The sequence below is a fragment of the Peromyscus eremicus genome, chromosome 7 (genome assembly GCF_949786415.1).
Source record: "Peromyscus eremicus chromosome 7, PerEre_H2_v1, whole genome shotgun sequence".
In the NCBI taxonomy this organism is placed as follows: domain Eukaryota; kingdom Metazoa; phylum Chordata; class Mammalia; order Rodentia; family Cricetidae; genus Peromyscus; species Peromyscus eremicus.
The window spans coordinates 20,393,279-20,533,323 of NC_081422.1; the positions used below are offsets into that span (position 1 = coordinate 20,393,279).

The 140,045-nt window shown below is 39.0% G+C and overlaps 1 protein-coding gene across 1 annotated transcript; it reads right to left on the reverse strand.

Moving 5' to 3' along the window:
- Positions 1-20,199: 20,199 nt before the first annotated feature.
- Positions 20,200-121,376, reverse strand: Dpy19l2 (dpy-19 like 2). The gene is made up of 22 exons (XM_059267532.1): positions 120,857-121,376; positions 116,845-116,869; positions 115,190-115,277; positions 113,615-113,752; positions 106,931-107,051; positions 104,094-104,187; positions 99,985-100,042; positions 97,750-97,841; positions 95,309-95,408; positions 82,533-82,610; positions 81,473-81,559; positions 80,017-80,076; positions 59,996-60,076; positions 56,202-56,303; positions 52,759-52,830; positions 50,227-50,273; positions 34,579-34,603; positions 32,187-32,306; positions 31,132-31,306; positions 29,360-29,459; positions 27,712-27,837; positions 20,200-21,763 (listed from the first exon to the last, which is right to left on the reverse strand). The coding sequence occupies exons 1-22, from the start codon at positions 121,236-121,238 to the stop codon at positions 21,613-21,615; spliced, it is 2,322 nt and encodes a 773-aa protein (XP_059123515.1). The 5' UTR covers positions 121,239-121,376; the 3' UTR covers positions 20,200-21,612.
- Positions 121,377-140,045: the final 18,669 nt, after the last annotated feature.

Below are 140,045 nucleotides of genomic sequence, written 5' to 3' on the forward strand. Positions count from 1 at the left end.
GTTTCGGGCCTTAAAACAACAGCAGGCCATCCCCCTGCTGTTGTTTTAAGGCCCGAAACTCGGAGTCATTTTCTGTGTCGCAGGCTGCAAGAAAGTGACTTCCAGGATCACTCCAGAATCAATTCATTCACTCAGTGCAGAATGAACCAGATGACTTCTCAGCCTTGGGAAGTAGAGGAGGTTAAGGCATTACACTAACCCTCTGCCAGCCCGTGTCCCCACCCCTGATGGCATATAGAAGTGGCTCTTTCCCACCCGGGCCACGCATCATGGACGCACCCCATGGCTGCTCGTCTCTAGGAACAGGCTCGGGGACACCCTGGCTCTTCCTGCAATCTTGCGGTGTGCAAGTGGCTCTGGCTTCTTTGAGAGGTGGCGCTGATCCTACTGCCTGCCTTGATTTCCTTGCCAGCTCCTCTCATAACTCCATAGTCTGTTCCGATCTGAGCGCAGACGGTACTGCAAAGGTGGTTGGGAGTCATCCCACCTGCCCGCAGTATTGCTTGCTACCTGAAAAATTACATCCCGTCCCTGGACTCACATTTGGCTTAATCTGCAGGGAAAACGTGTGTTCTGGGTGCGTGTTAATGGTTTGGTCGAGCTTATTTCCTGAGGTAACTATTCCCTGTTAAGATTCTAAATCGTCATCTGCTTCCTCGGCTTTTTCTGCAGCGGCGTTCGAAGGCTGTGCTCCAGGGAACGCTTTACACAGAATCTCATTGAATGGCTCCCCCTAGTGTACAGCCTTGCAGAGGCACTGTGCCCAATGCCCATTAGAAGTTCTTTTTCGTTTAGATACATGTAATATATTTTCATTTAGCATCCACAAATGAGGTAAATCAATTGCTATGTATTATTTGCATCTTTAAAATGTCATTTTTTCATAGTTTTTCCTTTCACGAACTCTATGACGAGTTAAGATGGTCATTGCCAAGCTTCTATTTGCTTTCTGGGTTTATTTTATTCAAGATATTGTTGTACAGTATAGAGAAGGAGAAGAAGAGGGGTGGGGAGAAGAGAATGGGGAAGGGGAGGAGGAGGAAGGTGATAAGGAGAGGGAGAGGGGAGGAGAAGGATGAAGAGGAGGAGGAGGAGGAGGAGGAGGAGGAGGAGGAGGAGGAGGAGGAAAGTGTGCGAGCAGGGAAAGCTTCCCAGATGGTAAACCTAGATTATTATTTTGCTTATGCTCTAAAACAAATTCAGTTGCAGCTAATTAGGCAGTATACAGTCGTGAAGCTAGCAGAGATGTGCACAGAGTACATTTTGCTAAATCATCTTTCACAGGACACCGATTCACTAAGAGGTTTGCAAGCATTTTATAAGAAAGACTGTCATTTTAGCATGCTTCAGGCTCTGCAAAGTCCTAGGGCAGAAGCAAATGCTCCACAAAGCTTGTGTGGCTTTGCTTGGCCCCTCTCCCTGATTTATTTGCATCAGAGAGTCTCGGAGCTCCTGGAGTAGTTTGGGGAAATCCTCTGAGGGAAGTGATGAGGTGCAGGGGGAGTCTCCCCTGGCTCCCTGTCATATCAGGAGCCCACAGTGGAACAATAGCATTCTTGCCCAGATGGAAAGCCACAGTCCTACGAAGCGCCTGGTAGGAAAGCGACCTTCCCGACACCCTCCTTCTAAGAACCACCCGTTTCTCTGAGGGTCCTAGCTGCTCTGAGGACACCAGTTCTCTGTGGCCTGACTGGCCATCCCTGGGGTGTCACATTGGAGCATTAGCCCAGAAGAAGTACTGGATCAGCCAAGGCTAGTTTTATGCCAAATGCTACCGTAGCCAGATGAGGACCTTGTCCTCAGCAGAAGAACTCCCTGTTAGTCCCAAGAGCAATACAGTATGCTAGTTAGATTTTGTCAACGAAACATCTGAGAAGAGGGAACCTCAATTAAGGAATTGCCTCCATCAGATTGGCCCACGGACATGTCTGTGGGGACATTTTTTTAAATTAAAGATGGATGTAGGACGGCCTAGCCCACTGTGGGCAGTGCTACCCCTGGACGGCTATAAGAAAGCAAGCCAGTAAGCAGGTTTCTCTATGGTCTCTGCTTTGGTTCCTGCCTAGAGCTCCTACCCTGGATTCTACAGATGATGGGCCTGGAATTATAAGGTAAAACAAACCCTTTCTTCCCCAAGTTGCTTTTGGTTTGAATGTTTATCAAACAGCAGAAACAAACTAGGACAATATGAAGTAGTTCTGGGAAATCCTGACTGTTCTAGAATGTGTTTATTGATCTCACAGTTGCTTCCTCTGTGGAGCTACTCTGACATCACCACATGACACGGCCTTATTCAGAATCTACTCTGACATCACCACATGACACGGCCTTATTCAGAATCCGCTCTATGCCCAGTGCAGTGTCAAGGACAGACACAGTGAAACTGTCACTACGAGTGATGGCCCTATAAAGAATTTGAGTCTAACCAGGGAGATAAATTTGCACAGGAAAATTAGAAATTAGCTGTAAGTGCATGCCATAGCCACACCCCTTCCACTTTCAGCTCTGCCAGCTCAACCAGCCACACCGCTCACGGACCCCATTGCAAACATACAGTACCCTGACACTTGTCCTAGTCACTGGACAAGTCTGGAAAAATCTCCCCAGACCTTACCAATACTCTTCCACCCCACCTTTTGTATTATTATAGACCAGCTTAGCCTTTTAACATCAGGGCTTACAATTTTCAGCATCTAATCCTATGACTATATTTATTTTTAATAGGCCATTTGGTGGTACTGTTATAAATAACATACCTGTAAAATTTCAATATTAAGTTTCTCTTTGGTAGTATATGGAAATAAAATTAATTTTGTATATTGACATTTCAGTGAATTGTAATTTTTTTAGCACTAGAACTTTTCTTTGGATTTTTTGGTATTTTCTATGTAATCATGTTTACTGAGAAAAGAGATTAAGGGACCAGAGAAACTGCTCAGCCCTTAAAAGCCCTTGCTGCTTTGCCAGAGGACTTGAGCTTGATTGTCGGGTCTCTTATCAGGTGGCTTGCAACTGACTCTGACTCCAGTCTCCAGTTCTAGAGGATCGGATATCCTCTTCCGGCCTCTGCAGCCGTGGGCACACACTTGGCACACAACACACACAGACACATAGGCATATAGAAATACTGTTTCATCTTTTCTGGTCTGCTTCTGGTTTTTGTTTTGTTTCGTTTTGTTGCCTTATCACACTGACTAGACCTTTCAGTACAAGAACGAGAGGAGTAAATAACCTTGCAGTGTTTGCATTTAAATAAAAAACAGTGTCTAGGGGGAGTCTTGAGGGTGAGGGGCAGACCTAGAAGGACTGGAATGTGAAGGTGACTGGGTGGACGATGTGAAATTTCCAAATGATCAACAAAAACATTATGTTGGAAAATAATAAAAAGTGTTCAGTCTTTTTACATTAAATATTAACTACTTACCACTTCTCTAGCAGTTAATAAATTTCCCTCTATTAACAGATTTCTAAGAATTTTAAAAACATAAATAGATGTTAAATTTTCAAATGTTATTAATAAACATCACTTTTTCTTTCATTTCCTCACTAATATAATGAAATACATTAACTGATTAATGCTGAATGAGTTCTGAATTCCTTCCTAAAATAAACTATTTATTCACGGAGAATTAGCCTCTTAAAATTTTGCTTCTGTGCTTTTCCTCTATGCTCACAAAAATATTGGCATGAGCTACAGTTTGGATTGTGAATATTCATCCTTCCAAAGCCTATTTGTTAAAGGGTTGATCCGTAGCCTGTGGTCCAACCGGGAGGTGGGGAAACCTCTAGGAAGTAGGGCTACTGAAAGGAAGGTAGCTCATTACAGGCATGATCTTGAACAGGATTTAGAAATCTGTCTCTCTGTCTCCCTCTGTCTGTTTGTCTCTCTGTTTCTGTCTCTATCTCTGTCTCCCTCTCTTCTCTGCTTTCAAGATGCCATGAGGTGAACAGACTTCTTGTATCACATGATCTTGCCATGGTGTACTCTCGATACTGCACAGGCCCAAAGCCATAGGGCTAAATGACCGTGGACTGAAAACTCTGAAGCTATTAGCCCAAGTGAATCTTTCCCCCATTTATAAGAACATTTCATTACAGTGACAGGAAGCTAGCACAGTGTAGTTTAATATCAGCATAATCAGAGGCTCATAAAAATGGATGGGAAGTATTTCCTTTTCTAATTTTGGAGAAAAGTTTGTAGAATTTTTATTTATTGTAACAAATGTCTGAGATAATCAGCTGAGTAAGGGGACATGGGACCTTTTGATCCTTGCTCACTCTCTGTTTTTGCTTCTTGGTGCCATGAAGTGAGCAAGCTTCTCTGAAATGTGCTCCCTTAGTGTGTGCCAACATGACCCAAATACAACAGAGACAGCATAGTCTGACCCTGGAAAGTCAAAATAAACCTTCCCTCCTTGTAAGTTGTCGCCAGTACCTTGTGCTCCAGTGATAAGCTAACTCGGTGACTCCTTTCTCTTTGAGGCTCTTGAAAACCATCGGGCACATAGCAGGACTGTGATAATACATATTTTTAATGTCTTCCTTGTTTTCAAATTGACCGGCAGATTCTTGGTTTGAGAAATGGCCTTTTTCATATCTTATTAAATATATGTGATAAAATCTTATCACTCATCTCTGAGAACTATCCTGCAGTCATAGACCTCCCTTGCACGAGAGATGCCAGTTAACCCTTTAGTAACTTAAAAATGGTAGAGCTGGCAAGAGCTCTCAGATTGAGTTTGTTCTTTGCAGGCAGGTGAAGGAAGGTTTGGAGATGTCTTTCTGCTCAGGGTAAAGCCCTAAGCCACCATGAAGGTGAAATGGAGAATCAGGTCCTACTGGGATAATGTGGCTGTCGGTTCCCATGGTTGAACAGTAGATAGCCCAAGCCTCAGTTTCCCTTTGCATCCTTGGGGATGGGCTTTCTGACTTTCTCTGGGTCTCTGACTGCATTAACCACCAAATGCATGACTGAGCTGTGTTCCACTGATGCCATTCTCCATGTTGTTTCATTTTCATCCCATTGTGAAGTCCTAGCCTTAAAAATGTGCTTTAGTGTCCAAACACCAAGGCATTTCCATTTAGAGTGTATGTGAGTGCAGACAATGCGGTTTCATCTTCTTTTCTAAGGCTTTTACTGAGGGAATGTTGTAAAACATTGCACAGAACTTCCTCCATAGGCATACCTGGGGCTTCTGAGCATTAGCCGAGCCTAGATCCAGGATTCCCAAACTTGAGTGCAGAAAGCTTCACCCCCTCACCCTTCCCAGTGATTTGCTGCTGGTAAGCTCAAGGAATATTTACATGCTCTTACCCCCATTCAGCTTGGTTAATAAAAATGTTCACTGGCTTCCCTTTCCCTCTCCACCACAGGGAGCCCTGGCCATTGGCTTCCTACCCCAGGCCTCTGGCCTACACCAAGCCTAGGAAGGCTGAGGTAAGATCTGTGTGATCTGCTATGTCAACAACTTTGGAAACCATTCTTGAGATGTGTTTTGGAATCTCAACTTAACTACAAGGTTTCTATCCTGAGTTTCCTTCAAGGAGTCTGTTTCCCCTTAGTGGTCTGTCTTCCATGTTCCCCTCCACCTGGCTGCACATAAGGTGGTAAGTCATGGGTCCCTTACTTTCTAGATGTCCCCTTAGGTAAATGGCTTCCATTTAGAGCACTTTGAGTTTTGATTGCATTGGTAGATCAGCAGAGTAAAACTGAATTTCGAGCCTTGGCCCCTTCTCAGGGAGACCCTAGGAAAGACCGTCAACATCTCTGATACCCGATTTTCTCATTTGTAAAACAACTTTATTGAGATGGTCTAAATAAATTACATGATGAGCTTTGTACACAGCAGGTCTATAAATGGTGACTATAATTATTTTTTGTAGCATCTGCCTCTTGTCTTTGATGACTGTTGGCTGGTTTCCAAAGTTCTTCAGACTTACTTTATATGATCATACAGCTTCAAGTCATGACTGAGTCAGCCATTGACCCAGTTCTCATCCAGATTCCAGATATTGTGTACTTTCAGCTGGATGATGGGCCTTTTCAGTGACTTTCTCTGCCTTCTTCCATATCCTATGATCAGAATTCCTTAGTGTCAGGATACAGTCAAAAAAAGGATGCATGATGAACAATCTTTGGGGAACTAGGAGAGAGGCTCCAGGAGAAAGGCAGAGGTGCATTTTGTTCCCTGGATTGTTCTTGAATGTGATTTTGTGCCTCCTGTGTTAGACATTTACACTCAATTTATGAGACAAGTTTATTCTTGTTGGGTGTCAGAACACAGCTATAGAAGCCAATCTGGTCAGTGCACCCTGAATCTGGGTATGGCTTTCTTCCTTACTTTCATGCTTTCCCAGATATAATCTATAGTACATGCTAGGCAATTGTGTTTAAATTGTTCTGTCCTGAGAAAGTTCTGGGAAAGGGCTGCTTTGTTAATATTTAGTATGTACTCACTGACACATTTATATACATGCTTTTGTGACCTAAAACAATCTCCCTTAGGCGATTGCTTTTTTGTTACATTTGTGTTTAGAAGCACACTAAAACTGAAGTAAGGTTGTCTGCAACAGTAGACTGTAGTCAGCCCCATTCATTCAGGTCCTCAGATCCCAGGTCCAGTAGACAAGATCTGCACAGGTCGACGAAAGTCAACACTTCGTCATTCATACGAGAAAGCAATGGTGTGCTGCATAAATTCCAAAACAACAGCTTTACTCAAAGATAAATCACAGTGCCTTGTGTTAGTCCATAAGAGACCGAATTTTGATGGCTATGCAGATTGTCTACAAAAAAAAATCTAGAGCAAATGGTTGGAACACTCAAGTGATAGGCCGTCCTGTGTTCATCTATTTTTATCAGTGATTTCTGTGTCAGAACAGAAAACCATAATAGTAAAACTGTAGTGGATGGTTTTGTTTATGTAGTTAATGATAGTGTACTTGTTCCCTTTGTATGTGATCTTGTTCCAACCTCCTTTATGGCCATAGTCTGTAAAAGCCTTCAGTGATACTGCCACATAAGGCAACAGGTAGGAATTACATACATGTGTCTCAACAGGAAGACTCTACCCGGGCTCTAGAATTATGACTGTACATTACAGTGCTCAGTCACCAAAAACTTCTTGATTTTACCTTTATAAAAGTAGTAAATAGATAAAATTTGGGCATACACTGTAGAAAAATAAGTGTGCATAAATTTCATTAAGTATTAAATTGAGAAGAAGTATTCACAGTGAATCACTGGCATTCTCTCTCAACACAGGAGAGGATGTGGGTTCTTTTCACATGTGGACTGCTCATCCTTTCTCTTCTGCCATTCACGCACCTGTAATTCTAAACTCCATGACATTCATCATATCAGGAATAAATTAGCTACTGCAAAATAACGAAACTAATTTTTAAAAATAATTCCTGTCATGTATGTTACTATTTTTAGCACATGTTAAACAGGCATCATAGTTTGAGTCATATTCTCCCACAGTACTCATATTTGAACCCTGACCCCCACCAGCTCAAATGTTTAGAGCTAAGGCCTCTAAAGTGACAATTAAGTTAAATGAGTTCATTGCAGGGAGGGCAATTCAATAAGACCAGTGTCTTTACGTGAAAAGCTGCTTAGGATCCAGACCAAGGAAAGCCCATGTGAAGACATAGAGAAGACAGCCGCCAGCTTCCTGATCTCTCACCTCCATCCTCCAGTGGTCTCCAGCATACAATTGGTATGGTAGCCCTAGTCGATGAAATATAATGGACTTTCCACAATGGTGACCTCTCTGCATCTGTCATCATCCTCTCTCTAAAATCAGTCTCTGTTAGACAAAAGTGCAGCACAAGAACCTACTATGAGCCCAGGTCTTTGCTGGTTACTCCCAGTGATAAAATAGCATCCACAAAGTTACTGTTAAATGTGTTACTGCGCCTAATATGTGCAGCATAGATTTAGTTGGTTGATTTTTTTTTCTTTAATTTTGTTTTTAAACCCCTTTCTGAAATAAAAAAAAAATGCCAGTGCCAAGTCATGCAATAGTCACAGGCTTTTTAGAGTTGAAGGCCTTTAGAGATCTAGAGTGGCCAGTGCTCCACTGGCCATGGCAGGCATGAGCAGCTGCAGGTGAGATGTTCATCATGGAGAGCTGGTTTCAACAATCATCAAGGAAGAAGTGTAAAGTGCGTAATTTCCTTTGCATTTTAAAGCCCCAATAATCTCTCTCTCTTCTGCTTAGTTCTGGTTCTTCATGGAAACCACACCCTTGAGGGGACAGTATCTATTTGTATATCCAAACTCTTTCTGTAACCAAGTAACTGTGAGAAAATGAAAATCGAGTCTGGTCTTAGACTTACAAATTGTTTCCCAATCAGCCATGGTTCATAAAAGCCCCCCTACCCCTAGGGAAGCCAGGGAGAATGAAGGGCACATTAAAATGTTGCAGATCCTGGAATGGGCCTTCTCTAGTGAGAAGAGAAAACAAGTCAGTGAGAAGTCAACGTTCTGAAGGCTTGGGGAGATTATTGGATAGCTGTGGGCAAACCCTGTCTAGTTAATATAAACTTGTTTTAAAACTTAAAGCCATATGATGCCATCATACTATAGCAATGTGCTGGTCTGCAGTATCAACTATCCACATACAAACTTATGTGGTGTCCATTTCTTGGTCAGAGCATGGCTTTTAAAAATGAAATATATAAGCTGTCCCTCGTTAGAGAAATGGCGCAGTAGTAACGCTCCTGCAGGTGGCATAAGATTATTGATAAAAACTCCACAGGGAATAGAGAGTTCCTGGGTGAAGGATAGAATCCCATCCATCAGCAGCTACTCCACTCAACTCTTCACATACTCAGTGCCAGGACTCAATACCACCACCAACAAACAGTTCTTTGGACTCAATAACACCAACCACTACAAACAGCCTGCTGGGCACTTACCTCGTTCATCTTCTATGCCTTACATATATTATGTAAATTTTTCTTTAAAACACCATTTTGAGGTAGATATCTTTAGCATTCCAATTTTCAGATGATGGAATTTTTAAATGTTAAATAAATTGCCACGTTAGAGCAGGAATTCAGGTCCAGTCTCAACCTCATACTAATGTTAAGGCCTGAGCAGCAGATTCACCAATCAGGCACTGAACTTTAGAATTGAGAAAATTTTGATCTATTTTGAGGATAATTCAACCATACTATAGGAATAGAAAACAGTAAAAAAAAAAAAAATCCCCAAAAGGTCATCAACCATGCTGTCTTTGAAACATTACTGCACTTTAACTACTTATGTTATACATTATTTTTTTCATGAAACATAGTTGATTTCTTACTACTATGACATGACTTCCTGGATAGGAAAACAGAAATGAATGCCACCTATCATGTACTTAAGTAGTTCATAGCTCAGTAAGAGACTCCCGAAGGCAACCAGATAGCTTTCTTTTTATAATTAAGACAAGCCATACATAGTTCTGAAGAGGTAGTCCTATGGTCAGGAGCACTTGCTCTTGCAGAGGACCCAGGTTCTGTTCCCAGCATCCACATGGTGGTTCACAACTATCCATAATGCCAGTTCCAGGGCATTCCATACCTTCTTCTCACCTCCACAGGCACCACAAATGTGCGTGGTGCATGGACATACATGCATACAAATCACTCACATGTGAAAGAAAATGAAAACTCTGTTTTTTAAAAAGCCACACAAAGTAGTAGGTTTTAATATGTGTTTTCATATATACTTTGTCCTTATTGATTCTCCTCCCTCACTTTGATTACCTGTCTCATCTCCCACTTGCTAAAGCTCCCCCCTCCCCCGCCAGTCATCTCTCTTCTTCTGTATTCACGTCTCAGGTATTCTGCACCTGCCCCCACTACTGATCTTTTCCCCACTTATGAGCCTCCTCTAATTTCATGACCTGCACTGTCCCACACACAAACTATTTACATATACTGTGTAGGAATTAGGCTCTGCATAGGATAGAAGCAGCCTACTTGTCTGAGCCTGGCTCATCTCACCTCAACACAGTAATTTCCAGTTCCATCCACTTCCCTGCAAAGGTCGTGATTCTTCTTCCTGCACAGCTGAACAAGATTCCATAGTTATCCAGACTATGTTTTCTTTGTTGATTTACATCTCTGTGGGTTCTGTTTCTTAGTCATAGAAATAAAGCGGCAGTAAACACGGGTGTGCAAGCTTCTCTAGGGCAGAGCATACAGTGTGCTTAGTGTGCATACCAGGGAGCATGGCTGGGTACACTGGTTTCAGTTTGTTGTTCTGTAGTAACATTGTTTTCCTACATGGCTGGACCAGCTTACAATTTCACTGGTAGTGGGGGGGGGGGGAGATGGAGAGAGTAAACTGTGGAAAAAGCCAGGTTGGGGTTGGTGAGGGGACAGAAGAGCAGGGATGCTCCTAGCCACTGCAATCACACAGACTGAGAAAGCATAGATCAGGTTTTGAGTTTTTTTATTTCTCTCACAGTACTTTCCATGAAACCCCATGACAAATGTTGTAAGACTCACAGCCATAAGATGGTGCTAATGCGACATGAGAGACTATTTTGTGTGCTACAGATTCCTTTGGAGAAGGGTATCTCCTACTTATGTTTAAGGAAATAAAGCTAGTTTTTATAATGTAGTAAAAAATTTAAATATAGTGAATAAACTACAGCTATCATTTGGATTATGATTTTTTTTCACAGTATGTAGAGAGTGCAGCCAATGTTTATTTAAACATATCTGGAGTTGGCTAATTTTAACACTAGCATTTAACTTTCCATGGACATGCATACTATGTCATGTGCCATGCCTCAACTATTTATGCCAAGGGACTTTGCTTCACTTCAAAAACTCAAAACATTGTCTAGGGCCTGGAACCATAAGGTAGGGTGGGCATCTCGTCAGTGTAAGGTCTCCCCTCCTGACAAGGAGTACTCAATAAGATTTCTCCCAGGAGAGGTAATGCAGCAGCAAAGGTATGGAATGAGTGAGTGTCTGAGTGCCATCGTGTCTGGGTGGAAATTCGTGGAAGACTAGGGGAGGTGACGACAAGGTCAACCTCGGAAGTAGGGACTGCTGTTATGACACAGCAGGAGGAAGGGTCAGATGGTGAGAAGCTTCAGGCTGTGAGTCAGCATGGTAATACAATGTGCATATACATATTTGTAAACACATTTTCCTCATACATCCTTCTGTTAATGAACACCAAACTTGTTCTGTGACAGCTGTTTTGAAGAGTGACGCAATACACATTTGATGTGCAAGTGTCTCTGTGACATGCTGACTTAAACATCTTTATTAAACACCCAGGAGTGATATGGTTGAGTCATACAGTATATCTAGTCTTAGTTTTCTCAGGGCCCTTCACAGTAATGCTTACAGTGGTTGCACAAGGTCACACTCCATTCGAAGTGTGTAGGCGTTGCCTTTGGTCCACTCCCACCCCACTGTTGTCAGACTGGGATGGGATGAAATCTCAGTGTAGTGTAAATTTGCATTTCCCTGACTGCTAGTGAGAATGAGTATATTTTCATATTTATTGGTCATTTGTATTTCATGTTTTAAGAACTTTGGGTTCATTTTATTAGACTATTTCCTGGTCTCTTGTTTAGTTTTTTGAATCTCTCATGCACTCCAGACATTAATTCTGCTCACTTGATTGTTTCCTTTACAGTATGGAAGTTTCTCAATGTCATGAAATCTCATTTGACAGTTGTTGGCATGATTCCCCTCCCTCCTAACCTCCAGTCCCTCTCTCCCACTTCCCCTCTCCCCCAGATCCACTCCTCCTCCTTTCCCTTCAGAAAAGGGCAGGCCTTCAAGGGATATCAACCAAAATGGCATATCAAGTTGTAATAAGTCTAGGCACCTCCTCTCATATTAAGGCTGGAGAGGGCCAATAGGCCTAAAACCTATACAAAGAACTACAGGCAATTGAGTAAAACTGGGAATAGGAGAGGTGGCCCTCCCCAGGGAAGAGCACACCAATTGGTTGTCCAGTACTAACACGACAGCCCTGAAAACATGCATACAAGAAATGTTATACAAGCTGGGCTGTGGTGGCACATGCCTTTAATCCCAGCACTTGGGAGGAAGAGGCAGGCAGATCTCTGTGAGTTCGAGGCCAGCCTGGTCTACAAAGCGAGTTCCAGGAAAGGCGCAAGCTACACAGAGAAACCCTGTCTCGAAAAAACAAACAAACAAGAAAACAAACAAACAAAAAGAAACATTATATAGACTAAACAGGTTATATATAAATGTGTGTGTGTGTATATACATTTATGATTGCAATAGAATTTATGAAAAAAATAGGACATGAATTTGAAGGAGATCAAGGGAACAGTGTGTAGGAGGGTTTGGAGGGAGGAAAGAGAAGGGAGAGACATTGTAATTATATTATAATCTAAAAAAATTTTTTTAAATACATTGGAGAAACACAACCTCATCAACAAGTGGTACTAGGTGGTATTGGGTAACTGGATATTTACATGTAGAAGGATGAAACTAAATCTTTATCTCATACCTTCAACAAAAGTCAACTCTAGATGGATCAAAGACCTTAATGTAATACTGGAAACTCTGAAACTGATGGAAGAAATGGGGGAAACACTTCAAGATATAGACACAATATAGGTTTTGAATAAAATTCTGGTCTTTGAGCCTAGCATAACCATCAACAGAGAGGCTTCATTCAGCAACAGACGGGAGCAGATGCAGAGACCCAAAGCCAAACATTAGGCAGAGCTCGAGGAAGTTCTGAGGAAGAGAAAGAGGAAGGATTATAGAAGCCAGAGCAGCCGAGGACACCAAGGAGAACATGGCCCACAGAATCAACTAAGTAGAGCTCATAGGGGCTCCCAGAGACTGAAGCGACAACCATGGAGCCTGCATGGGTCTGATCTAGATTCTTTGCACATAGGTTATGGTTGTGTAGCTTTTGTTCTTGTGGGTCTCCAAACAGTGAGAGTGGGTGGTGTTTCTGACTCTTTTGCCAGATTTTGAGAGCCCTTTTCTCCTATGAAGTTGCCTCATCCAACCTTGTTATGAGAGTTTGTGCCTAGTGTTACTGCATCTCGTTATGCCATTTTTGGTTGATATGCCTGGGAAGACTGCAAAAAGTTTCCGTTTTCTGGAGGGAAATGGAGGAGTGGATCCAGGGAAGAGTGGAGGGGAGGGGAGGCAATGAGAGGAGTGGAGGGAGGAGAGGCTTCTGTCTGGAAGTATTGTATGAGAAAATAAAAGAGTAAGCTCTTATATCCATTGATTCTTTGTATTGTTTTGTTTGTTTCTATTTCATTAATTTCTATTCTTGTTGACTGGATTTGGATTTGGTTTGTTCTTGTTTTTCCAAATTTTGAGTTGCATCATTAAATCATTTATTTGTGCTTTTCTTTTCTTCTTTTTTATAATGTAGACACTTAGCACTATAAATTTCTCTCGTAGAACTGCTATCAGTGTGTCTGAGAGGTTTTATTGTCTTTTGTTTCAATTTTCATTTATTCCAGTAAATTTTCATTTCTTTCTTGGTTTCTTCTTTGACTGATTAAACAATGAGTTGTTTAATCTCCAAGAGTTTCTGTATTTGCTAGAGATGTGTTTGCTGTCAATTTTGCATTTTATTGCATTGTAATCAGAACACGAGTTGTTTAACTTTTTTGAATTTGTAATAGTTTGTTTTTTGTCACAGAATGTGGTGTATTTTAGAGAAGCTTCTATGTGCTGCTGAGTAGAATGTGTATTCTTTGGTGTTTGGGTGGAACATTCTGCAGGTAATCTATTAAGTCCGTTTTATGTACGATGTCAACTAATGCTTGTGTTTCTCAGTTTACTTTTTGTCCAGATGACCTGTCTATTGGAGAAAGTGGGATATGGAAACCACCCACTATTAATGGGCTGATGTCTTTAAATGCAGTAGCACATTTTTTAAAGATGAAATTTGGTGTACCAGAGTGTGGTGTATACGATTTTAGAACAGTAATATCTTCTTGGGTAACTGTTCCTTTGATTAGAATTGTTTTAGTATGACATCTATTTTGTCAGCTATTGAGATGATGATACCTGCTTTCTTCCTGGTCCCACTTGATTGGGATACTTTTGCCCAGCCTTTGACTCTCGGGCGGTATCCTTCTTTAAAACTGAGATGTGTTTTTTGGAGGCAACAAATAGATGAATTTCATTTCTTGATCCAGTCAGTTTGTGTCTTTTGATTGGAGAATTGAAGCCAATGATATTTACAATTACTATTGAAATGTGTGTGTAAATTGCATTGGGTTGTTGGTTTTGGCATTCATTGCTTTTTGTCTTCTTAGTAGCACTTTCTGTTTTAATAATTATGGCTTAATATTTCTTTCCAAGTCTCTTGTTTATGCTCATTCCTCTCTTCAGTGTGAAATATTGCTGTATTTTCTTTAGGTTTAGTTTGTTGCATATAAAAAATTTTAGGCTGTTTATGTCATTGGTAAGTTTTTCTTTCTCCTTCAATTAGGGCAGATAGTTTTGCTAAGTATATTTGTCTAAGCTGGCTGCCATTGTCTTTTATGATGTAAAATTCTTTGTTCCAGGGTCTTCTGGCTTTCAAGATTTTTATTGGAAAACCAGCTGCTATTCTGGTGATTTTCTCTTCATATGTGACCTGTCTTGTTCTTCTTGCATCCTTTGATTCACTTTGCTATGTATACTTAGTGTTTTAAGTAGGATCTGTTGTGGAGATTTTCTTTCAGTCTGGTCTATTTGGTGTCCTGTATGCTTCTTGTATTGGTATGGGGCTGTCTTTCCTGAGTTTACAGAAGTTTTCTTCTGTGATCTTGTTGAACATCTGATCTATGCTGTTGACTTGGGATTCTTCTCCCTCATATACGCCTGTGATTTGAAATTTTGATCTTTTCATAGTGTTCTCCATTCCATCCACATTTCCTGTATGTTCCTTTTCCGTGTTTCTAAAATTTTTTCATATTCATTTTTTATTTAAACTAGATCCTCTACTTTATCTTCAAGTCCTAATAGTCTGTCTTCTGCTTGCTCATCAAAACATTTCCTTCTTCTTTAATTAAGACAAATAGTTTAACTAGGTATCATAGTCTGGCTTGGCACTGTTCTCTCTCAGCACTTGAAAGGCATCATTTCAACTTTTCCTACCTTGAGTTTCTGTGGCGAAATGAGCTATTGTTTGGAAGGGCTTATTTTCAGATATGACGTGGTGTAATTTTCTGGCAGCTTTCAGTTTACTTTCTTTTTTTCTGTATTTTTAGTGTTTTAGATTTAACATGACACAGGATTTTTTTTTCTGATCTTGTCTTTTTGGTGTTCTAAATGCCTTCTGTACATGAATATACATTTCTTTTCTTTGAGTTAGGAAATTTTATGCTATGATTTTATCAATTTTTCTATGATTTTAGCATGAAATTCTTCTTCTCTGTCTGTGATTAATAGATTTAATCTTTCAGAGTGTCCCATGAATGCTTAATGATCTGCTTTCATTTTATTTATCTTTTTCATTGCTTGAATGTTCTAATTCCTCTACCATGTCTTTAAATCCTGACATTCTGCCATCCCCTTATTCTGCTCTATTACTGATGCTTTCTATAAACCTTTTTCTATTGAATTCTTCAAGTATTCTGAATCAGTATTTTTTTCAGTGCTTATATGTCTTTATTGAATTTTATCAAGATCCTGTGTTGACTTCCTTGTTTCATTTAGACATTTATGTTGTATTAGAATACATCCAGGACTTCGTATTCCCTTGGATTTCTGTGAACATAGTCATTATTTATAATTATTTGTCTGTATGAGATTAGTAGTTATTGACGAAGTTATGTTTCCACAGTTTTTTACAAGTTGGAACTTGTGCATTAGGGTTAGGTCACTGGTTATTTTAAAAAACCTTTGTTTTTTCAGTGGAAGTGTTGGCAATATTGAAGATAGATGATGTCATAAGAAGATTAAGTGTCATTTTCCTCTTCTAGATTGGTGTTGGTAGTACCTAGCTCAATTTCCAGTACTCCACTGTGAGTAGAATGCTGCCTGAAATATTAAAAATAAAGAATAGGCATATTTTAAAAATACAGTAATAATCAAATAAAAAACAATCACTTCTTAAATGTCGATAATGGTAGGAAATAAAGGAACAGTGATAGTACTGTGTACACTGATGTATTAGTTACTGTGGGTGTGAGGGGAAAGGAAAACTAGCAGTGTGAGACTAGTGCATAGTACTCAGTGGACAGATTAAAAAACAGAGTAGGTAAACATAGACATAATGATGAGGGGGTAGGGTAGAGAAGGGAGATGAGGTAGTTTGGACCAAAGGTAGCATGAGAACAGAAAGAGAAAGTTCAGTTAGATAATCTCAGGAGCCTGTGACAGGGACACCTGCAAACCAAGGCAGCCTGTGTTCTATGTGGAAACTGCCTAAAGGACAATGGCAATGGCAATGGGAAGAATCAGGAGAAAAGAAAAAGAGGAGGAGGAGGAAGGGGGAGAGAAAGAGAGACCAGGAGAGCATGAGAATAGTGTGCCTGCAGTATAGAGCTGGTCTGCTAACTTGGCATTGTCCACTAAGTAAAAGAGGAATATACATGAGGAGGGATATCTGGATGGATATTTGAATGCTGCCCTTCCTGCTTGTTGGTTTCACTCTGGTGCAGTGAGAAGCCCAAGACCTTCAGGCACCTCAGTTAACACATATGGCCAGTGCCATACAGAGGATACAGAGTCGCCAGCTCCATTTCCAGGATGCACTGATAGGCCAGTGAAATGGAACACTACTGTGGAGAACGTGATGCCTTTCTGGATACTTCGAATGGTTAGACATGGTTTTGTAGTCCTTTTTGAGATCTCCATCCCAGTATCTAAATAATATGCTTCCTCTTGAGCCCCACATCATTGATCCAGCCAATGAATCAAGAAATCACAACCTTTAATGCTGCTACATGAGGAGAGTATCTGCTCAAGCCATTGCTGCAGCTGAGGAAGACACTGAAAGGACAGCTGTGACGTTTCTGGGAGGCCCACAAAACTTAGGACTACATCAAGAACTTTTCTTGCATTGGAAATACGTCACTGACGAATAAATGATGACATATGGAAGAAGACATTCGAGAATTTCATTCTTAACTTGGATGACTCATCAGATGGAGGAAGCTGTAGAAGCTGAGAAAGCTGCATTTAAGAAGGTAACAGCTTTACCCTGGATAAGGGTTGAAAGGACCAAGCAGATGCCATAACAGGCTGCTCAGTCTTCTCTCAGAGAACAGGTCTCAATTTCAGTTTCCTGAGACTGAGCAAGCAGTCTCTGGGAGGACCGTGAACAAAAGACATAGTCCTTGCAGTAGCTCCCTTTCTGCACATACTCTGACTGCTCAAAGTTCAGTCAGATGTTTACTGTTTGGGACCCCTCGCCAACTTAGAGTTATGTGCATGAGTCAAGGACAGAGCCTGGATAACTGAGCCAGCCCCCACAGCCAGTACATGCTAGGCCAGCCAGCCCCCATGGTGGCTCAAAGACAACGCCTGGGACTTGTGCTGGACTGCCCCCAAAGTGATAATTGTAAACCCCAACCAGTAAATTCAAAGGTTACATACCCTCACCCAATTAAAAGAGAACAGAGATAAAAATAAACCAATCCGAGTTGCACCCATGCCAAACCCCCCCAACCTCCCTGAAGGGCTTGCGGTTTTTGCCTTTAAATAGCTAGCCTCACAAAGAAAGAGCAACTCCTCCCTGCCTCACTGTATTGGGTGTAGGAACGAGTTCCCTGTCTAGACTTGTATCTATAGAATAAACCTTGCTGTTGCATTGTGGACATCCACGGTCTTCAGTGGTCTCTTTGGGGTCATGATCTGGGCATAACAAGGGTGATTTTGACTCCTGAAGGCCCATGGAAAAAGTATCAGAGCTGCTGGTCAGTGAAGAATACTGTTGGAGACTGGGCCTGGGATGTACAACTGAGAAAGAGGTGAGAGGTATAGACAGTGATGAAGAAGAAACTCAAGAAAATGCAAAGTGAATGGTTAAGAGGGGCTTTTACAAGTGTAAAATGTTCCCTAAAAGGTGCGAAGATCTGAACCCCTACCCCAAAGATTTTTTATACAATAAAATATAATTACATAATTTCTCCTTTTCCTTTCCTCCTTTGCCCTTCCCATGCCACCCTTATTCTCTACCAAATTTCTGGCCTTTATTATTGTCACACACACATACAAACACACACACACACACATGTATACATGCTACATGCTGAGCTCAATTCATTGCTTGTATGTCATGATTTCAGGGCTGACTCCTTCATGTTAGATAACCAATCCAGGGGCTCTTCCCTGGAGGAGACTGACTATCCCTCTCTCTGATGTCTTTAGTTTCCCATGGTTCTTTGTCTACAGGTGGGGCCCAGACAAATTTCCCCTTCCAAGTTTTCATGTCTGTTTTATGCTCCCATTGTCCTGGTCTTGTTTAGGCAGTCACACTGCTGTGATATCATAGCTGTCGATTCTCTGACATTTGTATGAGACAGAGTGTCCCAGCATACTTCCCAGTCCTTGGTAATGTCTGTGATACATCATCATCTTACAAGAAGGTCTGTGAAGAAGAGAGGAAGCAAGTCAGTCAAACCTCATGGGCACATTTCTGATAAGAGGGGCAACTCCAGCAGTGTCTGGGGGTCGGGGGGGGGGGTCCTCAGGAGGGATCCAGAAGACAACTGTACTATAATAGAAGGTGACAGTGACACAGAACGCTGCCATGAAGACTTTCTGGGGAGAAATACATGGAGAGGGGGTGGTGCTACTGATGGGCCTGACCCTGTTAGGTCCGGGTCAATGATTGTGTCTTAGTTTTTAACCAAAACAGCTTTAAAAGTACAATAAAGCAACAAAAATGGTTTTAGAAAACTAAGACAATGTTTTTACACAGTTGTAGAGTTTTATGTGTTTATGTCTTCAGGTGTTACAGAAACCGGAGAGTTTTAAGCTATAGTAAAAGAAGATAACAAGCCAAAATGTGCACAGCTATCTAGTGGAGCCTTCCCAATACTCCCCTATCTTTAAACTTGATTTTTCTTATACAAATAAAGCAAAATAAAAGCCTAATTATTTGTTATGACCACACATCACTCCTGAGGCTGGACAATAAAGGACAACTGTGTGAAGCTTCCTTCAGCCGTGGTTTGAAGTCAGTATACAAGACAGGAATATAGGAAACCAGTAACGTGGGGATTTAACAAGGCAGCTCCACGTAGTTAAAAGGAGGCTTATTTTAGGGTAGCTTACAGCCTGTCAAGGGGTTGGTTACAGGATCCAGGAGAGGTTAGGTGCAGTCCAGCAGGGTTCTCTGGAGAGCTCTGACTCGGTCTGCCATACAGCATCCAGGATGACGAGGAACCAAGCAAGCCGGCACATCCAGATCTTGGGTCTTAAAGGCTCCAGTAATGGCCATGCCCCGGGGGCAGGTCCTAGGTAGGCGTGATAGTTACTGGCTGCCTCACTGGGGCAGTGCTTCAAGGTCAAAGCTGGAGCAGCTACCTACTACCAACCAGGAGGAAAGTTTCTCTGCACAGCAGGAAAAGCTGCCCATTGCCCATCTCACAGCACTCACATGTAGTCTTCAAACTTCAAAACAACAGGTGCTAAACCATGCAGATAAGTAATAGCTTAATTTATTTAAAAACTGAAAATAAGCTGAGGTCTAACATTCCTGTTTGTTTACACCAAATTAATGTAGAGCTGTGTAGAATTCTGAGATGGGCTTACCTCACTCTGCAGTCTTCTAATACAGAGATGAGTATTTAGTGGGCCAGGGAGAGGAAGAAGGAACATCAGCTGAGTGCTTACCCATTCCAAGCACTTTAACACTGTTTAACTAATGCGCATTGACCCTGAAATTGGGTAGAGTTCTGATTTATACTGAAGAAACAAAACTTCACAGGACAATATGAGAAAGCTCAGCACAGAACCTACCACAAAATGAGTAGGAATATCTTTTTGAATGAATGGTTGGTGATAGACCAAGTTGAGAGAACCAGGAATCAAGCTTAGTCAATGATACTTCACATTCCCCACTTTCTCTACCACAGTACATTGCCTCCCAGTGAGACCATGCAAAATGGTTTGAATGGCCAAAGATCACTGCCAATAAACCCAGCTAATACACCCAGCAACCTATGATGTCAGGGCTCTTTTAATTTCAAAACATGTGCTTCATAAAAGAAAACACAGAGAGTCTTTGTGGACCTTTAAAATGATTTAATAAGCATTGTACAGAAAAATAACAAAATTCATAGGAAAATATTATGTGTATGGAACATTTTATTGGTTACATAGCTTGTATCATTTTTGTTGAATTCTGATAATTACTCTAAAATATCCCCCTGGTGACATTGTCCTGAACATGTCACTTTAATGAATGTTATATCTTTTCCTTTCTCTGATCCACACAACAAAAGGAATTACTTGAAAATGTTAAAATCTACACAATACAGCATTCTTGTGTCCAGCATTAAAATATTTTCCAACTTTTATAGTAATTTTATATATAAATGCTTACCTATTGCAAGTAAACTAATCTGTGAAATTGACTAATCTCTTATGGCTAGTCAAAAATATAAGGAAAATGTAAGTATAAAACCTCCAAGATGCTTAATTTGTAGCAGATACATATTCACTCTACTTTCAAGGTAATTGCCAATTTATAAAGCATTTATCACAGATAGCTTTTACTGGGAGATAAAATTTATAAGACAATGCCATCTTCATCATAAACTAAAACTAAGTGATGACTTAAAATATGGATTACAAAAGATGGCGGCTTGAAACACGGACCATACTCAGCAAGCCGGGGGCCACCGAGATGAGAAGACTATTGCTTTGTTCACAATCTAGCCCCTGAAAACCTCACATGGTAAACCCAGGTGGATTTTCTTTACTGATGATTACTCCTGAATTTGATTTGGTCCCATTGTAATTTTTATTTTACCTGCTATTAAAAGAAAACAACAGGATTCTACTGACAGACTAATAATTATTGGGTTTAGTCTGGAAATTAATCAGTGGCAAATATTTATCTGGTTGAGTTAATAATCTTCACAAGATTCAAACTATTACAAACCAAAGTGCTTAGAAACACTTGGACTGGAAATGATTTTCAAAGGTTCTTAAAAGCTAGTAGAACTCTCTCTTTAGGGGTAGCTAGTAAATGCAAAGCACATGAGAGTTGAGGCCACCACCACCACCATCAGGTCCCTCAAGTCTGCACTCTTCTACATGGCTCAGAGGGTCTGGGCTGATCCACAGGTACTAGGGAAACCTGAAGCAGCATGCCTAGCTGGGTTGAAAAGGAATTACTTATCCTTGGTTTCTTAAATTACATTGTTATTTTGCATACATGTTTCCTCAAAACTAAAATGAACGTTTGTTGAAGATGTAGGAGATGACTTAATCGTTTATGAGGTTAGCTTGACAGGATGACAGTTGATGTAAACAATGAAGTCATTTATCGTTAGTAACCAGAAAACTTTAAATAACTGTATCTTCTTTTGAAGTGTCTCTTAGTAAAGCTTGTGATTTTTTATTGTTGTAAGGCCGGAAGTGTTCTTTCTTGACATACATCTTTGCACAGAATGATGGATAGCTTTGTTCTCAGTTAATCTTCAGGACTCTATACATACTATTCTGAAATACTGTGGTGAAGTAAGGCCTGGAATTCTTGAGCAGGACACTACAGAGGGGAGGATTAGCTGCATTGGAAGGGTCTTCCACATCCCAGATTTCAAGCATACTGCAACCAGGTCTGAAAGATAAAGGGCATAGATAAATAGCCATATTAAATAAATTAGCATATTCCAATTAAGAAATAGCTTCTAAATTTCCAGAGGCTAATTGATTTAACTACTTAAAATCTTAAAACCATAACTTCAGAAACCATTAAGCTCAGTACAATGAAGCATGCTACATTTCCAGCCCCAGTCAACATATGCTGACAATAAACGTAAAATATGGAGTCAGAAATCTATATTTGAACTAGTTTACCTCCAATATAAAATATAATTATACTTGTGGACCACTATCCCCATCCAGTCATAAGACTAGTTTGTAGTTGGATGAGGTAAATTAAAGGAGAGCTGATTAAATTCCTTAGAAGATTCATATGTTTTTGACATAAAGTGCCCTGAATTAGTAGACAAACATATATTCAGGCAGAGGAAGGAGGTTCTTAGGCTAAATTGCTTTCTTTAGCCCTTCACTTTTGGGGAGCATGGTTATAAGAGTACACTAAGTGGTATAATATGTCTTGATAGAGAGTAACTCTACTACATAGGAATAATTAATTGGAAGAAGTCAGGCAAAACTGACATCAAATTTTTAATGTGTATTTTGAAATATAACATGTAAAATCCTGGCATTTCCCATGTAAAGTTTAACTATATGCAGGGACCATCACAACCAATGCAGAGACATTCCTATCACCTAACATGTCCCCTATGCCTTTCCTGTAGTCAGTCTTCTTCCCCAAACACAGCCTGGGCATGCATGAATCTCCTTTCTGCACTACAGCATTTAAAATTCCGTGCAAATACATTGTGTAAGCTTTTCATTTCTGGTCTCCTTATCTTAGAAACTGTGCTGTTGATACCTTAGATACTGATTGTCCTGGTGAGCTCACCTGTTAAGTTGCCACAACCTAAAAACACTTGAAAAGACAGCTCCAATTCTGGAATAGATCAGGTTGCCCTGTGGGCGTGTCTGTATGGGATTGTCTTGATGGTTAATTGATGTAGGAGGGCACAGCCCACTGTTGGCAGCACCAATCCCATTGCAGGTACTATTGAATTCTATAAGAAATCTAGCCGAAGGGCTGGAGAAGCAACTCAGTGGTTAAGAACACAAACTTCTCTTGCAGAGCCCATGTTCAGGTGGCTCACAACTGCCTATAACTCCAGACAGGGAATCTAACGCCCCCTTCTGACCTCCATAGACACCTGCAAACATGGCATACACATGCAGAAACACACACACACAGTCACAAATCTTTTAAAATATAAATACAAACTTAGATGAGCATAAGCCTGTGAGCTAGTCAGCAAGCAACATCCTCCACGGTTCCTGCTACATTTCTTTGGTATTGAAGTGAGTTCCTAGGTCTGAAACTCTAAGATAATACTGTGCAATAGTAAGGTAACAACAAGAAAGTCTGCCTTCAGGTTCATGAATGCCTGCCTTGACTTTCCTCATAATGAACTGTAACCTTGAATTGTAAACCAAATAAATACCCATAATTCTCCCCTGCCCCATACATTGCTTTTTGTCTGGGTATTTTATTACAAGAGATGAAATTAGAATATTATATTTCTTGTAAGTATTATTGCCCTTACGTTTCTAAATAGTATTTTAGGACATGGAAGACCACAGTTTCTTTGTTGGTTCTCAAATTACTGAGCATTTGGGGTACTTGAAGCACATTGGAACTGATTTTAGGCAGATAACTAGCAGTGGAACTGTAGGGTGGAGTGCTAAGTGTGGTTTGTAACTTGATAAGCAACTTCAACATTGTCTTCCAAAGTGACTGTACTGTTTTCCATTTCTACAGTGTATGTGATTTCAAATTTGCATAAATGTATGGTATCACCAGTCTTCACAATTTTAGTCTTTTTAGTGTTGTTATGGGTCGTTCAAAATAACTTTTTTGGTACAATGTCTGAACCAAATTTGTCAAATTTTGTATTGTTTCTTATTGAAGTGTGAGAAGTTTAAATATCATATCAGATGTTCTAGACTTAATAATATTAATTACTCAATATATGGCACATAGAGGCTGCAATCTGATTCTTTCTAATACACTTATGTATCCACAGAGCACCAGTGTAAACAAGGAACATAACTCTGTCTCCACAGCTCATCCATGCTCTTTGCAGTTCACTCTTCTGTTCATCACTACCTTTCAAAACATAACCATACATCCACTTCTTGTCACTGTACATTTGTGTGTACTTTCTGGAATTGTTGCCTCCTTTCTAATTTTGTCTGGCTTATTTTCCTAATTATAATTATTATCCATATTGTATGTATTGATGAGTGGCATTATATTGTCTTAATATTCCAATAGTGTTTAGCAATTAATTCACCTGTTAATCCATATTTCAATTACTTCTAAGTTGCAGCTACTGGAAAAGCTGATGTGAATAATTGCGTACAATTATAAGTAATGGATAGCTGCTTTTTTTAAAAAAAAGTCTACTTTATGAGTGTGTGTGTGTGTGTGTGTGTGTGTGTGCGTGTGTGTGCGCGCACATGCATGCTTGTGTGTGCCATGTGTGTTTCAGTGCCTGTGAAGGCCTGAGGAGGGCATTAGATCCTCCGCAGCTGGTGCCTGATGTGGGTGCTGGGAGCTAAACTCAGGTCTTCTGCAAGAGCAGAACATCCTTTTAACTGATGAGCCAGTTCTTCAGCTCCAATAAATTCCTCTTTTAATCTTAAGCAAATACACAGAGCAGGTGTTGGGTTTCTTATGAGACTGTAAAGTTCTGTCATGAAGTGGTTGTACCACATTCTATCATGCAGCTGATTTATGAGAGTAGTAGGTATGCCTCCATGTCAGCCACACTTGAGAGAGTTTCAACTCTAAACATTGTACTAGGTGATTTAAAAATACCACTTTGTGGGCTTAATGTATACTTTGTAAGTGGATAGCAACATCAAACATCTTTCCATATGATTCTTTGTTATTCATGAATTTCCTTGTTGAAGTGTCCAAGCATTTGCCCATTTTAATTGAATTGTTTTCTTGTTGAGTTTTAGGAGTTCTTTCTATATCTAGATAAAGTTATTTATTAGTCACAGGATTCAAAAATGTTTTCTTCTAACTGTGACTTATTTTCCATTACTCTTACTTACATTACTTCTATTCATTATCTTCTATTATTCTGCTTATGAAAGGTTTATATTTTTAAGGAGGTTCCATTTACTAATGCATTCTTGTGTCATGCTTATCATATTTGATTTAAGGAATCTATCATAAGGTCCCAATTATTTTCTTCCAAAACTTTCTCATTTTGGATTTACTGTTAATCTGATATTCAGATTTGTATTTTATCCCACAGTCTATGCTGCATTAGCTTTTGAATGGTGTGTGTGTGTGTGTGTGTGTGTGTGTGTGTGTATCTATTAGTTTTTATCAGAGTTCCATGTATACTTTAATTGGTTATGTTATTTTTTTGATGTTGTATATCCTTGAAGATTTAAACATAGCTTTTGTATCACTTGCTAAGTATTTTAATATCTAACTGTATTTTTGGTCTGTTTCTACTTCTGAGTTGTCAGGCTTTGTTTTACATATACTCCTGTTCTGTTTTACACTCAAATACTCATAGTCCCAATCATTTTATCACCCTGATATGTTGAATTGTTCAGCATTGTGCCATTTTCCTTTGGTGTTGTGGTTTAATAGCTATTTTATCTGATAAAAACTGCTTGACTTCCTTGAAGCTAAGTAAAAAGTTTTAGTAATAGCACTCGATTATCTACTGCCTCACTTTAATTTTATTTTTATATTTTGCATTTTAGTGGTTGTTTATGGATTGAAAACAAATCTTCAAAATATCTTTTACTGGGCAGTAGAGCTAAATTCCTTTCAATAAATAAAGCTTTATATTTCCATTTATTCTTTTTTGTGCTGTTATTGTCATGTGCACTATTCACTCTATAAGCTGAAAAATATGCTGATATTTTCTTTTATTTTGCTAGATTTTTAAAATATTCTCATAGAAGAACAGTATGGTGATTAACATGTACAAGTTCTCAGCACATTGCCTTGTTCCCTCCACTTGAGCCGCCACCAGAAATCATTTCTCTACAATATAGAGAAGTTTGCTTGCAAAATGCCACTGAGACGCCGTTGACCTGAATCCTGTCAGCCGACCCTCATGTACAGATGGAGTTTCACTGAACATAGAATTCCTGACGTCTTCATTTGCTGCTTTGTTCACTCCAGCATCAGACAGGTGTGCTCCTTCTTCTCTTCAAGACAGTCCTCCAGCTGACCTTTCTGCTGGGCTGCAGTGCACCTTGCTCTGACCTTTCTGCTGGGCTGCAGTGCACCTTGCTCTGACCTTTGTGTTGGGCTGCAGTGTGCCTTCCTCTGACCTTTCTGTTGGGCTGCAGTGTGCTCTGCTCTGGTCTTTCTGCTGGGCTGCAGTGTGCCTTGCTCTGGTTTTCTCTAGGTTTGCCCTAAATGGATTTGTTGAACTTTGTAGTGGGTCTCTCAGTCAATGGCTTCCTCAAACCTCTGAGACTGGACGTTTCTTCAGCTGTCTTCTCCTTCCCTCTGGTCCCTTGCTCTGTCCCAGCTGTCCCCCTCATGTTCAGTTACATAGTTATGTTGTCCAGGTCTCTGTAATTTTTCCTTAAAAAGCAATTTACATAAGTCCTATTCTTATAAGTTGCTTTTTCTTGATCTAATTCAGATTCACTGCTTTTTTTTTTCTTGTATCAAATAAACTTTGCTGTTTAGCACTTTTAAATGTTTCATTTGAACTATTTTATGTCTAGAGTTCCCAACAGAGGTGGTTTTAGTTCTGTTAAGATGCTGTATCTTTCACTAGCTGATAGCATGTTCTACTTTAATTCATGCCCCACTCCGTTTTGTTTGTTTGTTTGTATTTTGAGACAGGGTTTCTCTGTGTAGTTTTGGTTCCTGTCCTGGAACTCACTCTGTAGACCAGGCTGGCCTCGAACTCAGAGATCAGCCTGCCTCTGCCTCCCGAGTGCTGGGATTAAAGTCATGGCCCATTTTTGTTGTTCCTAGAACAGAAGCCAGGCCTTGCACATGCCAGGTGAGTGCTGAACTGTATCCTCAGGACTATTTTATTAATCATTTGAATAGTGAATAAGGACTCTAGATGCTGAATCAAATACTTTGAATCAGTTTCTGATAACTTCCTATGTTCAGAGTTTTGGTCCCATTTTCCCATCGTGTGTATGACTGAAAGTTTGGCTTGAAAAGTGGACACTATACATAATACATTCTAATGACATTGGAACCTATTTTGATCTTTTGACTGAAGAATGAGATTGTTGTTACAGGCAATTTACTCGCCTGGATCTGTTGACATCTCAGCCCAGAAATCTAAATAATAAACTCAAGAAATCCACTGAACACATTGTTTTTTTCATTTTTGAAAATGCAAATCTCAAAAACTTTATAATGTATTTACTTATTATGTCTATAGTTACAAGAAATTTTTAAGCTTTATGTATCCAATATAATTGAATAACATTAAGAGATAAATATACTTCACTTATAATTCAGACATCAAATAAAAATATTACAAAAATTTGAAAAATTATGGAATATATATATTTACAATAGATATTTTAACTTGACTAAAGAATTATATGATAAATACCTGTGCTAAAATATCACCTTACTTCCTTAATCTTTATACAGTTTATGTTTCCATATACATATATATATATATATATATACATACCAGTGAAAAGTAAATATAAAAGGTCACATGAAAATTGAATATAATTTGAATAGCTATTATGAGAAGACAATTTAATTTCTCTAGATAAACTTATTTTACCTTATGCTATAATAATATTTTAATGGGATGTATCTAAAATATAAAGCCTTAAAGAATCAGGACTTCTATGTAGCAGCATCGTGTCATTATATAATAATGTGGAGTGATTTTTTGCTTTATAATATACCATATTATACATAACATTGATACTCACTTTGTTCTCACAACACACCATGCTTCTTCTAGAACATAATAATTCACATGTAATTCCAACAATTTATCTCTCACTTCTACTGCATTTTTTCGACTATATGCAGAATAAACTATTTTTGTTCGAGCCCTTTAAATTAAAAAAACAACAATTACAAACAGATTTTAAAATAAATGATAATAGATTAAAGAAATATTGCTAGCAAATTGATATTGTAACCCTCAGTGGATGGAAGACAGATATGTATGGTCATAAATTATGCAATTGCTTTGAGAGATTGGTTTTCACACAAATACTTATGTTTTGAACATGCTAAATGTTAAAGCAGTTTGAAGCTTGTTATATCTAAGCTAATTTATAATTGTACTGGGTGTCAGACTGATAGTTCAGGTTATAAATGTTTCTTCATATAATCCACAAAAGAGCTGAGGCTTGTAGCAATATGGATTTAGTAGATAATTTCCCCTCTAAGAAACAACTGCCAAGTGAGTATTTAGAAGTGGGCATCCAGGATACTACCACAGATAGGAAAAGCACCATATAAAATTTTGAAATGCCAGGATATTCATTCAAATATAGCACAATAGAAAGTTTTGTCCCTGAGCAAATTAAATGTTGTTTGGGATGTTCCATCATCACAACTAGACAAAATTTTGAATGAATTCAAATTTTTATTCTAGCAGTATGCCAAAAATTAAGAGAAAAAGATTTCTTTAACAAATGATAGACTGATCAAAATAGATTTTAAATCCATACCTGCTGCACTGTAATAAAGACCTGGATTCAGGCCGCCTACACCCAAAGCCAGGAACATCTGTTCATATCTGTGACCCAAGCACAGAGGGAACTGGAGACAGGAAGATCTTAGAACCTCACTGGCCAGCCTAGCTGAACCCTACCCTCAATAGACCTCGTCTCAAAGAATAAGGTGCAGAGTGATCAGGAAAGACATCTACCACTGACCTCTGGTCCCCAGATATGCCTCTTTCTGTCTCTCTGTTTGTATGTGTCTTTCTCTCATGCACATAATCCCCATACATGAGAACCATTTTTTTTGTGTGTGTATGTGTGTCTGGCTCATGTATGTGTTTGTATGGGTGCATACATGTGTGTGCATGTCTGGAGACCAGAGGTCAATCCTGGATGTCTTTCTTTGGCTTTGAGTGTACGGGACCTGACTTGGGGTCTTCATTTCAGTGCGGCAGGCCCTTTACTGACTAAGACATCTCTCCAGTCCTGCAACATTATTTTGCTCAGGATTGATTCAGATTTGAGGCTCTATTCAACCTACGTCAGAAGAAACAGGTACCTTTAGAAATGGTTATAAATTTTGTTTCTTTGTTAGAGACAAGGCTCCATTCTGTAGTTCAGGTTGGCCTGGGATTCACCAGGTCAGCCTTGAACTCAGCAGTTCTCATGTTTCAGTTTCCCAAGTGCTGGGGTTACAGGTGTGCCTTCCACACCCAGCTGCATTGTACATCCTTTTAACTTCCAGAGATGAATAGAAAAATGCTTATGTGAATACGTATACATGAGTATATGTAGATGAACATATGTATGTGTATGTGTGTAAACAAACACATTTTTCTTTTTCCAAGGGCCAGTAGCAAGTAATGGCAATTCTACCCAATGGATGCAGGTGACCACTCACCTCAAGTCTGCGTCCTCATAATGTGGGTGGTTCACAATTGGATGCAGTGTAGATAGCTTGATGCTCGCCATTGTAGGCATAGCACCTGCAAAAACAGCATCTGGGAAAACAGATGACATTTCTTAGAAAAACAATTTAAAGAAAATAAAAAGTTGAAGAAAGATCCTTACATAATGGCCACTGATGTAGATGTTTTAATTATTCAGCATCTACTCCTTGTCTTCTGTAATATTTAACCTTCGCTTCACTGGTGGTAAAGAGCTATGCACAATACTTTTAAATTTTATTTTACATTTATTTATTTGGGGCGTGTGTGTGTGTGTGTGTGTGTGTGTGTGTGTGTGTGTATGGATACACATATGAGAGGACAGAAGACAATTGTTGGGAATGGGTTTTCTCCCTCCAGATGAGGCCTAGGAATCTGCATCAGCTCTTCAGAGATGGCAGCAAGTGCCTTTACCCACTGAGCCTTCTCATTGACCCCATACACGATATTTTTATAAGGATCCTGTGACTTGGTTTGTAGGACAACTCAATGAATTCTATTTTTCTTATTGTGTAGATAAATAGGCACAGACATAGCAAAGCTATGTGATCTGCCAAGACTTTACAGTGGAAACATTTCCACACTCACCCATACCTACTTCACCAAAGCTTCCTGCTGTAGTTTAAGGACCGGCACTACAGGCAGAAAACTAGACAGAAGGAAAACTATCCTGTAGTACTATGAACTATGTAAAAGGCCAATGTCATAGCACATTTTTTTTTCAAATGATTTTGTTGTTGTTGTTGTGAATTGTAGTTGTGTGGAATCTTTAGAAGAAAATGCTGTGTTTCGATATTCACAATATGGGGACTAGAGAGACAGCTCAGTGGTTAAGAGCACTAACTTCTTGCAGATGATCCAGGGTTAGTTCTCAGCACCACATGGAGACTCACAACACGTAACTCTAGTTCCAGGAGATTGGATTCCTATTCTGAACACTACAGGAATCTGCATGGATGTGGTGCACACACATACAGGTGCATATACATACACATAAAGTAAACGGGTGTTTTTGTAATATCAATGATAAAGTTTGCTAGTTGCCTTTTAAATTTTATTGTTTCTCCAGCTTTTCAAATCCCTCATTACTTGTTGGTATACATTTTTGGAGATATAAACTTAGATATAATAATTACATCAAAATCAATTATTCAGGCTTCTGTCTTAAGTCAAAGACCAAAAACTTCATTCTTGACATTTTAATACAGTAAACATTTATATAATTGTTAAGATTATTTTTATTTATAAAAATTGGTCACAAGCATATGGCATTTTGTTTAGGTCCACTGAAATAACAATTTTTCCAAATATAACTAAGCACTTGAATTAAATACAACTTCATGAAAACGTTTCAATAAATACTAAGAGCCTAGAACAGTGAGGAGTGACAGTTTTATCCTTTAGTGATGGAGTGGCATGCTGGAGCTTACAGCATCGTAAGAGAGTATCATGGCTAGATCTGGGGAAAGAAGACAATCAAAATTGAACTGCAATTTCTGATGAATGTTTATTTCTTACAGACCATTGTAAAGAAAGACAATTGAACTACCGCCAAGTCAGAATTGTGCCTACACACACACACACACACACACACACACACACACACACACACACACACGTATATATGATATATATAATACATAGACACACACATCTGGAATGCTTAGCTGTATTTGACAAACAAACACACACGTGTGCTTTATATTATGTCTGTACAACATCTCACCTGGCCTGGTGTTGTGTTTGATCCAGTGTATGAGTTCTTCCTGAGGCAGGTTAGTAAACTCTCCCATGATGCTCCACTGGTTATGGAGGTTTGCACAACCTTGTATTGACATGATTGTCAGAATACCGAAGACAACATTCTCAAAATGAACTCTACAAAAAAGCCAGCCAAAGAGCTGAAATAAAAAAAAACACATTTATTTATATTTCTTATATGAAGAGTACTATTGGATCAAAAGTACATTCTCACCTTCCTACTGAATCCAAAGTGCATTACCCTTTATCTCGGTACACAGACACATGGAATGCTCATCTGCTGCTTGCAAACAGCCAACATGCTAGAGTGACTGGACCTGCTTATAAATAAATTTTCTGTGGTTTTGAAAGAATTGAGCGTCTTTCCAGTGATGACTTGTGGCCAGGCACGAGGATTAAGGAACTGCACCTTGAAATATGCTAGACTGAAATCTTTTAACATTTGGTTGATTTTTCTGATGACTTGAATAACCAAAAGAAACCCCACTAGCACTGACATGCATGTTCCTTTCAGGAAAATGGCTGCTAGATTGTCAAAGCTGAATAAGGTGCTTCTAGATTTACTGAATTTCTGTCTAATTCCTGTAGCTGTCTAGCTGGTTTACATGTCTACTAGCTATAGTAAGGAATAGCAGAATGGAGAGCTTTTTAAGGAATTCTCTTATCCAAACAGGGCCACTCTTGATCTCCTCAGCACTGGAAATGTGCTGTTAAGGGGGTTTATGGGCCCAAACCCCCTTCACAAACTTAGATGCTAAAAGACTCTATTTGTAGACATGATGATAACAGAGGGTGAGAATACCCAAATGCTTGTCACAGAAACATCACTCATAGTCTATAAATGTTTTCAAAGCCACTCTCTTGCTGACAATGAATCAACTGACATTTATAGTCACTGAACGTAGTTAACTCAAAGTACTCAATGCTTTCATATTTTGGATTATTCAGCAAAGCCATGGCAGCTCCACAGCAGCTATTTTAGTTGTTAGAATAACAGGCATTCAAGAGTGGGTGGCTTACCTGTCGGGAGCAGATCAAGGAAGCCATAATGCACATGTGGGGTGTCAAAAACAGCTTCAACCGCATGATTAAAATGGCAAGAGCTGTGAATGCCAGCAACTGCAAGGTGTGAAAAATCAACTGCAAAACACAAAATAGTGACTTTTGCACTTTATGCATTTTTAAATTAACAGATAAAAATAAAGTGTCTTAAATTTTCTTATACAAGAGGGCAGAGATTTCCCAGCATAGCATTAAGCCTATTAATATATGCATTCATCCATTCAACTAAGATTTAATAATATAATAATCTCTGCCAGGAACTTTTCTGAGTGCTTCAAATAGAACACTGAGCAATCCTGCCCTTGTGAGGCTCACACCTTAGTGCATTAGGTTAGAAAAAGATACTGGTAACTCCCTGTACATAAGTAAGTTTTGATCGATTAGACAGTGACAAGAACAATGGGCAAGATGGAGGAGAGGAAGGAGCCAAGCAGCAAAGAATGTGTGAAAGGCCACAGCTAGGACACCATATCTTAAGGTGTGTCAGCACAGTGGGCCTCACTGAAAAAGTGACATCGGGAGAAGGATTTGAACAAGGAGGGGAGGAAGACAAGGGACAAATACAGAAAGCTTCATATAAACTGCATTTCAGTTATGAGCGATCACAGGAGCACATAACCCCGACTACTCTTAAGGCAGAGTGGTCTAAGTGTCTGTGCTAGGCAGCATTCTATCCTAATTTAACAGAGCCCAGGGATCCACAGGGCAACAGTTGCAAATAAAATTTTCTAGTTGAGATAGATGTTCATACAATATAACCTCTACTAGAAAAATGTGCAGTGAATCAAAGTAAATGGCAACTAAATATTTACATCCTAATTCACCAATATTCAACTAAATTACAGATATGAGGTGTAATAAGTCTTTTTCTGTCCTACCAGCTAATTCACAGATAATGACACAGAGACTTCTTATTAATTATGAAAGCTTGGCCTTTAACCTAGGCTTGTCTCAACTAGCACTTATAACTTAAATTAACCCATTTATATTAATCTACACGCTGCCATGTGGTGTTCTCTCTTCCAGCTTATACCTCCTTGTATCTCCCTGTCTCCTAGCTTCTCTTGCACACCTAGCTTCCTCCTCCTCTTCCTTTCTCTCCCCGGAAGTCCTGCCTATAGCTCCTGCCTAGTTATTGGCCATTCAGCTTTTTATTACACCAATCACAGCAACACAGTTTCACACAGTATACAAATATCCCACAACTATGTGGTATTTTCACTTATTAAAAGGAAAATAGTCAGCTTGTACTTCAGAATGAAATGAAACAAACACTAAAATAGTAAAATAATCAGTTTCTGTAATTCCAAACTCAAGATCCTAGAGAACGGCCAATTACTTTGACTTACACACTCCTTCTAGGACTTTACTGAGGGATGGTCAAAACACTCTGGAGGGTATTTTAACAGCCCCAACAGGAAACAAACTTGGTGACCAACATAGAAGGACAGACATGCGGCCATAAAAGACTTTAAAGATCATTTAATGGAATGCAAAAGGCTTTAGGATACAGGAGGGCTCCCTAACAGTCTGAGCATCTGACAGTGACTAATATGGTGCTCACAGGTTTTGCCCTTTACCCTCCTCCCCTTATGACACCATTCGATTACATCCTAACGTGAGCCACCAAGGTCTGGTTCCTTATTTGGCTACTGACTCATTCCTAAGACAAAACACCAACGTCCAACAATCAAAATTCATTATTTGGACACACTGGCTAACATATCCAATTAGGACTTACCCACTCACTCTAGCACAGACTTCCCCCCCTTTTCTCCTTAAAAACTTACTCCTGGAAAAACAAAAACAAAAACAAAAAACAAAACAAAACAAAAACAAACAAACAAAAAAAACCCACTTGCTGTTGCTGCTGCTGCTGCTTGTTGTCTGCTTCTGCTGGAACCAGAGGCAGCTCCCACCCCTCCTTGACCTCCTGGGGTAATAAATCTTTGTGCTGAGAATTTGGTGCCTGGGTGTGTCCTGTACTGACTCCAGGGGGCCTGCCCACCCTTACAATACAAACTGTGTATGTACAGAAAAAGACTCTGTAAAATAAATGAACAAATAAAATAAAACCCATGTATCTATACCATAGAGTATAAGGAGGATGATATAGAAACACACAAAACAAAACACAAACTTCTAGTAATTAGTCTGCATTTTTTGATTGGCTTTGAAATCCATATTACTATTCAATTGTGAGGTCAGATAAAAAAGGAAGCCCAGAAGAAATGATTACCACTGCCCCAAATCCAAGCAGCACTGATGTGCAGCAGCAGGAAGGCTACACCTCTGTGAGTTATCCAAGTGAGATTTAATACACAAGTCTACCAAGAATGAGAGCTTTTACCTCACCATTTTCAAGGAGCTGTTTTCTGGAAGAAAAGAAAAATGATCTATTTACTGAATGTCCATGTAACATCATTACATAAGAATAAAATCATTCATTTTGTTTTCAGATTTTAAATTCTTAATTCTTCCTAAACTGTGTAAAGTACAAAATTTAAAACACTGTATATATGCTAATAATTAAATATAGTATATGAAGAGGCTGATCTTTGATTAAATTAGAATATGTTTTACTGATCCCTGAAGACTGCCCCTCTGGAATGACATACTTCTTTTTAAATATTTAAGCTATGAATTATAAGTACAGTGCTTTCAATAATTACAGTTGGACTTTTGACTTGTTTTAATTTTTCACAATTATAAACTACATGATATTTTATACATTACTTGGTAAATATATCTAAAGCATATAAATATTTTACTTCTTGAAAATAAGTCCAAATTAATGAATATCTACAGTAACATATAATGTTCTAAATACTGCACAGTGAATATATACTATGGATAGTCTAGAAATCATTTTTATGTTTGTAGAATTTATAGTAATCTGATACACAAATAAGAATGTTTATCCTAATCCTCTACAGAAAAGACTGTGCTTTACAAATGGCCTTCCAGGAAGGGACATTCTAGGAGAAAGAAGTTAGATTGTGATTAGAGGAAATTCACAAGTGTAGCGTCTTAAAGGTGGTCACAGAAGATACAAGAGGAATCAAATTACTCAGACAGCCTGTAGCTTTTTCCTAACCTATGCAACCAGGGAATGGAGGCATCCCGGTATCCTGGACTCTTCCACTCACAACAGGACCCTGCAGTGAGCAAAGGACCTGGCTACTACGTGATTATTATATTCACCAAGGACCACCCAACTGGTGTGAATAAAACTAGTAGCCAACTTATTATATGAACAAACAAAGTACAAGTAACGTGAAAAGGAATTACAGAGATAAATAAGCAAAACCTGTGACTTCTCTGGAACACTAACGCAACTCATATAAGACAGTGTTCAAGACAACTTTTAACGTTTTTCTCCGGAGAGGTTTGGGGGTGGATCACTTATTACATAATTAGATGAGTTGCCATGAAAAGGAGTTTTCTAAAACTCTGGGACAAACATGCTAACCTAACTGAAAAAGCATAAACTCAGGTTTCGAAAGTAGAGTTTACATAGCTGAAGTTTGGATGCTGGGAAACTCAGCTATGGAATTGTCCAAGGGAAATGTTTTGTTTCAGCTTGCATTTAAGTTCAGGCAGCAGACACAGGAGAAAGATGGTCATACTGCATCGACAGTCAAGAAGGACAGGGTAGGTGGGAAGCAGAGCTGGGTTAGAAACTGTCAATGCCTGTTCCTACTTCTTCCAGTGATCCACGCCTTCTAAAGATTCCACAGCCTTCTAAAAAATGTAACAGTATGTAGAATATTATTTTAAGATGTGTGGTTTTTTTATGCTGTGAACATTTGTTTAATGATACAAAGATGTGTGCATTCCTTTATGTTGCATTTGTTTAACTCTGTGAAGCTGTGTTACTCTGCCTGTCTAAAACGTCCGATGGTCTAATAAGGAGCTGAACAGCTAATAGCTAGGCAGGAGAAAGGTAGGTTGGGCTGGCAGGCAGAGAATATATAGGAGAAATCTGGGAAAAAGGAAGAAGTAGTCAGAAAAGGAGGAGGACATCGGGGGCCAGCCACCCAGCCACACATGGAGTAAGAGTGAAAGTAAGATATATGGAAGTAAAAAGGGATGAAACTCAAGAGGCAAAAGGTGGATGGGTTAAAGTTAAGAGAAGCTGGCAAGAAACATGCTGCGCTAAGGCCAGGCATTTATAATTAAGAACAAGCCTCAGTGTGTGATTTATTTGTGAGCTGGGTGGTGGGCCCCGCAAAAGAGCAAAAGCAACCAACTGAACTATTCTCTATTTAATTAAAAAAGGGTCAAGACAGAAATAAAGAAATTAAAGACTTCCTAGAATTCAATGAACATGGATACACAACATACCCAAACTTTTGGGACACAACAGAAGTGGTGCTAAGAGGAAAGTTCAGAACACTAAGTGCCTACATTAAAAAAAAAAATGGAGTCCCAACTCTGTCCCAGTTGCCGGCCAGCAGGTAGGGTTTCTGCAGGAAGGTTCCCCCCCCAGCAAGACCCCCCACCAGACCCTGCAATCTATGCGCCCTGCCCCCGTACCCATCCGTCTGAGACCCCAGCCACTCCCTGAGGCATGGAAACCAAACTGCCAGTTCTCATTGGACCAAGAGAAGCTCTCATTGGAACAAGAGTAACCTCCTGAGACAGGGAATCCACCACCCCTCATCAGACCAAGAGTGGCTTTCTGGTAGAATCTGCCACCTCTCTTTAGACCAAGAGAGGCTTACTGAAACACAGAATCTGCAAGATCTGACTGGACTAAGAGCCCTGATAAGACCAAGAGCGGCTCTGTGAGTCACAGAATCAACAAGCTTGGGTTGACCCAAGAGCATCTCCCTGAGACACAAAATCTGCCTGCTCCAATTAGACCAAGAACTAAGACTGGACCCAGAGGGGCCCCCTGAGACACAGACACAACAAGCACAGAGTGGACCAATAGCAACTTTCTCAGACACAGGCACCTCTTATACCTATTAGAGGAGGAGATAGGCAGATGTCAAGGCAAAAATACATACAACAACATAAAGAGCAATAAGGCATCACCAGAACCTAGACCCTCTCCAACAGCAAGACTTGAAAATCACAATGTAGAAGAAGCAGAAGAAAATGGCCTTAACAATAACATCATGAAGATGCTAGAGGCCTTTAAAGAAAAAATAAAAAATGAAATTGAGGAAAAGACAAACAAAAAATTGGAAGAAATCAATAGAGAAATAGAGGAAAAGACAAATAAAAAATTGGAAGAAATCAATAAATCCCTTAAATAAAGCCAAGAAAAACATGAAAAAGCAATTAAACATGTGAGGGAAACAGTTCAACACCCGAAAAGTGAAATAGAAACAATGAAGAAGATACAAACAGAGGGAATACTGGAAGTAGAAAAATCTGAGTAAACAAACAGGAAACACAGATGCAGGCATAACCAACAGAATACAAGAGATGGAAGAGAGAATCTCTAGTGTTGAGGATACAATAGAGGAAATAGACTCATCAGTCAAAGAAAATACCAAAGCCAAAAAAGTCATAACATAAAACATCCAGGAAATCTGGGACACCATGAAAAGGCCAAATCTAAGAATAATAGGGATAGAAGAAAGAGGGATAGAAGAATATCAAGTCAAAGGCACAGAAAATATATTCAATAAGATCATAGAAGAAAATTTTCCCAACTTAAAGAAGGAAATACCTATGAAGATACAAGAAGCCTATAGAACACCAAATAGACTAGACCCCCCCAAAAAAAGTCCCCTTGCCACATAATAAATAAATAAACCTACAGAATAAAGAAAGAATATTAAGAGCAGCAAAGGAAAAAGGCCAAGTGACTTATAAAGGCAAATCCATCAGAATAACATCTGATTTCTCAATGGAGACTTTAAAAGCCAAAAGGACCTGGACAGATGTAATGCAGACACTAAGAGACTATGGATGCCAGCCTAGACTAATATACCCAGCAAAACTTTCAATCACCATAGAGGCTAGCTAGCAGGGAGGACCCTAGGAAGGATACATGGATCGCCATAGATGGAGAAATGAATGAGATCTATATGAGCAAACTGGGGGCGAAGGGGGGGTAATGGAAGGCAAGGGTTGGGGAAAGAGAGCTCAGGGGAGCGGGAGGTCCTAGCTAGATCTGGAACAGAGTGCGAGAACAAGGAAAGAGATACCATGATAAATGAAGACACCATGGGAATAGAAAGAAGCAGAGTGCTAGAGAGGTCCCCAGAGATCCACAAAGATGACTCCACTATAGATTACTGGCAATGGTCGAGAGAGTGCCTGAGCTGACCTACTCTGGTGATCGGATGGCCAAACATCCTAACTGTCATGATAGAACCCTCATCCAGTGACTGATGGGAGCAGATTCAGAGATCCAAGGCCAAGCCCCAGGCAGAGCTCCAGGAGTCCAACCGTTGAAAGAGAGGAGGGATTATATGAGCAAAAGATATTGAGACCATGACTGGAAAAAGTACAGAGACAACTAACCGAACTAACCGAACATGATCTGTGAACCAGTAGCTGAGAAGCCCCCATGGAACTGGACTAGGTCCTCTGGATAAGTGAGATAGTTGTTTAGCTTGAACTATTTAGGGGGCCCCCAGGCAGTGAGAATGGGACTTGTCCTTAGTTCATGAGCTGGCTTTTTGGAACCTAGGGTCTATGCTGGGATACTTTGCTCAGCCTTGGTGCAGGGAGGAGGGGATTGAACCTGCCTCAACTGAATGTACCAGGCTCTGCTGAGTCCCCAGGGGAGACCTTGCCTTGGAAGAGGTGGGAATGGGGGGTGGGTTGGTGGGGAAGGCTGGGGGGGTGGGAGGAAGGAGAACAGGGGAATCCATGGTTGATATGTAAAACGAATAGAAAATCTCTTAAAAGAAAAAAAAATGGAGCAATGTCATACTAGCAAATTAACAGTATATATGAAAGCTCTAGGACAAAAGGAAATAAACACACCCAAGAGGAGTAGACTGAAGGAAATAAACTGAGGGCTGAAATCAATAAAACAGAAACAAAGAGACATTACAAAGAATCAATGAAACAGCGTTGGTTCTTTGAGAAAATCAACAAGATAGGTAAACCTTTATCTAAACTAACAAAAAGATGGAGAATATCAAAATTAACAAAGTTAGAAATGAAAAGGGGGCCATAACAACAGATACCGAGGAAACCCAAAGAATCATTAGGTCAACTTTAAATACCTGTACTCCACCAAATTGGAAAATTGAAAAGAAATGGATAATTTTCTTGATAGGTACCCCTTATGAAAGTTAAATCCAGATGAAATAAATGATTTAAATAGACCTATAATCCTTAAGGAAATAGAAGCAATCACCAAAAGTCTCCCAAGCAAAAATAGCCCAAGGCCAGATGGTTTTAGAGCAGAATTCTACCAGACTTTAAAAGAAGTAACACCAATACTTCTCAAATTATTCCACAAAATAGAAACAGAAAGAACATTGTCAAATTCATTTTATGAGGTCACAGTTGTCCTGATACCAAAATCACTTTACAAAGAAAGAGAATTACAAACCAATTTCCCTTATGAACATAGATGCAAAAATACTTAATAAAATACATGAAAACCAAATCCAAGAACCCATCAATAAGATTATCCACCAAGATCAAGTAGGTTTCATCCCAGAGATGCAAGGATGATTCATTTATGAAAATAAGTAAATGTATTCCAACATATAAGCAAACTGGAAGAAAAGAAAATATGATGGTCTCATTAGATACAGAAAAAGCCTTTACAAAATTCAACACTCCTTATGATAAAAGTCCTTGAGAGATTAAGGATACCAGGGACGTACCTAAATATAATAAAGGCAATGTGCAGCAATCCCATAACCAACATCAAATTAAAAAGAGAGAAACTCAAAGCAATTCCACTAAAATTAGAAACAAGACAAGGTTCTCTCCATACCTATTCAATATAGTTACCTGAAGTTCTAGGTAGAGCAATAAGACAACTGAAGGAGATCAAGGTGATATAAATTGTAAGAAAGAAATCAAAGTATAGTTATTTGCAGATGATATGATAGTATACATAAGCAACCCCAAATATTCTACCTTGGAACTCCTACAGCTGATAAACATCTTTAGAAAGAGGCTGGATACAAGATTAACAACAACAACAAAAAAATCGGTAGTCCTCCTATATACAAATGATAAATGGTCTGAGAAAGAAATCAGGGAAACAACACCCTTCACAATATCCACAAATAATATAAAATACCTTGGTTTAACTCTAACTAAGCAAGTGGAAGACTTGTATGACAAAAACTTCAAATCTTTGAAGAAAGAAATTTAAGAAGATATTAAAAGATTAAAAGATCTCTTATGATCATGGATCAGTAGGATTAACATAGTAAAAATGGCCATCTTACGAAGAGCAATCTACAGATTCAAAGCAATTCCCATCAAAATTCTAACACAATTCTTTACAGACTTTGAAAGGACACTATTCAATTTCATATGGATAAACAAAAACCCAGGACAGCTAAAACAATCCTGGACAATAAAGGAACTGCTGGTGGTATCACTATGCCTGATTTCAAGTTGTACTACAAAGCTATAGTAATAAAAACCACATGCTATTGGCATAAAAACAGACACTATCAATGGAATCAATTTGAAGACCCAGCTATAAATGTACATACCTGCGGACACTTGTTTTTATAAAACCAGAAATACACACTGGAAAAAAGACAGTACCTTCAATAAATAGTGCTAGTCAAATTGGGTATCTGCATGTAGAAGAATGAAAGTAGAACCATGTTCATCACCCTGCAAAAAAACTCAAGTCCAAGTGGATCAAAGACCTTAACATAAAACCAGACACACTGAATCTAACAGAAGAGAAACTGGGCAATGGCCTTGAACACACTGGCACAGGAGATAACTTTCTGAACAGAACACCAATAGTGTAGGCACTAAGATCAACAATAAATGGAACCTCATGAAACTGAAAAGCTTCTTTGAGGGAAAACATACTGTCAAAAGGCCAAAATGACAGCCTACATAACGGGAAAAGATTTTTACTAACTCCAAATCTGATAGAGGACTAATATCCAAAATATATAGAGAACTCAATAAACTAGATATCAAAAACCAAATAATCCAATTAAAAAAATGAGGTACGAATCTAAACAGAATTCTCGTTAGAGAAATCTTAAACGGCTGAGAAACACTTAACGAAATGTTCAATATCCTTAGCCATCAGGGAAATGAGATTCCATCTTACACCTGTCAGAATGACTAAGATCAATAACACAAATGACAGCTCATGCTGACAAGGATGTGGAGCAAGGGGAACACTCCACTATTGTTGGTGGGAGTGAAAATTTGTACAGCTACTATGGAAATCAATATGGCAGTTCCTCAGAAAACTGGGAATTGATCTACCTCAAGAACTCAGATATACCCTTCTTGGGCATATATCCAAAGGACACTCCATCATATTACAAGGACACCTGTTCAACCATGTTCATTTTGGCTTCATTCTTAATGCTCAAAACTGGAAACAATCTAGATGTACCTCAACTAAAGAATGAATTTATTTAAAAAACAAAAGAGTTACATTTATGCAGCTGAAAAAAAAAGAAAGAAAAAGAAAACAAAACGTAAAAGACATCATGAAATTTGAAGGCAAATCGATGGAACTAGAAAAAAAATCAACCTGAGTGAGGCAACCCAGACCCAAAAGACAAATATGGTAAGTGGACATTAGTCATTAAATATATGATAATCAAACTACAATCCACAGACCCAGAGATGTTAGGTATAGAAGAGGGCTCTAGGGTGGAAGCATGGGTCTCCTGGGTAAGGGGAAACAGAATAGATTTGGCTGGTGGACTGGGGATGGGTGGAGACAGGAGCAGAAAGGATCACTTGGTGGTGGGAGATTGGTTAGAGGGAGAGAGTGTGGGGAGAGACTATCACGGCCTTGAGGACCAGCCTCCAGCAGCTCAGGGTTTGAGGGGAGAGCCAGTGGAGATGGCAGACTTTCACTCAATTTGACTTTTCTATCTGAGGGAGTAAAACTTAATTCTCAGGGGCCTGTGAGGGAGGCTAAACTTAACTCTCTGGGGCTGACAAAAGAAAGGGAAAAAACACACACATACATCTCCAACATGTCAGGGTCTCACCTAGGGTCCTGATGAACGGCAAGCCTTCAGCAGGTCAGAGAAACTGAAGAGGAGATGCAGAGTAGGCAAACTACTGGACAGACAAACAGACACACAAGGACTTTTCTAAGGACTGAAGCTTAGTTCTTCATTCTGTAATTCCTACTGTTGCTTGTTCTACTCTATTCCTTTTCTGTTCTGTTTTTTTCTGCCATGATGTTACCCTTGATGTCAATCTTGATGTCTTCCTTCTATCTTTCTTGGTGTTTTTCTTCTCTCATGTCTTTTATTTTTTCCCTTACAGCTTATATACCCCAGTATAATCTTTCAAGCAATATAAAAATCACAGTGTGGTTACATTTTATTTTTCAAGTGAATGAAAAGTTAAAAAAAAATAGCATGTTTTCTATATCCCTTACATGATTAAACATTTTATGTATTACAGGTGAAAAACAAGTTGTCCCAAGAACCCACATACATTGATACCCAAGCAACTTGTTATAGATTAACAGAGTGTAAGTGAACAAAGCTTTTTTCTCAGCCAGTTCTTTTACTTGCACGCTACATTTTGCATTTTACATGTCACACAGAAAGGACCAATCATTTTGTTATTTATCTCAAAGGGTAATCTTATAAGAAATCTTAGAAGAATCATAAATCTAAACTTTTATATATGAAAAACAACCAGTCAGCTCTACTTTAAATCCTCTGGGTGCACACCCACTCATCAATAGTTTTTTTTTTTTTTTATATCGGGAAGCTGAAAGCAGAAATGGGTACAAGGAATTAATCATCACCTTTGATTAATTCACTAACCCATCCTAGCAAGAAAGGCACACCAGCCAATTATTATTGGGCTGCTTTGTTCTTGTTCCCTGAGCTTAATGAATTCCTCACACAACTATATGTCTTTCTAAACTTTAGATTGTTTCCCAAGATTTTCTTCCCCAAAACCAATAACAAAAACATCTTAACCTAGCTGTAAGTCACATTTAAAGCTTTGTTTTAGCTATGATGCACACTGAAAACCATGAACACATTTCCCAACATCAAGATTAAAAGAACTTGAGCTAACTTAGCTTCTGGGACTCAGTTGTTTCTCTAAATCATTAAGTTACAGTCTATATGGCTCCTCAAGGGAAACTAGCTGTGTGACATTTCTTTGTTCATATTTTCTACCATCTTCAGCCTCTGCTTTATCAGAGGTGGGGGCAAAACCATATCTTGCTTTTATCTGTATTAGTATTCCCATTAAGCTAACCTCTATCATAATCCCTTACTATATTTATTAAAGACCCTCAATCATCAAAATCTTATTTAAACTAGCACTATTATTGTATAAAACCATTGCTTCAGTTAAACAGTATACTTTAGGAGGAAATCATCTTCATAATAATCCACAGGTAAAAATGCCCAGTAGAATGGGATATTTCCATGAGATAATCACACTACATTAAGGGCAGTGGGGATCTCCCCATGCCCATTCATGCCATGCCAGATACCAGAGAAAAATGGCAGCAGCAAACATGCAAAGACACAGTAGTAGCAAGAGACATTCTAGAGCAAAGGCTCTCAGAGCCTTGCCTATCCTTGCCTAATCATTCATCAGAACTTTTATTCTTGGTGAGCCTATCACCTAAAGTCAGTTGTCACCTGCTGTTCCTCTGACAAGGCCAAGGGACAACTGAAATTCAGGGGCTTTAGGGATGGTTTGGAAACCTAGTACAGTGGAAATTTCCTGAGATCTATGAGGGTGATTCTAGTAAGGAGTCCCAGTAATGGGGGATACAAAGTCTGAACTGGCCATCTCTTGTGGCTAGGCAGTGCTCCCAATGGCAGGATTGGATTGCATTTTGTTAAGTTTTTGGCTGAGGCAGGGGCTCCCATGGAGACACCAGACAACTCAGGCTTATATTAGGACAGAGGGCTGCTTTCTACAAACTCAGAGGAGGATCCCATTGCTGAAGACAACTTCAGTTCATTGAATATAGAGAGGTTGAGCTGGTATCTGCCTGGACCCTTCACTCCTACACGCTAGTCTTTTTGGTGTGGGAAGGTACTTTAAAGGCTACCAAAAGAGAAACATGGACACCAACACAGTCTTCAAACCTTTGACCTACAATCTGTCCCATCTGCAAGATGTTCTGGGGCAATGGTGGCATAGAACTCGTGGGAGTAGCCAACCAATATTTCTTTTAACTTGAGGCCCACATCATGGGAAGGATCCCATGCCTGATACTGCTTGGATAGCCAGGAATTGGAGACTGGATAGCCCAGAGACCTAGGGTAGAGCCAAATATGACTGTCCAAAAAAGCAATCAATAAAATGATTTCTAATGATAGTCTGCTATACTCATACATAGGTGCTTTGTCCAGTCATCATCAAAGAGGTTTCCTCCAGGAGCAGACAAGAGTGGATTCAGTAACCCACAGCCAGGCATTACGCAGAAAGAGTCTAAATAGGAGCTCTCCTTTGGGTCCCTCCCGTTGGAGATCCAGGAACCATACGGAAGACGGTGTAGAAAGGTTGTAGGAATCAGAGGGGATGAAGGACACCAGGAGGACCCAGCCCACTGAATCAGCTAAACAGGGCACATATGAGCTCACAGAGACTGAAGCAGCAAGCACAGGGCATGCGGGGGTCTGTAGCAGGTCCTCTATGTATATGTTGTGGCTGTTAGCTTGGTGGGATTCAACTGTGAAAGCGGGTGTGTCTAACTCTTTTGCCTGCTCTTGGGATTCTTTTCCTCCTCTTGGGTTGCCTTGTACAGCCTCTGTGTAAGGGCTTTTGTCTTGTCTTATTGTATTTTTTGTCCTGTTTTGTTGTTGTCTCTTGGAGGCCTGTTCTTTTCTGAAGGAAAGTGGAGGGGGAGTAGAGCTGGGGGATCTGGGAGGAGTGAAGTGAGGGGAAACTATGGTTGGGATGTACTGTATGAGAGAAGAATCTATTTTCAATTTAAGAAAAAGAAAATTAATATGACTCAACACATTAACAGAATAAAAGATACAAATCACATGATTATATCAAAAGATACAGAAGAAGCCGCTAACAAAATTCAGTACTTTTTCAAGATAAAAATTCTCAAAAATGAGTGGCTCAACATAGTATGGACCATGTATTGAAAAGCCCATTGGTAACATGATACTCAATGGAGAAAACTGAAATATCTTACTCTAGAATCAGGAACATGGTGAAGATAGCCACTTTCACCCCTTCTTATTCAACAAAGTAGCCAAAGCAATAGGCTAGAAAAAAGACAAAAATGCATTCAAGTTAGAAAGGAAGAGAAAAGGTTGCCTGTGTTTGCAGACATGAAACTATCCCAGAACTGTTAGAGCTAATGATCAGATGTAGTAAGATGCAAAAATCAGCTGTCTGTGTATACATTACCAATGAACAGTCTGGAAAAAAATGAAGATGGCACCCTATAACCTTATAATACAAAATATTGATTACAAAAAATTTAAAAACATCCTATTCCCATAGATTAGAAGAATTAATATTGTTAAGATACCCATGCCATCTACAGCAAGCTCCAGATTCAATACAATATTAAAATCATCATGTATTTTTTGAAGAAATAGAAATAAGCAACTCCAAGTATGAAACCACAAAAGAACACACAGCCAAATCAGTCTTGTGCAGGCACCACACTTTCCAATTTCAATACAGATTACAATACCACAGTGTCAAACACAGTATACCACCAAGGCTCAAGGCACATCACAGAAGAGGGGGTAGAAAGCATTGAAGAGCTGAAAGGTGGGAGGAGTGCTGTGAAATGCCCTTCTAGACATGAAGTGGCTGGTGCATGCACAAACTCAAAGCAGGTGTGATTACCTGAACAAGACCTATCTAAAATAAAACCAATTAAAAATTCCAGTGTATAGGTGGGAGGAGCTTCTGAGGCACCATGCCTAGATAAGGAACTAGGCAGATGGGGAAAAGTGAGTCACTTTTCTTTGGTGGTGAAGGCCATGGGCGGGTTGCCTATGCCCCCATGATCTCATACCCAAAAGGAGATGGTTAGCACATTAGTTACAAAAAGGCAAACTACCTGGCACCCCCCTGGCCATACCAACTTGGAAATCAGGTAGGTGAACTTTACTCTCCTTCCTGTTCTTCATTTCCAATTTCCCAATCTCATCTCCAGCGCTGTAGTAGACAACCTGCTAGGTTCATACTTTTCCCTCTTCCTCCATTACCTGGGGACTCACACAGCAACCCCGCTTCTAGTCAATCCCTATTCCACTGTGTTAGCTTTCAATACCTAGAAACTTATTGTACCTGGGACCTCCAGGTGGCCAAACCTTGAAGTGACTCAAAAGTGCTCAGTAGGTAACCTGTAGACACCACACTCTCCTAAGATCCAGAAAGGGCAACAGAAATCAAGGAATACAATAGTCACCCAACAAAGACAAGACCAGACATCAACACATAGAATTACAATTCCCCACAGCACATAATAATCAAAGCACTAAGTGTACGAACAAAGAAAGGATGTTAAAAGCAGCAAGGGAAAAAGACTAATGAATACAAAAAGATAAACCTACTAGAATTACTTTTCAATGTAGATTTTGAAAGCCAGAAGGTTCTGGACAGATACTTCACAAACTCTAAGAGACCACAGATGCCAGCCCAGACTATTATACTCAGTAAAACTATCAATCACAATAGACAAAGAAGGAAAACATTCCATGATAAAATAAAGTTTAATCAGTATCTATTTTCAAGTCCAGCTCTACAGGAGATAGAGAGGTTAACCACACCCAAAAAAACACAAGAAATAATCTTAGTACCACAAATCAAAAGGAGGGTCCCAAACAACAACAAAATAACAAGAATCAACAAACATGGGTCATTGATAACTATCAATATCAATAGTCTTAATTCCCCCAACAAAAAGACACAGATTACCAGACTGAATTTGAAAACAGGATCAATCCCTTCTGTTGCATGCATGCAAAAAGCCAAACCAAAACAAAACAAAATAAAAAAAACATGACTTAACATCAATGATAGACATTACTTTGGGGTAAAAGGATGGAAAAAGATATTCAAAGCAAATGAACATAAGAAGCAAGCTGATGTAGCCATTTTAATATCTGATAAAATAGATTTTAAACCAAAACTAATCAGAAGAGATAGGGAAGAACACTATATTACCCATCAAAGGAAAAAATCCACCAAAACGATATTGCACTTCTTTAACATCTGTGCACCAAACACAAGGGCACCCAAGTTCATTTAGAAAAGCACTACATCTTAAATCACATATAAAACCTCACACGGTGATAGTGGGTGACTTTAGTACCCCATTCTCGCCAACAGACAGGTCATCCAAATAAATACTAAACAGAAAATGCTAAAGGTAACTGATGTCATAAACCAAATGTACCTATTTACAAAACATTTCACCCAAACAAAAAAGAATGTACCTTCTTCTCAGCACTTCATGGATCTTTCTCCAAAACTCACCACCTACTGGGACACAAAGCAATTCTCAACAGTTAAAAGAAAATTTAAATAACATCCCATCTAACCATGAGACATTAAAGCTGGGTATCAATAACAACAGAAATAATAGAAAGCTTACAAACTCATGGAAACTAAACAACTCACTGTTGAATGAAAATGGATCAAGACATAAATTAAGGAAGAAATTAAAAACTTTTTAGAATTGAATGAAAAAAATACAAGATACTTAACCTTATGGGATACATTGAAGATTGTTCTAAGAGGCAAGTTCATAGCACTAAGTGCCTACATTAAAAAATTGAGAGCTCATATTAATAACAAAACAGCACACCTGGAAGCTCAAGAACAAAAGAAAGAATTAATAGCCTACAGGAATTGACTTCAAGAAATAATCAAACAGGCTAAAATCAGTAAAATAGAAACAACAACAAATACAAAGAATCAATGAAACAAAGAGTAGTTGGTTCTCTGAGAAAAAAGAATAACAAACCCTTAGCCAAATTAACTAAAAGGCAGAAAGAGAATACCCAAATTAATAAAAATAGAGATAAAAGGAGGAACATATCAACAGGCACCTAGGAAATCCAGAGAATCATAAGAACATATTTTAAAAACCTATACTTCACCACATTGTAAACCTAAAAGAAATGGACATTTATACCAACAACCAAATTTAAATCAAGATCAGATAATCTTGGCCGGGCGGTGGTGGCGCACGCCTTTAATCCCAGCACTCGGGAGGCAGAGCCAGGCGGATCTCTGTGAGTTCGAGGCCAGCCTGGGCTACCAAGTGAGTTCCAGGAAAGGCGCAAAGCTACACAGAGAAACCCTGTCTCGAAAAACCAAAAAAAAAAAAAAAAAAAAAAAAAGATCAGATAATCAAGATAAATAGACCTGTAATTCCTAGGGAACACAAACATTATCACTCTCTCCTTTCTGACTGTGCATGCAATGACCCACTGCCGGCTCCTATGGCCATGATGGACTGTGTCCCCTGGGAAATTAAGATAATAAACTCTTTCTTCCTTATGTTATTTTTGTCAGAGTATTTTGTCACAGCAATGAGACAATTAAGTAATACAATGTGTATAACAGGAAAATATCTGAGAAATTTTGAATAGTTTTCTTCTTGATATAGATAATATTTATAACCAACAAATGAATACAGAATATTGGAAAGTTTTATATAGCTGTATAAACTATAAAAATGTATAAACATTCCAAAATTCACATGTAAATTATTGATTCATTCCTTGCTTCAAACTATATGGCATGAATATTATATATAAAAGTTTATTGTCGAAGAAGAAATAAGTCACTAAGAAGAAATATAATAAACAGACCTTGAAAAAGATATAAAACTTCCCTTTCAGCTATATGGTTGATAAAAAAGACTTCCTTATTCTGAATTACTGCCTTCCACTCATTTGCCCCCACAAGTCTTTCTTTTTCCACATTTCATCACTTTGCAAGTATCCGAGGACACTTTTCATATCTCTATCAGTTATGTTTCAAACAGTGAAGTGTTCCATATCCCTTCATGCATTTCTTTGGAAGGGCTTATCAAGGAAACTTATTTAGAATGTCACAATACACTTCTCCAGCTTCCATCTGACCCACACAAAACAGAGTGTACATATGAGCACCCTGCTTTAGAAATGATTTCAACCAATGCTCTCAAGATCTTATATTAGCGTCTCTGGCAACCAGACAAATCTGCTAATAAAAAAAGTACAAGCATAGAGTATACAAGGCTTGTAGACGACACTCAGTACTCTTGGCACAATTTTTCTGTCAAGATAAACTATGCAAAAAATAAAGAACACAAGTAAGATTAAGTGATATAATTACTAATACAAAGTAGTTGGAAATAATGTTCCTTCAGAAGGTATTTTTCTCAACTGTGTGTGATACGAATTATATTACATTTCATTGACCCCTGTCTGTGCTTGATTCTAGCAATTTTACTGGAACCACTAAAAATGTGATACAACAAATATTTTTTAAAACAAATTTGGTAAAACACTTAACATTTAATAAATATTTAGAAATATAACAATTATTTCTTTTCTGAAAGTTAAAAATAAGGATGGCTTAAATAAATCTTAAGTATTTCTGTTTATGAATTTTAAACTCTGATGATATATATGAAAATTAAGTAAGTTTAAAATTTGAGCTATTTCAAAATATAAATATCTCTAAAGTAATTTTAAATATATAGACTAAATCCATAAGAGTAATATTTTAAAAGAAAAAAATCTAAATTTACTTCTTATGGCCTTTGTTGATCATAATGTTGAATTAAACAATCATTTGAAAAATTATTAATATTTTAATAAGTTACTTAAAAATGAACATAGTATGATTTTTAAAACAACTGTGAAAGAATTACCTTAGATAAGTGTTTGTACATAAGACACATAAGATATCACGAACAATCTGTAAACAGAATCAATCGATGAGACTTCTCTACGACATACTGTGATATGCTGAAACTCTAGCTCATTGCTATAAACACACATTCCACCAAGAAGGTTCTCTTCCTCTGCTTGGTTCATTTCTTTGCTTTTGTTCCTTTAGATATAAATGTCGCTCTGGCCTGGACTGGCCTGAAGCTGGTGATCCCTGTGCCTCAGCCTCCACATCCTGAGATTACAGGTGTTATGAAAACCAACTTCTTTAGTGTTAAATAAGTTTCTGTAATAGTTTACTCCCAGCTTGAAATCATCAATTTAGGATAACAGCTTCCTGGTGTATTCAGTAGGAGTGGTAGAGTAAATCTTAGGACTATTTTGGCTCTAAAGTGCTTAGCTTTTAGAATGTGAAGAGCTACATACTAATACTGAAACTCTGTTTTAGCTGGGCAGGGTGGGCGACAGTTGATCTGAAAGGAGGGAGCCTCTCCCATGCACTTGAGACAGTTTTAGCCCCCACATTCTTTTCTTCCTCTTGTTCTTTCTCTTGCCTACTCATCTGTATTTCTGCTTTACTCAAAGCTCTAGATAATTATTAAATAAGGTATTGATTCAGCTGCTTCCTTGATTACACTTCTATCCAAGGTAGCTGCTATATGAGAATTTTCAGTTCTTACAAAAAATGTACCAGAGGATGGACAGGGAAGGAAGAAAAGAAAAAAGAGGAAAGGAAATGTGTAAGCTGAGCTGGACCACAAAGGATTTACCACACAAACCAAAAAATCCATCGATTCTTAAAAGTTTGTACTTCATAGAATACTAGCTTTAACCCAAATGGACAGGCAAATATATATAGTTGAATAGTTAATTGAGCTTTAACTGAAATAAAATTTAAGTATAGAAATTTTAATTTCATATATTAATTCAAGAGCATACTTCATAGAAAAATATTTCAAATTCAAGGAAAACATAAATGTAATATTAATTTAATAAGTATCAAGTAATATAAATAAAATTATAGTCACATATTCAAACAGAGAAATTAAGGGTATCAATAATAAAATATCAGTTTGTAGGAATTTAATATTTATGCTTTCTCGGTAGAGTCATATTACATATGTCATCCTTATTCTATAAGGTCATTTTATATAAGTGAAAATCTAAATAAACATCAGTTATATCCACAAAGTGAAAAATAAGCCATTCAGGGCAAAGAAAGAATGAAGAGTTGACAAGGAAGCAGGAAAGAGTGGAGCTTTAGTGGCTAAAAGCGTGTGTGTGTGTGTGTGTGTGTGTGTGTGTGTGTGTGTGTGTGTGTACATGTGTGTTTATGTACACACTTCAGTTTAGGCTTGCAGTGTTTGGTTACTAATAAAATATTTGAGAGTGTCTCTGTCTGATTAAAAAATAGTATATCTAGTCAACCTTTGCTACACTGGATTGTTTTCCACTCAACAGTTACTTTCCACTTTAGCCCCTAAGCTGGAGTTGAGCCTGGCAAGAATGCCATGGTCTACTTTGATGGAGTACAAACAGAAACTGCAAACTATCTCGGCTTTGAGCTTGGGAGGCCCAGGGCACAGGAGCACAGTAGCCTGCGGTCCTCTCGCCCACTCCTCCTCTTCTCCTCTGTCCTGACTGCCCCCAGTGGAAAGGAGCCAAGTCAGGTATAGACGCAGAGGTGTAGACTTGCAGGGTGGTGCTTCTTTGTGCAAATGACTACTCATACTCTATGCTGAAACACAGGGACAAGAAATGGGGCGTGGGAACTACATGGAAAAGACATGCAATTTTTAACTTTAAGTATAGAAAACTTTCAACTGAATCACAGCTGGAATTGTGGGTGGGGAATCATGTTATAGCTTCTGCTGAACAGGAAAAAATAAACATAGGTTGACTTAAGACACTGCTAACATTATAAATAAAGATGGCTCCAAACTGCTAAAAGTAAGTGTAGGGATTTATGTCATTAAAGTCTTAAACCATGAAAATATGCTAGTGAAATGTTAAAGACAGTTTCTTTTAACATGGTATGATCTTCTGATATAAAAGTAGTTAGTATATGTATAAGGAAAGATTTTTTTTTTAGTGGTTATGTAAATTTCTCCTATGCACAACTGCTCAAAATAGATGAAGAATTCTTTGGCTGTGTTTTACACTCATCACTATACTTTTTACTCATGATGCATGATAAAGTTTTTATTCTTTAGTGTTTCATGCCCCACACCTGGGACTATCTGGAAGTGGTCATGTTTTGCTTGTCCATCATACCTTCAAGTATATGCAGTTCTTTATATATAGTCAGTGATTGGTAAAATCACCTTTGTAATAACAAAATAAAGTATCTTTAATAATGTGATTTTTAAATAATACCAAAAAAGACATGAATAAAATTATTTAGACAGAGAAAAAGAATTAAACCTAAAAGTAAGAAGGAAGGATTTGAGCAATTGGCATTAATCTATTGTAGTTCTACCTTGTACCCATAAAAAATGACAAATTTTACATACCTTTTTAAAGATAAAATACGTAATCACTATAACAAGTGGAAGTAATAATGTCTTTGTGTATCTCAGTGGTGTCTGAAATATAGCAAATGATTCAAAATGGTTAATTATGAAATTTTACTTGAAGCAGTAAATATGTCAAACTGAACCATAATGATATTTACTAAAGATTAAATTTCCTTGTCTTTAACAAAATATATGCTCATCAATTTCCACAGTCTAATACAAGAATGAAATTATTAAAGTGGTTATAAAACACATCCAATAAAGACAGCAGCTTGGAAGCTGCTCTATGATGTGGTTAAGAGGTCAGCTTTAGAAATAATAGGCTGTACTCCAAAGGCAGAGAGGAACTTCAGAAATTCAAAAAGATGGTGAAAGGCCAGCTGAGAAGTGCTGAGAAGATTGTCATTGTTTGTGGTGGTTGGAATAAGAATGGTCCTCATAGGTTCATTTGAATGCTTAGTCATGAGGGAGTGGCACTATTTAAAAGGATTAGGAGGTAGGGGTTTAGAGAAAGTGTGTCACTAGGGTGTGGTGGTATTGTGTTCCCCAAAATATTGTGTACCCTAATAAACTTATCTGGGATCAGAGAACAGAACAGCCACTAGATGCAGAGGCTAGAAATTGGTGGCACTCACGCCTTTAATTCTAGCATTCCAGAGGCAGAAATCCGTCTGGATCTCTGTGAGTTCAAGGCCACATTGGAAATAGCCAGGCATGGTAACACAGGCCTTTAATCCCAGAAAGTGAGCCTTTAATCCCAGGAAGTGATGGCACAAAGCAGAAAGATATATAAGGCGTGAAGACCAGAAACTAGAATCTTTTGGCTGGTTAAGCATTCAGGCTTCTGAGCAACAGTTCAGCTGAGATCAATTTGGATGAGGACTCAGAAGCTTCCAGTCTGAGGAAACAGGATCAGCTGAGGGACTGACGAGGTGAGGTTGCTGTGGCTTGTTCTGTCTCTCTGATCTTCCAGCATTCACCCCAATAACTGCCTCAGGCTTGATTTTATTAATAAGAACTCTTAAGATTCATGCTACACTAGGGGGTGGGCTTTCAGGGTTCAAAAGCCCAAGCTAGGCCCCAGTGTCTCTCTCTCTTCCTGCTGCCTGTGGATCCAGATATAGATCTCTCAGCTTCCTCTCCAGCACCATGTCTGCCTGCATGCTGCCATGCCTCCCATCATGATGACAATGGACTAAACCTCCGAAACTGTAAGCAAGCCCCAATTAAATGCTTTCTTATATAAGAGTTTTCCATGGTCTTGGTGTCTTTTCTTAGCAATAGAACACTGGCTAAGACAAAAATGAACTCCAACTTGTGGCTACCTGGTAGGGAGAGAGGAAGAAAAGCCCTATCCAAAAGGAAAGCCAGCTGGCCCTAACTTTAAGAAAACAATTGACAGTCCTACCCCCCAGAAAAGCCCCAAGCTCTCACACAGTTCAAATATTAGACCTGAAGCTTTGATATTGCTAGAGGGAAACACAGATAAACACTTCAATACATCGGCATAGGCAAGGACTTTCTGAAAAGGATTCCAGTAGCAAAGGAAATAATCCTGAGAATTAATAGATGGGCTATGCAAAATTTAAAAACTTCTACATGACAAAGGAAATAATTGTCAGAGCAAGCAGCAGTTCAATATCAAATTACATGAAGAACTCAAAAAATGAACACCAAAATATCCAACCAATCAATGAACTGATAAACTGAATAGATAGCTCTCCAAAAGAAGTGGAAATGACAATGGGTATTTGAAAAAGGGTCTGTATTTATATCTCAGCCACCTCTCTCCAGTCAGAATGGCTATCATCAAGGAAACAATGCTGGAAAAGGTATAGAGAAAGGGGAGCCTACCGGTGGGGTGTAAATAAGAGCAGTCACTGTAGAAACTAACATAGATGTTCTTCAGATTGCTAAAGTAGAACTACCAAAAGACCAATACATCACCCAAAGAATTCCCAGCCAAGCTATCACAGAGATACAAGCACATCCATGTCTATTGTTCCACAGTTTACAAGAAATGGAACAAGACTAGGTTTCTATCAACAGATGAGTGGATAAAAATAATGCACATAAAAGTGGAATTTTACTCAGTAATAAGAAAAACGAAATCATACCATTTGCAGAAAAATGGATGAAGAGGGAAATCATTTCTCTCATGAAATATTGGTGTGTGTGTTTGTCTGTCTGTGTTAGTCATGAAAGAAGAAAAGGGACTGTGGTAGGGCAGGAACGGGGAAGTGGCCAGTAACAATGGGCCATGGACCATGGAGTAGAGCAGTGGGAGAGGGGATGAATAAGAAAAAAAAAATATTAGGAACTATATTATGTCTACATTTTCCTTTCTTTTGGGTGGTATTTTTCTATATATGACACTAGGTTTTACATGCATGTTAATAAATCCAGGTGCTACAGTCTCATTTTCTACACTGAAAATTTCTATTCTTTTCATTACTGTCTCTTGAGCTAAGAAAGTCCACCAGAGTAACTACAGAAAGCAGAGAGAGTGCGGAAGTGTCAGCAGGCAGACAGTTCTCTGGACCAGTTCTCATATGAGCTCACTTGCATGCTACTAATTATATCTATATGCAAGAAACAAGTCTTTTTTTCCTCTCTGAAGTTCTACTGTGCCCTGCTTAATGGAGAATTAGTTGTCAACAACAGTTTCTGAGTTAATGGGTAATAAATAATAAAATTTCATTACTATGTTAACTTAGAGTAATAGTTATTAGGCAAGGACAGACCCAGAGACAACATTTCTAGTCTAAGATGAAAAAGGAAGCCTCACATTGAGGAAGGACACTGTATTGGGCTCAAAGACCCATCAGAGCCAATGTGCCTAGTTTTCTCTCACTGTAAGTGGAAGAATTGTGTTATATAGTTACTGTGCTCTTAGTCTATGATCTTACAGCAACGCAATGCTTTAATGACAATGAGCTTGAGCCTTTTCAACTGGTGAAAGTCATGCCATTCTGTAACGTAAGTTGTATTTGTTCACTAATAGTTTGCCTGTCTAGGCAATAACCTGTTACAAGTTATTGTAGTATTTAGGGTAATAATGCAGTGAAAGTGACTTTCTAAAAAAAAAAAAGGATTTGAATTTCATTTTCCTAACTGATCTCTCAGTGGCCTTGATTACTAAAAACAATTTTTTTTTGTAATAGCAGTGATCACTTTGATCAAATATTTTACCTCAATTATCTGATTTAACTGTCATCTAACCATCATCTATAGTTCTTTTAGATCCAGACTATTAGGCATTGATTTTAGAGGTAAAATTAGTGACAAATGCCATATGGCTAGCAGACACTAAACGAAAATAGAATAAGTTGGGTGTTTCCAAGTACAAAGTTTGTTTTGTATTTCAAACCAAATGGAAAATGAACAGAGAACAAAATCATTACATGTGCAGAGAATGAAAAGTAGAGAAACATTCATACCGCTTGTTCCATGAAGTCAAATTCAGGAGCACAGGTGTATATTAAGGTATCGAAATCTGTGTACCTTAAGATTCTGGCTGCTATGAGGTCACTCAGGCGAATCTGGAAAAAATAAAGCAAAATGAATGAAAATCACACAGTATAGCTAGTAATGGATAAATGATATCGCCCAAGTGTAACAGAGCAGATGGATCCAAGATGCAGAAGTGTGCCTCAGAATCAAAAACCAAATGCAGAGGACTGAGGGTGTTAGTGATGAGTTATCAAGACTACCGAAAATAAATAGGAATATCAAGTGTGCTGGATAGTTTTTGTCAGCCTGACAACGAACTAGAGGCTTTTGGAAAGAAAGAACCGCAATTGAGGAACAGCTCCTATCAGATTGCCCTGTGGTCATGTCTGTGGAGCATCTTTCTCAATCAACGATAGGTATAGAAGGGCCCAGCCTACCATGGCTAGTGCCAACCCCAGGACATTGGGTTGGAGAAGAAAACAAGATGAGCAAGCCATGGACAACAATCTAGTAAGATGTTCTCCTCCTTGGTCTCTGCTTCAGTTCCTGCCTCTAGGTTCCTTACTGAGCTTCTGCTCTGACTTTCCTCAGTTATAAATTGTGACATGGAAACTAGATTAACTCTTTCCTCCCCAAGTTGTTTGGGTCAATGGTTTATAACGGCAACAGAGAACAGTGGCATGAACATCATTAGCATAAACAATCACTTTCTAATTGGATTTAAGTTCTATTCCACAAGATGCAACCCATACCTGGCACCATTATTGGTCCAAGAAACTGCCTAAACAAGTCACAGACCCTAGGGGTGATCCTGGTGCTATTACATTGCCAAATGGGCATAGTATTAAGCTGACTCCTCATGGCATATGGTTATACCCATAGATCAATACATTTCTCAACCCTCCACTGAGATACTTCTATTTGCAGTAAATAGTGATTAACATAGAGACCCACAACTATCCAAGGGACAGAAAATAAGAGACTGCAGAATGTTCAGCCCTCCAAAGGTTTAGGGATCATCGTGGAAGGTGGTGCCAAGTGTAATAGCCAGAAGAGGTTGATGACTAGAAGGAAGCTTTAGATGCAGCAGGGCAGCTGCACATATATGGACTTACAGCAGTTGGGACACCATATAGAAACATTGTACAAGCCCAAGTCAGACCAAATCCCAGCATGGACAAAGGAGTTGGTCACACAATCCCATCCTTAGCCAAGGAGTGACTAGAAACTGTTAGCTGCTGGGAGATGGAGAGATTGTTTTCTTTCTTTTTCTTCCTTCCTTCTTCCCTCCCTCCCTCCCTTCTTCCCTTCATCCCTCCTCCCTCCCCCACCCTCTCTCTTTTTCTTTTGTGGAGATGTGTTTCAAGACAGGGCTTCTCTGTGTAGCACTGGCTGTCTTGGAATTTTGTAGACCAGGCTGGCCTTGAACTCACAGAGATCCATCTGCCTCTGCCTCTGCCTCCTGAGAGCTGGGATTAAAGGCGTGCATACCACACCAGGCTATAATAGTTTTCTTTAAGACTGTAGCCCTTAGAAATTTGACCAAGCACACATTAGAGACTAATTGGACACATAAACTAGTTTTGAGGGATGTAAAAATAAAAGGACACAAAATTGTGTGGGTGGGGATGGGGAGTGGATCTGAGAAGAGTTGAGGAGGGGAGGTGAAACTTGAAATTCTCAAAGAACTAATACGAAAATACAGAGATGGTAAGAAGTGGAAAGAAGTCAGGAAAAAATTAGCAGTGATGGTAAGGCTGAAGCCAGTGTTTGCCTGGAGTAAACTAGTTTGTGACATTTATAATCACATAATTTATGGTAAAAACACTTTTAGTTCACTTTTCACTATACACTACAAATCATAAACATTTCTAGGTATTACAGTTTTCACAAAGCCGTACATACTGGCTGTGTTTGGTACTTAATGATTTCAGACATCCATTCATCCCTTAAGCATGAGAACCCTTCTCATAGGAATCACAACTACACGTTCTATTTTGACTTAGTTACTTGGCACCATCAATCAAACCAGTCTAGAAGCCTTGCTTTCTACCACCGATGAAACAATTACTTTTCCACTGTGAGATATTTGACATATGAAACCTTAACTCAAATTCCCTGAGAGGCACAGAAACAATTTAACAACTCTGATGATTATCAGCATTTACGCTAGCTTAAAGAGTCCTCTTTATTGGCCTATACTGAGGATTTTTCTCAAAGTTACTCACCATTTTTTAATTTAAAATAATCCTGACAACTAATAATAATTTGTTTAAAATACTAAAATTTTACATCTAGTGGATATCACATAGGAAAAGTCTTTTGGGACTACTATCATACCATTAATTATGAATTTATAATCTAATAATTTATCATAAAATTATTGAATTGTCTTTTCACTTCATCCTATAGCAATGTGTATGTTTCTTTATAGATTTACAGAGGTTGAGTGAGAATATGGAAAAAGGTGAGAAATAAAATTACCAACCTACCAAATGGATAAGTAATGTAGAAAGTCTAAATAAAGTTAAATAAAAAAATATGCCTTCCTAACAGAAAACTAAAGGTAATAAAGAAAACTGGTGTCATACAACCCAGAAAATAGAAACAACCAATGTACCTAAGAATCCATATTTACCATATCAGTAAGTACAAAATAGGATTTACGTGTAGAAATTCTTTTATGTGAGTGTAAACCACTTCATTGGCCCTCCTCACCACCTGGCCTTTTACAGAAGCAGTGCTACAATCAGTTACCAAAGGTAATATGATTCTGTACTGGATGGGCCCTTACTGAACAGTACTAAATAAAGAAAATTCCATTCTACAGTTTCTTCTGTTATGTTCATATATGCTTATTTCTTAAAAGAAAGTGATAGACTCCAAAAAGCCAGCTCATGCACTAGGGACAGATCCCAATCCCACTGCCTGGAGGCACCCTCAACAGTTCAAGCTAAACAACTGTCTCGCTTATCCAGAGGGACTAGTCCAGTCCCATGGAAGCTCCTCAGCTATCACTTTGTGCATCCTTGGTGCAGGGAGGAGGGGCTTTGACCTGCCTCAACTGAATGTATCAGGCTCTGCTGACTCCCCAGGGGAGACCTTGCCTTGGAGGAGGTGGGAATGGAGGGCTGGACTGGGGGGGAAGGCTCGGGGGCAAGAGGAGAGAGGGCAGGGGAATCTGTGGTTGGTATGTAAGATGAATAGAAAATCTCCTAATAAAAAAAAGAAAGTACTAAAAATCAAATATGTATCTATGCATATTTGGGAGTTAGGCCTTGAAAAGGGACTTTCATGAAATTATTTGATGTAAACAAATAAATATCAAATCAGAGATAAAGAATCCACATACATTTTCTAGAGGATAAAAAGACAAAGCTGTCAATTTGTTTTTACACAATAAAAATAGTCTTAAATACAAACATAATTTTAGCCTTTAATATGAAATTAATAAAACTATTTTTAAAAAATTTAAAATTCTGTATTTCAAAGATAAGTAGGTACTGGTCATACATTAACATCTTCAAAAAGGAAAAATTATCATTAAGCAAATATTCATCTTTAGCTGCAATATTACAAGTTACTACCAAGGGAATTTGTAGTTTTGTCTCTAGAGGACTGAGACAGCAGCCACTACACATTTTCCCTGGGCATTTATTATCACTCTGCAGGAAATGTGCTTGGCTTCTGGACAAAGGAAGACACACAAACAGACCACTTCAAATTCTTATCCAGTTGTGCATCTTTAGAAAGTTTAATGTTTCAAGTAGAAAGTACTTACATGGTCTGAAACGCCACAAATTTTAGATGTCAGAAATTTCAAAATAATTGTTCCACTCCACCAAGCACAGCCTTGGATTAGCTAGAAAATAAAGAGAATTTGGCTTTTAAAAAGAACAAAAGACTCAGTTAGAATGTTTAATGATACCCACAAGTAGCAGCACAAAACTAAATTATGTGAGATGCACTCATGTGCTATGTGGAGTGAACAGAAAGAAAAGGAAAGCTGACTTACCATTGTGTATATTGTCAAGGAATGAAATTTGATGAAACTGTCACACTGTGATAAAGGACCTAAAAACACCAGGATACTACATACCCTAAATCTGAATATAATTGTAAAGAACAAGAAACTTCCTTTTAATCTCTTTGAAGACAGAGAGAGTTTTACTCCTAAACATTACTCTCAGCTAAAAGCCAAGGCTCAGAGAAGTGGTTGGAGGAGCAGGATAAGAACTATGGTAAGATCCCAAGGTTGGAGAGGAGGGTAGCTCAAGTGTGTCTTCTGGATGTGACAGGGACAGGACTACTTCATTCAAGGACTCACAGCTATGGCTGACTGCACAGGACCTGAACAAATCAAGCCAGCCTACATTTTAGTATGACTGGGGAATGAGTTCCCAAGCCCAATCCCTAGCTGAGGAGCTGTAGACAGATAGCTGATAGTTTCTGTGGAAGAGTCAGTCAATCTTCTTTGAGAGTGTGGCCCCTGGCATTTCAGCAACACTGCAGTGGAGGGCCACACGCCCTGATGTGTGTGAGTAGTACATATTGGGCTCCATAGGTCATTAAAAAGAAAGAAAAAGGACCTGAAATTGAGGGATAAGGAGATGGAGGTAGATCTGGGAAGAGTTAGTGGGAGAAATGTAGTTAGTGTGATTGAAATACATTATATGAAATTCTCAAAAAACTAATAAAAATATTTTATCAAATATTTTTCACTGCTCTTGCATGAATATGAGTCTTTCTTTAAGAAAAGAAAATTTTCTTGTATCTAAACTTTCAGAGCTAGGATCCGCAAATAAGAAAGAACAAAGCGGTGTTTGTCTTTCTAGATCTGGGTACCTCACTCAGTATACATTCTGATTCCATCCATTTACCTGAAAGCTTCATTTCCTTCTTCTTTACAGAGAAATAGTATTCTGACGTGCATATGCATCACATTTTCATTACCTATGCATCAGCTGAAAGATGTATAGGTTTGTTCCATTTCCTAGCTATTGTGAGTAGGGCAGCAGTGAACATGGCTGAACAAGTATCTGTGGAGTAGGACATCAAGTCCTTTGGACACATGTCAAGGAGTGGGAGAGCTGGGTCATATGGAAGACACATTTCTAGCATTTGGAGGATTCCCTAGTGACTAGACTGGTTTGCAATCCCACAGTGAACTAGGGCTCCCTTTCCTCACCGCCTCACCAGCAATTGTTGTTATACTTTTCTAGATCTTAGCCATTCTGACTGGAGTAAGTTGAAATCTAAGAGTAATCTGAATTTTTATTTCCCTAATTTTAAGGGTGATAAACACATTGGGGGATATCTTTAGCCTTTCATTCCTTTTGTGAGAACCCTTTGTTCAGAGCCATAGCCCACATTCCTTAGTTGGGTCACTTGTTTTCTTGACTATTTTTTATTTGAGTAGAATCAAGCTGGAACCAACTTGGAAGCCTTCTCACTGGGAACTAGCTTTTACAGTACTAGAAATAGATTCCTGTCAAAGAAAATTTTAAATCTAAAAAATTCCTAACACAAAACATCCAGGAAATCTGGGACACTATGAAAAGAGCAAACATAAGAATAATAGGAATAGAAGAATGAGAAGAAGCCCAGCTTTCAAAAAAACAGGTGATATATTTAACAAAATCATTGAGAAATTTTTCCTAACCTAAAGAAGAACATGTCTATAAAGGCACAAGAAGCTTATAAAACACCAAATAGATTGGATCAGAAAAGAAAATCCCCTCACCACATGATAATCCAAACACTAAACATACAGATCAAGGAAATAATATTAAAAGAGGCAAGGGAAAAAGGCCAAGTAAAATACACAGGCAGACCAATTAGAATCACACCTGACTTCTCAGTGGAGACCCCAAAATTCAGAAGGGCCTGGACTTATGGCTTACATACTCTAAGAGACCATGAATGCCAGCCCAGACTACTATGCCCAGCAAAACTGTCAATCACCATAGCTGACGAAAACAAGATATTTCATGACAAAGTCAAATTAAAACAGTATCTATCCAAAAACCCAGGCCTACAGAAGGTACTAGAAGGAAAACCCCAACCCCAGGAAGTTAACTACATGCACAAAAACACAGGCAATAAATACTCACACCAGTAAGCAATACCTGAAGAAAGGAAACACACAAAACACACACACACACACACACACACACACACACACACACACTACCATCACCAACAACAAAATAACAGGAATTAACAATCATTGGTCAAGAATGAAATAACAAATTTCTTGATAGATATGACTTATCAAAATTAAATCAAGGTCAGATAAACAATTTAAGTAGACTGATAACTCCTAAAGAAATAGAAGCAGTCATTAAAAATCTCTCAACCTCAAAAAGCCCAGGGGCAGATGGTTTTAACACAGAATTCTACCAGACGTTCAAAGAAGACCTAATACTAATATTCTTCAAATTATTCCACAAAATAGAAACAGAAGGAACATTGTCAAATTCCTTCTATGAGGCCACAGTCACCCTGATACCCAAACCACACAAAGACTCAATAAAGAAAGAGTATTACAGATCAATTTCACTCACAAACATTGATACAAAAAATAATCAATAAAATACTAGCAAACTGAATCAAGAACACATCAAAAAGATCATCTACCATGATCAAGTAGGCTTCATCCCAGAGATGCAGGTTTGGCTCAACAAATGAAAATCTGTCAATGTAATCCACCATATAAACAAACTGAAAGAAAAAAAAAAATCACACGATCGATCATCTTATTAGATGCTGAAAAAGCTTTTGACAAAATCCAACACCCCTTCATGATAAAAGTCTTGGAGAGATCAGGGATACAAGGGGCATAGCTAAACATAATAAAAGCAATATATTGCCAATTACCAACGTCAAATTAAATGGAGAGAAACTCAATGTGATTCCACTAAAATCAGCAACAAGACAAGTATGTCCATTCTCTCCATATCTATTCATTATAGTACTTGAAGTTCTAGCTAGAGTAATAAGACAACTAATGGAAATCAAGGGGATACAAATTGGAAAGGAAGAAGTCAAAGTATCATTATTCACAGATGATGTTAGTATACATAAGTGCCCTCTGCCAGGGCACTCCTAAAGCTGATAAACACCTTTAGTCAAGTGGCAGAATACGAGATTAACTAAAAAATAAAGTAGCCCTCCTATATACAAATGATAAATTGACTGAGAAAGAAATCAGAGAATCAACACCCTTTACAATAGCCTCAAATATTATAAAATATCTTGGTTTAACTCTAACCAGGCAAGTGAAAGATCTGTGTGACAAGAACTTCAAGTCTTTGAAGAAAGCAACTGAAGAAGATATCAAAAGAAGGAAAGATCTCCCATGCTCATGGATTGGTAGGATTAAATAGTAAAAATGGCCATCTTACCAAAAGCAACAGATTCAATACAATCACCATTAAAATTCCAACACAATTCTTTACAGACCTTGAAAGAAAAATACTTAACTTCATATGGAAAAAAAATCCAGAATATAGCTAAAACAACACTGTACAATAAAAGAACTTCCAGAGGTATCACCATCCATGATTTCAAGCTCTACTATAGAGCTATAGTAATAAAAACCACAGAGTGCTGCTATTAAAACAGAGAGGTGGGTAAATGGAATCATTTGGAAAGACCCACCTGTAAATCCACACACCTATGGACACCTGATTTTTTTTTTTTAAAAAAAAAAGAAGCCAAAATTATACAATGGAAAGGAGAAAGCATCTTCAACAAATGGTGCTGGTCTAACTTCATGTTGGCATGTAGAAGAATGCAAATTGATCCATATCTATCACCCTGCACAAAACTCAAGTCCAAGTGGATCAAAGCCCTCAACATAAATCCAGATACACTGAACCTGAGAGAAGAGAAAGTGGGAAATAATCTCAAATGCATTGGCACAGGAGACAACTTCCTGAACAGAACACCAATAACATAGGCACTAAGATTGATAATTAATAAATGGGACTTCATGAAATTGAAAAGCTTCTGAAAGGCAAAGGACACCATCAATAGGAAAAAGCAGTAGCCTACAGAATGGAAAAAGATCTTCACCAACCCCACATCCAACAGAGGGCTGATTTCCAAAATACATAAAGAACTCAATAAACTATATACCAACAAACCAAATAATCCATTTTAAAAAGGAGGTACAGATCTAAACGCAGAATTCTTGATAGAGGAATCTCAAATGGCCAAGAAACACTTAAGTAGATGTTCAACATCCTTTGCCATCAGGAAAATGCAAATCAAAATGACTCTGAGATTCCATCTTACACCTGGCAGAATGGCTAAGATCAAAAACACAAGTTACAGCTTATGGTGGAAAGGAAGGGGAGCAAGGGGAGCACTCCATTGCTGGTGGGAGTACAAATGTGTACAGCCACTTTGGAAGTCAGTGTGGCAGTTTTTCAAAAAACTAGGAATCTACGTACCACAAGACCCAGCTATACCACTCTTGGACATATACCCAAAAGAAGCTTAATTATACCACAAGGACACTTGCTCAACTATGTTCATAGAAGCTTTATTTGTAATAGCCAGAACCTGAAAATAACCTAGATGTCCCTCAACCGAGGAATAGATAAAGAAAATGTGGTACTTTTACACAATGTTGTGCTACTCAGCTGTTATAAAAAAGGACACCAGGAAATTTGCAGGCAAATGGATAGAACTAGAAAAAAATCATCCTGAGTGAGGTAATCCAGATCCAGAAAGGCAAACATGGTATGTACTCACTCATAAGTGTAGGTTATCTGCAAAATAAAGGATAACCATGCTACAATCCATAGCCCCAGACAGGCTAGATAGCAAGGAGGGTTCCAGGGGCACTTGGATCTCTCTGGGGAGAAGAAAGAGAAGAGTTTTCACTATAGGACTGAGGGAGGATGGGGATGGGAACAGAGCAATCAAGTGGGGGGGGGAATTACAGAGGACAGTACTGAAAGAGACTACTGGAAAGGGGGGGCATTTGGGATCAGGTAAAAACCTAACACACAGGAATCTTCCAGAAATCTACAAGAAAGACCCCAATTAAGATTCCCAGCAATAGCAGATATGTAGCTTGAACTGGCCATCTCTTATAACCAGATTGGTGCCTAGCCCAATTGTCATTGGAGAGGCTTCATCCAGCAACTGATGGAAACAGGTGCAGACCCACTGCCAAACATTAGGCAGAGTTTGGGGAATCCTGCAGAAGAGGTGGGGAAGGGATTGTAGGAGCCAGAGGGGTCAAGGACACCACAAGAAAACTCAAGCAATCAACTAACCTGGGCTCATAGGGGCTCACAGAGTGTGAACCAACAACCAGGGAGCCTGCATGGGACTGACCTGGGCACTCTGCATATATGGGACAGTTGTGTACCTTGGTCCTCTTATAGGACTCCTAACAGTGGAGACAGAGGTTGTCTCCAACTCTTCTACTGGCATTTGGGACCCTACTCCTCATACTGGGTTGCCTTGCCCAGCCTTAATACATGGGGAGGTGCTTAGTCTTAGTGCATCTTGATATGCCACAATTTGTTGATACTCATGGAATACCTGCCTTTTCATAAACAGAAAAGGAGGAGTGGATTGGGAGGTGAGAACAGAGGGAGTGTGGGGGGAGGGACTGGGAGGAGAGGAAGGAGGGGAAATTGCAGCCAGGATGTAAAATAAATAAAGAAATTTATTAAAAAATAAGCTCAATTATGTGCTTTTGTACAGTAGAAAGATATTTTTAAATGCATATGTTTTTAAAATCAATTCATAGAAAACTCAAAATCCAAGACAAGAAATGGGAGAAATAGGACAAAATAAAACTTCCATTAAACACAGACAGTGGGGCTGGAAAGATGGCTCAGAGGTTAAGAGCACTGGTTGCTCTTCCAGAGGTCCTGAGTTCAATTCCCAGCAACCACATGGTAGCTCACAACCATCTATAATGAGATCTGGTGCCCTCTTCTGGCATACAGGCATACACGTAAGCAGAATACTGTATACATAATAAACAAATCTTAAAAACAAAAAAAACAAAAAAAAACCCAAAAAACACAGACAGTGAAGAGGAGGTTATAACTGAAGACAAAGGAAATGATGGGCTGTCTAAAGAAAAGGTCCAAATAAAAATTTGGCAAATATATTAAAGCAAAGGCAACTAAGTAACTATGAAGAATGCAAGTGAGACCAGACTGGTAGGAAGGACCAGAAGTCAAACAGGAAGATGAGCACATAATCAGAATTGTATTTCTTGAGAAATACATTGTCCATAAATCAATTGTCCATAAATAAAAGAGACCCTCTATATATGCATGTACCTTAGTTAGGATTTCTATCGCCCTATTTTTAAAAACTGAATTGCTTGTTTTCTTGATATTTAATTTCTTTTTAGTTCTTTGTGTATTCTACATATTAACCCAACAGATATATAGTTTGTAAAGATTTTTTTTTCTCCATTTGTAGGTGGCTGCATCACTTGAATGATGGTGTCCTTTGCTGGACAGAAGGGTTTTGATTCATAAGGTCCCATTTAGTAATTGTTGACACTGGAGAGAGAGACAATAACCTCAGCAAATTGTACTGGTCAAACTGGATAGCTTATATAGAAGAATCGAACTTGATCCTTATATTTCATCCTGCATTAAACTCAATGTCAAATGGATCATGAACCTGAACATAAGATCTGATGTCCTGAACCTGAGAAAGGGGAAAGTAGGGAATGTGCTTGAACTCATTCACACAGGAAAGGAAGACCAAGAATATAAGCAGCTATTATCAACAATTAAAATCGGGAATGGAGCTAAATAGGGTTCTCAAAAGATAAAACACAAATGTCGCCGGGCGGTGGTGGCGCACGCCTTTAATCCCAGCACTAGGGAGGCAGAGCCAGGCGGATCTCTGTGAGTTCGAGGCCAGCCTGGGCTACCAAGTGAGTTCCAGGAAAGGCGCAAAGCTACACAGAGAAACCCTGTCTCAAAAAAAAAAAAAAACCAAAAAAAAAAAACAAAACAAAAAAAAAACACAAATGTCTGAGAAACACTTTAAAAACTGTTTAACATCCTTCGCCATCGTGGAAATGCAAATTAAAAACTACTTTGAAATGTCACCTTACCTCATTCAGAATAGCTAATATTAAAAAAAAAATGCTAGCATGGATGTCAGGAAAGGCGACATTTATTCACTGCTGGTGGGAGTTCAGACTGGTGCAGGCACTATGAAAATCACTATAGAGTTTCTCCAAAAGCTGAAAATAAATCTGTCACAGACTCACCTACACCACTCTTTGGCATATATCCAGAGGACTCTATATCCTACCACTGAGATCCTGCTCATCTATGTTCATTGCTCCTGTATTCACAATAGGTAGGAAATGGAAACAGCCTAGATGTCTATGAATGGATAGTAAAAATGTGGTGTATCTGTACAATGGTCTGTTACTCAGCTGTTAAGAAAAGTGAAATAATGAAATAAACAGGTAAATGGATAGACCTGGAAATAATCATTCTGAGTGAGGAAAGTCAGATCCAAAAGAACAAATGTTACCTGTTTTCTCTTATTGTGGATGTTATCTTTGAACCTCCAGATGTGTGTATTTCAACTGGAATGCCCACATTCCAAAGGTCTGGAAAGTAGCAAGGAACCATGGGTGGGGGGCAGTGTTTTTGAGAGAGGAGAGAGAGAACAGGTGGTAGAAAGCGTTAAAGGGGAATAATAGAACAAGGAGGGTTAAGTTGGGGTGGAAGATGGGAGGGCAAGGTGGAAGAGAGCGTGGGGAGGGCTAACCAGCATTAAAGACATTTAGAAAAAGTCACATGGAAACCTACTATTATAGAAGCTCTCATGTGTGTATGTGCGCACACATACACACATAAAAATAGTTATGATGTTATTTCTCTTTTTGCTTCTTTTCTGTCTTGTGGGTTCTGGGTATTGAACCTTTAAGCATGCCATGCAAAGAGGCCACCTTTGAGTTACATCCCTAACCCATTCTAAAATCTCCCTTTTCTTTTGCTTTATGAAGTAGAGTTAATCCTCCATTGTTTCCCTATTAACAAACCCTATTAGTTATCCTTGATAACTTAGAATATCTTAGAATACCTTCATTTCCCTTTCATTCTTTTTTTAAAGATTTATTTATTATGTATACAGTGTTCTGACTGCATGTTTGCCTGTAGACCAGAAGAGGGCACCAGATCTCACTACAGATGTTTGTGAGCCACCATGTGGTTGCTGGGAGTTGAACTCAGGACCTCTGGAAGAGCATCCAGTGCTCTTCACTGCTGAGCTATCTCTCCAGACTCATCTCTTTCATTCTTTTTTTTTTTTTTAAGATTTATTTACTTACTATATATACAATGTTCTGTTTTCATGTATTTCCACAGGCCAGAAGAGGGAGCCAGATCTCACTACAGATGGTAGTGAGCCACCATGTGGGTGCTGGGAATTGAACTCAGGACCTCTGGAAGAGCAGTCAGTGTTCTTAACCTCTGAGCCATCTGTCCAGCCCCATCTCTTTCATTCTTAGTGGACACTGTAGCAGTTTGAGTGATAAATATCCCCATTAACCTATGTATTTGAATACTTGGTTCCTGGGTGGTGGCGCTGTTTGGTGAGCTTTAGGAGGTACAGTCTTATTGGAGGAGTTCATCATTCGGGGTGGGATCTGAGAATTCAAAGCTCATATCACTTCAAGTTCACAGTCTCTGTTTGGCCCTCAGCTCCCTGGTCCTGCTGCTATTCATGCTGCTTGCTGCCTGGCCTCCCACCACAGTGGACTCACCCCTTTAGAACTCCAAGTACAAACAAACTCTTCCTTCTGCAAGTTGCTTCTGTGGTGGTTTTTATCACAGCAACAGAAAGCAACTAAAACAGACACCATCCCTGGATATAGAATTCTTGACTGGCGTTTCCTTCAGACCTAGACACAAATCCTGCCACCTCCTGTCTCCACAGCTGGAGATAGAAGTCTGGTGTAACCCTTCTCTGTCTTGTCCTTCTAGGCAATATGCTATTTATCTCTACCTAATATCGTTTTCATTTTCTAAAATTTTGTTATAATGTATCTTGGCCTGAGTTTCATTGGATTTCTCTTAATCAGGATTCACCTTTTGACAGACTGAGGTTTCAGTCATTGCTTTTCAAGTAGTTGTTAGCCTGTCTATTTTTGGCCCCTTCTAGAATTTTGATGACAATATAACAGACCTTTTCTTATTGCCCACAGATCTCTGAGGTACTGTCATGTTTCCAATCTTAATTTAGATCAAGTTGTTTCTCTTGCTCCATCTTCAGAGATGCAGTTTACTCACAATCATTCACTCTTACCATAAGGTTATTCACCACATTTTAAATTTATATTTACTGTGTTATTCAACTATATAATTCCCAAGTTCTTTTTTCTAAAAGCTTCTATTTCCTGAGATGTTGTGATCTGTTTCTAACATACTTAAATATGTTCACTGAAGCATTTTTATAATGGCTGTTTTAAAATCTTCATCAAATAATCCTAGTGCCCATTGTTCAATCTCCCTCTCCCCTCCCTCCATTCTTCACAGCCTGCAGTAATCACTATAATACATTTCAGTCAATGTCTGTAAAACATCCACACATGGGAAAGAGCAAGCAGTATTTTTTCTGTGCCTGACTTCTTTCATTATGTGTAATGCCTCCAGCTTTGTGCATTTTCTATATATCATATAATATCATTCTTACTTATAGATGATAAATTACATTGTGCACAGTCATACCTCATTTTCTTTTTTATTCATCCACCAATAAGCACCCACATTGATTCCCTGTCTTAGTTATTGAGAATAGTGCACCATAAACATAGACTATCAGGTGTCCCTCTGATATACTGACCCCATTTTCTTTGGCTGTAAACCCAGAGTAAATCTAGCCAGAGTAAATTCCAGTGATCCACAACACCAAGGCATGACTGTAGTTCATGATAACCTCATGTGTATTTTATGAAAGCTGGAAAACAGGTATGCAAAGGCTCTAAACACAAGGTAATGATGGAGAGGTGGGAGTCATCCCAATGGTCTGAGCGATGATCTACAAGAACTGAAATACCATATTTTATACAACAAATATGTAAAATTATTGCAAAGTAATACATTTTATTAGCACTTAAGGAGCTGGAAAAAGTTAACTACTCTAATCACTATACACTATATACATGACTCAAATGATCACATTGTATCCTATAAATCTGCATTATTAAAATAATTAGTAAAAAGAAATGCAGACTTCCAAAGATACCACCACCCTATTCATCTCAATGCTGGCATATGCTAATTGCCTTTTCTAACTCAAGTTATTATTTTTCTCACTCTTGCTATTGGTAATAGTTATTGCATCTGATGCATTCTGAATCATGTAACAGAGGTTGTGGAACCTATTTTAACACCCCATCTTAACCTATAATAATGTTCCAATTCAACCTATGTAACCCCTGACCTTTTTATATACTCTTGTTACAATAACAATTTAGTTTTCAGAATCTTTGCAGAGCTATGCTTGTCAGTTTAGTTCACTTGGTTCCTCTTATGGCTTTGTCTCAGTCCCCACTCATGTTGTCCATCAGAGAGAATGCCCCTCATCAGTCCTCTTGCCGTTAACTGGAGGGTGGCAAATACCAGGCATAGGGAGTAGGGAGCTAATTCTTTACAGATATTTTGGTTAGGCTCTTAAATGTTTCCCAAAGCTCATGGACTGAAGGCAGAGAGTTCTCAGCGTAGAAGGGTTCAGAAAGGAAGCCTCTGGGAGGTGATTGGATCATAAGGGCTCTGATCTCACAAATATTAATGCCTTTATCGATTCCTAGACTAACAGAGTTTGAGAGTGGGATTTTGTTATAAAAGGTCCCTAGCTCCTTCCCTCCCTCTCTTTTTACCTCCTGGCTGCCATAAGGTGAGCAACTCTTTAACTCTTTAACCACTGCCGTGGCGCTCTACATCACTGTTGCCCAGAAACGACAGGGCTGAGTGACAACAGACTGCCGCCTCTGATACAAGTGACAAATACACCTTTTTTCCTTGTCTTTCTGGAAATATGACTAATACAGCTGTCTTCATGTCACCTGTCTTGGTGATATGGCTGCCCATTGAGGCTAGGAAGGGATAGTCAATGCCAGATCTTCAGGGTGGAGCGTGTCCTTGGCTTAACTTTTTGGGTTTCTCTCCTCACCTCTGTCTCCACGTTATTGAGAGGATTTCTGCTCAGTCTCTGCCAGTGAAAAATGCTAAACCAATACATTTTTATGTGCAATTTAGTAGAATCTTCTAAATGCCACAGACATGATTCTACTTACTGTTCACAAGTAAAATAACTGATATTCATTAATTTTATCAAAATGACAGTTTTCTGAAATCAAGAGTATTGTATATTGTGGGAGCCCACAACTGACTCAGTTTCCCAGTTTGAATCTGAAATCTATTCTGAGTCAACAGAGTTCAAGCTTGTTTGCTCCAAGGCTGTGAGAAAGTTCTGATTAGCCCACAGAGTCTCCTTGAAGGGCTGTGAGAAAGTTCTGATTAGCCCTTAAGAGGGAACATATTATCTAGCTAGACTCAAGCTGCTAATATCTTCCAGATGTACATTGAGATAGAAAATGAAACTGCTTGTTTCTTGGTGCAAGGCAGGATAGACAGTGGTTGAATGCCTGTGCTGTTCTACCTCTGTCTTTCAAAACTGTATATAAGCTGGCCATGAAATAAACTCGGGGCTGTCTGGCATTGCTGTCCGGCATTGACCAGCAGACCTCTCAACTCTTTTCTGTTTTCTTCATTGTCTCTTCGATCCACATGCTTCTACCCAGTTACCCAGCTGACTCTAGGCAGGCCCAAGAAGTGGCACCCAACGTGGGGCTGGGTACGGAGGAGTCCGAGATGGACACCACAGAAGAAAAAGGAGCGCACTCGAGAAAAGTGGAAGCTGTGGTGAGTTAACTCTAGAGTAAAAGTCGTAAGTGTAAATAAAAAATTAAACCTGGGGTAAAAAATTTTGTGAATAAGAGTAAAGTATAAACATGGGTCAAGCAAATAGAAAATAGAGGTTTGTATATTTGTTTAATGATACTTTAAAGGCTAGAGGCACTAGAGTAAAATGTAAGCAATTGTGTAAATTTTTAGAATTTGTAAGAAAGATTTGTCCTTGGTTCCCTGAACAAGGTGCCTTGGACCCAGATATTTGGAGATGTATTGGAGTTAAAATACAGCAGTATTATGGTAAGCATGGTCCAGAAAAACTTCCAATAGATATTTTAGACACTCATTTGGGACAGTCTATATCTTCGTCCTGACAGACAGAAGATGTTACCTAAATTGAGAAAAAATAAATCTTCTGCTCCTCCAGAGGAATCATTTAATACAGATGCCTCTAAGAAGTCATCTGATAAGGATAATCAGTCAGATACTGATGATGAAACAGAATTAAAAGTAAAGGCTGAAAAGCTCTCTGAAGGCTGAAAGGCTCTCTGCTTATGACTATGAATGTTGAACAGTATCAGAGTAAAGAATTTAAGAAGGAGGGAGAACTAATAAAATTGGAAGCTCCTTTGAGTAAAAAGTTGGAAATGCTTCAAGTTTCCACCTTGAAAAGAAGCACTCCTCTTCCTACAGTGATAGTGGGTTTAGACCCTCCTGAAGATTCAACTATTATGGTAAAGAAACCTCCTGTGATTGCAATGGTTCAGAAGCCTCCAGGCTCTTGGCAAACTTTATTAGTCTGTTACAAGCTAGCTTAAGGAAAGCGGCTAATAAAGGAGAGGATATTAATGGATTTATGATGTTTCCAGTTATGGAACAGCAGGATGTTCAAAGAAATGTAGTCAGAGTACATATGCCTATTCCTTTTAAACAACTTAAGGAGTTAAAGTCTGCTTGTTCTCAATATGGCCCAACAGCGCCCTTCACTCAAGCCATCTTAGAAGCTATGGCAATTGAAGCCTTGCCTCCCGAAGATTGGAAACAATTAGCTAAAGCTTGTTTATCTGGAGGAGATTATTTATTATGGAAAACAGAATTACATGAGCAGAATGAAAGTACTGCTAATGTTAACAGAGCTCAACAGATTCCTATTACTTTTGAGATGTTAGCAGGTAAAGGTGATTATAGAGATGTGGATAATCATTTAAATTTTAACATGGCAGTGTATGCTCAAGTCAGTTCTGCAGCAAAGAAAGCTTGGAATAAATTGCCTGGTACTGGAAAGCAAACATAAGATTTATCAAAAATAAGACAGGGACCTGATGAATTGTGTCAAGATTTTGTTTCCAGACTAATGACAGCAACAGGAAGGCTATTGGGGGATAACAAAGCTGGACTTTTGCTTGTAAAACTGTTGGCTTATGAGAATGCTAATGCAGCTTGTCAAGCTGCCGTTAGACCATTCAGAAACAAAGGAGATATTTCTGATTCTATTCAGTTATGCTCCGATATTGGCCCTTCTTATACTCAAGGGCTGGCTATGGCTGCTGCAATGTAGGGAAAGACAATTAAAGATGTGCTTTTTCATCAAAGATGACAGGTTCCAGATAAAAGGAGGATTGTTGGACCACCTGGAAGTTGTTTCGGGTGTGGTCAGATGGGACATCAGTTTAGACAATTCCCCAAGGGAAAGCTGAAGGAACTTGGATTATGCCCTAGATGTAAAAAAGGGAAACATTGGGTAAAAGAATATAAGTCAATAAAAGATGTGCATGAAAACCCTCTGTCGGGAAACGAGCAAAGGGGCCAGCCTTAGGCCCGGAAACAATGTTATGGGGCACTCCAACCATTCATTCATTCCTCAGTGAAGAAATCCATTCAAGACCTCTACAGAGCAACCCCAGGCAGCAGAGGATTGGACCTCGGTTCCTCCTCCTACATAGTATTGACTCCTGAAATGAGAGTTCAGGCCCTGCGTACAGGCATTTATGGGCCTCCACCAGAAGGCACAATTGGTCTTTTGCTTGGGAGAAGTAGTATAACTAAGCAGGGAATCTTTGTTGCTCCAGGTGTCATAGATACTGATTATGAAGGAGAGATTAAGGTTATGACTCATTCACTTAATGGAATTTCTGTTGTAAAGACAGGGCAGAGACTTGCTCAATTGATTTTACTTCCACAGGTGCAAATAAAAAATCAAGCTATACATAACAAAAGAGGAAAAGAAGAATTTGATTCTTCTGATGCTTATTGGTTATAAGCTATAGGCCCACAACATCCAGAACTAATTTTATTTATAAATGGAAAAAGGTTCTCTGATCTTCTGGACACAGGTGCAGATGTGTCTGTAATTACTGCTAATCAATGGCTAGCCTAAACAACAAACCATGACACAATTACAAGGAATTGGTCAGAGAGTCCTGAACAGAGTAGTGATGAATTAATATAGAAAGATAAAGAAGGGCATGAAGGAAACTTCCGACCTTACATTGTTCCTCGATTGCCTGTAAATTTATGGGGAAGAGATGTTTTGAGTCGGATGGGAGTTTATTTGTATAGTCCTAATGAAGTAGTCACTAATCAAATGTTTCAACAAGAGTTATTGCCAGATCAAGGCTTAGGAAAAGGGAATGATGGACGTGTATCTCCTTTGCTTCCACAGCAAAGGCCTAATAAAGCTGGATTAAGGTATTTTTAGAAGGAGTCAATGGACAGTCTGTACCCCATGCAGACCCTGTGATTTGGAAATCTGATGAGCCTGTATGAGTGGATCAATGGCCCTTAACAGAAGAAAAGATAATAGCAGCCCAGCAGTTAGTTAAGGAACAGCTGGACAATGGCCATATAGAGCCTTCTAATTCTCCTAGCTTTGTAAAAAAAAAAAAAAAAAAAAAAAAAAAAAGAAAGAAAGAAAGAAATCAGGCAAATGGATATTATTACAAGATCTTAGAAAAGTGAATGAAACTATGCAATTGATGGGTGTTTTGCAACCTGGATTGCCCTCCCCTATAGCAATACCTAGTAATACATATAAAATTATTTTGGATTTAAAAGATTGTTTTTATACTATTCCTTTGGCTCCTTAGGGTTATCAAAGATTCGCTTTTAGTATTCCCTCTGTGAATCTTAAGGAACCAATGAAAAGATTTCATTAGAAGGTTTTGCCTCAAGGAATGGCTAATAGCCCAATATTACATCAAAAGTTTATAGCTCAAGCTATACAACAAGTTAGGGCTCAGTTTCCACAACTTTATATTATCCATTATATGGATGATGTTTTACCTGCTTATAAGGAAGAGGGAATTTTATTAGCTACCTATGGCCAAATACAACAAGATTTGGCTCAAGTAGGATTAATTATAGCCCCTGAAAAGGTTCAAAGAGAGCCACCTTTTCAGTATTTATGATATATATTATATCCTAAGGAATTAAAGCCTAAGAAACTAGAAATAAGAAAAGATGAGTTAAAAACATTGAATGATTTTCAAAAGTTATTAGGAAACATTTAATGGTTATGATCTTATTTAAAATTATCTACTGGTTATTTAGAACCTTTATATGATATTTTAAAAGAAGATAGTGATGATAATTCACCTCGACAGTTAACTAAAGAAGGAAGACAGGTTCTTGCACAGGTTGAGAATGCTACTCAATATCAGCAGATACATTATATTAATTGTGATCAACCTTGGCAAGCATATATCCTGCCCACTAGACTTACTCCTACAGCAGTATTATGGCAAGATGGTCCTCTTTTATGGTTACATCTTCCCGCTTCACCTGTTAAGGTATTATATCCATATTATGAAGCTGTAGAATGTCTAGTACAAGAGTCGAGTTGAATCCAGAAAGTATTTTGGCAAACAGCCAAAAACTATTTGTGTGCTATTCACTCAACAACAGATTGACGGGTTATTTCAAAATAATGATTCTTGGGCAATTGCTTTTGCTCAGTTTCTGGGTCAAATTGATAATCATTATCCTGCTGATCAATTATTACACTTTGCTCTGATACATTCCTTTATTTTTCCCAAAGTAGTAAAGCATATTCCAGTGAAAGATGCTGCTTTGGTTTTTACTGATGTTTCATCTAATGGGAAAGCAGCTTATGTGATTAATGGTAAAGGATATATAGTTCAAACTACTCCTGCCTCAGCTCAAGTGGTTGAATTAAAAGCTGTCACAATGATCTTTCAAATTCTGAAAGATAATTCATTTAATTTATATACAGATAGCCAATATATTTATAGAGCTCTTCAAATTATAGAAACTGTTTCTTATATTAAAACTATTAATGAGCAAATAAGAAAATTATTTAACAAGTTCATAATGCCATTCATTTAAGAAAATCGCCTTATTTTGTGGAACATATAAGAGCACATTCGCCGGGCGGTGGTGGCGCACGCCTTTAATCCCAGCACTCGGGAGGCAGAGCCAGGTGGATCTCTGTGAGTTCGAGGCCAGCCTGGGCTACCAAGTGAGTTCCAGGAGAGGCGCAAAGCTACACAGAGAAACCCTGTCTCGAAAAACCAAAAAAAAAAAAAAAAAAAAAAGAGCACATTCAAATATTCCTGGTCCATTGGCTGAAGGTAATGCTTTAGCTGATAAATTTACTCAGTTAATCGCTTTATCTCAAGTTGAACTTGCTCATCGATCACATGCTTTACATCATCAAAATAGTAAAAGCTTAAGAAAACAATTTGCTTTAACAAGAGAAACTGCTCTCCAAATTGTTAAGAAATGTGCTACATGTCCTCAATATTTAACTGTACCTCATTCTGGAGTAAATCCTCAAGGTCTCCTTCCTAATTATTTATGGCAAATGGATGTCACTCACATTATAGAATTTGGAAAATTAAAATACGTGCATGTAACTATAGATACTTATTCAGGATTTTTAATGGCTACTGCTCAAACGGGTGAGGCTACTAACCATGTAATTGCTCATTGCCTGAAGTGTTTCTCCTATATGGGAATACCAAAAGTTATTAAAACTGATAATGGAACTGGATATGTTAGTAAAGCTTTTAATCAATTTTGTTTTCAATGGCAAATTGAACATAAAACAGGCATTCCTTATAATCCTCAAGGACAAGGTATTGTTGAGAGGGCTCACAGCAGCCTCAAAATGCATCTTAAAAAATTAAAGAAGGGGGAGTTATACCCCCATTCACCACACAACACTTTAAATCATGCTTTATTTGTTTTAAATTTTTTAAATGTGGATCCTGCTGGAAAATCTGCAGCTGATTGATTTTGGCATGAAGGAACCACCACTAAATTTGCTCTAGTTAAATGGAAAGATCCCTGTAATGGTTTATGGAAGGGCCCCGACCCTGTATTGATATGGGGATGAGGGCATGTTTGTGTTTTTTTACAGGAAGAAAATGAAGATTGTAGGTTGCCTGAAAGATTGGTGTGGTGTATGGAGCAGAGAGATGCTAATCTTGATGTTGCTGATGACCATCCAGAGATGCCAGAGTGAGACATGATTGGGCCTATGTTCCTGTTCCACCAATTTTACATCCTGCAACTTGGGAAAGAAAAGAAATTATGGTTGCTGTTAATGATACCAGGCTTTTAGATCGACCTGCCACCCAAGAGTTCCACATTACTCGCAATTTTTCTTACAATGGATGTGGTAAAGGGATCCCTATATGTTTTGTAAAAAAATATTACTTTGGAGGGATGTCTTGGAGTGTTTCCAAAATGAGTATTGGGACATGATAAAGAATGTACCAGTTATACAAAGTTATTGCTTCCTCAAGGTAATTGGACAAATATTACTTCATCCCCTCAATGATTTCCTCCATGTACAAAAGAACTGTGAGAGTCTAACAGAACTTTGTTTTGGAGATGATGTAATGGCATTGTTCCTTTAAGGTACAGCATCACAGGGATACAGCAAATCTTGACTGGTCTGGAAATCAGGAAGATTATAGTGACTCTTATCCTGTGTCTACAGCAGAATCTTGAGACCAAGGAACGTCAGCTGGAATTTGGTATTCCAGTACTAGATCTCCACAAACTTACGTTTGGAAACTTGCTGCTGCCATGGGAACAGTCACAGGACATTCCAGTCATTTGAAACCTGCTTGTTCTTTGAAAGGAACTGTTTTAGCTTGTGTTAAAATGCCCTATGTTCTTTATTTGGTAAAGCAAATATTTCTATGAATGGTTCTGTGTTTAAAGTATCATATCTTAATTGTATTTTGACCAATTGCATTTCCAAAATGGATAATCACATTCACATAATAGTGTTAAAACAACCTTCTTTTGTTATATTGCCAGTATATATGAATGATCCATGGTTTGATGATAAAGGGCTACAAGTAATTGAAGAAATTAAGAAAGCTTTAAGCAGGCAGAAACGTGTTGCTGGATTAGTTATAGCAAGAATTGCAGCTCTTGCTACTATGTTTGCTACTACTATGGTGGCTTCAGTGACTTTGTCTAAATCCATTCAGACAGCAGGGTTTGTTAATCAATTGTCTATGAATGTCTCTATGACATTAGAGATTCAAGAAGATATTGATGTAAAAGTGGAACATAAATTGAATGCTTTATATGATATGGTACAATTTTTGGGAGATGAACTCCAAAGCCTGAAAGCTAGAGTGCATTTGAAATGTCATGATAATTATGAATGGATTTGTGTTACATCTTCTGTGTATCATGAAAGTGCTATTGGATGGGAAAGAGTTAAGGCACATCTTAAAGGAATTTGGCATGATTCTAATGAATCCTTAGATTTGGCTAAATCACATCAAGAGATATTAGAAATGAGAAAGGCTAAATTGGATTTTGATGCAGTTAAAACAGCTGAAGATATTCTAGAACAAGTTAAAAGGGCTATCCCATCATGGTCATCATTTACTTCATTCTTGAGTAGTGTTGTAGATATTGGAGCATGTGTCTTAGTAGGCACAATCTGTTTGCTTATGATTCTCAAGCTGATTTTGAACTCATTGCAGAGATTGGGATCAGAACTCCACGGAGTAAAACTCCGCACATTCCTGACTTGACACCAGAGGCTCGTAGCCAAAGACAGGTAAGTTTTCTTTGCCTCTTTTCAACCTAAGACAGGACGTGAATGATGGAATTCATACTCCCATGACGGGTAAGTTTGGACTGTGATAAGGAAACACCTAAGACAGGCACGGTCATCTGAGAGACTCATGGGAGTCTTTAAATAAATAAAAAAGGAGGAACGGTGGGAGCCCACAACTGACTCAGTTTCCCAGTTTGAATCTGAAGTCTATTCTGAGTCAACAGAGTTTAAGCTTGTTTGCTCCAAGGCTGTGAGAAAGTTCTGATTAGGCCACAGAGTCTCTTGAAGGGCTGTGAAAAAGTTCTGATTAGCCCATAAGAGGGAACATACTATCTAGCTAGACACAAGCTGCTGATGCCTTCCAGAGGTACATTGAGATAGAAAATGAAACTGCTTGTTCCTTGGTGCAAGGCAGGATAGATAGTGGTTGAATGCCTGTGCTGTGCATTGTTCTATCTCTATCCTTCAAAACTGTATATAAGCTGGCTGTGAAATAAACTCAGGGCTGTCCAGCATTGACCAGCAGACCTCTCGACTCGACTCTTTTCTGTCTTCTTCATTGTCTCTTCAATCCACACGCCTCTACCCAGGTACCCAGCTAACTCTAGGCAGGCCCAACAGTATATGAAAAAGTGTCATGTTGTCAACTACTTGGTGGACAAATCTTTCTCCGTTTTCACCATATGGCACAGGGATGCCTCAAAAAGAACCTAGAAGATCATTACATTTGTTTTTTCTTTATTTAATGAAACCTACTTCTTCATTCAGTATAAGAAATAAAAAGACAGATTGAAAGAAACTGTTAAAAACATTAATTCTTACCCAAAAGTGGAGTTCAGAAGATCCCAATCTTTGAATTTTATTCTTCTTTTGCATTATTGCCTAGAAGACATGTAACCAAAAAAAGAAAGAAAAATTAACATTTATTTTACAATTAATAATTAAACAATCACTCCCTCCCATCTCAATGACATCTGCAATTTCTGCCTTAATTATTGACTTTCCAAATTGTAGACAAGATAAACTTCCTTGAAGCTATAAGAAGTTGCTTTGTGTGATAAGATGTTGCCTCTTGAATGACATTTCTACCTCAGTGAGTTATGTGGTATGTGCTCTGTATGGTAACTCCTGTGGAAAGAAGGTGGGATGTGGATAATACTTAGAAATTCTGGTACCAGGCTGAGAAAGTCAACTACACTGTGCCCACATTCAGTTTTTATAAACTCACAACCTTTCCTCTGTTTCCACATTATCAAGTAACCAGGAGGGTCCAATCTTACACACCATCTAGGCTTTGTATTTCCTCTATTGCTTATATTTGTGTTTTTCTCAACAAAAATTGAGTGGGTTCATCTCTACCATCACATCCTGTTTATTTTAATGTTTCTCAGGCACAGATTCTTACAGGCAAGATTGACCATTAGTAATTTTCTACTCCGGTTTGGGTAGGTAGGTACTGTGGGATGGTCTGTATGTCAAATTGCTCTGATTGGTCAATAAATAAAACACTGATTGGCCAGTGGCCAGGCAGGAAGTATAGGTGGGACTAACAGAGAGGAGAATTAAGGGAACAGGAAGGGAAAGAGAGATACTGCCAGCCGCCACGATGACAAACAGCATGTGAAGATGCCGGTAAGCCATGAGCCACGTGGCAAGGTATAGATTTATGGAAATGGATTAATTTAAGCTATAAGAACAGTTAGCAAGTAGCCTGCCACGGTCATACAGTTTGTAACCAATATAAGTCTCTGTGTTTACTTGATTAGGTCTGAGCAGCTGTGGGACTGGCGGGTGACAAAGATTTGTCCTGACTGTGGGCAAGGCAGGAAAACTCTAGCTACAGGTAGGGGTGATACACTAGCTGAGTTTTGGGCAGGGATAGCCAGACTAAGAGGTTATCAGCAATGGTTTGGTATTATAATATTTATAGATGGACCTAAGCTGGTTTGAGGCAGTTTTGACAACAAACCATCATATTTTATTTCTTATATTTACAATGATGACTCAGCAAATCCATTTTATTACTTTTAGTCACACTTCTGATATGCACAAGCCAGAATTAAGACTGTTCTCTGTTCCCTCTCATTTTTATATAATGAGATACCAGAAATAGTAAAGCAAAAATGGTCTTTCCTGGGTGCACTGCACTAATTTAGTATTTGTGGATTGCCCTTGAGTTTTAACACCTTTGCTTCCTACATCCTTTCTACTTCATAATAACACAGCTATTCACATCCCCCTTTCCCTCAAAACCTACGCTTGACTTTCTGCAACTTACCCACGTCACTAACAAAGATGAGGAATAATAAGAACTTAAGTACATTGGATTCCCAAACATCAAAATGAAACATAGGATAACAGAACCCTGAGATAAGGAAACAAAAATGATTCATAGTCAATACATATACTCATACTTCGGAGACAGGTTAGACAATTATATCTTTAGCATTTTTATTAGTGTATATTCACTATACATAACATACTTCATTATGACATTTTCACATAAGTAGACCATATAATTTGATCATATTATATAAGCCATTGATTATAGTATTAATGGGTTTGACTAAATAAAAATAGGATTTCAAGTTATTGATGTGAGTATTAAAATTCAAGATCATAAATTACTTATAGAAGAATTTAAATTTTTTGTGCTACTTTGGTTTCTATAGTTTGAACAATGGAGTGACATAATAAGACAATGATAAATATGTTTTCACTAATATTTTGCTGCATCATTTTTATAACTTATAAAGATTTATTATCATTTTATGATTTAAAGAAAGGTGCATTTGGGAACTAAGATAAGAAAGTACAACAGTATAAAATTTCAGTTGCAAAATTTCACATTTTCACAGTGCTAAAAATCCCTAATGTAAAAGGCATTTTAAAATTAATGACAATATTAAAATGTAAAACTAAAGACTAAAGCGCTGGAGAGATGGCTGGGCAGCTTAGAGCACTGGCTGCCCTTACAGAGGACCCAGGTTCAGTTCTCAGCTCCCACATGGCAGCTCACAACCACCTGCAACTACAGTTCCTGGAGATCTGATGCCCTCTTCTCTACTCTGTGGGCACTGCATACGTGCATGCACAAACATTCATATATGTAAAACAAAAATAAACACATCTTTAAAACATAAACGCTTTAAAGAGGACAGTCCATCTATGGTATGGTTGTCAGTAAAAAAAAAAAAAAAAAAAACACAGCACAACACAGAGCCTGACATGCACATATCACGCACCTGAAATACTAAAAGTACCATGTAAAATAAATTAGTTATGCTTTACAAACTGAGATATCTTAATATTAGACTTATAAATATTAAAAATGTTACCATGTTGATATAAATGATCTTCTGAAATTTGCTTGGCTCAATGTATCCCACAACATACATGGGAAATAATGAGGCTATCTGAAATGAAAATATAAAAACCCAAAAGTGAAAAAAAATGTAGAAAATGCACAGTTCATTATTCATAGAAAAAGCAAATACAAGGGAACAGTTGTCTATCTGATGGTAGGAGCAAAATGATGTGATCTAACTTTCCAGCCTAGAAATAGAAGAGCTGAGGAAAACATACAGATGTGTAGCATATATGAGTGCTTGGTATTCATGGTTCTTATTATTGTTACTGTTATTACTAGTAAGCCAATTAAGAACTATGGAGATAAATCCCAGTAAATAATGGGAATCTCTGCCTCTGACCATGATATTTGAGGTATTTCTCTTCCAGATAGCTTTGCAGTTCCAACCACTGAGGGTGCTGGTTGTGTGGCAGGTGAAAATGAACAGGCTAAGCAGGAAGACTGCGAGGAAGGCACACTGAGAAGGAGATGCCTCTTAAATTCTCAGGCTTTGGTTTGAGGCTTGGGAGATCTAACTCTAGAGGTGAGCCAGAAAGAAGGAAGCTACCAGAGAGACAAAATCCATTTTTGGATCATCTAACTCGGTGACAATGATTCAAGATTGCTAGTGCCTTTGCCTGTTGAAAACAAATTCATTATTCCCTAGAGAAAGTGATCATCAACATAGCCCTATGCTAATCCTAAATCACACATAAAAACCAACCAGGCATGAGAATTGAAAAGACATTATCACAACAACTCTTGAAATAGATCTGTAAAAAATCTCCTACAGCACAGATTAGCAAATGTTATATGAAAGGCCAGATGTGTTCAGTGTGCCACAATTCCCCTATGCAACTTCTTTTCTCACCTATATTTTTTACAAATATCTGTATCTATTATGTATAGATATATAGACATAAATCTGTATCTGTATCTATTTCTCTATATATAAATAAAAATATAGATAGATAGAAAGAAAGAAAGAAAGAAAGAAAGAAAGAAAGAAAGAAAGAAAGAAAGAAAGAAAGAAAGAAAGAATATTCTTATCTTTCAGGACATTCAAAAGTATGCCTGACATCAACAATCATAAATTAAATTGTTTTGTATGCTCTAAGACATAATAGGTAGAGCTAAAAATTCGATGAGAGAACTAACAGTCCTAAGGAAAGTAACCAAACTGAAAATCTGCAACTAATTATTACAGTAATTAGTATTAAGAAGCTGAAAGGGGAGCTGGGAAGATGGATCAGTGGTTAAAAGGGCTTGCTGTTCTTCCAGAGGTTTGGAGTTCAGTTCTCAGCACCCACATCCGATGGCTCACAACTGTCAGTAACTATCTCCAAGGGTTCAAATGAAATGAATAAAGCTTCTTTTGAAAGAAAACCTCAACAGCTAAGTTTCAAAGTAGGATAAACAAAAAAGAGGTTGTTACAAGATGGGTTAGATGAAAACATCCTAAGGAAAACACAAAATTATAAACCCTGGAAAATATATGGAGAAAACACAGCAGAGGTAGAGCACATGGTACATAGCCCACGTGCGACACTGACAGGAGGAGAGGAAGTAGAGAGGAGGCAATACTGGAATAAGAAGTGCAACTGAGGACTTCTCAAAATTCAGAGGCAAAAACAGTGATTTGTGAATATTACAAACTAGGAAAGTTAAGAAAAAAGGGACTATTTTCAGGGTAGTTGGTTGTAGAAGCAATAGAGAGGGGAATAGCAGGGTGTTATTGACCTGACTGGGAAAATGGGAAAGGGGAGACTCTTATTAAGGAGGAGGGTGAAGGGAAAAGTAACAGTAAAGATGTCTTAAAAAGTCATTAGGAATCATACCATTAATGATCTACTAAAAACATAATATGCATAAGTTGGTGTATAAATAATAAATATACACATGTAGTTTAAATAAAACTTTTCCATCTCTACTGGCAATACTCTCTCCAAGAGCCAAAGACCACCTCACAAAATCCCAACACCAAGCATAAGAAGCCCTATTCTGAGGTATTGGTCAGGATTGGTTGTCCAAGAGAGCCTCAAAACATTGCTGGATCTTGTCATGGTTGCCACCAAGAGGTGGAAGGTCCCTATTGCTCAAAGACAGCACTTATTTCAGACACAAGGCTCAGAAGGCCCCAAGCTGGAACTGACTGAATGCCTTCTCCCTGAGGACTAGCTTTCATAGTCTCAGAAGGTCCCATGTAAGGTTCCAAAGAAGGAAAATGACCTACAGCCACCACTTTACTAAATCGCCATAATTGATGACAACAATCCATAAACATTTGTCCTATACCCACTAATAAATGTAGTCTTCACCTTTTGTCAAGGAAACATCTTTGCAACAGATGGAGACCACTACAGAAAACCACAACCAACCAAAACTCAGAGCTGTGGAATCCAGTCCCAATGGATACACTTACAAAACAACTCCAGCATCTAAGACTCAAGGAACATTGTAGAGGAGAGGGCAGGAAGATTGTAAGAGCCAGAGGATCAGAGAACTAACTGGGAGATTGTGTCTCCTAGTAGTGTTGGAAAGTATACCCATAAAATCTCATCAACATAGCTTCCTAAATGTGAGATAAATAAAGGCAACAATAGATAAGCCAAAGTAGACAGAAGGCCATGAGGCCTCAGCTCTAGAGAAAGAACTGCAGGCAGCTGAGGAACTTTGAGAGAGGGAGAAATAGTGTTTCCTATGGAAAAACACATCAATTGGTTTTCTAATACTAAATAAACAGTCAGCCCTGAGAACATACAAGTAACATTACACAGACTGAGCAGGTATTTATGTATTTAGTAATATATATTCATACATATTACAATGTGTGTATGTAAAACAACAGTTAATATTTTAAAAAGACGCCATGAATTTGAAAGAGAGCAAGGAGGGGGTACATGGGAGGGTCGGAGGGAGGAAAGGGAAGGAGAAATTACGTGATTATATTATACTCTCAAATAAAACCTCGAAAAAGTAACAGAATTAAGTTTTTTAAAAGAGCTTAAATAAGTAGAAGAATATTCTGTATTCTGTGACTGGAAAATACAATATTGTTAAGAAATTAATTTTTAAAATTTTGCAATAAAATTTTCAGAAGAAATGGAAAGGAGAATTACTGTGATTAAATTAAAATTATTTTTCTTTCTGTAAACAAAAGATAAATATATGGAATAATCCAAGATTTCATCTAAGTTTAGAAAAAACAGCAAAGAAATAAAGGAAGAAAAAGGATGAAAGAAAGAAGAAAAGGACAATTACTTTGTGTGCTTCCTACTGAGTCTAGATCACTTAAAAAATAATTATAGGCAAAGAAAGAAAGTTAATAAGATCACCTTGTGAGGAAAAGTAATTTTGTATTTTACGTAGGAAAACCACTGAGTAACAGTAAATTTAATTAATAGTTTATCCAAGGTATAGAAGCATTGTTCAATTGTATATTTCTTTTATCAATGTTGCATAAAAGTTGGAGACCTTTCTGTATAACAGTAATATAAACAATAAAGTCAGATTGTAGCTTTGAGTAGAACTGAGTTCTAAGATGCTGAGTGTGCCTCAAAAGCAACCTAGAAAGTGCAGGCACTTCACAGGCAAGCCTGGCTTAATTGGATGCCTGGGCCTTGTGGCCTTCATCAGTTAGAGGAAGCGAGTGCTACCTGCTGGACTGGACCACTTTGGGATTGAAGCAAAATAGCCCCCACTTCTGAAGCTTGGCACACTTAGTCTCTCATTCTTATTTTTACCAATATTGTAGCAATACAGTGATGATTCACTCATCTTCAGCACTTCCTAAACCACCATAGCCAAGCTTCGGTTGAGAAAAATACTGAACAGGCAAAGATTCTGCAGGGTTTCTGAAATGTCGTTAGTTTAATTGCTGGTTAAAAGATCATTTCTATCTCCAGACACAAGCAGCAGAGTGGGTAAGTCCACTGTGAAATACAGGGAACAGGCATGGCCTCTTGCTTCCTGGAGCTTCTTTTAGACACTGGCTTCGAGGTGAGTAGCCTTCTGCAGAGGTAAGAATTTGTCTCCAGGAAACAAAAGGAGGGATTTGAATCTGTTCAAGTCCTTGGGAAACTAAAATCAGAGATGTGTTCAGAAATCTTAAAGTAAATTAGTTACAAGGTTTGAAACTATTAATATATATCCTATAAACATATTCCTTGTCATCTGCTATTTGGTTTACAAAGAGATAATTTAATCCATACATTAAGCATCATGACAACAAATGAAGCATCTAATTAATCTGTAGAAATCCACTCCTACAATGTATTTTTAAGAGTATTTAACGGTATTTAACAGGATGCCAAGTTAGACAAAGCTTATAGAGAGGGAGGTTGGGTCTCAAGTAAGAGAAGTGCTATAGCAACATCTTCTAGGAGAAGGAACATCAAATTGCCTGCAGGACACAGTTGGAGGCCTCTTTCAGCGTTTATATCAAAGGCTAGCAGGTCCTCACTGTTCTTGAGTGGAAGGTTCTGTGGACTTGATGAACAAGGACTGTCCTTCCTTGGACCCTTCATGCCAGATCTGACGTTCACTGAAGAAAGAACTAGATAACAGCTTGCAAGGAACCAGGAGTTTTGAGTTGAGAATCTTCTATGAGATTTACCAATATTTGAATACCTTTAAAATCCTAATCCTATGAAAGATAGAGCAGCCGTTAGACAGCGTCTCAAAGAGGTTGGAAAACACACGAATTGTCCAGGTAGGAAAACCTGACTTGAGCACTTGCCCATCATCAGACCTCGGAGGCCTGCCTCAGGAGAAAGCTAGGTCCGCAGAGGGTGTGCGGTCGGTGCGGAGCCTCCTGTGCCGCTTTCTTGGCACTGCAAGTGTGCTGTAAGGCAGAAAAACTGTTACTTGCACAGGCAAGGCCTCTGTCCAGGTCCATCTGTGCAGGAAACACCCAACACCTATGCTCTAGTGACACTGTTTTGTCTTCAAGGAGGTGTATCTGAGTTCTTGATGGCCATGCCCAACCAAGAGTCTTCTTCAGTTCCCTCAGAAGCACTGGGCCAGGAGACACAATTTGACAGTTGGAAGCTTTGGATGTTCCTCTTCTGTGGAAATTCTTACAGAGATCCAGAAAGCACCTTCATGCCCAAGTAACAGCATAGAGGAGTTAATGAGATATACAGTTGTGTAGATGCAGAATCCACCATGGCTTAGAAATGCCAAAACATGGGATACAAGATTAACTAAAAAAAAAAAAAAAAATAGCCCTCCTGTATACAAATGATAAATGGACTGAAAAAGAAATCAAGAAAAAATCACCCTTTACAATAACCACAAATAACATAAAATATTTTGGGGTAACTAACCAAACAAGAGAAAGACCTATATGACAAGAACTTTAAATCTTTGAAAAAAGAAATTGAAGAAGATATCAGAGAATTGAAATATCTCCCATGCTCTTAGAGGACAGGTAGGATCAACATAGTAAAAATGGCAATCCTACCAAAAGCAATTTACAGATTCAATGCAATTCCCATCAAAATCCCAACACAATTCTTCACAGACCTTGAAAGAACAACTTGACTTCATGTGGAAAAACAAAAAACCCAGGATAGCCAAAACAATCCTGTATAATAAAGGAACCTCCAGAGGCATCACGATCTCCGACTTCAAGCTCTACATAGAGCTATAGTAATAAAAAGAGCTTGATATTGACATTAAAACAGACATGTGGATTAATGGAATTGAATTGAAGACCCTAACATTAATCCACACACCTATGAACACCTGATTTTTGACAAAGAAGCCAAAAATACACAGTGGAAAAAAGAAAGCATCTTCAACAAATGGTGCTAGCATAACTGGATGGTGGCATGTAGAAGACTGCAAATAGATCCATATCTACTGCTCTGCACAAAACTCAAGTCCAAGTGGATCAAAGAGCTCAACATAAATCCAGTTACACTGAACCTAATAGAAGAGAAAGTAGGAAGTATCCTTGAACACATCAGCACAGGAGACCACTTCCTAAATATAACACCAGTAGCACAGACACTGAGAGTAACAATTAATAAATGGGACCTCCTGAAACTGAGAAGCTCCTGTAAGGCAAAGGACAAATTAAATAAGACAAAATGACAGCATTCAGAATGGGAAAAGATCTTTACCAAGCCTACATCTGACAGAGGGCTGATCTCCAAAATACATAAAGAACTCAAGAAACTGGACATCAAAATACCAAGTAGTCCAATTAAAAAATGGGGTACAGATATAAACAGAGAATTCTCAACAGAAGAATTTCAAATGGCCGAAAAACACTTAGAGAATTGCTTAACATCCTTAGCTATCAGGGAAATGCAAATCAAAATAACTCTGAGATACCATCTTATACCTGTCAGAATGGCTAAGATCAAAAATGCTAATGACAGCCTATGCTGAAGAGGATATAGAGTAAGAGGAACACTCCTCCACTGTTGGTGGGAGTGCAAACTTGTACAGACACTTTGGAAATCAATATGGTGCTTTCTCAGAAAATTGGGAATCAATCTACCTCAAGACCCAGTTATTCCACTCCTGGGTATATACCCAAAGGAAGCACATTCATGCCACAAGGACACTTGCTCAACTATGTTCATAGCAGCTTTATTTGTAATAGCCAGAACCTGGAAATAATCTAGATGCCCCTCAACCAAAAAATGGATAAAGAAAATGTGGTACATTTACACAAAGGAGTATTACTCAATGGTAAAAACAATGACATCATGAAATTTTCAGGCAAATGGATGGAACTAGAAAAACCATCCTGAGTGAGGTAACCCATACCCAAAAAGACAAACACAGTATGTACTCACTCATAAGTGGTATTAGATGTAAAGCAAAGGATAACCAGGCTACAATCCATAACCCCAGAGAAGCTAGGTAACAAGGAGGACCCTAAGAAAGACATGCATGCATCCCCCTAGAAAAGAGAAATAGATAAGATCTCCTGAGTACATTGGAAGCATGGCAGGAAGGGGAGGACATTAAGAGGAGGTGGCAAGAGAACATGAGGGAATGGGATGGTCGAGTTGGGGGAGGGACAAAGAGGGAGAGCAAGGAAAGAAATATCCTGATAGAGGGCCCATTATGGGGTCAGGGAGAAACCGGGTGCTAGGGAAATTCCCAGGAACCCACAAGGATGACCCCAGCTAAGACTCCAAGCAATAGTGGAGAGGGTCCTTGAACTGGCCTTCCCCTGTTATCAGATCGATGACTACCCTAATTGTCATCATAGAACCTTCATCCAGCAACTGATGGAAGCAGATGCAGAGATCCACAGCTAAGCACTGGGTGGAGCTCCAGGAGTCCAGTCCAAGAGAGGGAGGAGGGATTATACGAGCAAAGGGGTCAAGATCATAATGGTGAAGCCCACAGAGACAACTGACCTGAGCTAGTTGCAGCTCACTAACTCTGGACTGACAGCTGGGGAACTTGCATGGGATCGAACTAGGCCCTCTGAATGGGGGTGACAGTTGTGTGGCTTGGGCAGTATGTGGGGCCACTGACATTGGGACCAGAATTTATCCCAGGCACACGAAGTGGCTTTCTGAAGCCCATTCCCTATGGAGGGATACCTTGTTCAGCCTCCATACAGCTGGGAGGGGCTTGGTCCTGCCTCAACTTGATATGCCAAGACTTTGTTGACTCCCCATGAGAGACCTTACTCTCTCTAAAGAGTGGATGGTGGAGTGGGGTTGGGGGAAGGTAGGAGTGAGCAGGAGGAGGGAGGGAGAGGGAACTGTGGTTGGTATGTAAAATGGGGAAAAAACTTTTAAATAAAAAAAAGGAAAAAAATGAAATGCCCAAACACAAGAGCCTCCATAAGGCAAATTGCAATTAAAAGAGTTTCGTTACTTCTAGGAAGATAGCAGAGTGGAGACTACCTTTGTGAGACGGTGAAGGAGAGAGTCAATGTAAGGAAAGATAGACAAAACAGACTCTGTCCCAAAGAAAGAATTGGAGGAAGAGCTTCAGAAATGCACAAAAGAAGGCAAGAGGGATGGGGAGGTGGAATGAAAGGACCAGGGAGCACTGTGGCAACAACCGCACCGAACCAGGCAAGCTTCCGTCCTGGACAGAGTCCTTCCAAGAAGGAAGAAGAGCTGCTCTAGTGCTCGGAGCCAGCCTCCCCATGCGAAACCCCAGAGCACTCGAGCACCACGGTTTCAGGGACACAGCCTGTGCTTCTGGGAACCCAATTAGGAGTCTAAACTCTTCTCAGGAATACAGAGATGTGAAACCGGGAGACTTACAGTACCCATAATTCCCCTCCCCTACCATATGGCAGAGGAGCAGGTGACCTGTCAAGGTGCTTCCAGAGAATATCAGATTTGGGCAGAAGGTGACTTCAACCGAAGGAACTCAGAAGCAAAGGAGGATAGCTGGGGGCCCCAAAGCTCTGAGAAAGGACTAGAAAACTGGCGCCACCTAGTGTCCCAGTGCTTACACCTCTGCTAGTGCCCCAGGGAGCAGAAGAATCTTTGAAAGCATGGGATGTACATGGCAGGATGAGGACCCTGTTGCTTCATCTGGACAGGAGAAGTAGACCCCAAACCACACAGACTGAGGAGACACAGACACTCAAGGAAGGCTGAAGGGGTGAGATCCTCAACATCCCTTCCTCAACCACAGCAGAAAATAACATGGCACAGTTCTCATCAACAGAACTAAGGTAAACAGAGGGGTGAACTCCTCTTCCAAAAGAAAGCATCAACTAAGATCACTGATTCCAGTTTATTTCTATTTGTGTACATACTTTTAGATTTTATTTTCTGTTTTACATGTGTAATAGCTTGTTCAAATGTTTAAAACATTTTAATTAAACTTATTTTTTCTTAGTATGTACAGTTACATACTTTGAGTGTTAGTTGATATGCTTACTTGTATCTTATTCGAAGAAGTGCTTAAGTCTGTCCTTTTCTCTAAAGCTAATCCGTAGTATTTCTACATTGATTTTCATGAGTTTACACAGACTTCCCCCTTTATTCATACTCTCTCTCCTTTTACTTCATGCCCTAACTCTTTTCTCTTCACTGATTTATTATATTAGTTTTTTCCCAAACAGGATCATAAGCAAACACTTAAAAATATATAAAGAAAATTAATCACGTAAACAGAGATTCTGAAGGAATCTTAAAAACCTTAGACATTCTTAAAAGAATACTATACACAGAGGAACAAGAAAGATAATTTTACACATGAGAACACAGGAAGGAGTACATTCTCTGAAAATAACAGATCAACATAGAAGATCTGGAAAGGAATCAGTCATGTCAAACACAGCAAACTTGCAAACATTCAGAATTATAAATCTAGAAAGAAAAGAATTGCCATTTAATCAGCACACCTAAACATCAAACAACAAAAATCATAAATAAGAGTAAATCCATTTCAGTTATAACCCTGAACAAAAATGGCCTTAACTCACTCATTGAAAGATATAGACTGATGGACTGGATCAGCAAACAAGACCCACCAAACTGCTATTTCCAAGAAACTCACTGATCTAGGAGAGGCATCCATAAACTGACTCAAAAGTTGAACATCAAAGTAACATGCAAGTAGAAGCCACAAACAAGATGACAACCATTCTTGTTCCTGCTAAACTTCAAATCAAACTAGTCAGGAGAGATAACCAGTTAATCACTACACATTTAAAGTAGGAACAACCCATCAAAAGGATGTAACTGTTGTAAACATCCACTGACTCTTTGGGCATAAAAGAACCTATAGGTTTTTAAATAGTGGTGGGAGGGGTATGTCAATATTCTTCTCACATCTAGTTAGGTCTTCCAGATTAAAACTAAGTAGGGGAGGTGGAGAAGTGGTTCAGCACTTAAGAGCATTGGCTACTCCTTCAGAGGACCCAGGTTCAGATCCCAGCACTGACACGGTGCCTCACAACCATCTGTGCACCGGGAACAAGTCAACCTGAGGCCGTCTTCTTGCCTTCCTAGTTACTGGATGCTTTCGGTGCACAGACAAAACACTCGTACACATAAAAATAAATTAAAAATTAAAATACATGAATAACCCTCAGAGCTAGTTACAATACAAGTCAAACACATTTAAGAGATACTTGCATAATATTCTACCAAAAAGATAGGAAGCAGACATTCTTAGACTTTATCTAACATTAACCACATTATGTCATGAAACAAGTCTTAATAAATAAAAAATGAAATGGTTTTCTGCTTCCTCTCAGATTCCAATGGTATAAAACTATTAATCAATAGCAAGAATGACCTCAAAACATAAACAAATAATTAGAGATATAAAAATACACTTTTAATGAACAGTAGGTCATTGAAGACACCAGAGAGGAAACATAAAGATTCCAGGAATCAAATGAAATGCTAACACCACCTGCTAATCATGCTCACAATAAAAATTCAGAGTGGGGTGTGAAACGGCTGAGCTGATAAAATGTCTGTGGTGCTTCAGCACAAAAGCCAAGGTCATCAGCATACATCCATAACATCAGTTCTGAAAGGGACAGAGATAGGCAGATCACTAGAGCTCACTGGATTGGCCACGGTAAGCTCCAGACAAGAGTCTCCTTACTCAAACAAGCACTAAGTTTGGTGATTCCTCTCAGGTAGACTTCGGTTTATTTGGAGTCCTTCCACTCCAGGTGCAATTGTACAGTCACCAAGCAATCTGTCTGGCAGTATAGTGGACAAGTCACATTCACGTGTGTCCCAGGGAAGGGCTGGGAAGTTAATGGAAGGCCACATTCTCATGAAGAAGAGGGAAGTGTTTTGTTAGAATTGGTGTAAGGGCATCTTCTATAGTGCACATAATGCATGATGGGTGCACAGTCCTGCCGATGCAGGCAGTCTGCTTTCCAGGTCCCTGCTTAGGGGAGGACATCTGGAGCTTTTCCTTGCCCTAAAGCATTATTGGTGACAGAAGGACAAACTCTAGGCAGCAAAGAAGGCCCTGCTGTTAGCAAAAGCGTAAAGGCATTCAGTCATACTGACTTAAATAATACAAAAGATACGGACTAATTATGCACCCCAGGTTGAAAATCAGTCCCATAAAGAAAGACAATTGAATTGATAATCAATTTGGTATAAATATGTCACTACTATCTTGTCTAAAAACAATTTATATCTTGCAAGTCAAACTTGCTCTACAATTTCTTCTGTCAGTTATCTCACTTTCCTGACATAACAACTTTTCCAACATATCTAGGGATTCCAAAGGGAAACTGAATAAGTTATAAACTAAAATCTAGCTGCCAAAATTCTTAGCATCTTGGAATGATCATGATTTGTCAGAACAAATATCCTAGATTCCTGTGACCCTCTTTCATCATTTTTGTCCTTCGAAATGTGGACCATCTTTTCTTTATATTCATTTCTCAGACAAAATGGTTAGGGGACGTGAACTAACCTTCACCCTTATTTTAAAAAATGGAATCTAATACCCTCAGAAAAATTTTGAATCTCCCCATGAACATGTAAATACGAACCCAAATGTAAGCACATGTTTTAGTTTAAGAAAATTAAGTCTTGAATATGCTTTGAATAGTTGGAAAATCACTAATGCAATTTTGAACTCACTTTAAGAACCTCTCACATAGCTTCATCAGTACTACTAGATTGATAAATTTGCTTATAATGAAGTGACTTGTTAAAAATACATTCTAGGGGCTGGAGACATGGCTCAGTGGTTAACTGCACTAGCTACTCTTCCAGAGAACCTAGATTTGATTCCTAGCATCCACAAAGCAGCACATAACAATCAATGTAACTCCAGTTCTAGGAGATCCAAACCCTCTTCTGACCTCTGCAGGGACTGCCTCCATGTCATGCACAGACTTACATGCAGGCAAAATACCCACACATAAAAGTTATTTATATTCTATGATTTCAGCCTGCACAAACAATAACTATAGGATGACCCGAGTTACAGACAACTCTAATAAGAACTGAGAATCCCTTAACAATTCTTTAAACACGCTGTGTTTATTGAGCTCAAGTCATAAACCATGTCTCATTCTGGTACAGAGCATCACTGTTGGTGGTAAGGACCTATGGATATTCTTATTGCCATAAATCTTCATCACTCTGTCCTCTTACTCTGCTTCACGAGTTTAATTTCTTGCTATTAGTATTTTAGGAAAAAGAATACGGTTTCAATTCACATAAGCAAGATCTTGATGAGAGCTTGGGAAATGGCCTTTAATCCCAGCACTCGAGAGGCAGAGGCAAATGGATCTCTGTGAGTTCAAGGTCAGCCTAGTCTACAGAGTGAGTTCCAGGACAGCCAAGGCTACGCAGAAAAACCTTGTCTCAAAAACACTAAGAGAGAGAAACAGAGACAGAGAAGAAAAAAGAAAAAATTGAGAATGGTTTGGTTCCTGTTAGAATTTTGCTCCTCAAACAGAACAGACAGAATACATACATTTATGAAAACTTAATGATCAGCCCTAATTTGACAGCCCTTGAAAGCACAAATAAAATCAGCTAGGTATAATGGTGCCTCTGTCACCCCTGCACTTGAGAAATGAAGGCAGGAACATCACAAGTTCATGGACAGCCAACTTAGGCTGCAGAGTGAATTTGAAGCTAGCCTCAAATAGATGGATAGATGGATGGATGGATGGATGGATGGATGGATGGATGGACGGACGGACGGACAGACAGACAGACAGATAGATAGATAGATAGATAGATAGATAGACAGGCATTCTACAACCCTCTACTAGAACAACCATGCACATAAGCATTCAGCTTAAATTAGTTCAAACTATCTTACCTGTGTAAAAAGTATAAACTGAGCAAACTGCCAAGGGAGCATAAAAGCGACATTGGAGAAGCAGAGCGCCATGAGGTATTTTTTGTGAAGGGTTGAGGTCCTGAGGGAAGGAAGCAGCAGCAGTAAGTTCTACTGTGAACTACAGTTCGACAGCCAGTATCTCAGAAACACAGGAGTCCTTGCTGAACACAAAAACTAACTGATCTCCTTACCTTTCACGTAAAACAACAAAATGTATCTTTGGAAATCAACTTACTAAAATAATTTTAAATGGATGCACAAGAGGAATGCTTGAATAAAACAAAATCAGACATTTAGAAATCGTATTGTACAAAATTTTTCAGTAAACTAAATTATTTAAATACAACTTTAGTTCCTTATTTAAAAAAAAAAAATGTTTACCGTTCAATTTTAATCTCCAGGGAAAGTTTAGGAAACCAGATGTGACACTGATCCTGTGCTCCTTAGGGTGTCCCTCAGTACACAGAAAAGTCCTTCCCATTGCTGGTCACTCACGTGATTCAGAAAATAGTGAGGAAGAAGCACATTCCTGGGGAGCTCTTAAAACAGCAAAGCTAAGAACAGTCCAACTGCTGCAGTCGGCATTCACATTGTGTGTTCTGCAACAGGACGACTTTGGGAACCAAAATCTTTCACCAAAATATTTCATTCCATTCTCGGAATATGAAAAAGCTAATGCAAACATTTGTGTGAAGAACAAACCATCTCTGTGGCTACAGCCTCATGTTTTGCACAATCTGAGGTGGGATCCTTATTTTCAAGCCCCAGGTCCCAAGCAAAGCACAAAGACTGCCTGAGCATTTGATAATCTTGAATTTATTCAAACAAAATTGGCTTTAATTAAATACAGTGCATGCCTTCAAGGTCATGATCTTAAATGTCCTGATGAGCACATTTCACTGAATGACTCCTCCTGCCCCTCAATTAGCAAATGAACAAACATCATGGAAGAGAAAGGGTAGCATCTTTCTCTATAATTTTTCTAAGCTCACAATGTTAAGGAATAAATATTGAAACCTGAACTGGGAGCAGATTCCCAAAGTCATATTCAACCACTAATTGCTCACACACCAGGAGGCAGCCTGTTCTCAAGATCTGCAGTGAGCTTAGGATGCACACTCTACCTTTATTCAGTTGGCTACCAAATGCGTGCTTTAATCAGTTACTTGGGTGTGTGCTAAGTAGTCTGTGGCTAAAGATTTAAATTTGGCATAATTCCTGCCTCTATGGGTACTTTTAAATACATGATGCACAATTTTAGAAAAAAAAGGAGAAGAGGAGGGAAAGGAAGTAAGGATTGTCATATAAGGTAACCTCCCAGAGCTTAGTAAACTGCCTATGGTTATTCCTTGAGAGTTTAGAGGACATTTCATTCACTAACATTCTATGAATCTATTCATATAGCCAAGTTATTTATAGTATTCTGCTCTTTGTTTTTCTCAGACCTCTTACATTTCTAAAATACTTAAAACTTTTTTTTTTTTTTTTTTTTTTTTTGGTTTTTTGAGACAGGGTTTCTCTGTGTAGTTTTGCGCCTTTCCTGGGACTCACTTGGTAGCCCAGGCTGGCCTCGAACTCACAGAGATCCGCCTGGCTCTGCCTCCCGAGTGCTGGGATTAAAGGCGTGCGCCACCACCGCCCGGCATACTTAAAACTTAATTCACACAAGAGCATATCCAAGACAATTTGAAACTAGCTGAATTATTAGAAACATCATTCAGAAATTGATTATATGTATTACATGTATGTACAACATTCTTATATGTGTGTGAGTGTGTGTGCGTGCGTGCGTGTGTGCGTGCGTGCGTGCGTGCGTGCGTGCGTGTGTGTGTGTGTGTACTCTTTGGGACTATAAAGTTTACAACTTCCCAAATCTATTCATACATGGGAGCCCATTTTCATGGCACTATATTAATCTTCTTTCAAAGACACAGTTTAGAGAACAATGAGCTGGAGTAAGCTAGCTTTGAGGAATTTAGTACTTGTTTCTCAAAAACCCTTGAATGGGGCTGGGCACGTGGCTTTTGCAGAGGACCAAGGTTCAACTCCCAGCACTCACATGATGACTCACACCCATCTGTAGCTCTATGTCCAGGGGATCTGACATGCTCTTCTGGCCTCTGTGGGCACCAGGAATGTATACAGTGAAAGTGCACACATGTAGGCAAAATACTTATTCACACAGAAGAAAACTAAATAAATATTTCTTTAAAAACCATAAAATTATTATTTAGAACCTGTAGGCTAACATTTTCAATGTTAGAAAAAGTTGATAAATTTATGTTATGATTATCTTATTACTCAATTCATTTTTTAAATAGCTGTAAAACATAGTTTAAATTTGGTAATTATGACTTAGGTTAAAGCAAATCTTAAGAAAAATAACAATTTATTTAGCTTTGTTTTATGACTGAAATTACCTGAGGATAGTAGTTAAAACATACATCTGAAGTACAAGGAATGGATATGAAAAGCTTTCCCGGAGAGGCGGTGTCCACATCACACGGGTGGCCTGGATCCATAAAACATACAGTTTGCATTATTCTCCATTACAGTGAATGTTCCTCACTTAAAACTCAGGGATTGGCTTATTTTTAGAATTTTAATACTAGGCTTATTAGATCCTATTTCTCACTGTCTGGGATAGCTTCCAGTCCTTTGACATTCTCTCTCATGAATTCTCATGAGATTCTCATGAATTCTCACTATGAACTGAGGTCAGAAACACGTAAAAACTATATCAAATCATACACAACTTAGCCACAGGACCAACAAATACCCAGGGATAGGTGCTGTGAGGACTACAGGCTCAGAGCACACCACAGCCGGAGCCTGGCATGTGGGGCTTTGAGATACTATACACAGGAAGTTCCAATTAGTATAGATAGACATAATCAGTCGTCAAGACTGACTATGAGTTAATCAAATACACTTACGTGAGCTAAGTTTTTAAAGGCAATTGAAAGTACTAAGAATTGCTAGTAATGAACACAGTGAAAATCCTAAAATTGAATATATATATTTAGACTATCTTAAAACATACGGATCAACATTCACTGTATAAATTTTTCTATCAGAAACCCTAAACTTACAGAAAGAATGTAAGTTTTTATCACCTGGTAAGAGTTTGATTGCTTTATTAAGAACCTCAGAAAGTTATAATTTGTGTAAGAAACCAAACTTGTAAACCTTGAAAAGAGTAACTGGTTTTATTCCAAACTCCAACTCAGTCCACCAAAGCTTGCACACTCAAATAAAATCTTTTCTTTGTGCCAACAGATTGTTGAATGATAAGGCATTTGTTTTCATTGAATGTCGTATATTTAAAGCATTTTATGTGTGACTTTGTTTCTTCCTGTACCTAACTGATTTTTAATTTGGTCCACTATAACAGGAGATAAAGACATGTGCCGCATGTAACCTGGGCCACTACATAGCACATTTGATTCTAAACATTAATAGTCAGAGTCTCTCTTCTTACCACACACTCAACATCTAATGCATGATCTAGAACATGGAGCACACTCACAATGAATCCATCATATTATAAACCGTTTTTAGGAGCGCCTTTTAGCCTGACTATGTCTGTTGGGATGACTTACAGAAAAGGAAGAGTAACTCAGTAGAAGCAGTGAAGGAGTTGGGGGGGCGGGGGCAGCTACTGAGTAAACTGCCTGCCTGCTGTCAGGCCAGCACCACTGTAACCTTTGGGAAGAGCAATGGCTCAGTTATGTGAGATGGGCAAGTTCTAGAAATCTGACCCACAATATCTTGTTAAATTTGGGGGCTGGACAGATGGATCTGAGGGCAAGAGGATGGGTGTTCAATTCCTAGTATCCACATGGTGGCTCACAACTGCCTATAACTCCAGCTCCAAGAGATATGACACCCTCTCTGGACTCCACAAGCTCAACCACAACGCACACACACATACATGTACATACACACATACACATCGGTGTGCACACACTCGCACAATAAATCTTTAAAAATACTGTATTGTAGAATCAAAAAAAATAGTTAAGAGGGTAGATGTCTTAAGTGTTCTTACCATTTAAAAAAAAAAAAACTTTCAAAGCCAGATATGGTGTACAAGCAATATAATTCTAGCACTTAGGAGGCTGAGGCAGGAGAATCAGAAGTTTTGAAGCCAGCCTAGGAGACACAGTAAGACCCTGTCTGAAAAAGTCAAAAGAAGAAAGGGGTAGATGTATATTTCAGAAAGAGAGGAAAGTGAGGCTTTAAAGCCAGACAAACACAGAACAGGAAGTCCAGCTTCACCATGCAATCTTGGTTAAGTAATGTAATTCTCTAAATTTCAGTTTCATAACCTGCGTGATGAAGATAACATCCAGTCACCAGAGGTTTAATAGTCAATTAGTGACATGCATGAAGTGCCTGATTCAGGGAGTACAATGCTGTCATTTATCTACAAAACATTATGTATGTAAATAAGCATCAACAGGTTGATAGATCACATATTTTAAATTTTACTGATTTACGATTTTAGATTAATATAATTAGCATATCAATTTACAAGGAAGTGCTTTAAGATTGCACAGTCACAACACAATGTAACCATCGTAGTTAGTGGTTATATTTATTTGTTTATACAAGCCACTCTATGTTTTAAAAAGGTTGAATAGAACACAAACCTCTCCATGATTGAAAAAGTAGCACACTACTGTAATCAGACCTCCTAACTGACTCCCACTGTAAAAAGAATAAAGTACACAGTCAGAGCATGCAACACACAGGTTCTTCCCACAAAATTATCCCAGAATTAAAAACTGTAATTTTCTATGCTTAAGACTTGAATAACTAAGCCATAATACCACAAATATTTCCCAAATGCCTGTGTAGTTTCCCAGATCCTGACTGTATAAAGACAAAAAGTGTACATAGAATACAGTCTCAATTTTATAATTACATCAAAATGTTTTCTAAATAAACCATGGGCATAAAATAATCTTAAATGCACAGCCCAGCACTTTGGTCTGTATGGTATTCTGTCAATAATGTAAATGGAGTCAAGTTTTGTCTTTTGAAATTAGGCTTAAGTGACTGAGGGATTACAGTCAAAGACTAACAGTTTCACTTGGCAGTAACTCCTAACTGGTGGATAGACTGCAAATACTCTGACGGGAGCCACACTGTAGACTCTACACATCAGACCTATGGTGCCTAATGATCATCACAGACGTTCAGACCCGTGTTGTGTAGTTTCTTGTCTTGTATACGTTCATCTGTGGCCCAGATCCCAAGCCTCTGTATTATAAACACCGAGCCAGCAGAGTCTATATGTGCTCACTCATCACTGTTTCCTCAGCATGGGAGACAATAAATATTGGGGGAATGAGATGAAAAAATAAAAATGAAAGCAGCAAGCTGTGGTAATAGCCCTGACCACTGTGTACAGGTAGCAAGACAATGAACTACGGAAGAGGTGTGTGAGTGTGAAAGGATGTCATAAGGCATTATGAGATGCCTTACATTGGTCAGAAGGGAAAGCATGCCAATTCATTTTGTCTTTATTTTAGAAATGTTTTAGTTAGCATACAACATAATGGTTTCATTATGATATATTCATATATATACCATATATATGACATCATATATGATACATATCATATATATGTGATTTTATTTTGCACATATTCAGCCCATTATATTCTTTTGTTCCTTTCCCACTTTGCATTCTTTTTGGTCTGCCTTCTGCTTTCCTATCTTATATATACACATATATATCATATATAAAATACATGTAGTTAATTTCTAACATATACAAACTATTATATCTCTATAAAAATCTAGATTCAGAGAATCACACTATGCATGTTTTCTTTTTCCTCATTACATTTATCCATTTTTTATTTTTATGTATATGAGTATTTTCCTGCATGTATGTATATATGTATACCATAAACATGCATGCCTGGTGGCCAAGGAGGCCAGAGGAGGGTGTCATACCCTTTAGAACTGGGATTACAGATGGCTGCAACCAGTCGTGTGGATGCTAGAATCTGAACACTGATCGTCTGCAAGGACACCAACCGCTCTTAACCACTGAACCACCCCACCCCTTACTTACTCTTGTTCCCCACTTCCACGTCCATTAGTCCCTTGTCTCCCGAAAATAGTATTCCTTCTAATTTCATGACTCAGCCTATATTTTTAAAATCTAGATTAAATCTACATATAAAAGAAAACATGGTCTCAGCCTTTATTGGTTTATTTCACTTAACTAGGATAATCTCCAGGTCCATACATTTTCTTGAAGGTGAAAAAATTTCACTTTTATTTATAGCTGAATAAATCCCACTGTACATATGTACCACACTTCCTTTTCTACTTCTGAATTTTATTTAGGTTAGCATAAAAACCACTGAGTTTTTGTCGTGGCATATTCCTACAAATACGTTATTAAGCTGTGCTCTCCCCTCCTCTCTGCCCCTAACCTCTCTCCCCCTCCACTGGTCCTCTTTCCTTTCCTAGCCAGTTCCCACTTCCGCTTGTCTGTATGTGCACTACACGTATGCCGGTGCCTGGGGAGGCCAGAAGACGGCATTGGCATGACAGTGCTTGTGGACTGCCCAGTGTGGGTGCTGGAAACTGAAGCTGGGATCTCTGTGAGGGCATCGGGTGGTCTTAACTTCGGCTCCGTCTCTCCAGCCCCTTCTGGTTTTCTGTCACGTGTGTTCTGTCACTCTTTCTAGCTCTTCAGCACCTTCTTTACCTCTCAAGATTCCCTCTCTAGTTTCATGACTTATGAGCAAACATGCACACCTGCATGCACACACATACACATGTATACACACATATACTTTTATTGAAATCTGGGTTCCTCATATGAAACATGTTTTTTTTTTTCTGAGTCTGGCTTATTCTATTTAACCTAATGATTTTCATTTGCATTCATTTTGCTGCAAATGTCATGATTTCATATTTATTTAGGGCTCAAAATATTCTATTGGGTGTATGTACCACATTTTCTTTATCATTTTATTTGTTGACAGGTAACTAGGCTGTTTTTTATTTCTGGATAGTGTGACTAGTGCAATAATAAAGATGGATTTGCAAGTAGCTCTATGATCTAAGACTTTGAGACTTCCTGAATTTTTCTCCCATTGTGCGGTCTGTGTGTTAATTCTGCAAAGTATTTCCTTCTCCATGCAGAAGCTTTTCAATTTCATACAATCCAATTTGTTGATTCTTGCAATTATTTTCTCCCATCCATGTATTAACCAGGCCCAGGCCTGCTTAACTTCCCAAATCAGACTAGATCAGTTGAATTATGGTAGTGACCAGACATGCTAGCAATTATTTCCTGAGCTGTTAGAACTCTATTAAGAAGGTCTTTGCTTATGTCTGTATCTTTTAGTGTTTTCCTGTACCAGAAATCCTCAAGATTTATGGTATTACATTCAAGTTTTTTCTTTGAGCATTTAAAGTTGTTTTTGTTTAGGGAAATATAGAGACATCTAATTTTATGGTTCCACATTCAGTCATCCCCAAAGCACCACTTGAGGACAGGAATTTTGATCTCCAGCCAGGCAGTGGTGGCGTACGCCTTTAATCCCAACACTCGGGAAGCAGAGCCAGGCAGATCTCTCTAAGTTCGAGGCTAGCCGGGTCTACAGAGCGAGATCTAGGACAGGCGCCAAAACAGCACTGAGAGGTAGAAGCAGGAGGATCAAGGGTGCTCACTGGCCAGAACATCTATCCTCTCAGTGATCACCAGGTTCAGTGACAGGTCTTGTCTAAAATTATAAGGCAGAGCACAATAGAGGAGGACACTTGCTGGGATACTGTCCCCAGACCCTAAATCCAGATTTTTTTTTTTTTTTACTTCTAATTTTATGTGATTCAAAAATAACCACTGAAAACAAAGCTCATGGCTTGGGAATATATTTCACTGAAAGAAACAAATAAATCTGACAAAGTAGTTAAGCAATATGGATATATATTATATCAATCAACAAAAATGAAAAACAAGTTCTCTGTTGGTACCATTCCATCAGTGCAAGGTTGCTAGACTGGGTAGAACCAGGTATAGCTGTTCTCTCTATGGTCCCCCACACATACCCAATTCACAAGATAACTCCAGACAGCACATTCAAGTAAAAACAAGAAGAAATAGAGAAAGGGCAGCTGAGCCTGTAGTTTGTGACAAAATGTTCCTAGATAGAACCATGGTTGACTTTGCCTTAAATTTCAATGAGAAAAGCTAACTCAATTGGCTCTCTTAAGGAGCAATTGAAAGCAGGGGAATAATATATGATAGTAATAATTAATTTCATGGCCTGAGACTAGGCACATTTACACTCCAAACAAAATTGTAATACTATTATCATGAAAGACTGGCTAATGAATGTGTCTTCCACAAATGATATAAAAATGTCTGATAACTTTTAAAATCTCACATCGAAAAGAATAAAAGTAGAAACAACATTCTGCTATGTAATGTTGTCATAACTTACACATGAACTAGAGGCATCTTCATTAAACATTTTTGTTAATATATCTTAGTTTTCAAAAATCTTCAAGAGGATAAAATAGAGGCCTGTAAGGTGTCTTTAGTGGAGGTTCGTTTTCTGTTTGCATGGTATTGGTTAGGGAAAATCATTTCTATAAAATTTCCTAGAACCAGTCAGTTGGTGCCATCCGCTTCCTTTTCATTTAGTCAGTAAGGATCAACCATTCTTTATAGGCTCGCTCACTTTAGTAGTCTTTACTAGTTTTTACTAGTCTTTACTAGTCTTACCTCAGGTATGTACCATAGATGAAGAACAATCCCATCATTAGTCCATTCAACATAAAAATTACACCAACGTAAAAGCAAGCAGGGTCTCCCAATCCTTCAAAAAAGACACAGACTAGTCAGTATTTAATAAGCAAAATTATTTCAGTGCTTTATAATCAAGAACTCGTAAGTTTGCTGAAAGTATTTGCTTTCACGATCAGTCTTTAATGTTAGAATCATCTTTACCACCACAGAGGATGTTTTGTTTGCTGTCCTGGGGACCAAAGCCAGGGCCTCTCACACAGCCCCAACCCCTACAACATGCATTTGGTTACATTTACACTGCCCCCTAGTGGCCTGTTTCTATAATGTGATGGTATGTTGGAGTTCACATTAATTTAGACAATAATGCTGCTGCTCAGTGTCTGGGACTTTCTGTAGAGCCGCTGCATATTTTGTCTTTTCTAGGCTCTCCGGTGAGTGACACACAGTCCCTAATCTCGGGGAAAAGCCTTAGTCTCTGTGATATGATCCAATCACCTCATCTGTTACGATGTAGACAGAATGTTAACTTATCTGATCTATATGGTTGTGATCATGTGTACACAACTTCCTGAGTGCTTTAGAGTCAACATTTCACACGATTCTCAGGCAGAAATTTGAGATTAGCTGGTATGAAGGATTGTCATGTTTGGGAAAGCAGCATTAAAAACCGTGCTAACTTGCAATAACAACAGTTATGCTGCTGTGCCTGCTGGGAGGCAGAACCCTGCTGGCTCTGGTTCATTAACCCTTTCATCCCAAGACCACATGGCCTCTCTCACATGCTCTCTCTACGGCCAGTTACCATCCACGCACAGCTGGTCTCAAGTCTATATTTGGACTGGAACGTTTTGCTTCTCGCTTGATTATTTCCAGTTTCAGGTCTTTCAGCTACCTTGAGCTAATACATGCTCTGAAACAATACCCACGCGAGCTACTTTTCATTTCCTGTCAGTCCAAAGACTCACACTAGAAGCCAGTTGTAGGATTCTTCACTCTCCTTCTTCTCACCCAAACGTTTTACTTCCGAAATCCAGACACTTTTTTCAAACTGACTGAGAGCATATCAGCCATCTACCTGATCGCATGGAACCCGCCTCTACCCTTACAGATGTGCTTCAATGAAGCTGGCAATGACGCTTCAGTATGTAGATCCCTTATGGCTCTGCAGTATGTAAGATGTGAATCCCCAGCCAGCAAGTGGTCCAGTGCAGTCTGCCCTTGATGACACACACCCAGCATCTGAACTTTTGTAATAGGCGATAACTGCTAACAGCCTTGATAGTATAAGCTCTCCCAGTTTAAGACCCATGTCTCCCAGCTCCTCAAGTACCAAACACTAGTCTGTTGCTGATTGAGAACTTTTATCACACATGTTCAAGGTAATGCCTTTTACCCTCAGAAAAGCTGATAATGGATGCACTACAAAGCTTGATGATGGATGCACTACGAAGTCTAATTTATTTGATGAGCCGTAGTCTCCATTGCTGTATGTTGCAAAAATCACAAAGAAGTTCACTCCTTAAGCAACTTCCCCAGGATCACTTTAGATTTTTAAGGGAATCAATAAAAAAAAGTATGGGAAATTCAAATGTTTTCATATTCCAAGAGTTAAATAAATGTAGCAAGTAGCAATATTGTAGAAAAATAGTCATGTATAAAGACATTGAAAACACCTGTGTGTTAGATATATGTTTCTATGTGGCTATGGACAGAGTCTCATGGGCATGTGGGAAACTAGTACATAATTCCAACAAAGTTTTGGTGTCTTTGTTTGTTTATTTGTTTTGGGCAAAGATACCAATATAGAAGATATTCAGGGCCAGGTGGTGGTGGCTGGTGACACACGCTTTTAATCCCAGCACTCCGGAGGCAGAGGCAGGCAGATCTCTGTGAGTTCAAGGCCAACCTGGTCTACAGAGTGAGTTCCAGGACAGGCTCCAAAGTTACATGGAGAAATCCTGTCTTTAAAAACCAAGGGAAAAAAAAAAGATATTCGGGGAGAGTTTCATTAAAATTCCTCTTGTAGTGTGAACAAAGATAAAGCAATATTTATAATAGCTGATTATTAACATCAACTAATCCGTAACTATTGCAAGTATATATTTGGCCCTTTGCCCCCCAAATGAATGCACTAATGTTACCACAAATATTCTTTGTACCATCTCATTCTGAAATGGATTTTTACTCCAAAGTACCTGATGTTGGGAGTTAAATTTCCAGTTTATACTCAAATTGCTAAGCATGTAGTCTTCTCAAAAAAATAACTAAGGTGTAAAATATTTACTGAGACGAATCAGTTCTCTACTGTCTTAAATAAAATTGATCACAGTTTATAATAAACTGCTATGGGATGGTCTGTATGTCAAGTGTGTTGCTGATTGGTCAATAAATAAATCACTGATTGGCCAGTGGCCAGGCAGGAAGTATAGGCAGGACAAGGAGGAGAATAAAGCTGGGAAGTGGAAGGCTGAGAGGGAGACACTGCCAGCCGCCACGATGGGAAACAGCTTGTGAAGATGCCGGTAAGCCACGAGCCATGTGGCAAGGTATAGATTAATGGAAATGGAGTAATTTAAGCTGTAAGAACAGTTAGCAAGAAGCCTGCCACGGCCATACAGTTTGTAACCAATATAAGTCTCTGTGTTTACTTGGTCGGGTCTGAGCGGCTGTGGGACTGGCAGGTGAGAGAGATTTGTCCTGACTGTGGGCCAGGCAGGAAAACTCTAGCTACAATAAACCTTAAAGTGTGTCACAACATCAGATGTCTATGGAAACACCAGTGAGCACACAGCAGCGCAGAGGAGGACACGTGCCTTCACAGCTCTGGATTTCTTTAAGAGGTTCTATTCTGGTGACATTCCAGCAGGTCTTGGTTTCCAACCCAAATAAATTCATTATGCCCACGACTGTGCGATACCAGTAGGCTATGACTACCTATAAAAGAGAAGATAGAAGAAAACATATTCTGATCATAAAGAGAGCTTTTCTAAAATACCGTTCTGTGATGTTTGCCTTAATGTTATAAACCTAAGCAAACTTATTTGAGAAATAGTATGAAATTATATATTAGTAACATTTACATAGATTAGTCAATTTAATTATAACAATACAACCATACAGCCAAATATAAGAGTATAATCTAAATTTCTTTATTATTAAAACACGTCATTTTAGAAACTACAATGCAATGGAGTAAGAACTCCAGGGCACATTAAAAACTTGACCAGTGACAAGACTGAGGTAGCCAGTTCTTTTCAACCGGAAACCTACTTTTGAAAGTTCAGAAGCAGGAGAGGGAAATAAAGACAGAAATAAAATAAAATAAAATAAAATGTTATACCCGGGATTTTTTAACTTGGTGGATTTTAAATCAAAGATATGAGAGTTCTTAGTAGAAAGGGAAAAAAAGAATTTCAAAAAAAAAAAAAAAGCACATAGAACTGACACTTAACATTTGAAGTCACCCTGGTCACCCCCTCTGGCATTGACAGCATGAAGCTGCACTTACTCAATGACATACATCACTGAGCAACTTCATAATGTTCTTTCTCAGTCCAACCCGTAGATTCATAATTTTGTCTTTTAAAAATATGGCATACTGTTAAAAATTTCATTGGTATTCTTGTGACTTTGCCATGCTTATACAAAATAAAGTACCACATTATATGTATATGCTAAATCTAGAATTATATTTCTCTTGGTATGAACTTTGACATAGTAAGGAAAGCATAGCTTTGGAGTCAAAATTGAACTCAAATTCTGTCTCTGGGGCTGGAGAGATAGCTCAGTGGTTAAGAAAACATTGCGTTTACAGAGGACTATAGTTCCCTTCCCAGCACCCAGGGTGGGTAACTAACAATCACTTCTAATTCCAGCTACAGGGGGTCCGATGCCCCCTCTTGAACTCTATGGGCACTTGAACTCACACATGCATAAACCCACACACAGAGACAAACACTTATACATAATTAAAAACAAAATAAATCTGATAAAAAACTTCTCACTCTGCATATTATAATTTCAATGTTTGCAAGTGATCTTTCAGCCTCAGAACATCAGCTCATCTTTCAATTTAACTTAATAATAATCATTTTTTATGAAAGGAGTGAGAGGACGTCTGTGTAAGGTTGGCATAGAATAAATGTGGAATATATTTAACCTCAAAAAAATAGTTCTAGATTTATATTTGTAACACACAGATTAGATACTGGCAGTGTAAACACAAAAAGCGTGAACATACAAAACTGTGATACTCTGTAGTTATCAGTTAATTGAGGTTTTCCCCATTTTTCATCATCTCAAGATGGAAATACAACTCAGAACAAACACCCAGCTTCAGGTCTTGGCAATGACATCATGGTTTAACAAGCAGTTTATCATATTTTCACAATGACTTTTAAATCATCAAGGAGGAAACCGAAAATACAGTTAATAGTCAATAAAGACATGAGGATCTTTGCAGCAAGTCCATGTGTGTGTTTCACAGGTAGAACCACCCTCCCCCATACAAACCTAAGCTGTTAACTAAGACATACATACATCTCACAGATAGCATCTCCCTCCTGTAACCCCAAATGCCCACTGTCACAGTATCTGTGGACTAAGCCATGCATGTGTTCCACAATTAGCACTCTGGACCCTCTCTATAGTGACCTCAGGTCCCCATGATCTTAAGCCCTGAGTCGCTGGTGCACTCCAAGGGAGCCTTCTTCTTCTCCTACCCATTAGGACTCTAAGACTGTCAGCTGGAGACCTATGTTAAATGCCTGTGCACCATTCTGATAATTCTCACTTTTGTCTCTCTCTGGTACTCTAACCTCAATTTCGGAGGAACTTCAGGGAAAGCCTTCTAGCTCAATAAAAAGTCCCTTCATGTTTTCAGAGCTGCATCTTGCCTCAGCTGAGCAAGAATGACATCTTATACCCCAATAGCACATTACCACTGAGTGGCTCCCAGACTGAATCACAAGCACAAAAACAGAAGATTCAAATCTTTCAAGTTGGCCAGTAGTAAATAAGGGTCCAAATGCCCACTTAACAATGGCAGCATAGATCTCCTTACCAAAAGACCCAGGCAATGGTCTAGCCCCAGATGCCCAAGTTCCACTGTAAAAACACAACACAAAGAACCAATACAGTATTCCTGTAGTAATTTTCTCTAAGAGAAACAATATAGAGAACACACAGTACAATAAACACAAAATATCAGTTATAAATATGTACAAATAATTCAAAGGGAGTATGAATGAACATCTGAATGAAGACCAACACAACAAAAACAGATGAATAAAATAAGACAATTTTGAATATGAACATAGGATTCTATAAAGATTCTGGTTTGTTACTTTTATCTTCTTAGAATTCCATACATGTATATAATTTGTTTTGAGCAGATCCACCTCCCATTCGCTCTCATCCAATTCTTCCCCTTTCTTCACCACCACTCCCACACTACCAACCTGTGTGCTTTTTTTAAACCCACTCAGTTCACTTGGTGATACCAATTCTGATAAATCAAATCCATTGAATGAATGAACTTGAGATCAGAAATCACATAGCATCTCATTGGATACATAAGAAGCCATTGACAAAATTCAAAAGCCCTCAAGAAAGCACCATGAAGGCTTCCAACAGAAGGAGGCAAGCAATGTTCTTACCCAGTTATGATGCCTAAAAACCACATCAACTACCAGAATGACATGATAATCCTAAGGGTATGTGGCGCGAACCACAGGACTATGAAATAGAAATCCAGCTGTATATTATAAGCTATACCTTAACCAGACCAAGGGTCTGGGAAGCCATTTAGCAAAGACTATTTGGTGTTACAGAGCTTAATATTCAGTTATGCCCTGCTATGAATTCCTTGTGCTCATAATTCTCCTAAAATGTGTATGTGTGCGTGAATCTCTGTTTCAAAGTACTTGGATAAAGTCATGTAGACAGAGCCTTCTGCCTTTGAGCTCCCAGCTCCTCTTTAGCATTTGTTTTGGGTATCTGCTTTTTGCAAATATCATCCCTAAGCTACTTCCTAAGACAGGGTCAACCCCAAACAAAGACCTGAAAAACAAGCAAGGAACAGACAGCTACTAGACCACCTGCTAGACACCTGTAGCCTCCCGAACTAAGGTAAAAAGTCCTTTTGGAGACAACCTGTCTCCCAGACCAAGTGCCTGTCCCCTAGATGCACAGCTTTGTTTCTTGTGCAAATCAAGTTCAGGTCTTCCCCTCTTTCTCACCACCCCAGAGCAACCTCTTGAATTAAAGAGGTTTCCTCTCACCAGGTGCTTCAAGCTGTGATGCACATTGACTAGCTATCAGTACTCCTCCCCTCCCCCGCCCTGTCAGGAAACTGGCAGTGGAGGAAAATAGTGACAGTTTTAACTTTTAGTGACCTACAGATTTTCCCTACCCTATCACCTGTAAGTTTGTGGTTGAACTTCATTTCTCTGGCTCAGGTCCCAAATACAGGCTGTGTTTCTTTCCTTGGTCCTGGGCCCTAGGGCCAGGATTCTGCTGTCCTGCTCTGTGATTGGTTGGTTTCACAAGTCAGTTGGACAGGGGCAGAGATGGCTCTGATCTGAGCTAAACTGTGTTTCTCTCACTGGCCTTATCTGAGCCACCCTTCCCTAATTCTGGGCTCCAGGGTCAGGGTGGATTTCTTCCGCTAGCCCCCTTTCCCTACATTGTGTCAATCCCTCCTAGTAACGTCAGAAGTTACATCCATAAAGGTTCACTAACATAACCAAAATAGCATCTTCAACAAATGATGTTGAGACAAGTGCCTCTCTATATTTTGAAGAGTAAAATTAGGCTAATATCTAACATCCTGCACAAAAAAATCAACTCCTAATGGACTAAAGACCAAATGTGAAACCTGAAATGCTGAAACTGGTTAAGAAAACATAGACAGAACCCTACAGACTATAAGTGAACGAAAGGACTCCCTTCACTCAGGGTTAAGACCAAAAACTGACAAATGAGACCTCAAAAAACTGAAAATCCTTCAGTACTTAGTTTACTTTGCAATCAAATAAAGAAAAGTTCACAGAATAAGAAAGAATATCTTTGCAGCTGTTCATCCAATCGAAGATTAATGTTCAAAATATACAAATAACTCAAAGAACTAAGAATCAGGAACACCAATGACCCAATTAAAAAATGGACAATTGATATGAACATGAATTTCTCAAAAGAAGAAAAATAGCTAAGAAATAGCATTTAAAATATTCAACATCCTTAGCAGTCAAAGAAGTGCAAACTAAAACTACCTTGAGATTTCACCTTATCCCAGTCAGGATGGCTAAGACCAAGGAAACAATAACAAAGTCTGGTGGGGATGTGGGGAAAGGCAAACCCTCATTCTGTTTTGGCTGGGCTGCAAACTGGTGCAGCCACTAAAGAGATCATCGTGGAGAGCTCTCAAAAAAACTAAAAGTAGATCTACTATATGACTCAACCTGTCTTGGCATATAACCTAAATATTTGATCTCCTACTACAGAATCTTTTTGCCCAGCCATGTTCTTCGTCTCTCTATTCACAGCAGCCAGGAAATGTAAACACCTGAATGTCCTTCACCTGACGAATGGATAATGAAAACATGGTACATACACACAGTGGATATCTATTCAGCTATAAAGAGAATTTAAATTTTCAGGTAAGTGAATGGAACTGGAAAATACCACTTTTTCTCTTATTGTGGATCCTAGCTCTTAATCTTTAGATTGAGTAACTGCAGAAGCCGGGAAAGTAAAAAGGGACCACATAGGAAGCAGGGGGAAGGAGCTTCTGAAGGTGAGAGTAGAACACAGGTGCTATGTGGAGAAAAAAGAAAAACCAGGACTGGGGACTTTAACAGGGGAGGGAAGGGAGGTAATAGTGCGAGAGGGGAGAAGGTAAGCTAAATGGTACAAAGAATGTTTGAAAGATCGTGACGAGGAAACCACAGAGACAGCTGTCCTGAGCAACTGGGAGCTCATGGAGTCTAGACCATCAGCTAGGGAGCCAGCAAGGGACCCACCAAGGCCCTCTGCATACGGGTAGCTCGGTTTGTTTGTGGAACCTATTCCCTATGGTGGGATGCCTTGCTCAGCCTTGATGCATGGGGGAGGAGCTTGGTCCTGCCTCAACTTGATGTGCCTTACCCTTTCTGAGGAGCGGATGGGGAAAATGGGAAGGAGATGGAGGAGGGAACAGGAGGAGAGGAGGGGAAACTGTGGTTGGAATGTAAAATAAAAAAAAAAAATATTAAAAAAGAAAGTTTGAAAGAGACCATAAAAAGCATTGTTTTATAAGCTTACTTGAAAAATACTTATGCTCCCACAGCCCCACCAGCTTTGCTGGAGGCTAGGCTGGTTCTAGGGACCCCAGGTAAGACACTGATCACTGCCCACTAAACCCCTTTAAGCCCACCCAACAACCCCAGACTTGCATGGCACAGTAGCCCTAAGGGTGCAGCAATATGGTGCAGAGCTTGGCACTAACCAACAGCTCTTAAACTGGACAGGACCTGCAGAGATTTAAGTCAGACAGTGTCCCAGGTGCTAAGAGTAAGAAATGAACACCAGCTCCTACCCCAACCAAGAAGCTATCTCTAGTTGGCATCTACTTGCAAAGGAGAAATTAGTTTTCTACAGTTGAGTCTCAGTGGGGATATTAACTACACTTAAAGGTAAAGCCCATGTGCCCAGAAGCAGATGGCCAACACAAAACTCAGTGGTATTTTTGTATACTTTTTGTCTCATATCACTTTGTTTGGCTTTTTTTTTTTTTGTCCTACCGTCTTGCTTGTGTATAATAATTTCCAACTTTGTATTTCTGTAGGTTTTATTTGTGTTTGTCTCTTGTGCTTTCTTTGACAATTTTTTTATTCCTTTTTGTTCAATTGTTTTGCTTTTCAAAGAGAGAGGTAAAGAAGGTGTGGGAAGATCTAGGAGGTGGTGGGGAAGAGAAACAGTGATCAGAATACATGGTATAAAATTTTATTTTCAATAAAAAAGAATTCACAAATGGATCTTCCCAATGTTTTCTGTTGTTTCTCAAATTTCTAGACTCCCATTAAAAACCATATTTTGTAAAGCTAAACATTTAAAGAACATTCATGGATTTCTGGCCACACGGCCAAATAATTCTTACTTTGATGGTGCAAGTCCAAGGTCGTTAATCTGCTGTCACCCTCACTGCCCCCTCATATGGTCTCCATGCCTATCCTCGTGGCCTCAAAGCCAGACAATTGCCTCAGGCAGAGCCCTGGTCCCAGTTCTTCTATCTGCTGCCTGAGTTATTATTCCCATGCTAAGATTATTTCTCTGAGATCATGGGAGTGCACTTTACAGCTGAATTTTAAGAGAGGAACACGTTATGATGTGATCTTAAAAGCATCTACAGTTAACAAATCTAAAACAACAAGCCTCTTGTTTTCCTCTGATGTCCTTATGTTTACCACTTTTATTTGAGAATAGTCTGCTAGTATTATTTGATTCTAAAGACTCCTTACCTCTGGATAAAGATGGAAGCGTTTCACTGTATTGATTACCAGGGGATATTCAGTTAACCTGTCATTCATGATCATCCACAGTCCCTCCAGAAATGAAGGTGCTTCAATGATGGTCTTGAAGTAGGAATAATAAAGTCCCTTTTAAGAAAGATACACACAGTCAATGTCAATAAAACCTTAAATTATTCATAGAATATTTTTTAAAACAACTCTTTTAGGTCACCTTTCTTCTGTTAAAAAAAAAAAGTCATGAAGAAGACCTCCTAAAGACTCCTTGCTGTTAACATTCTGACTAAAAAGCATGTATCTTCAGGTGCCCATTCTAGTATTCCAAAGATCTGAGATTATTCAGATTAGATGGGTGGTTGTACGTAGCGCTGATTTAACTTGACTAAATCTGTTTTCCCATATGCTTAGCGATTGACATATAATAAACTCTATCAAAAACAGGAGTGTCTTCATGCCCAAGTGCAATCCCACATTTGGAAAAGAGTGCCCACTCTATTAACTAGTAACATATGCTCATCAGAATTGGGCAATTGGTCCAGCTTACTTCAGAGCTGCAGCTGGTACCTGAACAGATCCCCTGTTCCAAATGCTGTGTCATAAAGAGATCACCCTGTTGTGGGAATTCCAGCACAGGGAACATGGCCTCACTAGACCAGGAAGGGGATTTCAACTTAAAAGTCAAGGGTTCTAGAGACTATACTGTTTTATGTTATTTTCATGATAAATTTGTTGCTTTCCAAAACAAGCAAACAAATACATAAATAAATAATAAATAAAAAGTGCCACAAGTTTTTTAAGAATAAAGCAAACACCCAGTTCTTTAAAAAAAAAAAATCAAAGTAATTGAAACTCCACATTCATTCCTGCTTCACTTTAGTGTTGGTGTGCTGAACAACACCAGGGGCTCCTAAAGTCTAGCTGGTTCCTAACTGGCCATTTCTACACAATTTAGATTTTCCCCTCAGCTTATGAAGGTAACAGAGCAGTACAACTACTAAACAATACCTAATATGCCAATGTCTACATATAAGGAAATAATATAAAATGGTTTTTGTTAGGAATAAGCTATTGTTTTATGCCAGATGCTATAATGTGTGCTTCCATCCATTTACCCCCCTCCTTGATTTTCACCACAGCCCCATGTGTCTGATATGATTTCTATCTAACGAGTAGATGCCTGAGAATCAGAGACAGCTCTCCAGTCCTCACAGAAATAAGCACAGGACTGCTGTCTGCATCCAGTGTCTGCCCCAAAAGGCCTGCCACAGCTCTGTTCTTACTTAACAGTGGTTTATATGCTGCCCTTGGGAATATTACCTTTGAGGCACTCAAGAGCCACACAAACACTAATGATATACTAAGTCCCCGAACGTAAGGACTTCAAGAGGTTTGGTTACTGGAGGAAATGAAAGGCGGTGGCAACGTCTGTAGTGGACTGACCGACTCCCACGAAAAGGGCGTAAAGACAAGGTGATTCACCCAAAATCCACTTCAGTTCCTGCCGAATTTCTACCTTACTGCCCCACTATCCTTAAAACACAGATTAATCAAAAGAAAGAACCGAACCATTTCCGTGCGAAAAGTCATCTCCCGTTCCAGAGATGAGAGGTGAGAAAAATGACGGTCATTTTCAAAAAGTGTTATTAAGTGTATCCTAGAGGGGAGAGAAATATATTAAAATGAGAATGGGCTTCAAAACCAGCACTGAAACAGTCTCAAAACTCAGAAAGCCATTAAATGAAAACAAGTTTTATAATAAATGTTGAGATAATTTTACAATTTACTGATGAACTTGTATATTCTTGAGCATTTATTATTCATCATCGCATACACTCCAAATTGCTTAACCCCATTCTTCCATGTACTTGCATACCTAAAATCCCTATGGCACCCTCTGCTCTTCCATGCCAAGCTTCTTAAGAACACAGGAAGGGCTGTGTTTTCTCATGTTGCAGGAATTATTCAAAGGGTTGGAAAATACTTTTGTAACCATTGAAAAGCACTTTGAGTATAATTTAAATAAAATCACTTTTAAAATAAGTAATTTTAAAAAGTATAAGCCCATACAAAGAATGAATGACCTTTAAAGTCCCCTGCAGGACTGTATTTGAAGGTACATAGCAGTGAAACTCAGTGGCTGTTGCCAGTAACAAAAGAGTGTATGTGGCAGATTAGTCGTAGCCAGGGAACGCGTTATCCAGTTTATAAAACACTTCCCAACAAAATTAAAAACAAAAGTCCATACAGCAACATAGTTTCTCCCCTGGATTTACGTACAGGTCATATGCCAGAAAACCAGCAATGGTCTAGCCTTCGTGCTCACATCAAAATTGCTACGCAGATGTGATGGCAAAGAAACTCTGGCCAGGAAACCTTCCTACATCTACAAAACCTGAGCTCAGGTAGAACTGAAAATATTACAGATGAAATTGTTGGGGTTTTTTATACATGATTTAAAAAAAACCTTTTCATAAAAAGAGAGGGCCAGGGAATGCACACTGGCCTGCTCAAAACATTTCTGCCATCCCACTGAGGAAAGACTCGTTTCTCTTGAGGCAGGGTCTCTCTATGCAGGCCTCGATAGCCTCAAACTCCAAATCCTTCCACCTGGACCTCTAAGTGCTGGGATTACAGGTGTGCACACCATATCCAGTTCAGAAAGAAAGTAAACTTCATCTTCTTTTCTGACTTTTAGCTTGCAGGCATCCCTGAGACTTTAGTTCTAAACTTAGGTCAACAATAACGTACAGGTATTACAGGAAAATGAAGGCGTTAGGTGAGATAAACTGAAAAGCTGTGTGGGGGTGGGAGATAGTTAAAAAAAAATAGAGTGGTGAGTTATTGGTAAAGCAAAAAAAAAAAAAATTAATTTGTGGGGCTGGAGAGAAGGCTCAGCAGTTAAGATGACCCAGCACTCACATGGCAGCTCACGACCATTTCTAACTCCAGCTCCAGGGAATCTGGCGCCCTCATCTGGTCTCCATGAGGACATACACGGTGCATAAGTACTCATCCAAACAAAACATCTATACGCATGAAGTATTCCTTACTATCCCCCAGGGTATCTGCACTGTGAACGCTGCTGTGCACATGTACTTTGTACGGAAGTTATACATGGGTATAAAGTGACATGGGTATGGTTTTTTTTTTATTTACAAAGAGTAATGGCAAAACCTAAGCCATATATTTCTATGTATTTCAAGCTGAGACAAAAATCTTACCAGTGCAAAATCCCCACAAAGGCAGCTGAAAAAGAAAAAAAAATAAAGAAATAATTAAAAACTGCTTTGTTATTAAATGTCTTTAAGCACTTAGCACTTCAAATGTAAGCCTACAGTAAGAGCTCACTAAGCTGGACACCAGCTGCTTCTGTCTACTTGAGCCAGGAAAACAGTCCAGGAGGATGTGAAACAAACTGAGCCATGCTCCCTCTGTCGGTGGGAAGGACCTGGAAGCTTTACATATCTCTCTTAGTCCATTTTTAAGAGTGATGGAGTGGATAGCTTGACCTTTTTGTGATTGTTCAGTATGATTCTCTATTGTTTCTTATTCTTTCTTTCCTTTATATAAAATGTTTTTAAAGTACATACACTATGCCCAGGTAAGATCCTTTCTTTCTGGCCCACAGAGTCTGGCCTACAACACTAATTTTGTAGTGTTAACACAGCGATAATTAAGTGCAGAAAGTCATTGTTCAGCCATGCATTTGCAAGCTAGGTTGTTCTATTCAGGCCCTGATGAACTGTCAGCTCCCGATGAGCACCTGGATCCAGGCACCCTCAAGGGCTAGGATGAGCCCCATACATGAGGCAAATAGGGAATGAGGAACAGGTCCAGTTTCATGCTGCTCTAGGTATGTAGCTTTTGGCAGAGATCCAAACACAGTGGTCAGGAGATTCCCTGTTTTCAAGGACATCATGAAGCAGGGAACAAGGAGGGGGTAGAACAAGTTAAATGCCACGAAGCCCCCGCTTCTTCCTTCGGCTCTTCCTGAGTGAATTCCCTTTCATCACAATAAGCTTTCACTCATATTTTGAAAGTTTTGAAAGTTGAATTTTGATAATTCCCCATGGCTTTGCTGGCATGGAGGAGCTAACTCACTCAACTACTGCAGGAGTCCCACAGAGACTTTGTGGAAGCATTTCCCATGGCTGCCCCAAGTACACTTGGCAAGATACCTCATAAGCCACCAACATTAACCTTCTAAAACAATTTTCAAAACTATCATCTTGGCTAACAGAATAAATGCAAAGTAATTTATGAATTACAATGAAGAGACATAGCATCTCCATGCTGAATTTCCCACCCCTGTTCCTCATTGCCTATGTAACACCATGCTGGGCCATCTTAAATTCTTCTCAGACGTGCTTATATCAAGATGAGCAGACTATGGCCCACGGTCTGTTTTTGTACTATGCTCAAGCTAAAATGTTCTTTATGTTTTCAAAAGGTTATTAAAACAATGATTCAGTAGACACTATGCAGTCCCTCACAGAAAACAAATGCAAATGTTTTCTGCACCACTCTGAAATGAAAACTTATAACCTCTACCTTCAACTGAGAAAAAAAAAATACTCCTGAGATAAAGTTTACTTGACAGTGACAGAGACTGTCCAATTCAGCTACATTTATTTCTTCTTTTCCGGTCTCTTGTTAGTGATATATAATGGAAAATATTTAAAATGACATTTTCAAAACGGAAAGAGGGAAGAGCAGCCTTCAGAGAGTACGAGAGCTTGCCCTGCAAGCCTGAGGACTTAAGACCAAATCGCCGGGTCCGTGTGATAAAGCCAGGTGTGGCTACATATTGTGAAACCCAGGATTGGGGTGATGACAAGAGCTTCTGAGAGCTCCCTGGCCGGCCAGCCTAGACTAAATGGTGACCTTCTGTTTCAGGGGGAGGACCTGTCTCAAGCAAGTAAGGTAGAGAGTAATAGAAAAAGACAGCCCAAGTCCTGCTCTGGGTTTTGTAAGTGTGTGCAGTAGAGTGCATACCCCATACTCACATGTAAGCGCCACACACACACACACACACACACACACACCCCGCACACTCACACAAAAGGCCAAATATGTGATCGATCCATCTGTTTTCCAAAGATCCTCAAAAATTGATCCTGTCTCTCCTCCCCGCTACTTCCCAGAATATACTTAGACGCATCTCAGTTTTCCTTTCCCACTTGTCTCTTAAAATCAGCTCCAAATGTTTTCCACAAACATCTTTACTCTGCCTTGGAAATCTCCTTGCCATCTCAGATATGGATAACGCCCAGAGCAATTATCTTCATTCCCCTCCTGCCTTTTCTGCTTCTGCTTCAGTCTCATCTGCTACCTTCTCTACGGGTCTCTTCTCTCCACCCCTGCTGCTGCTGCTGCTGCTGCCATCATTTAGACCACTGTATCCTGGTTTGACTAAAAATTTTCCCATATTCTTCCCGCTTTCGTTCTCAGTCCCTCCCCAGTCCACAGTACACACTCTGACCGACCGACCGACCTATATAATCTCAAAAGCATGCGCTGATCAAGCAACTTCCCAAGGGGTGAGGGGAGAATCATTCAGTGCCAACGTCACATAGCTACCAAATGCCGTAGAATTGTTCCCTTTAATGTGAACAATTCATGTTCTCGCTCTTTCTCTCTCTCTCTCTCTCTCTCTCTCTATATATATATATATATATGTATATAAAACATTATTTATAAAGTGAGCACTTTGTTATTCATAAAGAATATTTAAAGGAACAGTCTTCCCAAGGAACAGTACACCAACTTGTTATCCAGTAATAAATGGTCAGCTCTGAAAACATATACATACAAGTAACATTATATGAACCATGCAGGTTGTATTTATGTACTTAGGAATGTGTGTGTGTGAATAACAACATTTAAAGAAAAGGAGACCATGAATTTTTAGGAGAGCAAGGGGATGCACGAGAGGATGTGACAAGAGGAAAGGGGGGATGAGCGATGTAATTTTATCATCTTAAAAAATAAATAATCATTTAAAAAACAAAGAAAAGAATCTGTGCCTTTACACAGAGAATAAGATGCCTCACAGCCATTGTTGAGTTGTACTCTATGGAGTCTCCCCCTACAGCATCCTCCTGCTCTTCACACCTTTCTTTTCACCCTAATCTTGTTCTCGTGCCATTCTGTCATACTGTTAAGACTGAGATCCTGCCATTCTGTCAGCATCACACACACACACACACACACACACACACACACACACACACACACACACACACTTCTCAGCTCCACACAGTCGTATAGCCCTTTGCTAGAACTCAAGTCCCACCGTTTTCTAGAAGTCCTCTCTGATCTACAATCTACTTCCATTCTGGAGTATTGGCTGTCTCTCCTGAGCTCAGTGCATAAAGCCAGCTAATGAAGTTAATAAAGGCATTATTCAGTTAATAAAGGCAGCCACGGTTTCTTTCACCACTCACGGGAAACCAGGTGCCACACCCCCGCACGCCTGAGCTTGGATTTGAGAAAACAGCCCTTGTTGACTGTGGATGTGGCGTGGGTCTGTTGGCATAGACGGCAGACGCAAATCTAAATACGAAGTTCAGTTCTTCCTCAATTACTGTTAGCACTTCAATGTGACAACCATTTTTACCTCAGCAGCCAAATAGCGTATGAGGGGAAGAGGCGACCAAAGCGTGTATTGGGGTGTTTATGTCTCCGTTTATAACGGCAGCTAGTCTGCCAAGGCTCTCGGCTCAAATACCAGACAGCAGCAACATTTAAGTTACCTCAGAAGCTACAGAAAATTAGAGGTGTAAATGGAGGAAACGCTTACATGGAAAAACTCCTAGGTTGCGGCTGTTAAAGCTCATCAGGGTGGGAGCAAGTGGGTGTCAGCAGGGGTAATACACCGTCTATTCCCCCCCCCCCCCTCCTTCCTCCTCCCAGCTAAGAAACTTTTATTTAAAATACAAAGTAACATAACTCTATCCAGAAGGTAGCCAACCACTTTCACACTGTGTTAACTGGCTGCTCTGATAGGGTAACTTTTTGTTGGCAAGCAGGTGACCACTAAATCGGAAAACCACAAGATAGTTTAAAACAGGAACTAGAAGGCTGAGAATTCCTAGCAAGCGAGTCTCAGATCTCACCATCAAATCTTCCAACACCCCAAACACTGGTGAACGAAATCTCAAGAACCCAAGTAAACCCTTTCAAGCTTCCTGCCTGGCCCGGGGTGGAGCCCTCTGAGCAGGCTCTGCTCACCTACGCCAAAGAGGGTCCTGTGGGAGAAGCGATGCAGCTGCAATGTCTGCACCTTTTCGCGGAGCTGGTCCAGGAGACTGTGGAGGAATTGGAAGCGGCCGAGAAGAAGGGTCTTGGTGGCCTCTTCCAGCTGAAAGTAATTTTGCGCGTTCAGATTTCGGATCTTCCGCTGCGCATAGTTGCGGGCGCCCCCGGGCAGGTTCCTGCCGCCGAGGACGAAAGGCTGCAGCAGGGACCGCTTGGGCTTCTCCGGCGGCGCTCCGCGCTCCAGCGGGGGCTCCACCGCCCCGGCACTCCGCCTCCGCCTGGCTTGCGCGCTGCGGGAGGACTGCGGCGCGTCGGGGTCCGATTCCCTAAGCTTACTCCTCGTCGGCCCCACCATCTTCTCATAGTCCGTGTTCAGGTGGATGGAGCTGGGTCACTGCAGGACAAGGTCCGGGGCCGGACTCACCTGGCAACCTCAACGACCAGCCCCCGCCGCCGTTGCGGGCAGCCTCGTCGTCATGGCGACCGGGAAACAAGGATGGCGAGCGTGCGGTCCAGGCAGCCTTGCGCTCTCCACGTGCAGCCCGCGCGCACGGACTTGCGAGTGGCATAACCTGCCCCAGGGCCTGGGCCTTGGAGTTCACTTCGGTTTACCCCTGCAGAACAGCGTTCATTAGCACATTCTTTAAGTAACAGGGTCTGTTCCAAGGAAGTTGCTCGGATCCTAGCCCAGAGAAGGGTTGGGCTCAGCATGTTCAACGCTTCCCTAAACCAGAAGCCACCCTGGACCAGAGAAAGGCAGTCTTGGCCTCATAGTATCTCTACAGCACTAAAGAGGTCACCTCCACGTTCCAGGTCTTAACTTCAGTCTGTATGGCTGGAGTCCACACCACTTCACTCATCCATTTTAGGACTTCGCTGAGCTCCCAACAACCACAAACACCATGGTGTTGTCTAAGTTCATCTTCATGGAAGAACACGGCTTGGAAATGCTCATGGTTTCCCCATATCCCCTAGAGCTTAAACTCGATAGTTTACTCGTCAATACCTTCAGTAATATTTCCCAATCTACCATTCCAACTTTAATTTCCACTTCCCTGGACACAGATCTTCCGGTGGCTGCGAGTGAGGTACACACACACACACACACACACACACACACACACACACGCACACGCACACGCACACGCACACGCGCGCCATCCCATGGTTTACCCAGCCTTTTCTCCTGCCCATTTGAATGCTGTCTTCTGACCTCAACCCCTTTCTCTAGTCCACATTAATTATGCCCTCACTTAACATCTAGAGCGCACACTGGCGGTTCTATTCATCTGTCCACTAATTTCAATCCAATACATGTGAAACAAGTAAGTGCTGCTGCTAATTTTGTGTTGTATAAGATTTTTCCCAAGAGGCATTTCTGCATCCCTAGTACTGTTTGTTGTTCAAGATGTTTTGTTACTCAGAGCATAGGAAGTAGAGGACCAGGAATGTAGTACTTTGCTCATACTTTAACAGGCTGTAAATTTTGAGTTTAAAATGCAAGATATTGTTGATTATTGTTTGACAAACACACACACACACACACACACACACACACACACACAAATGTATTTGAGACGTCTTACTATGTAGTCCAGGTTGGCCTTGAACTCCTTCCTTTTTTGGCCTCCCTAATCCTGATACTACAAGTTTTGTCACCATATTCAGCTGACAAAAATCTATTCTTAAGTGAATACAGTCAAAATGAAGCACCTTATTTTAAGGTGCACATTTTAATTCTGCATTTTGCAGTAACAAAGGGAGTGTAGGGGTTACCCCTTCCTTTCTTGGCAATCTTTCCAACTGCCTGTAGAGGTGTGTCCTTACCTGTGGCTCATCCCTTACAAGTAAAAATCTAGTCGCTCTCACCCTTAAAAATAATCTTTCATATGGATATTCATTCTTCTATTACTTATTATCAATGAAAATTAGAAATAGTCTCAACATCAAATGCCAAGTTACAGAATTACTTATGCCATGCAGTATTGGGGCCATTAATTCATTTTGAGTGAATAGTTCGTGATAATGGAAAACAAGATACAGTGCTAAAAGAAAAATAAGCACGATGTGTTTTCTGAATCCAATCCGATGTGTAATATTATGTTAGCTTTTAAGTGTCAACTTGTCACTTGAATAGAGAGCCTCACCTGAAGAACTGTCCTGAAATTACCAAGACGCTTCAATTTAACCTCTGGTAAATTCTTAGAACAAGGGAGAAAACTGGCCACATTTTTCATCAAATTTTCAAAAGAATAGACTGGCCCAGTTGCTAATATTGTTCCTCTCTGAAACCTCTTGAATTGAATGGACCTCCACAGTTCACATTGTTCCCAGCACTATTGCCTTCCAAGATCCTACTAGATTGGCCTGCTAAGCTCAACTCACAGAATTCAACCACCGGTGAAAGTCCCCAAATTATCCACACATATCTCAAAAAAACAGCATGGTTAGTCCTGCCACATCAATATGCCACTCCTTGGTGCCAACTTCTGTCTTGGTTACTTTTCTATTACCTTGACAAAACACTATGAGTAAGGCAACACAAGAGAAAGCATTTAATGTGGGGTTCATGGTTCTAGAGAGCTGTGGAGGCCATGACCATCATGGTAGGGAAAGGATGGCAGCAGGCTGGCAGGCATCTACTGGGGCAGTAGCTGAGTTTACATACGGAGACAATAACCACAAGGCAGAGATAAAGCCAACTGGATAGCATGGGCTTTTGAAATGTCAAAGTCCACCCCCACTGACACGCATCCACCAACAAAGCCATACCGCCTGATCTTTTCCAAACAGTTCTGCCAACTGGGAACAAGCATTCAAACATATGAGCCTTTAGAGGCCATTCTCATTCAAATACCACACCCATGTTTTAGAAGATAATCTCTCTTCCATAAAGGAGCTTATCCAATTATATATCTAAAACCTGCCTCTGTTCCCCCCTCCTGCCCCCCTTTTTTGGTTAAATCAATTTTTAAATGTTTTGTGAAATTATAATACAATCACATTTTTCTTCTTCCCTTTCCTCCCTCCGAAACCTCCCAATCACCCTCTGTGGTAGTTCCCATGCAGTTGGTCCCCATAGTCTCATAGGAGTGACACTATTAGGAGGTGTGGCTTTATTGGAGTGGGTATGGCCTTGTTGGAGAAAGATATGTTACTATGGGGGTGGATTTTGTGGTTTCCTATGCTCAGAATGCCACCTAGTGTCTCAGTTGACTTCCTGTTGCCTGCAAGATGTAAGACTCTCAGCTCCAGCACCACTTCTGCCCGTATGCCACCATGCTCCCCACCATGATGATAATGGACTGAACCTCTGAAGTTGTAAACGAGCCACCCGCAAATGTTATCCTTTGTAAAAGTTGCCATGGTCATGGTGTCTCTTCTCAGCAATAAAAACCCTAACTAAGATACTCTTCTTGCTCTCTTTAAATGCATGGCTTGGGGGGGGGGGTTGGGGCAGAGGGCAGAGGGGTTAGAGAGATGCCTCAGAGGTTTAAGAGCATGTGCTGTTCTTGAAGAGGACCTGGGTCCAGTTCCCAGTAACCACATGATGGTTCACAGCCATCTGTAACTCCAGTTCGAGGGTATAGTAGGACAGGCTCATAGGGTCGAGGAAATTGACTCAGACCAGTTGCCAAGGCATCCACATAACATACTCCTTCCTTAAGAGCCAACCTGGAGTCTGCCTGAGGGCCTAGCAACAGGAGCTGTCAGAGTTCCTGGTCACTGTCAGAGTTCCTGATCATGCTGAGTCTGCTGAGGACCTAGCAACAGTCTCTGTCAAAGTTCCTGATCAATGTCAGAGTTCCTGATCGTGCCCAGCTAATGAGGGACAACCATACAGACTGGGCACTGGGAGGAGGGTACGTAAGGCCTTCCCTGTTATTGAATAAAGGAGTTCGTTATTTGCCTTCAGCGGACTTCTGGTGTCTGTGTCATTGATGCCATGCCTTCTCACCTCCTCCCCTGAGAGAGCAGTTAGAATCCAAGTAACACCAGGGGACATGACACAAAAATAAATAATTTTTTAAAAAAGAGAAAGAGATTTATGGTCTCTTTTCAAATTAATTTTTGCTACTTAACATATGCATATATGTACTTACATGTATGTTCCCAAATATGTAGCTACAACCTGCTCATGCATATGTGTACTTACATTTATGTTCCCAAATATAGAGCTACAACCTGCTCAGTCTGTGTAATGTTACGTGTGTTTTCAGGGCTGACAGCTTGGTGTTAGACAACCAGAAGAATATTTCTACCACTGTCTGCCTTCTTTAGTTGACTACAGCTCTTTGTGTCGTGTTGAGGCCTCTTGGGCTTTCCCTGTCCACTTGGCCATGTCTATTGTTGTTCCTGTTCAGCTCATGTTTAATCAGCTTTGTTGGTGAGACTTGATAGGAGCAGCTGCTCACATCAAATTCCCTGATCCTCTGGCTCTTACAGTCTTTCTGCCCTCTCTCCCACATGATTCCTGGTCCTTAGGTCAGGCAATTGTTTTGCAGATGTATCAGTTAGGACTGAGCTCCACAACTCTTGGCTTTGATTGTTTGTAGTTTCCTGTAATAGTCTCTATCTGTTGCAAAGAGAAGTTTCCTTAATGAGGGGTGAGGATTACACTTCTCTGTGGTTATAAGGACAGGTATTTCGAATGTAGTCAGGAATGATGCTGGTTTAGTAAAGTGGCGGCTGTAGGTTCACCTCCAAGATCCATGACTTCACTAGCCCTGGGTAGTCGGCTAAGTTTCCGTTACCAGTGAGTCTTCGGTTCCATTAGAGAGTAGCTGATTACCATGAAGGTATGTGTACCACTACTGTACGCTTAAGGTTACTGTGCCATGCTGGTCTTTGTTGTGGTTCATGAGCATCATAGCTGGGCATCAACATTGTTGGTTATTTCCCTCCTTTGAAAGCTTGCATGGCACCTTGAAAGCTGGTCCTCAGGGAGGAGGCATTTGGGTCATTTCCAGCTCTGGGGTCTCTGAAGTGCCTGGTGTTGTCAGCAATAGGGACTTACCTTCCACCTTTGGGGAACAACCAAAGGCAATAGCAATAGCCTGTAAAGTTTGCTATTCTCCTGACCAACAACTCCAAAGAGGGCTTCTCATACCAGCTGTTTGGGTTTTTTGTTAGATGGTCTTTGACCTTTGGAGAGAGCATTGCCAGCCCAGGTAGATAATTTTCATTTAAACTATATTATGTGTATTTATGCACTAACTTACATGTGTTATAGGAATTTTAGGTAGACAGTTATAGTATGATTCCTTATGACATTTTAGGATAGTGTTACTGTTTACTTTTACCCTCTTCTCTCCTTCTATATTTACTTTCCCCATCTCTAATTACAGCCCTCCCCCCCATTTCCCAGTTTCCCCCATCAGATCACTGGCAGCCTGTTATTCCTTTTCTATGGTTCTCTCAACCAATTGCCCCAGCAATATCCCTTTTTGCTTTCTTGGTTTCTGTAGTTACTCTAGGATATATTATATATATATATACTCACATCTAGAAATTTGGAGCCATAAGCCTCAGATATTTTCTAGTCCCATTTGTTTATCTGAAAATTTCAAGATTTAATTTCTCTTTACAGATGAATAGTATTCCGTACTGTATATGTACCACATTTTCATTTCCAATTCTTCAGTTGAAGGACATTTAGGTTTGTTTCCATTTCCTAGGTGTTATGAATAAAGTGATCGGTGAGAGAGTTGTTTTTCATGAAAAATGCAACTAAGCTATGTAGCCAGCAGATGGCAATAATGACCTATAAAGCATTTTAAAGTGGTTTTAAAATAAAATGAAGCCAAGGTTTCTAAGTACTCGTCTAAACAACTGCTTCCAGGTTAGCTTAGACCTGTTGGTAACACTCCTGACTTTGTCTCCCAAGTCCTGGGGTTAGACACATATGCTGTCCTGCCTGGAAAAATGCACTTGGAAAAAAAAAAACTACATGTAATACATCAGTGCACTAAATGTGAAATTTAGAGAAACTCCAAACGGAAAACCAAATAAAGGCAATTTCACTGCATATTTCATACATCTAACTAATAAACACATTTTTGTGTAAAGTGCTTAGTCTCCCAAATAAAAATTACTTCATTTTGTTTCATTGAGAGCCTCCTTTTTGCTATTAAGTTCAATGTATGGTTTTTAGCTTTAAACAAATGCACAAGCACAAAGCTAAGCAGTTAAATGCCATCTACATCTACCCTGGTTATACAAAACAAGGTATGTGAACAGTTCAATCACCACAGTTCTGAATCTTTTATAAACTTTCCACTCACGACCAATCATTTAAAACAACTGATTTTACTTTAATTAAATGTCTTATGAAAGAAAGGTGAAATCTTGTTCATGCTGTTTCACAGTTTCTTGTATGTTAAGGTACTTTTTCTTTTTCAGTTACATTTTTAAATTTTTTTTAATTTTTCATACAATATATTCAATTGTAGCTGGTATTTCTTTAATCCCGCTGGGGCCCACAGCCACTCAGACTCAAATAAACACAAAGAGACTTATATTACTTATAAACTGTATGGCTGTGGCAGGCTTCTTCCTATCTAGTTCTTACATCTTAAATTAACCCAATTCTATTAATCTATAAGTTGTCATGTGGCTTGTGGCTTATGTACTTTACATCTTGCTTCCTCTGGGTCTGCCTGGTGATTCCTGACTCAGCCTTCTTCTTCCCAGAATTTTTCTCTCTCCTTATTCTGCCTATACTATACTTCCTGCCTGGCTACTAGCCAATCAGCATTTTATTTATCAATCAATCAGAGCAACACATTCACAGAACAGAGCTGTATCCACAGCATTCAATCATATTATTTTTCTTGCTCCAGTCTTCCCAGATTCTCTCTATCTCCTTACCCATCCAACTACATTTTTCTTTGTCTCTCTCTCAGAACAAATAAAATAACAAATAAATGAATGAATGAATGAACAAATAAATAAGTAGATAGATAAATAAATAAACCTAAGAGGAAACAGAACAAAACAAAAAGAAAAGAAAGCCCATGAAATTTCTATTTTGAATTAGCCACCTACCCCTGTGCATGCAGCCTGCCCTGGAGTGTTTTTGACATATCCAATGGCACCCTGTTCCCACCAGGCATCAATCATACATAGTTTCTTGATATTTGGCCAAACTAGAAAACCTAAAAGAAATGGATGAATATCTTGGTAAATATCACCTACCAAAGTTAAATCATGGTTAAATAAACAATTGAAACTAACTCATGATCCCTAGTAAAATAGAAACAACAATTGAGTATCTCCCATCCAGGACCTGGAGAGGTCATTCAGTTGTTTAGAACAATTGGCTATTCTTCCAGAGGATTAGAGTTTGATTCCCAGTACCCAGATAGCAGCTCACAACTGTCTGTAACTCCAGTTCCAGGAGATCTGATGCCCTCTTCTGGCCTCTGTGGGCACCAGGCACACACATGGTGTGTAGACATACATGAAGGCAAACACCTATATACACAATTTTAATTGAATTGAATAAAACCTCCCAACCAAAAAAACCCAGGATCAAATCTATTCAGCACAGAATTGTACCAGACCTTTAACCAGAGCTTAAACAAAGAACTAAGGCCAACACTCCTCATAGTATTCTGTAAAATAGAAACTGAAATAACATTTCCTAATTCTTCTTGTGAAGCCACAATTATCCTAATACCAAAGCTATATAAAGACTCAAAAAAAATTATAGATCAATATCCTTTATGAACATAGATGTAAACATTCTCAATAAAATACTTGCAAACTGAATTTAAAAAACACATCAAAAATATTTTCTACTATGTAGTTGGATGGGTAAGGAGATAAAGAGAATCTGGGAAGACTGGAGCAAGAAAAATAATATGGGGCTGGAGAGATGGCTGAGAGGTTAACATTGACTGTTCTTCTAGAAGACCTAGGGTAGGTTCCCAGCATCCATATGGCAGCACACAATCATCTGTAACTACAGTTCCAGAGGATCAAATATCCCTTCTGCCCTCCTTGGGCGCTGCATGCATGTGATGCACAGACATACACTACATACAGATGAATGGTCATATACATTACATAAATAAATTTATAAATTTAAAAAGTTATCCGCTGGGCTGGAGAGATGGCTCAGAGGTTAAGAGCACTGATTGCTCTTCCAAAAGACCTTGATTCAATTCCCAGCACACACATGGCAGCAAACAACTGTCTGTAACTCCAAGACCTGACACTCTCAGAAGACATACATGCAGGCAAAACATCAATGCACATAAAATAAAACATAAATAAAAAAATTATTTTTTAAGTTATCTACCATGATCAGGAATGTAGAGATTGTTAAACATGTGTAAATCAATAAACATAATACACCACATAAACAGACTGGAAGACAAAACTGCATGGTCATCTCATTAAATGCAGAAAAGAACTTTGACATTTCAGAATTAGTTATTCATAAAGATAATGACAAAGTTCTTAGTACTTCACAATGATGTGACCTATATTTGAATCTCACTCCAAAATTCTAGGGCAGTAACATTTAGTCATCTTGTTCAATTATCCCACTGTAAGACATCGCCTACAACGTCAAAGATAAAATCAATCTCCTTGCTTAGTGATGTGTTACAATTTTTGTATCAAAAAAGTCTTGCCATGCAGCTTAGTTTGGCTTGAACCTGAGATCCCCCTGTCTCAGCTATGTACTTTGATGTTGGAATGTGTGTATTTCTGGAAGGCTATTTTTTCTAGGTAATTCAAATTAGTCTGTTTTTACATAAAAGATTTCCTTCCACACATTGCCCCTACTAAAAATTGTCTTGCACTCATGTGTTTGATAGAACACCTGTGTGTGGTCTCTGAAGAAGTACCAAGAGGTTTCTAGAACACCTCTCTGTCTTTAATGTGTTTGACAGAACACCTATGTGTGATCTCTGAGGAGGTACTAAGAGGTTTCCAGAACACTTCTCTGAACTCAGGGAAATAGAGACTTACTTTGGCTCTCAATTTGAGGAGATGTTGTGCAGCGAAAGACTAATGATAAGTGTCTCTGCAGCTCCCAGAGAAAGTGGTGGTTGCTTGCTAGCATCAGTATCAATAAACAGAAAGGGAAGTGAGGTGCCCAGCTGGACCCTAAATCTTGAACTGGTGCCTGTCTTCCTCCTTTGGTTAATCCTTTCTGGAAATGCTCTCACTGACATCTAGTATTGTGCCTTGATAATACTCTTAATATGGTCAGGTTGACAATCCAAATTAACCACAGGTCAAGGCCACCAGACCCCTGTTTGGGATACCAGAGTTCATCTCCCATAAAGATATTGCTCATGCCCCAAGAAAAATATTTAACTTTAAAGTGCTTAAACCACTGAGTCATCGTCCCAACCCCAGCTTTCATATTCTTAAAGAAGCATGTGTACTGGTTCAGAAACATCAAGGAAAATATGACTTCTTGAATCTCTTTTGCACATGGCTATCTCTGTTTCCACTTGTCTGCCATGCTGTGACAGTCCAGTGGAACTTATTCAGATGCCAGCTTCATGGTGTTTGTACATTGCAGTCACCAGAACTGTACCAAACCCTCTTTGTGTACAAGCTGCCCACACTCAGATACTTTGTTATAACAGCAGAAAATGAACAAAGAGAGTGAACAAATTAGGAACATTTGTTTAAAGGAATATAGAGTATCTTAGTTTTGAGTACAAATGGAATTGACATCTCTATATCAGAGTAATTAATCTCTCTAAGACACATGATTCATCTACCTCACAGAGTTACTGCACATAAAGTGTTACATACTGTAAAGGTCTTGTGAAGGGTAGCAATAATTATTAACCAAAGTTTGGGATAATTTTCTTCTGGAGAATCCAAAAACCAGCTATGACTTTTCTCTGGGGAGGAAAGAGGAGATGAAAATAAAGTAATATAAATTGATAACCAAAGTCAAAGATGTGAGACAACAGAAATATCTTCTATTTAAAGAAAAATGAGGTGGAAAGAATATTCTTGGGAGCTCCCCTTAATTCCAAGTAGATAAGACTTGCATGGCACTCAAAAGTTTTGAAAGTGGACAAATTAAACCTACAGAATTAAAACAGAGGTAGGTATACTGCTTGTGTGTATGAGAGAGAGAGAGCAATAATGACTTTCATGACAAATAATTTCAGCATAACATACATGCCTCAAGTATGTAATCCAATATGTTAGTATACTCACATCTGTCTGACAAGCACCATTCTCTCAGTCCACATTTTACTATGATTGACATAAATCCCATACCCATTAGCGATTCTTTCCATTTCTTTCTCCTCTCTGCCTTCTTTCTCTTCAGACACTTCTGTGCTGGACATTTTCATATAAATGGGATTATGCAATGTATAGTCACTTCTGGCTGGCTTGTGTCACTTGGCATCATGTTTTCAAGGTCCCTCCATTCTGTACTGTTTTCCTTATCCCATTGTCTAGGTGCATGGCATTTTATCTATGTACTCATCCTTGGTGGACATTTACATTTTCCCATTTTTGACTGTTATGAATTATGCTCCTAGGTCTGGGATTGCGGAGTCACCAGATAAATTCATGGTTTGCCTTTGCAGGACCAGCCAGATATTTTCCAAATGGGCCATGTTATTTTCCGTGCTCACAATCAATAAATGAGGGGGTGGTGTTGCTTTCCCACATCCTTGCTAAAGCCTGTTATTACCCGACCCTTGTGTGCACACATCTCCTAGTGGCAGGCAGTGACATTGTGCTATTTTCTTGCTCACAGATTTTATTTTTTAGAAAAGTTTCAGGTTTACAGGAAAATTTTTCAGAAGCAGAGTTCCCATATCTCATTTTTTCCCAGCCTCCCACATAGAGTCCCCTGTTATAAACATCTTGGATTAGTGTGGTCCTGGTGTTGTAATTGATGAGTCAATATAGATGCACTCTCAGTAACTAGTCTCTAGTTTGCATTACAGTTAATTCTTAGATTTGTCTGGTCCCAGACATTTTGACAAATGCATAATTTTTTAGACTCATCGTTAAATTATCATATCAGAATTGTTTGGCTCTCTAACACTCTTCTGAACTCTATCTGTTCACCCCACCTCCAAAACAAACAAACAAACAAAAAAAAAACCCAGAAGGCATTGATATGACTACAATGTTAGTAATTTTGCTTTTTCTAGAGTATCTTGTGGTTACAGGGCTGGAACTGTGCAGTGTGTAACCCTTTCTCAATATCCTTTTCACTTAGCAATAAGCATTTTCCATTCCTCTGCATCTTCTCACAGCTTGACAGTGCCTCTCCTCCTCTAATTCTTCTCTCCCTCTCTTTCTCTTCCTCTTTTTCTCTTAGTTCCTCTGTTGTAGAATATTATTTTAAGATGTGTTACATTTGTTTATGCTGTGGAACATTTGTTTAATGATGCAAAGATGTGTTGCATTCTTTTATGTTGCATTTGTTTAACTCTGTGAAGCTGTGTTACTGTACTTGTCTAAAACTCTTAATTGGTCTAATAAAGAGCTGAACAGCCAATAGTGAGGCAGAAGAAAGGCTAGGTGGGGCTGGCAGGAAGAGAAAATAAATAGAAGGAAAAAAAAACAAGAGAGAAGGAGCAAGAAAAGAAGGGGCCAGCCACCCAGGCACACAGCTAGACACAGAATAAAAAGGAAAGAAAAGATATACAGAAATAGAGAAAAGTAAAAGCCCAAAGGCAAAAGGTAGATGGGCTAATTTAAGCTAAGACAATCTTGGCTAGAAACAAGTCAAGCTAAGGCTGGGCATTTATAAGTAAGAATAAGACTCCATGTGTGATTTATTTGGGAGCTGGGTGGTGGGCTCTCCCCCTCAAAGAGGAAAAGAGTAAAAAAAACAAAACAAAACTAAAAACAATAACTACATTTTGGCATACCAATGTGGGTCTCTCAAATTTCCATGTAGACCTGAGAAAGCTGTTTAAAAAAAGGGGGGATACGGCTCCTTTAAGAGTTTCTGCCTTGTGGTGAGCCCTTGAGCAACCAGTATGAACAAAGAATTAAGTAAAAACAACTGCCACAGTGCAAACATCAGCCTTCTAGAACTCCAGGAAGGTTGAATGCAGTTCCTGGACTCACCCCTGGTCAGGCTGTAAGCTTTAGGCTTGGCTCTCACGATCTGAGAGCAGGCAGAGCCAGCCAAGAGCCACGTGGAGGATTCAGGTGTAGCCTAGCAGTTTAAAGTTTGCTCACACCGTCAAAAAAGACTAGAGATATGCCATAAAAGATGTCCAGACAGAAAAACCTCTAAACAGGTTACAGTGTGTTTTCCAATGTGTGTAGGCTTAAAAAAAAAAAAAAGAAAAGAAAATGGGTATAGGCAGTTATGGAAAGAAAGAAATAGTCTAAAAAATAAAATAAAGTCTTTAAAAAGACAGTAAAATTAATATAAAAGAAAAAGCCATATAAAGATGGAAAATATACAGGGAATCTGGATCTTGTATAGTATTGTGTGGATTTTGAATTTTTTGATGCTGATGGGCAGAAGACAGCTGCTAGGAGACATGGACTTGTGAACAGGACTGCAAAATTGAACCAACCTAGATACTTTAGGGCTGTCTTAACTCTTAAAAAGATGCCAAAAATATATTTGTCAAGTGCAAATAAAAAATGTTTTGGAGCTTTGTTACCACAGGAGGTGAGAGGCCATGAATTCCTTTAGAAATAATGTGAATAAAGTATGACCAGGGGAGACCTTCTCAATCTTGACAGGAGATATCTATCAACAAAAGTTATAGCTGGTCTTCCTAGGACTTGGCCATATCCCAAATCTTCTCTCTGGACCCTAAAAATGCCTTCACTCACATACAACAGGAAGCAGTCTAGAGAAAAATGATGCCCACATTCCCAGGAGTTGAGGGGTATAGGTGGTCTTTGGTTATTTATTGGGTTATGGATGTTTGCTATCATTTAGGAAAATATATTATATTGATACAAATTTAAAGTTAGTTTTGTTACACTGTACATATGTTTCTGCTCTTATTTAAGGTATTGTACCTCTGAAGTTCATTTAAAAATGTAAGGTAAAGTTCTAATTTTTGAAAGCTATTATTATAAACTATTTAGGATGATCATGAAACACAGGCTAGTCATCTCTAACAATCAAATTTATAGATATGTTAGGCATGTTTAAACTGTTTTTGCCTTGACTGCTTGACAGTATGCTCTATAAACTGGACATGCAGGACCCACAGAAAAGTGACTGATAAACTTTGTCAAAACAAGGTGGGATGGTCTTTCAGGGTTCCTGCTTCACAGAAGAGTATGCCAGACAGTCTACAGGACATAGAGGAAAGCAACTGACAAACTTTGCCAATATAAGACCAGACAGTCCTTCAAATTTCCTGCTTCATTGAAAAGTCTGCCAGATACTCTAGGCCTGTAGGAAGGATGCCCCAAAACTACAGAGGAACTTTGGGTGACTGTCCAGGCAGACAAATGTTTCTGTCATTTCTAGAGTTTTGGAAGTTGCTTGCAATGCAATTCCTCTTTACTCAAGCAATATTATATCCTTCTGGGGTCTTAGATGGAGTTGAAGACTAGATAGTAACAGTTGCAGTTTTCCTTAATTATGATAGAAAGTAAATTAGGTATAAAAGTTTGGACTCACTAAGATAAGATAGATAAGGAGTATTTTCTCTAAATTTGCTAGATAAAAATGGACTGAATATTGTAAATGTAATTCTTGATAACTATTTCTGTTGTATATAGTTTTACTATGTTAAAGTTAAAACCTTTCATTTTTATTTAGACAAAAACGGGGAAATGTTGTAGAAAATTATTTTAAGATGTGTTACATTTGTTTATGCTGTGGAACATTTGTTTAATGATGCAAAGATGTGTTGCATTCTTTTATGTTACATCTATTTAACTCTGTGAAGCTGTGTAACTGTGCCTGTCTAAAACACCTGATTGGTCTAATAAAGAGCAGAATGGCCAATAATGAGGCAGAAGAAAGGATAGGTAGGGCTGGCAGGAAGAGAGAATATGAATGAATAGAAGGAGAAAAAGCAAGAGAGAAGGAGCAAGAAAAGAAGGGGCCAGCCACCCAGCCATGTAGCTGAACAGGGAATGAGAAGGAAGGAGAAGATTTACAGAAATAGAGAAAGGTAAAAACCCAGAGGGGGGGGAAAAAAGAAAAGCTGGTTAGAAACAAGTCAAGGAAGGCTGGGCGTTTTTTAAGACTCCATGTGTGATTTATCTGGGAGCTGGGTAGTGAGCCCCCAAAGAGTACAAAAAATATTTCCTCTTTTCTTGCCACATTGTTGAGGATCTACCCAGGGCCTTGTGCACAATGGGCCAGCACTGGACAACTAAGCTACACCTCAGCCAATAACATTTCTTTTTATCTCTGAGTAATAGTTCGTTGTGTAGATGATTGATGTGCCATCATCTGTTCATCTAGTCATCTGGTGTGGGACATCTTGGTTGTTCCCAAGTCTTGGTAATTATGAAGAAAAGCTGCTATAAAGTCATGTGAAAACTTTTGTCTGACAAGACCAGATCATCTGGGTAATAGCTAAAAAGTATAATAGTCATATGATAACAGAATGTTAGCCTGTGAAAAAACAGAAAACTTATCATGTCTGGACCATTTTTATTTCCCCCAGCAGTGATGGGATTCCTTTTGCTCTGTATCCACACTGCACCAGTGTTACCAGCACTTGGTATTGCAACCCATGTCCAGGGCTACTTAACTCATTTTTTTTTTTTTTTAGATTTATTTATTATATATACAGCATTCTGCCTGCATGTATGTCTGCAGGCCAGAAGAGGGCACTAGATCTCATTACAGATGGTTGTGAGCCACCATGTGGTTTCTGGGGATTGAACTCAGGACCTCTAGAAGAGCAATCAGTGCTCTTAACCTCTGAGCCATCTCTCCAGCCCAAACTTAACTCATTTTTTAATGTATGATTCACCAGTTACATGTAACGTTGCATACCTTTCCACATGTTTACTTTCCATTCCCATATTGTCTTACAAAATTTATGTGTACGTATTCAGATATTTACCTTTATTTTATTAGGTTGCTTTCTTAATTCTGTTGGGTTTTAAATTGTCTTTTGCATTATGAATGAAAATCCTTCATCACATTTGTATTTTGAAAATATTTAGTCCTGGTCTTTGCCCACTGTTTTCATTCTTTTAGTATTGTCTATCATCAAAAAAAAAAGTTTTTTTATTTTTTGCCTGGTATGCATTTGTGAGTTAACATGTGTATGGGCACATGTATGCATGCAGGTGCATGTGCATGCCTGTACACATGCTTGTGGAGTCAGATGATAACATAAGGTGTCTTTTTCCATTATTCTCCACCTCATATAAGGAGGTATAGTTTCTCACTTGAACTCAGAGTTCTCTGGTTGGGCTAGTCTAGCTGCCAGCTTACTCACTGAATCTTGCCTCTGCCTCCTGATGATTAGATTATGGGTGACTTCATGCCAAAAATGAAATGACCTCGGCATTTTCATGGGTGCAGAAGAGGCAAACTCTGGTCTTCACACTTTGTGCATTCACTGTTTTACCCACCGAGTGCCTCCTGAGCCCAAGGAGTTTTCATTTTAGCATAAGGTTGACTTATTGGGTTAACGAATCACACTTTTGGTGTTTTATTGTAAAATATTAAAACAAACAAAAGCAAAACCGCAAGTAGGTGGGCTAATTTCATGTCAATCTGTAGTCATCTGGAAAGAGGGAATCTCAACTGAGAAAATAACCCTACCAGACTATGCTATGGACAAGCCTGTGGTACATTTTCTTGACTAGTGATTGATAAGGGAGGGCCCAGCTCATTGAGTGGTGCCATCCCTGGGCTGGTGGTTCTGGGTTCTATAAGAAAGCAGACCAAGTAAGCCAATAAATAGCCTTCCTCTGTGGCTTCATCTTCAGTTCTTGTCTCCAGGTTCCTGCCCTGAGTTCCCCAGATGATGGACTTCACTCTGTAAGAAGAAATAAACCTTTCCTCCTTAAGCGACTTTAAGTCATGCTGTTTTACCACCACAATAGAAACCTAGCTAAAACACCTAGAGGTTTCACTTATGATGTCTTATGAAAGTTCCGTGTCTGAACTCATAGTTTTGCATATGGATATTACACTATTCCAGGACCAATGCTAAAAGATTACTCTCCACTGAATCATCTTTGCTCCTTGATTAATTATGTAGATGAGTTATTTATGTTGTATTGGTGGGCTGTGATGACCTATTGCTTTGACTTTGTCCTGTTGTTTTTAACAACAACAAAATACCTAATGTCACATTGTTTATTTCACTGTACCTTTGTAGTAAGTCTGAAGAGAGGCATGACTAGTCCTCTGACTCCATTAGTATTGCATTGGATTTATGTATTTTGTACCCTTTCTATATAAACTTTAGAATAAACTTATTTATAGAAATAAATCACTTGCTGGATTTTGAGTAGAATTGTGCTGAATCTATCTGTTTGAAGTTGTGAATTGACATCTTGGTGATATGGATCTTGTTTTCATAAACATGCCACCATGAGCATATCTGCCCCCAAAATTTGGTTTCTAATACCCTTCCCCACTAAAAGGAGCCTGGGCAAGGCTCTAGAAAAAGCTGGCAAGGAAGGTACAAGATAGAACTGAGATAGTTCATTGTGACAGAAATTGAAGAATGGCTAAAAATAAATAAATAAATACATATCAAGAAGGGAAAAGATCTTAATAATCAAATCTGAAACAAATGGAGCTTTGAAGTGATTAAAAACAGACACATTATAAAGCACTTGCAATTTGGACACTTTTGTCATGAAACAGCAAGACAAGCTGAGGATCTGTATAAATGCAATATGTCAGCCTCAACTCAATCTATACTGAAAGAAAAACATGCTCAGTCAATTGACAAAATTACAATATAGATAATAGAACATTGTTAGATTTCCCAGAGTTGCTAAAACTACTATGGCTATTTGTTGTTTTTAAAAATATGCTTCCAATTACTTCGGGAAGTGGGTCATAGGTTCAACACATGCTCCGCCAGTTCAAAGCAGTTTCTGCACTATGCATGTGAGTTCACCTGCACTGCTGTGTGCACTATTCAGTACACATGTGATAAAGCAAATGGAGCTTAAAACTTAGAATTGGTAAATCCCAATAAAGGACACATAGGATTTCTTATACTATACTTGCAATATTTCTCTTTAGTGTGGAATTCTTCCAAATAAGATTTATGGAAGCTTGAGTTAAGCATACACAAAAATTAGGAGACATTTGCAAGCAAAAGGTATGATAGCACCATGTATTCTGAAGAGCAATTGTGTGGAAGATGACTAAGGCCTTGAATTTGGCTGATCCTACTTGGTCAGCTTATTTGCTGCAATATCACTATAGCATGAACCACTGCTCATGGCTTGGCTGAGGCAGTAGTTTTTAAGCTACATGGAATCAATGTCATGGTCAATTGGTACAACAGACGTAAAATCACACATCTGAGGATTCATTGGGTGGAATAAGTGAGGGAAGAGAGTTGAGTAGTACTAGAAAGAGAGAAAGGTAGAACTGTGAGGGCAGTCTTCCTTACACAACAATGTCACAACACGGCATCATGACCCAGAGATCATATCTGGGAATGGCTAGTTGAGCCCCAGTATCATCCAATACTCCTCTGTATCAGGTGAGAACACAGGCACCAAAGTCACTGTGTATAGATAATAAAAAGTGTGAATGTGTTCATATGTATAAAAATACCACTCCATTCTTAACAAAAGAAACAAGTATCCACACATCAATGCTTCTGTACAATTTGGGATAATATATAATTTTAGCTGTTTACAAATAACATGTTATGCTTCAAATATTACATAAGGTTGATAATACATTTCTGGCAGAAATAAATATATTGCACTTAAACAGAACTTCATTAGATGTTACTTCATAGTATTAGGCTTATAATTTTTTTTCCCCATAAAACATTTCCCACGCCCTTCCCCCACCCTACACACTGCATTACAGTGACTTTTCCACGCAATTCATTAAGCAAATGAAGACACAGCAAACAAGGAAATGGTGGCAGAGTCTGCCTAACAGGTGATACAGAATTTCATACTTTAGCTAACAAAAGAACTTCTTCAGATTTCTGACAATTTTTTAAAAAGCAACTTAATACCATATGTCTTTGTGCCAGAAGTAAAATACAACAAATTGTATCTTTTGTCCAGATGTACTATTTCACACACACACACACACACACACACACACACACACACACACACAATTTATTTTCTTTACAGGATGCTTTCTTTAAAGGGGGAAGAGACTGAAATTATATGAGAGAGGCAGATAAAGAAAGCAAAAAAATACATAGGGATTATTAACCCATCAAATACTTACAAATGAGCCTTCCTATATGTAGCTTTCAGGGGAAAAATAAGTGTTTTGGTGTTTTCTAGTAGAACAGAATAGTAAGCCATGACAAAAGGGTTTTATGCTTCCTTAATATTTTGAAGGTTTATAACCTTCCCTTTGCTTGTTTACAGCAATGCCTTTCATTCTAAGACAATACAAAAAATGAATATAAAACTCATCCTTCCTGCAGTAACTCTCTAGATGAACAAGCTAAATTTTTTTCTTTTGTCTACAGCTTTGTCAGAGTGAGTATTGTTTTGTTTGTAACAGTTATCAATTCCCTGCCAGTTTAACAATGGAAATAGTTTTTCTTACTCAATAGAATACTGAGTAAAAAACATGAGTTTTAATGTAGTATGTTAGCCTGCTCATTAATGACTAAGTCACCACTGAGCTTGCCTGCCTATCTGAAGGAGTGGGAAGTCCTCCCATCCGTTTTATTTATAGGTAATTTTCCTAACATAATTGTCTTTTGTCCTCTACGTTAGCAATGTAGCTTGAAAAGTTAATCTGAAATAAAGAAATAAGATAAATATCCTAACATCTCCCTGAAACGCTCATAGGCAATATGAGGCATGAGGTTTCATTTCTAATATTTCTTGAGCACATAAAGGATTCCCTTTGTTTTTATTACTGTGCTTAGGGAGGGGAGGGTTGTAACTGGAGAAGCAAAATGGTGGACATTTGGCCAGTGGTTGGGGAGACAAGATCTAAGAATGGCCCAGAAGCCAGTGCGGCTCTTACACAAAGCCCTACACAATGTTTCCGCTACATGATGAATCTCTTGTC

Bases quoted from the DNA above. Each gene is read 5' to 3' on its own strand.
- Dpy19l2 (XM_059267532.1), bottom strand. From the start codon at position 121,238: ATGGTGGGGCCGACGAGGAGTAAGCTTAGGGAATCGGACCCCGACGCG. The intron at 80,077-81,472 runs GTAAGTTGCAGA...CATGTCTTCTAG, and splicing joins CATCTTTGTTAGTGACGTGG to GCAATAATGCAAAAGAAGAA. The intron at 50,274-52,758 runs GTATGTAAAATT...TTCTGTTTACAG, and splicing joins CGTATTTTATCTTTAAAAAG to ATTGTTCGTGATATCTTATG.